General features: G+C 36.4%; 1 protein-coding gene across 3 annotated transcripts; it reads right to left on the minus strand.

Annotated features, from left to right (window-relative positions):
* Window positions 1–4,461: 4,461 nt before the first annotated feature.
* LOC149774235 (uncharacterized) lies at window positions 4,462–76,153 on the minus strand. 3 transcript variants are annotated; one of them, XM_089945526.1, is made up of 9 exons: window positions 75,882–76,153; window positions 74,485–74,589; window positions 63,370–63,442; window positions 58,929–59,225; window positions 49,962–50,098; window positions 44,304–44,445; window positions 10,941–11,081; window positions 9,089–9,166; window positions 4,462–7,846 (listed from the first exon to the last, which is right to left on the minus strand). In XM_089945526.1, the coding sequence occupies exons 2-9, from the start codon at window positions 74,581–74,583 to the stop codon at window positions 7,800–7,802; spliced, it is 1,014 nt and encodes a 337-aa protein (XP_089801652.1). In that variant the 5' UTR covers window positions 74,584–74,589; window positions 75,882–76,153; the 3' UTR covers window positions 4,462–7,799. The 3 variants fall into 3 exon arrangements, with proteins under 3 accessions (XP_089801652.1, XP_089801653.1, XP_089801654.1); XM_089945527.1 differs by lacking the exon at window positions 74,485–74,589; XM_089945528.1 differs by lacking the exon at window positions 75,882–76,153 and having other exon boundaries at window positions 74,478–74,567.
* Between the last annotated feature and the right edge of the window lie 68,026 nt (window positions 76,154–144,179).

Here is a 144,179-nt window from a genome sequence, read left to right on the forward strand (position 1 = left end):
CAGTTAACTCGTATTTGTATGTACGTGATTGACGTCTACCACTTTTAATAATATCGTGTGGTAAAAATAAATATCTGCTTGATGAACTTCATTAGGAATGCTGGCATCAAGATATGCGCACTTAATTTGTTTAGGTGGTGGTGAATAAATTTGCCATATTGAACATCTAGCTAAGCATTTTGCAGCAACAGAACGTGTAACATTTGCTGAATATACAAGTTTACTAATCGCTGCTCTACCTCTCCAATACCCTATTCGGCTGTAATAAATCGATTCCATTGTTTTATGATAATTGATCGATTAATTACCAGCCTCTAATACTAGTTTACTTTTCATTGCAGATCTTACCAACCAATTAGCTAATGATTCTCAAAAAAGATTTATGTTTTATTGCAATTTAAAAAGTGACTCAACTTAACATCTGAACTATGTCGTTGATGTAAATCCTTACTTGCATAAGCTACATCATGAACGTGACATGCTTGATCAATTGCACTTATTGGATGCTTTCCAGGTTTTGGTTGGCATCGCTCGTCAAGTTGGATATCAAGTCGAGTTCCAGGACCACAACAGTTGTATCCAGTAAGATGTTTTTCTCCTGGAAATTTTCCCCACGGAGTTCCTTTCAATTTTGCTAATGATATGTATCACATTTCACACACTTGCCTGTAAGTTTACGCGTTTTCTGTTTCGTTATTATTGTTGTTAGTCCACTTGCGGGGTGAATGCTCTGAATCGAGCACAATATAGATCCATATTATTTATTATATTTGTACAACATGGATGTCATTAATTTTTCCACGACAGGAAGGCAAGAGCCAGCAAAACATCATCCATTGCTACCAAATTATATCAGAGCAATTTTCATAGATCAATCTGGGTATGGTAAGACGCAATTATTAATTGATCTGATAATGAGATGGCTCAAGTGGGATAAGTTGGATTTAGTGGCTCCGTCAGTTGATGATCAGAGATGTTACGATGTACTTACAGATTTTAATGCAAATGCACAATTGTCGGAGGACGGTAGTTAAATTTTTAATTTTATCACAGATATTGACGAAGCCCCATCTGTAGATGACCTCGATGGATTTATTTATACTTTTGTAATATATGATGATGTAATGCTAGATAAACAATCAAATCCACTCAGATATTTTCTCGAGGAAAACATAAAAATACCGATGTTATATATGTTACCTAGCATATACACAAATACCTGAAGTGATCGGAGATAACTGGAATAGTTTAGTTGTGTTTAATGAAGGCGATACTCATACTCTGCGAAACGTTCTTCGGACTAGGTGTTCAGGGGATATTGACATGATTAAGTTCAAAAACTCAAAAGCACAATTTACCCTTCAACGGTTTATAATAGTAAACATACATGATCCTCGATCACGATATCGTATAGTTCTTGATAAAATATTCAGCTGAGAAATTGATCTAATAAAGATTTAATTACACAACACAGCAGCAGGGAGGGTGCGATCGCAAATACGTGTCACGGTAGATAAACTAAACACATACACATTTTTAAAAACACGAACGATAAAACATACTGTAACAAAACAAACTAACCCGATTGGAGAAACTCTGTCTTAGTTAAAGGATTTGGTTTGACGTTATTGACTTATTTTTCATGTTTCGTAGAAAGCATTATGTTTCAAAAATGTACCTTCCAGCAAGTAGTCTGTTCACCCTCTTTGCTGCTGACGAAACTAAAAAATAAATTGTTTATTCTGTTGGTATTTGGTTGAATGATTTAAACTTATTTGTAATTGCATGAATCATATTGTACTATATTGTAATATATCTACCATGGTATACTTTTGTTGACCTCATTTCGAGTTATATGACACAAATACATAGCGTAATATCAAAATGTTGATCATAAATCTTCGGGCATGGGTAACGGTTTTACACGGGTTTACTTTAAAAAGGTCCTGAGCTATTAAACCTGTATACTGTTATACCATTTATACCAATCAGTCTGTTTAGATCCAGACACATACTTAATGTTTACCCAAAATAGGCAAAAACGAATTATGAACGCAAATATAGTACTAAGACAGATGAAACATACATATTTCTCTTCGTGTTCCTCAGTAATAGTAATCATGGTGGCTTACTTTCGTAGAACGTCGTTACCGATGACAATGGGAAAATAACAATGATTTTATTTCACATTTCAAACAATTGTCAATTGATGATGGCAATTCAGAAATACGGTTTAGCCATACAGACATGAGACATTTTGTATCTTCTCCCATATTTATGGGTACAGTGTCTTTGTACGAGAATGTTGATGGAAATTTACCCTTTATGTATTTAGCACCTCCAAACCGAGTCCAGTACTTATGAAATAAAAGCCGTTTGAGTGTAATCCAGCGTTTACATTACGACATATTTCGTTTCATGAAAGATTTTGATATATAACACGGATTGAGTCGCATCATGTTTTGCTGATTCGTGCTTAGTTGTTATGGAATATGAGCTGGTGTGTGCAGGCAAGGCGAAGTGTGCCGTACTACTTAATATGTATCGAACATGTATGACATTATAATTTGTATTAAACTATTAATTCTGCCCACTATTATCAAGCAATATTCTATATACTCCAGGAATAACACTTTCGTCCTGTTTGATGTATATTTATAATTCTTTATAATTAATCATCCGGAAGGACTGTGAAGATAGATGAGAAGCAAATACTTTGTCGGCATGCGAGTATGTCTGCTATGCACGAGTGAATATAACACCGATTCAGTCGCTTCATTTTGGTGATGCGTGCTTAGTCGTGATGAAATTTGTGCTGGTGTGTGCAGGTAAGGCGATGTATGCAGTTTCACCGCGGACGTAAGTTCGGATCTCCGTAGAGTACGAATCAAAAATTCTCTAACCTGTATGATAGCATTATTTGTATCAAAATATTAATTCTGCCTAGTATTAACAAGCATTCTTCTATATACCCATATATATATATATATATATATATATATATATATATATATATATATATATATATATATATATATATATATATATATATATATATATATATATATATATATAGCAAACACGGTTTACCGCAATTATTGTAAGGACCAACAGTTTAATTTCCTGATCACAAAACTTCATCCTACGACTTTCAAGAGATTTATCTCTAACCGGTGATGTTCCAAAATATCCACATTGGGCATGTGTTTGCCAAGGATCTAAACGGTGTTATCAACACGTACGGTGGGTGGGAGGAGGTTACATTAAATCCGGTAGGTATAGTATTCATTAAGGTCCACTAATGCTCTCGTTCATTAAAAGATTGTGGCGTGTTGGTTACTGTCTTATGAACAGTTGTAGGTGTTTTTGGAAGTTTCTCGGTTGCCTCTCTGTATTCGGCAAATACATTAGTGCAAAGATTTTCCCAATTTCTTCGAAAAATTATTTGGCTACCTAAATTGCTTCTGGCAATGGTTCAATATTAACTGCGGTTGCCATCGTGGAATTCTTTATATCATTGGTGTGTTTAGCTATCGTACGAATCGTATCCTGTTCTTCGCCTCTTCTCGCTACCGTGGTATCTTCTTGCGGGAATACTCTAGTGGTCTTTTGAATATTTTCAACACGTGTGGGCCTGGTGAGTGGTTTACAGGTTTGTTCAGAGACATATGTGAGGTCTTCTCATGCAGTCTGGTTTAACTTTAACGTATCTTTGACACCTTCGCGGCCGGCTATAACAATACGATTCAGATACTGTTCCTGTTCATTTTCAGCTATGATAACTCTGATAGGTGTGATATGTAACATGATTATGCTCTTTTTTTTATCTTGTTTCATCCAAAACCCGTGCCATATTTGTTTGACACACTATTTAATTCAATAGGGAGAAACCTCGCCAGATCTTAAGTGACCTGCACAAACTTATTCCAGAACTCACTTTAGGAAACACCTGCGGCACATCGCGTCAAATGGGCAGTTGCGACACCATGACTATCATTATCATTTTACAGTTGTCTCGGATGACTTTGGACACGTGTACATATGTAACAACCTCAGCACAATATTCTCGAGTGGTTGGTTTGGTGTTGAAGAATCACGCTGTCGTACACAACTAGTTACATCTAGTTGAATACATGTCATCATTGGCAGGTGGTTCATCAATTGTGTGAAATAAGTCGAAAGGATGCAATTTACTTTTCACAGATGACTGGAGCGATATCGTAAATACTTTAAGAACAGCATAACATTATTTATCATCAACCGACGGCGCTATCATAACAGACGATTTCATCTTAACCATCTCGTACTCAGATTCTAAAACAGTTGAGGTTTTCCTGATCTAGCCGGAAAAAATAGTTAACGCTCGAACTGAGTTTAGAAACATGATACCGTGCTTGAGTGGTCTGGGTGATTGCCTACTTGAAAAAATGCAATGATATGAAAAATACAGAATGCTTTCAAAAGATCTTCATTTTCTTTTATTTATTATGACCGGCAAATTTTGTATAATGCAGTTGTTATATAATTCAACCATCTTTTCATATTATGTGGTATTCAGCATGAAAACACTTCTCGGGAACATGTGTTTGATATGAAACAAAAAAGTTAGTATTTGTCTGACCTTCAAATTCTAAAAAAAAAACATTTCGGTGTTGATGTCGCTTTTGCATTAACAAAACTACCATCGACAATTAGGATTAAATAAACTGGTGAAGAACACATTCCTGGATATAATTACTGTAGGCTTGATATACGACTTGATTCTAATACCCAATCGACACCAAAAGAAGCAGCACTAAATCGTATTGATACGGAATGTTATCGACACGCCTTGTTTTTTTAACATCAAATATTAGCCGTGCACGTCAATTTCACCATATGAAATTAATCCATGACCTACATTCAGTTAATCCTACACTAGGAGGAAGAATAGCCAAATGAAGTATGGAGGCCTAGATATGACTGGTAGGTTCCACCCCCTTTGGCAATATCCATTAATAGGAGGTAAACTATGTTGATATAATGGCACACGATCAAAATATTCTAGCGTCTATATGAAAGGTGAAGCGACAATTCCAAAGAAAGCAACCGCGGCAAATGGCACACTTTGGTTAGTCTAACGTAGTTGGTCAAACAAGCTTTATGGTAAATATACCTACCTGCATCAAGGTAGATTACCCTTAATTGGTATTGATGCCTAAACATTCAACGAGGTTTATTATGTTGATCTTTTCTTTTTTTACATGACTGACTGTGGAGAAGAATGTACAAGTACACATGAACCATTATCAAGGTTGTGCGAATGCAGAAGATGAATTAACAATATTCACACATGCGGATCGCCAAGGTTGTTAAAAATAGATCAGATCCCTTTCTCTTCTAATCACATAAAAAAGGTACATGTACGTGACGGACAAATTAATCGACATCGCGACCACGTTTACTAAATGTTCAGTCTTAACCTTTTTCGATCTGTTGTTGTATTCTTCTTTCCCTTATATATTCCGGTAAGAAAACTTTTCATAATCAAGTGCATAGTAGTTGTTTTCAAGGCCATCAACAGGGCGATAATACTTATCAGTTAAGATGGTAATGTTTAATATTACATCATGCCTTCCTAATTAAACAGGTTCATTTTCCTAACATGGGTTAAATGTGTAGTTGTAGCTGTATTATGTCCGTTTTACCATTTCTGTTAAACATGCTTGTACAGCAACTGTTGCATCAAAGCATATCCTTAGATATCCAATAATCTCAAACATTTGTGTCGCTTATAAATATAATCCATGCTGTAAATTGATTGCTTAATTATGACTTTAATAAATTTATCAAACATGTCAGACGTCTCGCTTCTGCGTCATTGTAGATTAGTTCGTACGTTTTCTCACAGTGGATGAATGTGTACAGCTACTATTATATGGTCTTAAACTAACTAATACAAAATAGTGAATACCAAAATTTTGTGCAAACGTCAAGAAGTATTTTATTTTCCCTAGAATCCAAAGTGAAAATTTAGAAAGGACTTACAGTATGGTGAATTAAATTCCAAATATTCTTAAACATTATATCATAACTCAAAGTGTAATCACCTCAATATTAATTCCAGGGGTGATGCGGTTTAATTCCAATTGTACAGGTGCTGATGTGTCAATAGCCTGAAATGTGGTGATGTATTAACTGTATCGATGTACCACAATTATATAATCCAAAATGTATTTGAGTGAATTATCAATAATGTCTCAATAATTTTTTAGTACAAAAAGTAAAAATGATGAACATTTTACAACTCCAGGACATACTAACTTCGTAGTAAACGAAATGAATATAATAATCTGAGGCATAATAATAGGACCAGGATATAGGACAATTTCCGTTTTAAAACGTCCACGGTGTCAACAAGGTCAGGAAATTTCAAGTGAAAATGTAATGTTCTAAAGTCAGATACAGGCAAAAATATTTACCTCCAGTGATAACGATCTGGATGTGTAATAAAGAATCATGAATAAATATTAGCTACGTAGTATGTTTCCAGAATAAATGTACATAGCAAGATATACCCTTTCCTCAATTTTGGACAAAGACCAATTGCATAGTACAGCTATACATATCATATAATCATGGAGATAATCCTAAACAAAATACAAATCAAGCATACTAATACACTCATCATAAAGACAAATAATGATTTATGCAGGAAAACTTTCTTTTACATATTAGTCAAATATATATATATATACAGGAAGGTGACTTATGATATGACATTGTATGTGACAAAAGTGATAGGAATGAAAAATGTATTAGATGATAATTCTCAAAATATTGAACTCACTGAAGGACAATCTGGTATACCAGTGTCGGTAAATGTTCTTAAGCTACACATTGCAATATGATCACATAACTGGCACTAATATTAATCATAAAATCAATAATTGCCAAGAAGTCAACATAAATCATTTGTATTGACAAATTCTTTGATTTGTCATAGGTTTCTTTCATAATCGATTGTGCATCTTATTAAGATTACGAATTTTTATTTTGTCCTCCCAAGAGAAATATTGTTATCATATTTCCATTTATATTTTAAATCTTTCTCGAAAGTAATTTCCTATTATAGTCAAACATATCGTTAATATTGACCATTTGGCTTCATGGCAACCAACGTTCATTGTTTAAATATCGTTGTATTATTATCATTTTGTTATTTGGTCCATAATTTCAAAACCATTTTCGTCATTGATATCTTCTTTTACAAATATCTACACTGATAGTCAACTTATATGTTAATTATCGCTATAATGCTTGAATAATTAATATAGCTTGATTCACTTGATGTTCAAAAGTATCGTTTGTACAAATCACATTTTCCCTTGCTGCTTTTACTTCGTCCATCTCTTTCCCCATACTTACTGAGTCTTTAATGTCTTGACGCAATAATTGTTGCAGTACATACATAGTAGGTTATTAAGGGCTAAAGGGAAGGAATGAAACGAATTTGTTCTCTTTCTGGAGAAGGTTGCCAGTTTGCACATTACATTTTGCCAATCTATTTCATGCAAACAAGTATTCTTTTAGAAGTTAGGTAAAATGCTAGATCGTTGCATGTGTTCTTATTACTACTTTTCCTTCACCAAATTGAAATATTTCAACTTTTGCACTAAGAAGTTTGCTGTTACTGTGCTATACACAAGCGAAGTATACTTAATCGTTTCATTACTTTCTAATAATACTGACCAAACGGATCCCGTTATTACAACGAACGAGCATTCAAACTCTAACTAATGAGATACATTTATTATTATTTACATTTGTGTTTCGTCGAATGACGCTTCATAATCTTGTTCACCACCTGCAGTAAATAAATAAAAACAAAGCTCTGACATTTTCTAAATAAACATGCTTACTCTTATTACAAAATGTTAACATACTCATCCTTTAGATTGCAAAATCACGGATCTAGATAGATTATATTGATCTTAAATATATTGCATATCGATAACATGGAACTTGAAAAAAACAATTAAGAATTTAGAAGTGATCAAATGTTGCCAAGGACATATGTAGATTTAAGCAGGAATTATCATGGCATCATTAAGTGGAACATACAAGAAGATAAACAATATGAGTTACATAAAATGAATGAAACATATACGAATTTTATGAGAACTTATTGTAATGCTCAGGCAGCAGAAATATCTAAATTATTATTTAGCTTTGTCATATAAGTCTTTTTTCAATAGTTAGCAAACTTTTCCAGTTGATAAATGATATATACACAATGATTATAGATGTTATATCGAACTTAATACTTTACTGACGTTTGTGTCATTTACAATGGGTTAATGATATACGAAAGAACTTTAGCAACTTTAAATCATATTGATTGAGGAAAACATTACTGTAACAGTTAGCTTACTGGCTTACTTGCTAAGGATCACAAATGTTTTATTTCCTACAAATTACCGTACAAGGTGTCTCATACGATATTGTATTTGGGACCATGTAAACAATCACTTTATAAAGTTTACATTTTATTTGTTTCCTTTCAGATTACTATCACCCGAGTATAATGATATGTGAAGAGGAGAGTGTTAAAAGAGAAGGCAATAATCTTCAGGAGTAATCGAATGTTCATATTGTAACTATTGTACAATATAGATTTCCCTTGAATTTTATCTCCTATAACAACTCTGCATATGTATGTTCCCATACAAGCGAAATTACCTAGTCGCGGAATAATACCAAACATAATGTTACAAAACTTAGAGAATACGCATTGCAGAAACACCGAAAAAGTATTAGGTAAAACAAAATTATCTTCGGAATATATAATTTGCACGTATAACCTTTGCCTAATAAAATGTGTCTTAGCACATTAATAAAGGAGAAAGGAAAATTGCATGCCATATAAAAACAAAGACCCCAGTTTGGAAATGTTGTTTTCTGTGTTCCACCTTAACAACGTTCCCTCCTTTTCCCCGTGAGAATGTTTATATAGAGTGTTATATCTTTAGAGACACATAACATTTTCTGTTTCAAATTCTACATCATTTATACATAAGCGTTTATTGTTTTCCTTTCATATACCTACCAGCAGCATGTCTCTCTCGAACTAATAGTAGATTTGGACTTGTTTCTCTTTGTGATTTTGTATGCACTATTCCGAACTCTGTATCAAAAATAAATAATGAACATCTGATACCTCATTTAATTTTAATACCTCATTATTACTTCCGTTAATAAATGTGAAAGTATGTTTCATATTACAGAATGACTGCTGTTAAATAAATGTATTATGACAAATTCAACCATATCGACTAAATGGACATTGAAGATATTTTCTCGAAGTAAATATATATTGCTCAAAACATATTAAAATTTAAGTATGAATCAGTCATTTCTATCTTAAATGGAATATACAAGTGTATAGATGCTGCAGTGGTGCAAAATATGAGAACCTCAGTTGAAGTAGGACTAAATAACATTGAGAACATACCTAATCATAAAATATTAGACTGCATCCGAAGGATACTAACTTCAAGTTACAGACAAAAATATTGGAACACAAACACAAAATATGTACCTACGGTTGAAAATGAAGAAACAACTTTGCGTAATATCAAGCTAATATAAAATGCTAAATATGAAATGTGAATGAACACGAAATGTATAATACGGACGTTGTAAATACGAGACAATTATCTTTCAGAACAATCATAACTTCAAACTGTTAAATGGTAAAATTATAGCTTCAATAAGCATGACTATGACATGTGATTATCGGTGAATGAGAAAAGATATTTATTCCTTAAATAATAACAAATAGATGATTTTATAGCATTTCCTGGCTCCTCAAAGCCTTTGGCGGATACTAGCTCAACAGTGCACCACTTCACGACATCGAAATAAAACACTTATATCCTACTCTTAGAAAATTTCTAAGAGGTGTACATTTGAATGCGTAAAACATGCCACAATAGCTCTAGGACCCAGAAACAATGTATGCACAGTTCATTAGTCAATATTAAACGGTGTTGTTATAATTGTATATACATTTATTCTAAAGCATGTGTTGTTGTAACGTTTAACCAACTTTCAACGAGTTGCATAGGTAAATGTCTAAAGTAAATACGTTTAGTTTGGTCTAGTCAAAAAACAATTATTCAGTTATTTTCAGAGGTATTCTTTCAGATCAAATAATTCACAAACTGATTTTAAAGGTTAGGATGATATTGTAGCAATATTCACTAATTCACGCTCTTACACTCCTACAATCAGACACAGCAAATAAGCTCGTCTTATACTGGTATTTGCCCAAAATTGTCAGATACATATTTATGCAGTCCCTACACACGGACAACTGATCCAAGAGGACAATGCAACACAGGACTCTTATGAAAAAAAGAAAGCGAGTGACCTAGCGTCACCATAAACATATAAATATCAAGAATAATTGAGGCATGTTCAGATTAAAGGAATAATAACGAATTGTCAATTCTATTGAAATTTTGAAATCTGTTAAGAAGTACTGGTTCTTTAAACGTTTGGCAAATTTAATGATTATGTATTTTGTTCCAAATAGAGCTGTTCATTTCCTGCATTTATTAGTTCAATTTTACCAGCTAAATGTAAAGATTTGTATGGTCCTTTTAGTCAATTCGCTACCATTTATTTCATCAAGGTCGTTATTCCTAAGTACCTTAGATAAGCTCAAAATCACCTGCCATATATTTATCACCTACTTAGGCTCAGAAGAAGCACATTGGTACAGATTTCAGTACAATTCTTAACATGATAAATTAAGGATATTCGCTACGCTGGCTCAAATATATATATATATATATATATATATATATATATATATATATATATATATATATATATATATATATATATATATATAAGCTCTTATGAAACGGATATGAATATGAAAACGAACTTACCTCTCTGCAGTATCTTTAGAATCACGATCACAACTAATAGGACGAGGAAGACTATGACAAGGACAACCGAGACTATGAGAAGAGTCGATAAAACATTCGTCTGCATTTGTGGCATTTCGGATAAAGTTGCTAAACCGTTGCCTGTAAAATAAATCAATAAAGTTTGTTCAAAAGGCACTCGAAATTTGTTTTATAGATATATTTCATTAGTCATGAATACTTGTATTAATACTATTGTTCACGTACCAGCAGGTTTTTAACTACAACAAGGCCGCTACTGTATGTTGCTCACATCCACTATATAATGTTTGGTAATTTTAGTATAACTAGTATAAATTAAAAACAAAATATAAATTACAAATTGTGACAGTGACTATGACATGACAGTCTATTTGCATTATTGGGCTTTTGCGTTTGACATATGTGGTGACAAAACATTTTCCCATCTCCATCAAACAAAGCGTCTCATATCAGTTTAAAAGACCTATTTGGCACCCGGTTTAGGTGGAATTGCAATACTTTAGATACTTAAAACTCCCACAATTATTTTCTAGTGCTTATGAAGATTGCTGCATTTAACAATTTCAAAGTGAACCCTATACTCCCTTGGAGTTTTCCTATCCTTGATATCCAATCTAATATATCAAAGTAACAGCATTCTGCATTTACTTTAATCGCTTTAATCTGGTATCATTAGGTCATATGTTTCACTTTCAATACAAATATTGTTTTAAAGAGATTTTAAATGTAGGTGTTAGGCCCAATTACACGTTTATCTGCATTAGATCACATTTTAAAATAAGCTACGATATAGGCAGGACTGGCGCTTCAACGTGTTGTTATTCTAATAGTTAATCATATGCTAGCAAATGTTTGTGGTGTTGCTATAATAGAGAATGCATCAGATAAAAAATCGGCTAAAGTTAAATTCAAGAGCCTATGTCATCAGTAGAATAAAATATGGTTAACATACTGCTTTAACCACACATGAACATTTTTATATATAACCAGACGATATTAGTAATAACTTTGTAGGCAGTTCTTAAAACTTACCCTTGTTTTATCATCACTTGGATTATAACGTTTTATAGTATTATCAATATAAATTGAAAGTCTTTACTCCCATAAATAAGTATATTTAAATCAAAGATTTATGAATGTCTGACTGAAGTGTATCTTTCTTTACCTACTTCAATATTATTGTCATCTTCGTATTATTTAATACATTGTTTTCATTTCGTCTGTTTATGTTCGCCTGCCTTTTCCTTGTGCCAACAATTCTCTGTTAATCGTTTCACTTTTACAATTAATTCGTCAATATTTCTATATACCACACCAATATTCTGCATCTGTATAAAATGTTTTCTTTCAGTAGTGTTCATATTTGCGAGTTCTCAGTTCTGTTATATCTATTTATTATTAAGTCGCTTCAATCTGGAAAAGACAAATCGTAGGTTGTATTCGTGTGTATTATAGAAATTTCAGTAGCATTCATTTGTTTTATTTTTGTATCAATCTTTTTACTACATTCTATCACACGTGTATTGATTTTTTTCTAGTCAAATGTAATGAATCCTTTTTTAATACGCTACATTTTGTTTTATTTGTATCTACCTTTAAACTCAAATACGTTTTTCGTTTACTTAAAACCGCAACGGATAATCGTAGATTTCTTTGAAAGAATCAAATTATTATCGCTCATATTAATCTTATATATAAGTCTTCTATTTTATACTGGCTGCATGAAAGTCATTATTTTTCTGTAAATGTAAAAGGCTATAATTATTAACTGCTCTTCAGTCTTTCAACTTTATTTAAACATTTTAAAAATATGCAATAATTATATTTTTTCCATTACTTAAGTTATCTGCAGACGTTGAATTGCGATTGTAATACATTAAATGACTTGAACTAATGTTGTTCCTCCACACCAACTTCGAAGGGAGATATTTCAGCATATTCCTTCCATCTGATGTAATAATTTCCTGGTGTTCTCTTCAGGTCATATATTTTTTTACGATATATCAATTATAAAAGCAGAACAGTAGTAAATAGAGTAATTCAACTTTAGACAATACATATTTGGCATCATAAATATTGTTCCTTTTGTTATCTTTCATTTCTGAAGTTCTGTGAATTGTATAAGATTTTTTGCAACTATCTGATCCACAGCTGTCAAATTATTCTAACCTTTTCATAATACCTTTTGATTTTCAACGTTGTATTACGGCATGGTTATGGGGTGAGAGTGGGGATGGGGAACGTGTATTAGCTGCATCATTTTTAGCAGGAGAGAGGACGAACAGCCTCTAACTGACTCACTAGCGAATCGCAAAAATAAGCCTTCCTAAAAATCACCAAATAAAATCGCAAAAAAAGAGATCGCGGCAGTGACTGTGTCGAGACAGCGCCCTCGTTGCTTATATCAAATAAAATAAAATTATAACAAATAATGCCAAAAGAGCCGGAATCATGCACAGCTAAATTAGCTCAAGAACGATTTGAAGCAAGTAAGAAATATTTTCATATACATAACGCTGTTAAACAAAAACTACCAACGCGTCAAGAATAACAAGTTGAATATGCAGATTGCACAGAACAATTGTTTAGACCTGTTACAGAAGTTACTGAAAGAGTTGCAACGGCTACTGAAGGGTTTTCTCAGACAATAATACAAACCGCCGAACACACAAAGAAGAGTTTACAAGATCTTCCAACTAATATAGCTACCGCACTACCGCCATCTGCTGATAAAGAAATACTTAAAAACATCGGTGAAATAAGAAAACTTGCGCCTAAATACAAATTAGGGGAAGAAGCGGAATCGGAAGAGCAGAGTAAAATGCTTGATACATTTACTGACAAAACTATTAAGCAAATAGAGGCGCAGTATGATATTTCCAAAAGAGCATCGTTTGCAGCTTCGAGTTAAAATTACATAGACATATATTCAAAACCCGAATATGATAAATCCGCAAGTAAAGAAACTTGGTACAAATGGATATTTTGCATACATTTTTTAATTAAAAATCGAGTCTCAAAAGGTGATGTGATATATCTAGCATATTTAGATGAAATAAATAAATACTTCTGGGTAATCAATTTCTACAACAATCTCCTCAACCTCAGTCTAAACTAAAACCTTCTCCATCGAAACCACACAAAAGATCACAGCAAAGCATAGAAGGTAGCCGACCTAGAGATATGCTTACTGATGATGCTCTTAATTAATTTTAAGACCTTGATAATTTAATCGGTATTGCTGTAGAGGGATATGACATTATTTAAGACAACATGATCGCGAGATATCACGTGGTAATTGCATTCTTGTGGTATAATTTGCTGCTAAACTCACCGATTAATCTACAAGATCCAGGATACATTGAATTGAAACAGCTCGTAGACAAAAAAAAAAAAAAAAAAATGCTAGAACAACTTCTCGACCACAGTCTCCAGATTTATATTATGATGCACCTGACACTGGTGCTACTGGAAGTGTTATTACAGGAAGTGGTATTGTTACTTGTTCTAAAAACATCCTCGATGACGTGCAACGACTAAAAGTTCTCATAGGAGGAAAACGAGCAGGTAATAAAACTCCAGAAATTATTAATGAAGCAGCTGATATTTGTCGACGACTTTTTCAAGGCGGTATCATGGATATCAATGTTTATCGAGCGCTTATTGATAAAATTGAGGACGGCTACTACAGTGATTAGGTACATGAAAAACAAGTAAGATGATCATACACAACAGCGGCACCGCGGGCCCTTGATGGTCAGAGTAGTAAATTCACGATTACCTGTTTACAGCGCATATTACGGAGATATAGTCGGTAATGTTGTTCGGGGATTATTTGCAAGGATGGCTCCCAAAGCAGCACTAATCGCAAAACAATTATCAATGAACGTACAATCGGTAACGTTGCTCGTAAAGCGTTCTCGGCAATCAAAGACAGAAAAGCACGATTAATATGCATTTCAAAATCGGAAAAACCACAATCAGTGAAATTACAATCCACGGAAACCATGCCCGCGGATGTCAGTAAAAAAATAAATCAGGCCGCAAATCAAAAACTATTATATCAGGTAAACCAAGGAGAACCTAGCGTAGAAATAAACACACGTTTAATTTCAGGAAGTGGTCTTCTTAGGTCTGCGCGATAACCATTTGGAAAAACGGTAATCCAATAAGATGTTCAAGCGACATGGATGAACCAGTTCGCAAAGATGAATCCATACGCGATTATTAATTTTATTCTTATGACGCACGTGTTCCTAAGGCACGAGAAAGAATTGAGTATCAAGTCCATGAAATACTCAGACATTTCTTTTTTTTATCCGCCGAGGCATTTATTGAAGTAGAAGGTGAGCCTGTAACATATGTTCCTCTCAACAAACCATATGACAGGGATGTTACAGTTGGTTTTGTTAATAACGGTATTATGGCGTTATTTGACAGCGCCACATACATGATTGTTTGCCAAAACATCGAGACAATTCAAAAGGATGTTGACTTTGCCACAACAATAGTAGGGTTATCAGGATACTCTGACGATTATACAAGATCAATTGATCCGTCAAAAATGTTTTACAAAGATAACTCTAATCATCATGGTACTATTCAATTTCGTCATATACTTGTACCACGCAATACTGCGGTTGATGCACAACCACCTGGAGAGAATAGATAGACCCGGCGCTGACATTTTGATGCCGTATAGCCACAACAACGATTAGAACCTTGGTTTTGTCACACGTTGGACAGTGTTGAAAGGTGACTGGAATATTTCATGCACAATTCTACTGTCACATATCTTTGCATTTTGTAGAAATATCAGAAAAATTATCTTTGGAGCGTATCACACAGTTGTGATTGTACGAAAAGGTAACGATAATGATGTTATTTGGCGATCAGCCGTAGCAGGAGTTGCTGATGGTAAAGTAAATCCGCATAGACTTTCACTATGGATGCCAGTAATGACTCCACCACTGAAGAACAACGAATATTTTCTTTCATGAACACAAATGTAAGTCGTTGCCATCATGGCATACAATGTCCACAGATTGCATTCAGAGCAATGTTGCCGGGATATATACATGTCAAATAGCGACTCAGCAAGATGTTTCTGCACCAAGACATGTATTTGAACCCCTTGGAGGCAGTCGTAAATTTTGAAAACAATAGTGTTGCGCGCGTGTATCATCGATTGTTTTCGTATATGGGACGTGATCAAAATGTAGATACCGGTTTACAAATCTCACATTTGGATTTTACAACACTGTATCCCATATATTACTTTCCACTGGAACATTTAGATTTATTTAGGCAATCTGTCGTTGACATACACTTCAGAACTAGATAAATTCAGGTGGTGTTAATTGCAGAGCAATTGCGGTTATACTCAGCGACAAGACAATGCTGCTTGATGGTGATGGTGGTCGAATGAATGTTGTTGATGCACCAGTTGAAAACATGTAACTGGTGATTTAAAATAAAGTTTAATTATAAATCTCATCATGTTATGTTTGTGTCAGTCTGACTCCTGGTCAAATTAAATAGCCACAATCCGCATCATTACAACAAACAGGAACACAATGACGCTAAAGCAAAGCCAGATTATAGGTGTGAAAACAATTTATCGCTGACAGAACGTCAGCTTAAACATCTTAATAAAGACAAACAATCCAAAACTGGAATACGACTTGAACTTTCCGCCGGTGTCATTAAAGATACTGATAAAACCGGCAGCATATTTTCACTCGTCGAGGCAATACTAGCGTTAATGTTGCATCAGCTCCAGCCGTTGCAAAAGCATCTGCATTAGATGCTGTTCCGCAGCTGGTGGAATGGCACTAAAAAAGCAATGGCTAATGGTTTAAGACTTCCAGGAAGGGTCTTAGACTTCCAGGAACACTTCGTTAACACTGTTATCAATTTTTGGTTTAAGTGATGCTGCCAAGCAACTAAAAATAAAAATACTTCAGAGTTATTCTCATGCGCGATCAGTTACCGAGAACGACAAACAGCACTGAGACGGGTATTATTAATTTTGATAACATTACCGATGTAGGAACTCATTGGGTATCATACGTGACTGATCCCCGTGGAATTGTTTATTTCGATTCGTATGGGTTGCCTCCCCCGCTTTAATTTATCAACTATGTCAAACACTAACCGGTCCGAGGATATGTGGCCGTGAGGTAATTGCTGTACTCGATGCTATATCAAAATCAGCGCTGCCACCTCACAATGTCGTGCATACTTATACAAGTGGGCGTTATAACGAATAATTTTAGATATTTACGGAATCAGCCGCGACGATAATACTAGGAGAGTAAAAAGGACGATGAAATAGATTTGTCAAATTACGATACAAAGGATGAACTCGCTGATATTATGAACCTCGCTAGAGCTTAGCGAGGTGAGATTGTTGTTATTCAGGATAAATATGGCGTTTTAAAAACGAGTAGCATCAAGTGGAATGACATAATTCGTAGAGTTCTTGGCGCTGCCACAGATAACATACCTGTGTTTCCTTAAACGCGGTAATCAGAAATGAAATTGCAAAAAGCGTTGCTAATCGTCTGAAGAATGGCGTTGATATGATCACAGGTGAACTCAAGATACACGGAAATAAAATAGTTGAATTAAGAGATATAAAATCCGACGCGTAGAAATTTTCAGCGACTTAATAAAATCGCAAACGATTTCTTTGGTACTCCGTTGACCACTGACATCAAACTCTCTGATATCAAGACGGGCATTGCAACAATTACGAAAACACTAGATTTCATAAGTGGAATTCCTGATATCGTTAAAAAACTAATACGATTAAAATTCCTCACAAACAGATTGCCAATATAGTATACACAGTTGCATCGGGATTCTCACCATAGTCACAGCAAAATAATACTATCAAACATACCGCGGAAGTCACTGGATTTATATAGACTGTCTGTGTTCAGCGCTGAAAAATTTAGCATATACAGTATGCATCCCAGGCGCCATTCAACCGATACATTTTCTGGAACCGTGTCTATTGTGTTAAATAGCGAAGACGAAGAAACGTTTATGCTGGAAGCAGCTGAAAAGAAATTAACCGCAGCATCTTACTGGTGGTGTCTGGAATTTCCTGCCGAAACGACGCGATTGGCTACTATGTAAAGCATATGAACGTTCAAAAATGTATGTATGATCTGGTACGTGATTGGCAACGTTGAAAAAATCATCGACAAGTACGCAAAGAAGGTATAAAAGATACCGAATACGCGCGGTTCTCATTGATGTTATTGTGTACTCAGTATCTACGCTCGTTGCTGGTATCGGTGTGGTATTATCAGCGCTAGCACCAGTGACAATAATTGTAGCTGCAACAACATGTGTTTCACCATCGGCAACCATCGCTGGGGTTTCTAAAATTATCGCGATAAAAATATCCACGTGTACGAATACAAAATTGCATAATTACTCTGTAAAATTACACACGGCAACACACGTGTATTCTAAATTATCGTCGCTGATGTCATCAAGCCTCGACAATAAAACGATATCAGATTCTGAATTTGACACGATGCATACAACATACAATGATGTCCTTGGTATAATCCAAGGTGGTTTAGAAAACCATGATGTCAATCGTTGGGGTTTAAATAATGACAGAACTACTTCAGCAGATAATCGCAAATACAACCCCGCTGAAAACCACGATAATATCAGTAGACTCCACTAACCATGAACTCAGCATTACTTTTCCAACCGCGATTCCAGTAAAGAATATCGCGTTGGATCAGTTGCGAGTATACTTCAGTTGGCCTAATATCATATCAAAATCATTCGATGGACTACAATCAAATAATTCGTTGGTATTTCCATTTAAAAACAAGATGATGGAATACCCGATTGGCAAGTTGTTGGAATACCCACCAGAATTTACCAAATCGAACAAATCAATGACGAATTCCAGCGCAGAATAAAATCGGTAACAGGCCAATAATCCAGGATAGCCATAACATTGCATGAACCGATATTATCAGCCGCGATATAGATAAATTGCCCCGACTACGCCGTTGATATATCTGTCATCGATTAGATCGGTGCTAGGATGGCTTGATGTTGCACCTGAATATCAAGGACTGCCATAACCTACGCTTGGGTGAAACTGATCAGTGGAGTGATGTGGGGAGAGGAAGATAAGCTATGATTGGAGACACTTTTACTGTGACTAATGGTAAAAAAAACTTAAAGATTTTGTAGAACAATACATGGTTTAATTAAAAAAAACTGGCGTCATTGTATAGATGCTGAATATTTTTTTAATGAATATGCTAGGTCAATCAAATCTGAACATACACGTGCACTTAATAATATACAAAATGTATTTTCCAATATAACATTATAGTAATGATGTAAAACAACAAATTATTGAAACAATACAACATTTAAATCCAATTGAATCAGATCTTGAATTTGTTAATTATCTTATTGTTGAAGAAGCTTTTTCTAATTAAGATTTTACTGATTATGATACTTTTCCGACAAAACCAACACATACTAGATTAAGTAGGATATTTGCTGATCATTATAAAATAGCCGAAGAAGAATTACCAAAAATTTGTAATATCATAATTTAAGACCGTAGATCTTAAAAATTCACTCAACGATCTTGTCAACCAAAACATTCCTAAAGTTGTCGGATCATGGAGAAAACTAACCCCACCATCAAATATTATCAGGTGTAATAATAATCCACACGGTGAAGGTTGTCATATTTCTCCCGCAGTTGTAAATATAACCTCAACGATCGCGGTCAATCTTGTATGTGACGTAATTGATGGCAGCTATCAGACAAACACATACATATCAAATCAGCCACAGGAAGGATATATTCCATATTCGTTTACACCACAAGTCCCACCCGGATATCTGATTGTGCAAGAGCCGATCAATCCGATATATAAACGATGTCATAATCCGCTATTATTAAGCATACATTTTAAACTAACTGACCAGATCAAGTCTCAATCTATGTGTAAAATCCTAAGAATTTGTAATCTTGGATTTTTAATCTTACGAAACTTGAAAAATACCACTGACGCGTGATATATACATTCAAAACAGGAGAAAAATATACAATAATCTCCGTCCTTGATCTTCAAGTGGATTTGACAAATCAGTGGGAAAAAAGACAGTTAGTCTGACATGCTTTACTATTTGAGCCTGGAATTGTTTGAGTATTTCCACGAATTAACCTAACTTTCATTTTCACTAACAGTTTCTGACATAATTTTTCTTAATTGTCTTATACGGGTATTGATTGTCTTTTTTTTGCTTCTTATGCACGAGACAGTTCTAGTCAAATTTTTATATTGCTCGCGCGAGAGAGTGAGAGATAGAGACGAATTAGCCCACTTCAGTTTATTTTATTGCAGCCAACGATTGAAAGATGGAACTCTGAATTCTCTTCCCAAACTTATATTATGATGTTATTGTGTATCCACCTTCGTGTTTACGTTAATGTAATGTTTCAAAATCAGAAATATTTTTTTCAGGATATAGTTTATCAGATATATTTATGCAATCGTGTTTTAATTTTGTAATAGCAGAAATAATATCAATGATATTTTCGTAATTCATTATACAGTATGTAATATATCTTTAAATTATATTTCTCAACCATGTGGTTTAATACAATTGTGTAAAACACAAACGATTGATTACTGAAGAAAATATTTCACTTTCATCTGCCAACTTAAGTCCAGTCTGATTAGGAAGTCGCGATTCCCCGTCTTTATAGTTATAATAGGTGTTTCAAGTGAATCGGTTAAATTGAGTTATTTTGGGAATTTACATGATGAGTTATTTTGGGAATTTGCATGATGAGTTATTTTGGGAAATTGCATGATGAGTTATTTTGGGAATTCAAGCGATGAGTTGTATTAGGAATTTACGCGATTAACTGAAAATACCTGATTATAACTATATAGACGGGGAATCACGACTTCCTAGACAGTCTGGACATACGTTGGCAGAGATAAGTGAACTATTTGCTACAATATGTTATGTAAATTATCACATAGACATTTGAATTGTATGATCATGGCAGCTACAATGATCAAAAACAATAATTACTCAGTAACAAAAACAACTATTTAATTTATCTACCGGAGAACTGTTAGCATGACGGAATAATCTGCGTAGATTTGATCAAGGATGTTGTCCGTATCTAACACTTTTGGAACATAAATCCAATGTTCATTCTTCTGTGAAAAGGCCGGTTTTGTATTTTATCTGCAACACGTCGTACTGAAGTTATGCAGAGACCGAAATACTTGCCAGCCGTGACTGAAATAGTATATCTTCACCGGTCTTAATATTTACGTATTTTAATTGCCTTCATTGCAACAGTTTTACGTTTTCCAGTATTTCCGAATGCACAATTTTTGCTCTGTTTGATAGCTTTTAAGTTATCCATGGAGTTATCGAGTTTTTGTACGTCATTATGATATATTACAAGACTGCCTTTGATCTCCTCGTGAAAAGTCTCGTATACAAACCAATGAGTGTAATACCTTTTCTTCCCAGCGATGAAAATTAGATGACCAGTATTATTAACAACACCAACAGGCTTCTTCAACAGTGTCTAGCTACACCATCACGAGATGCTTCATAATTCTTGATGATAGGATGTCTAACAAATTATTTTTACTCCAATTTATATATTTTTTTATTTGTTTAAATTATAATTTGTCTTTACAAATCTAGCTATGTAATCTTCAGGTTTTCTTAAAACCTATTGTGTAAATTTGTATTAAGGACAGAGTCTTTGACAACGTCAACGCTGTTATTTTTTAATTATAATATCGTTTTAGTTCTCTATATTTTTTACCACCACATCGCACACGCAACTGTGTTTTCCCTTTAACTCCAGCACAACAAAATAAGCAGTATTTTGGACGTAGACTCCTCTTCTTACGCTTTGCAAAAGTTGTCCGAAGAATTCATTTAAACGAGATTTGTTACAAAGAGTTAAAGACCTTATCATTTTTATTTAAATACTTGTCTAAAATATAATGTGGAAGAGTTTGAGAGATTATCCACAATCGAACCCTGGAAAACTTTGTCTCTGAATCCATATTCGATCTTGACAGAAGAACTCCTGACTTGCGGAGGCAAACTCTGGCTGTTCCGAAGAATAATCTGATTAATAATATTCGAGATGCCTGAAAAGAATTTTGCGACGATGGTGCATCTCACGTATGGTAGACATTCAAAATTATACGCGATGGAAAAGATTATTAATTATCTCAACGATCAATGCTATTTTTTCACAATAAAGTTTATTGTGCTAGCAAAAATAGATTCCGCTGAGTGGATTATCGGTGGCAAACATAACATTGTCCTTGCTAATGGAAAAACCGCTGTGCTAAGTACAATTTCCAAACGAGGAATGTTTTCTGGTATTGACAGACCATATTACGCTCGAGCATATCCTACCACCTTGGTTATTTATGGAATTTATCAAGTAATTAATAACCCCAACATTAATGATCTTGCGCCAATGAGATTGTCAAAACTAAATTTTGTATCCGAACGAGTAATCGAACATTTTACAAACGCGATACGTGGAAATAGGTTAGCGGATCTACGATGTGAAAAAAAAATGGGCTGAATCGGTTAAGGATACCGGAGCTACTATAAATGATGTCGCCGAGTAAGAAGTAAATTAAAACTTCCAATAACATTAAAAACGAATACCGGATATATTTTATACGAATCTAAGCATAAGTCGAATGAAGCTCCAATTGAAATTGTTGATCATAATGCGCATGCGTGGACTAAAGCAGCAACAATACTTCCACAAGATCGGACTGCAAGATTTTAACCAGAGAAAGGCCATAGGGGAAATTTGTTTGATTTTATTCAGGAAATAAGTAAAAACGATCCTGTATCAGTATGGCTATTTAAGAGTTGAGATGATGAAAAATATGATCAATTTCTAGGACCTAACGGCGAAATATATCGCAAAGAATCTCTTCATGAAGAAATGAAAAATCTTGCGCAGAAATTTTCACGAGAAAATACTGAAAAATTGCTAAATGATTGTTTAACCGTTCCGTAAGTTGCTGATTACTTTGTAAGAGAGAATAATTCGTGGAAGCCAACGCAGTTTGAATTTGTTGAGGACGTACAGCTAAGCTGCTGTGAATACGGACACGGTGGGTTGTGGAATACTGAGAATGACCACATCGTTATCTCGGTTGATATGGTCGCGTTTTATCCGATAAGGTTTCTTGGTAACGGAGAGTGTTATGGATATTTTAGAAGATTTGGACAACCCACACACGAGATGACCGGAATGGCAATAAATGGACCCCTGATCGATATTACACTGACAGGATTCGATCGTATTTTATCGTTTGAGTTTGCTAAGGGTCTTCATCCGATCTGTTATTTTTCGTTTTGTAGTCACTTTTCAGAACAACGTTGGTCACCAATAGTGCTGTTACGTTATATGCTTGATGGTAAAATACTGATATCGTTGATTGCTAGTGAGGCAATTATTACACACGGTCCTCAGAAAGAAGTTTGGTTACCATCAGAGAATTAGTCTGATGACAAAAATAAAATCGTATAAAATCTTGGTAGAAGAATGATTGGTAAATTTACTCATGGGAGCATATGATCATAAACGACATTATATAAGACTGATCAAAGACGATGTTGAGCTCGATTTTATAACTGCGATGCAACGAAAAGAGCAGCAGGGGGGGGGCGAAGCGGACATTTTGTCCAATCTTAATTTTTTTAATTAATACTTTCTGCACTCAGCGGATCCGGTGTCGTCAGCGCCCGGTAAAAAAAAAAACGACGTCGTCGTCGGGGGGTTCGTCCAATCGTCATTTGGTTTAATTAATACTTTCTGCGCGCCGATCCCAGCGTCGTCAGCGTCCGGTAAAAAAGCGCGACGACCGCGTCGATGTCATCGCCCCCCCCCCCTGCTGCTAAGGGGTTATTTACAATGATCTTATAAACAGAGTGATCACTAACTCCTCCTCTTGTAGATCAATTAGGTTATTTGACTGATCGGTAAGTCTGAAATTAATTCTTGTTAAAAACCGATTATGGCATCGCATATAGACCGGATTAATCGGGCTCTCAACGATTAAGAATCCGGGAGGGGCTGTTGGTGAAAATGAATAAAAGATATACCCCTGTTGAGCTTGATTTGATTGCTTGGTATCTACCTGGTAACTCCCTTCGATAACATCGCACACTAGATTGATTGCTATCACCGATGCGATATTTACGTTGTATGGAGCAATATGCCTACCACCATCTCCGTTATCGTGTCTGAGGATAGTTAATGAACCGAAAAAATCATTAAGAGACTTTCTTAGTTCTGGCGCGTTGTATCCTGGAAACTTGAAATCGGGTAAATCGGCTTCTGTGATATTATACTCGGTTAGGAATTTTTGTTTATTATCATCGCTGCTATCGGATATTGTTTTAACGATTCGTTCATTGATATATTCCATGTCTGATATAAGTTGATTTAACACCTCAACGTGTTTTTGTGCTTTTGTTTTCCGTAGTTGTTCTAGTTGCAATCGGTAATTACGATTAATCTCGATGAAAAAAAAAACTATCGATATCATTTTAATTAACTGTGAGTACGGTGAACGATTCAGGGGTTTTATCATACTGAAAATACCATTGCATGGTATTCCTGTCTTGAATCATAAACCTGTTTCTGAGTAATAACGTGTTTTTTATAATAGACAAATTATCTCGATACCTGGGATTAATTTCATGATACGATTGCGCATTCGTGTGAAATTCCCGCGGACTTTCATGAGGTGGATTCTCAGGCCAACCTAGTATGGTTCTTATTGAACTGTTATAAATATCAACCATATACCCGGGTGTGCTTATTTCAATCGTCGACGATAACGTCGGTTCATGAACCGTAATATCGATTTTTGATTCTTTTCCTGTGATCGATTTTATCCTGCGTTGAAATTCTTTATTGATTTGTTCTATTTGGTATGACCCAGTTGGTATTGCAACCTCCTTCCAGTCTGGGGTCCCATTGGGTTTATTTGTCCATGCAAAAACCAGCGAGTTATTAGGTTGTTGTCCGTTAAATGCTTCCGCTCGGATATTAGGCCAACTGTGATATACTCGCAATTTTGCCAGCGCTATTTCCTTCACTGGAATCGGAGAAGGGAAGTTTACACTGAATTCTGGCTTCGTTGATGTTATCGATATCATACTTGTTTGTACCGGAGTGGTGTTCTCCGCGATCCGTTGAAGTAATTGAAACCCTTCGGGGTTCAGCGACATTATTATTATTCGCTGTTTCTAGTGTTTAATTTCAACACCGAATATTAACAGCCTGCTTGTTTTCAGGAGAATGTTTTGAGCCCATTGAAGTGGTTTCAGCGACGTGGTTTCCAGCTTCCAGTTGAAAATCCTCGATTTTGGACATCGCGGAGTCATACAACTGGACCATCGTGGAGAATTAAACATCGGATATAAACGAATTATCTATCGCCAACGAGATCAACCCGGATAATTTCGAGTACGCGTCGGATACTATTTGATGTTTTACTGTATACTCGTTGAGTTTTTTCTGAGAACACGATGATATCTTTCTAGTGATTGCGTTGGCGACTCCAGCAATTGTTGTCGCAGCGGAGATAGCGATTGGAACAGCGATCGGGGCCATCATGGTCACCGTGGATAAAATAACACCGGTACCGGCTACTATACCTGACACCGAGTACACGACCGCGTCGATGGTGGTTATTTTTCGACGGTATTTTTTTATTTTTACACGGTATTGTTCGGAAAGCGTTTTCAAATTCGCGGAGAATTCTTTTACGGTATTGAATCGATATTGATGTGACGTCGGTGATACCTCTGATTCAATTTCCTTGGTGGTCATTTTTATTTTAAAAGAGCTAGTGTTTTTAATTACTTAGATTCGCTGCAAATTCCACATACCATGTAATGTTTGCCCCGGCTAGATTTCTATCAACGGTATAAATTGTAAACAGTTCAGTTGCGTTCTTGTCTATAATTGTTGATATTGTATTGTTAAACCCGGATGAACTCGACGATAATATATTAAACTGCATCATTGAAACCAGTGTCAATCGATAAATGCCCTTAACAGTTGCGGTAATATTTACTATATTCTGTGTAGGAGTCCAAGTGAATGATCCATGCCGAATCGTGGATACTGTGTTGATGGTATTCTCGTGAGGGATTTTTATTTTTGTCATTTCCGGTATTCTGTCTTTGATATCTGCAACATCAAGTTTGATTGTTCCTATTTCCTGTGTATGCGCGTCTATATTCCCCTTAATCGCTGCAACATTAGTTTTGATTGTTTCTATTTCCCGTGTATTCTCGGTCATACTTTTTTTGTTCGCTGTAACATCAAGTTTGATTGTTCCTATTTCATATGTATGCACGTCTATACCTTTTTTGTTCGCTGCAACATCAGTTTTGCTTATTCCTATTCCCCGCCAATATGCGTCTACATTTTTTTTTGTTCGCTTCAATATCAGTTTTGATTGTTCCTATTTCCTGTGTATGCGCGTCTATATTACCCTTAATCGCTGCAACATTAGTTTTGATTGTTTCTATGTCCTGTGTATGCGCGTCTACATTATTTATGATCGTTGTAACATCAGTTTTGATTGTTTCTATTCTCCGTCCATGCGAGTCTACATTATTTATGATCGTTGCAACATTAGCGCCGATTATTTCTATTTCCCGTTCATGCACGTCTACACTCCTTTTGTTCGTTGCAACATCAGTTTTGATTGTTTCTATTTCCTGTCCATACGCAGTGATATCATTTATAGTTATTGTAATTTCATCCGGTTTGACATTTTTTCTACCAAAGAATTTATCAACGGCATCATCAACCCTGTTAATATTTTTTCGTAACGAGGTAAATTGGCCCGACAGCGTTGTAAACTCCAGAATACTATTTTTTATCCCTACAAGATTCGGTTCGGTCACCGTCGGGGTCCCAAAAAAACTAGCAGTAGTGAGTTGTATACCGGTGACAGACTTTGTATCCCCTCGAACTGATTTGCTTGCGCGTTAAATTTATCATAGAAATTTTTTAACGAATTCGACATGGTTATATAATTGTCGCCCAGTGTATTTATTTTTTCATTTATCGTCAAGATGGATTCACCTGATTTAAGTCGTCCGTCGCCGGTATATAGCGCGATAGTGTTCTCGGCGGCATTACGTTGTCGTATTAAAACGTCATCCAGCGACACATTACTGGATTTTAATTTACCCTGACGATCTTGAAATACAACTATTTCGCCCGGGTCAACACTGGTTAGATTTAACGTATCAGCGATTTCATCCTCAATTAGTTTTTTATGTCATCGGTGGTGGACGTTATGGATTCTTTCAGCGCCGAAACCGGTCGTCCCCAGATATCAATCATTATTATTGCAAAAAAACACAGTGTTTTTAATTAACCCGCCGGGCCTCTACGACCCCACTAGTGTATTCGTTTACAACCACATGAGGTGGTTTCCGCGATGATGAAATCGCCGCGAGTACGTTCAATACCTCACGGCCGCATATCGGTGGGTCACTTAATTGTTGTGTTGGCAGCGTGGAATAAAAAACCGGGGCTGAACACGCCCGAATATACCGCATGAACTCGTTTGGCGGGGCTAACCCGTATGAATCAAAATAGACGATCGCACGCGGATCAATTGCGTATGCAACCCAATGAGTTCCCGCTCCGGAGGATTTATCGAGGTTAATTATACCGGTTTCAATATTCCTTGGTTTTGTCGGTAATTGATCCCTCATAAAAACACCTCTGAAGTTTTTTATCGCTAACGCGTTTGCGGCATCTATTAAATCAAAATTAGACATAGGAGTCATTGACTCTTGCGTTAATAAACGGTTCCCGGTAGTCTTAGACCCTTCCCCGAGTACCATGAATACGGGGTTCCCGGTAGTCTTAGACCCTTTCCGGCTACGGGTCGTCCTTGTTTCTTTTTTTATAGCCTTTCCCGGTTGCCTTCTTCAATGCCATTGCCGCCGCGGTACCAACGGCTCCTAACGCCGCCGCCTTCGCCACTGCTGGGGCCGCCGCGGAAATCAACGCTGGAATCGCAGCTAACAGCGGAAATATCCCACCGGTCTTTTCCATGTTTTTAATCGCTGCGGCCGAAAAATCTATTTGAACACCCTTTTTATTCTTCATTGCATCATTGAAATGTTTTATTTGACGCGCCGTCAACGATATCTTATGATTACCACCTGCCATTTGTGACGGCTTTAACGTTATTGTGGTTCCACATTGTTTAGCCGACTTTGATCGTAATTTCTTGACTTGACCATCGGTCAACTTTACACCGACAACACTATACGACGTTTTTATTGTAAACGCGTTTATGTTTTCAATTACATGTTTTCCACTGGTGCATCAACGATTCTCATTCGTCCACCAACACCTTCCAACAGCATTGATTTATCGCTGAGAATGACAGCAACCGCTCTATAATTAACATTACCCGGGGCTATACGAGCTCGGAAGTGTATATCAACGACGGACTGTCTCGTTAAATCAAGATGTTCCAGCGAAAAGTAATAAATCGGATACAGGTTTTTAAAATCAAGTTGTGATATTTGCAAACCGGTGTCAACGTTTTGATCACGACCCATATATGACAGCATCCGATGGTACACGCGAGCAATATGGTTGTTGTCGTAATTAAGCTGTATATCCTCGGATGGTTCCTGTTGTCCGTTTATTTTCAGCGAAACCTCCCTGACTCCTAATTGATCAAATATCATATGACTGTGTTCTTGATTATTCAATCGATCCCTATTCTGTAGCGCTATAAATATATGACGCGGGGCTGAAACGCCTTGTTTTGATGCCAGGTGCCATGTAAATGTATCAGCGACATTATCCTCTTTAGCATCAGTTGTTACCGCTAGCCAACTTAACAACGATTTTCCCCCCTGTTCCATAAATGATAACAATCGTGCTTCCATGGTAACTGATGGAGTCAACACCGGCATCCACAATGCTATTTTAGTTAAAACGACTTTACCGGCAGCGACACCAGCAGCACGCCATATTGCATTGTTATCATCGCCCCTTCGCGATAGCGCAATTGTATGCTTAGCCCCATAGATAACTTTTCTGACATTTCTGCAGAATCCAAATATGTGATGGAGTGGAATCGCGCATGAAAACTGTCGACGTTGTCCTTGTAATGTTGCTACTCGTGTTGCAAACCCTAGGTTAAAAGTATCGTTAGTACTTTTTATAACAGTGAAATCAGCGTCTGGTTTTATTCTGCGGTCTGGATTGGCTGCTTCAGCTTGATTATCAACTACGGTATTTTCTTTCATCAGCACGTTAATGTACTGAAAGTGATCAGCGTTATTAGTGGTATCCTTCGCGAACATCATAGATGGGCCCGCCGATCTTGTATAATCATCAGAATATCTTGCTAGCCCGATTATCGTTGTTGCAACATCAACATCGTTTTCTATTGATTCAATTTCTCGCCCGTCAATGAGATATCTAGCACTCTCAAATAACGCCATGATGCCGTTGTTGACAAAGCCAACTCGAACACGCGGGTCATCTGCGTATGGTGTATTAGCGGCGACATTTGTTACAAGTTCTCCCTCAATTTCGATAAACGCTTCACACGGCAAAAAGTATTTACTGGTATCTTGGACTTGAAGTTCAATTCGCGATCCTAGGTTGGCTTGTGGTGGTTGATAGGAATAAAATTGATAATCACGGACAGAATCATCCCTGCGCACTGGGGCGTCCATATCAAACGCGGGATCAGCGGTTCGCGCAAACATTTTATTATTTATCATGTTGACGTTTTCAATTGCGAAACTCTTTGAGTGGAAAATCTACGATTTTCATCAACGTCGTTTTCGTCGTAAATTCTTTAAATTTTGTTTAAGGCCACTTCCCGCTATCGCGTTCATGAGCGCGTTGGTTGTTGCATCGGTGGATGGCTTTGCCGCCAACGACTCTAGTTTTTCTTCCACGGCGTTATTTATTACTTTACTGACATTTGCAGGCATCACTTTCGTTGATGGCATCACCGGTGGTTTCTGTTTTTTTCTTCTCACCAACGACATTAGTTTGACCTTTGCTGCAGAAAACGCCCTTCCGGCAACATCTCCAATAGCACTAATACCCCTATCACGAATAGCATCAATAGCCTTCATTCCTAATTGTTTGGCTAACGGCGCCACTTTTGGAGCCATTCTTGTAAATAACCCCGCAATGGTGCTACCGAGACCATCTCCGTACCACGCACGGTATACAGGCAATCGTGAGTTTACCACGTAGACACTGACTGGTTTATCATGGTTGTAGTGTATAATCATCTTTATTATAAAAACACCAGTGTTTTCCAATTAGTGATTGGTCAATCGCTGTAATGACCGTGGTCATCAAAACCGTCCACAAGTTCGTCTATGAGCGTTCGATATACATTAATGTCCATGATACCACCGGCAAATAACCGCCTGCAAATATCAGCGGCTTCATTAATAATTTCACTGGAATTATTTCCGGCTCGTTTTCCTCCGATTAGTACTTCTAACCGTGATATATCACTGAGAACATTACCAGGACAAGTAACGTCTTTACCAACAGAGTATCCTTTTCCTTTTTTTGGTTTCCTACTTTTAACCTTATCGAGGAATGCTTTGTAATCGGTATCACCACGTGGTATTATATCCTTATATCTACTTGCTAAATACACTATTCTTGTCCATTTTTCCACCGAATTTACATTTTTCTCGTAGCCGCTATTGATATACATCTCTCGTGAATCCTTATCAAAATTTATGGCAGTAAAATTAACTAATTCTTCATCGTCAAGATTTCTGATTGTGTCTATTGTGCTCTTTTTAAGTACATTACGGGGTATATTCCCCTCTTTCTGTATTTCTTCGGGTATTTTTTCCGGTATTTCTTCCGGTATTTCTTCTTCTGGTTCTCTTGCGGTGGCGCCTAGTTCTTCTTCATCGGCCATTGTAACATAAGGTTCTTGTGGGTCCGTTATAGCGAGTGGTGGCGGCCTCTCCCTCCGTTGGTGTGTTGTAGCAACCGCTATTTTCGCAGGAAGTGTTTTCAGAGACTCTTTTGTTTGTTCTGTCTCTGCCGCTATCTTTTCAAGCGCACCGAGGACGGGCACAGTTGCCGCCGTAACATCTTTGGTCGCTTTAGTTACCGGGGCAAAGAGTTGTTCGCTTCCAACAGCAAAATCAGTTTGCATTTGTTGCCGCGTTTGAAGTTTCTCTCTCACTCTGTCTCGTAACGGTATAAACTTTTTAAGCGCTGCTAGTCTTTCACGTGCTAATCTCGTTGTAAGTGATTCACCTACCATTTATTATAAATAAAATTCTTCTAATTTTAAAATACAAAACCCCAACACGTCATTGCAATTACCAGGTCAAAGTATCCATCAACGACATACGACGCAATCCGGGAAATCACGGGGAGGGTTTTAAACTAGTGGTTAGATGATAACACCACAGCAACGGCGGTGTCGCAGTAATCAGTACGCACATAGTTGTATAGGAAAATCCAGATTGATAAGAATTCTTGGAGGAGAAAATATACCTGCATACATATATGGCAAAAAAAAATGTTGTTTCAACGTTTTACTTGTACACACGAGTATAATCGGTGATTTCAATTGAGAGTTCTCTCCTCCACAGCGTCTTCGTCTAGAATCTTCCTGATGTTTTTAATTTTATTAGAGATTTCTCGACGTCGTTCAAAAGCCTGTCCGAGTTTTTGTCGTATTTTTTCAACGGTAGTAAACAATCCAATAAATGCATTTACGTCATTGCCATACAGGTTTTCATTGATCCTATATTGTAATCGCTTTATAAAAGAATACTCACATGGCAAGGTATATCGACCTTTCTTTGATTGCTCGTTAATAATTTCATAATCGGACAATATTTTTTGGTTATCAAGCTTATCAGATAATACAATTCCTTGATTTTTTAATTTTGAAATTTCAGTTAAAATGTTATTGATGTCTTCGATATTCATATTCTTATAAACATCTTTATTTCTAATATAAAAAAAAATGTTTTACAAAATGAACTCTAGGCGCATAAAGGTGCTGTTAACATCTTTACTGCCTAGAGAAATATGTGCGTGATTATGGACTCGTATAACATGAAGTTGCCACCGCATCTTCGTGTTAACAGAGAGTATTATGATTGGACGGCACACCCGTTTGGCAACTCCGCTGGCGCCCTATGACGTCAGAGAGGCCCATCGGTTACATCTATCAACAACACATCTTGGAACCCCTTGGGTGCCTTCGCATCCATCTGAGCCCAAGGGAACCCCGAAACATACATCTCCGGGAGGGAGGCCTAAGGTGACAAACGTCATCGTAGACCGCCCAGAAGATATGCTTGGGGGGACATCACTACATGTACTTAATTAAGGATGGATATATATGATGGGACGGCACAAGACAGCACAAACATAAAACGGCGGGGCGGAACTCTACGGCCGATTCGACCAATCAAAAGCAACCCAATTAAATTAACCCGGTTGCATGATTGTGAACAAAAGACAACCACACGCCCGGGTCAAGTGCGTGGGTTAGTTTTGATTGATCGAATCGGCTTTAGAAAGCCCCAGGCTTATAACGAGTCGTCTTATATATAAGGTGACTAATACAACCGCGTCAGTTACAAGGTGTGTGTTAATTTGAATTCCCTTGAATCGTTAAATCCTTGAATACTTATTAATGGTGTTTCACAGCATTTAAATGAAACCAAATATTTGAATAAAACATTAAAAAAAAGAATACAGCTTTTAGATAACAGCGTGTATTTCATTAGTTTTCATCGTAAAATGATTAATTAATCGTAACATTAATTGGACTTCAAGGGACGCAACTCTTGTCATGCGACGCTATCACAAAACGAGTTATCTCCCTTTGATGTTATATATGAAAATCGAATTCTGTGACCCGTCTTTTTTGAGATCGCTGTTTTAGTTATATTTTCTGCAACAAATCGTACTGCGGGCATACAAGTATCAAAATATCTACTGGCTTCATTCATTGACTGAAAAGTTTTTTCTTCGTGCGTTGTTGTATCAAATGATTTTACACTCTTTGCTTTCTTTTAGTATTTACCAGTTCCGCCTTTTTTGGTATTCTGACTTTGCGAGATAGCTTGCAGGTTTATAAGAAAATTATCAGTCTTATTATTATTAATATGATCAATCACAAACCCATTCTCGATTAATCCGTTAAATACTTCAAATACCATCCTGTGAACATAATAGCTTTTTCCTCCCGCAGTAAACATCACATACCCGCTATTACTAACAACACCAACCGGCTTTTTTAGTCTGCGGTTTCTAACAACGCCGTAGCGAGATGCCTCGTAATTAACGAGCACAGGATGCGGCTGAAATTCTTGGTTCATTTGTATAATAATACTACTTGTCTAATTCATTATTTGGTTTAATTATAAACCTTGCAATGTAGTCCTGAGGAGTTTTGATGATTTTGTCCTTGACGGAGTCAGCGGTGGGGTCAATGACGGCGTTTTTTATTCGCTTGTCATAATAGCGTTTTAGTTCCCTGTATCGCTTTCCGCCACAATTGATACACAACTGTGATTTTCCTCTTACACCAACGTGGCAAACCAAGCACGGAAGGGGGCCAAGAGAACCATTACGAACGCTTTGTAAATGATACCTGCAGAATTCACCTCTACACGATTTATTGCACGGGGTTGTCGACCCAATCATCAACCATTTGCAGTGATTCATTATACTATATTCTTTCATTTAAATACTTGTTTTAATTATATGGAGGAGTTCGAGAGATTAGCAGCAATTAAGCCCTGGAAAAATATTAAGTTTAATCTCGATAGAGTCCTCAAGGACGCACCAAAAGCGTTAATAAACGATAGAACCCTGTTGAATAAAATACGCGATTGTATCAATGAATTCAAGCGTGATGGTGCATCTCATAGTTGGTCAACATTTCGAATTGATGGTGTTGTTGATGCTACCATGAACGACAACCGCGCAGCAACGATAATATCACAACTTGACGGTAAAAAGTATTTCTTCAGAGTAAAATTCATTGTCCGGGTGGAATCAGGTAATTGGATCATACGTGATAAATTTGAACCGGTTCTCAGCGACAAGAAAACAGTTATTGTTAGCCGCGACTCCAAGCCTGGGCTGTTAACCGGAATTGACAGACCATACTATGAACGAGCGTATCCTGAAACAGCAGTTGTCTATGGAATATACCCGTTAAATAAGAAACCTGATATCGGAAAACTAGTGCCGATGAAACAGTCAACGGGGATAAATTGTGTAGCAGAACGAGTAATAGAGCATTTTACAAATGCGTGTCGAGGAAATAAACTGACCGATTTACGACGTAGCAAAATAAACCAATGGGAGGAGACAGTGCGCGAGCGAGGAGCAACCATCAGCGACATAGCGAAATTAGAAACGTCGTTGAGATTTCCAATAACCGTTACAACAATAACCGGTGAAGTATTATATGAATCAAAGTATAAATCAAAGGGAGCCCCAATCAAAATTATTGATCATAACGAACACGCGTGGACGCCCGCGGTCACAATATTTCCACGGGATAGAACAGTAAAGTATATCCCGGGGGAATTCCTGGGAGAGGATGGTTTTCTCGCGGAGAGGACACTATTTGATGCTATTGCTTGTTTGTGTAAAAACGACCCTGTGTCAGTGTGGTTACTTCGCAGCGCTGAAAACGATGCGGATACCTTTGATCAGTTTGTAAGACCAAACGGTGAATTATATCGCACTGAAGCGTTTCACAACAAGATGAAAAAAACCGCCATGGAATTTGAAGAGCATGATGAACAACTGCTAACAAATTGTTTTACGATTCCATCGGTTGCGGCTCATGTTGCAGCAAGGAAAAATGTGTGGAGACCAACGCGCAAGGAATTTCTACCGGATGTACAATCCAGTTGTTTGGAATACTATCACGGTGGACTATGGAACACTGAATACAACCGCGACGCTATGATTTCCGTTGATATGGTTGCCTGTTATCCAGCGAGTTTTCTCGGGTATGGATCCGCCGCTGAGTACTTTAAACGATTTGGACACCCCAGACATGAAATGACTCGTGTTGCTATTAATGGACCACTGCCTGATTTTGATTTAACCGGATTCGCTCGCATAGTATCATTTGAATTCTCAGCAGGACTTCATCGCTGTTGATATATTTGGATCGGTAGACACATGGCTGAAAAGAGATGGCTTCCAATAGCGCTGCTACGGTTTATGATTGATTGTAGCATGCTTGTATCGTTGATTGTCAGCGACGCAATAATATCATATCGGGCGCAGACTGAAGTCTGGTTACCAGAACCAGAGCGTCTAGATAGCATAATTGACGAATCCAGAAAACACATTGATGCCGACGAGGAATATATCATCGAATGGTCCAAAAAGATATTCAACCAACGAAACCGCGAGGCAAAAGATCTCGGTAGAAGAATAATTGGTAAGTTCACACAAGGTGGAAAAAACTGCGACTACAAACGATATTGCTCACGGCTGATTATAGATGACACAGAATATGATTTCGTAATCAAGGACGCAGTGGCAAAAAATAGATACGTGAACTGCAAAACAGCTTTCTTGTCCAATGGAACAAGGTTGGGTACAGTTGTTACCTACAGCGATGGAGACAGCCCCGCGTATCCACATTTGAGGGCGTCTATGCTGGGTTACGCCGCTATCAATTTATTCTCGATGATAAATAGATTTCCCGACACCGCGGTTAGAGTTGCGATTGATTCATTTTACATAGACGTAAAGTATAAGGGAAACATAGCCGAGTTTACTAGTCCGGACGAGAGTTGGGATATATGGAGAATTAAAAATGAAATACGACGCGATTATTCCCCGTCAGCAGATGTCACCGTTGAAAATAATTACTTACGCGGTGATAATCTATCAGAATGGTCTAATGCACCACCGTGTTCTGATCCAATTTGTAGATATAAAACAGTTTATTTAAGCGGCTGTGGCGGGTCAGGAAAGACGACTCGGGCAATTGAATTATTTCGAACGCGGGCAAGTATAATCGTGCTTACACCGACCCATAGACTAGCGCGAGAGATAAAACAACGAAATGTTGACGCCGTTACTTATCACAGCTTTTTTCGATACAGCGGCGGTGAGTGGACTCCTGATCGAATGGGGGAAAAATTTATTCCTGAGGTTATCATCTGGGATGAGATATGTATTGTTTCGTTAGATGTTTTACAAATGTTTCTTGAGTGGTTGCTGCGCGGGGAATACAGCGGTGATAATGTGCGGAGATCATGGCCAACCACCACCATTTGTCGGCGAGGGTCCACATGATTGGTTAAAGGGTTTTGTGGACTATTATGAAGAAACCGATACTGATTACCGAGCACTTGATGAACAACTGCGCGAGGTTAAAAAATTAATCAGATTACAGCCGGATAGAGTTCAATGTGAAATAATCCGCGAGGTGATTCCGGAAACGCCGTTAAATGAATTCTGGGAAACATGGAGACCAAACGATTTGATTGTAGCGAGTAGAAAGATAGTCAGAGACACACTTCAGTAAAAGTTGTGTACGTTGCATAAGGAAAAGTTTCCAACGCGCCCAGTGCCGTTATGTTATAGAGCCGCGGATACACGCCGGCAAAACATTGAAGTTGAAATCCCGGGCCCAACAGCGTCAGGGACAAAAAAACAAATTCTCATGCTGAATGATATCGTGCTCGTTGATATCAGCGTCGTCGAGGGCGCGCTACGTGCTGATAAATCCCCGTGGACGCTAGGATACGCAACGACAATACATTCCTCGCAGGGATTAACCATCACGGACACAATTGTTTGGATAGTTGATAATCGCATCGAATGGTCAAATCTAGTCTATCTTGCAGTGTCCCGAGTACGGAGGATAAATCAGCTTCGAAGAATTGTTATTGACGAAGCGAGTGACAACGATGACATCATCGATGCAAGCGTCATTGATAAAAAACTCTCGGGTTACCGTCAACAGGATAAAAAAAAACAGCGGCGTTTTGATATTGATGCCGAATTAATAATTGCGTTACGACAACAACAAAATAATCACTGCGCGAGTTGCAATTGTGTAATGCGCTGGCGTTTTTCGGATAAAGACGCTCGCCAATTTACCGTGGACAGGATCGATAACAGTCTCGGTCATGTCAAAAACAATGTGAGGTTGACCTGTCTTGAGTGCAACAGACGCAACGGCGCTAGTTAAGACCACGCGGGGGCAATTGATTATCGTCAGGTATCACTTGTAGTTGCTCGCGTGTAAACCCCCGCTGTGGGGCAGTTGAATCCAGTCTATAGATCGGTGGTCTACCAGTTGATCGTGTTATCGTTGATATGTTATGTGTGGTAACACTCCAAATAGGATCAGTAGCTCTTTTTTTACCGCCTTCAAGCTCTCCTGGTTCATACAGATATCTAATAGTGATATCGCCGAGAATCGGCTTGGAAACGCTATCTATTTTTGATCTTCCGGGTATATACTTTTTTTTAATCGCGTCGCTGGGCTTCATGTTGATTGCTCGGGTAATCTCGTTATTTAACGCTGAAATTACGCCTGGCAACCTTTTGACCCATTCACGAGATCGTTTTTCTTGGATGAATTCCTTCGCGTATTGATACCCAAATAACCGTTCAGCAAGAGTCCGATTGAATCGTTCAACAATTGCCTGATCACGATGTAGCGCAGTATGACCTCGTCGTATCGCGACGCTATGATGTTTCAGCGTTGATAAAACAGCGCCGCGAAATTCACTACCAGGATCAACTTGTAATAGATTTGGCCAGCGCAGAGGACCCCTTCGGTAAATCCGCTCAAACGCATCGGCTACTTCAGTTGCTGACTTTGTTTTTAACGGCTCCGCTTGTTTGTATCGACTCGCAACATCAACTACGGTTAGCGCGTATTTGTAACCGTTGTCATGCGGCAGAAATAATATGTCAGCTTGATGAACTTCATTAGGTACGCTGACATCAAAGCGCGAAAAGTTGATTTGTTTAGGCGGTGGTAGATAAATTTGCCATATAGCCTGTTTGGATAACCAATTAGCCGCAACGGCCTTTGTTACCTTTGCAGCGCTTGCGAGTTTACCAATTGCGGCCTTCCCCTTCCAGTATCCTCTCGGAGAATAATAGATGGATTCCATGTTGTTATTATAAACGCTAGCGTTTTCAATTACCATCGCGAGAAGCTCCGCTTCCAATCATTAATTTACCTTTCATAGCCGATTTTACCAACCATGAAGCCAATTTTTCTTTGAATGATTTATCAGGAATGGTATTTAACGCGTGAATTAATTTTACATCCGCGATATGACGCTGTTGCAGATCGCTAATTTTGTAGTAAGCAACATCATGAGCATGACACGCCTTATCGATAGCGTTTATTGGATACTCACCGGGTTTGGGCTGATTTTGATCATCGAGTCTGATATCTAATCGTGTTCCGGGGCCACAGTAGCTATATCCTGGGAGGTGCTTTTCTCCTGGATACTTTGCCCACGGTGTTCCGGGGAGTTTTGATAACTTGGCTGCAATATCACCTCCTCGCTTTTTTTTAAAACACCCCCGGGTCTAATAGAAATAAATCTAAATTTCTTTGTACCGCATTGTACACACTTACCAGTAAGTGCCGATCTGTTATTTCTTGTTGTAACGGTTGTCATATCATTTGTGCCAGTACGCACTCTACACTTCACACAATATAAATCCATAATTTATGTATAGAGATATGAATATAATTGATTTTTCGGCGACTAAAACAAGAGAACCAGATAAGCATGTTGCAGCGTTACCAAACTCGATCCGGATGATTATCATCGGACCATCTGGATCCGGCAAGACGCAATTGTTACTCAATTTAATAATGAGATGGATGAAGTGGGATAAGTTGTATTTAATCGCCCCTAGCGTGGATGATCAACGATGCTAAGAGGTGTTGAAAGATTTTAACGAGAATGCATCAGCGATCGCTGAAAAAAATGTTATTGAGTTTATTACAGATATCAATGATGCACCAGGTATTGATGATATTGATGGCGACGTTAACAATCTAGTCGTGTACGATGATGTTATGTTAGACAATCAAAAAAACCCAGCTAGGATATTTTCCAGAGGCAGGCATAAAAACACCGACGTGATATATGTCACTCAACGATACACTCAGATTCCAAAAGTAATCAGAGACAACTGTAATATTCTTGCTGTATTCAACGGCGTTGATACACGCACGCTACGAAATATGTGGCAGACATGGTGCGGCGGTGACATGGACTTTAATGGTTTTCGAAACTTTTTTAGTCATGCTCAGTCGACCCCACATGGATTTGTAACGATACATTTACATCATCCTCGGACACGATATCGTATCGGACTTGACCAAATATTCGGTTAAATTGTAACTAATTTTCATTGTAAATAATCCCTTAGCAGCGGGGGGGGGGCGATGACATCGACGCGGTCGTCGCGCTTTTTTACCGGACGCTGACGACGCTAGGATCGGCGCGCATAAAGTATTAATTAAACCAAATGACGATTGGACGAACCCCCCGACGACGACGTCGTTTTTTTTTTACCGGGCGCTGACGACACCGGATCCGCTAAGTGCAGAAAGTATTAATTAAACCAAATGACGATTGGACAAAATGTCCGATTCGCCCCCCCCCCGCTTCTAAAAGAGATATGTTTATCAGTCGAGAAAACGCTTACTTGTCTTACGGAACACGATTAGGTACAATTGTTGGTTATTTTGATGGTGAGTCACATCAATTTACAATCCTCAATGCTCGATCATATTTCTATAAATATATTATCGATGATAAACATATTTCCTTCCACCGCGGTAAGAGTTGCCACGGATTCATTTTATATCGAAAACAATTACTTCTAAATACTGACTCAATTTACCGCTCATGATGTATCGTGTGGTAAATGGAGAATAAAACAAGACATGTTATGTAATTATTCTGAATCTTCAGACGCTGAATTCAAAGATATTTATTACAAAAATAATCAGATATCAGAATTATCATCTGCACCGTCCGTGTATGATCCAGTATCCTGACACAAGACTGTTATCTAAACAGATCAGGTAGTTCCTGTAAAACAACTCGAGTGCTCGAATTATTTAGACGGAGTTCAGTTGATATGGTTGTTTTAACAACTACACACAGACTCGCAAGATAAATGAGCGAAGGAGGAATGCAATCATGTACTTATCATAGCTTCTTCCGATGGAAGGGCGACACACTGACTCCTGGCCGAATGGGCGAGAAATACATTCCATGGATCATCATTTGGGATGAGATTTGTACATTAGCTTTAGATATATTAAAAATGTTTCTCGATTGGCTATTATTAAAAAATACAGCCGTGGTCATGGCGATCATGGTGAAACACCGCCGTTTTGTTGGGTTATCTCCACACGAATGGCTAAATAATTGTGTGGTTTATTACGAGGAGATAACTGATGATCATATATCTCTTGAAGTAGAATAAAGGGAGTTTAATAAATGAATCAGACTAGAACCGAATAAAATTCGTGTGAAATAATGCGTAAAATAAAATCCACTTTGAGGGGAAGTTGAATGTAATCTTTAAATTGCGGGTCTGCTCGTGGATCTTACCACGCTGGACAGTTTATGTGTCGTAATACCCCATATAGGATCAGTCGCTCTTTCTTTAACACCTTCAAGTTCACCGGGTTCATATAAAAACCTCACAGTCATATTACCTAATATTGGTTGTTTTGAAAAATCCTGTCGTTGTACAGACATATGCGTTTTTGTGATCGCTCTAATAGGTTTCATGTTAATTGTTCGAGTAATTTCATTATCTAATGCAGCTTTCACACCTGGTAATCTTCCAACCCATTCGCGAGATGTTTTTTTCTGAATTATTTCTTCTTATACTGATATCCAAATAAGCGCTTAGCAAATGTTCGATTAAATCGATCAAGAATTGTCTGATCATGATCAATTGCAGTGTGTCCTCCTCGTATTTCAACGTTATGCTGCTTCATCAGCGATGATACTGCAACCTGAAATTCTTTGCCAGGATCAGCTGTGGCCATCGTAGGGGTCCTAGTTGATAAATTAGTTCAAAAGCAGAAGCTACTTCAGTTGCTGTATTTGCTGATAGTGTCCCTGCTTCCTTAAATCTACTTGTAACATCAACGACAGTTAAAGCGTATTTCTACGTGTGTTGGCGTCTTCCGATTTTAATTGTGTCGTGTGGTAAAAATAAAATATCTGCTTGATGAACTTCATTTTTCAAGTAACATCAAAATGTGCATACTCAATTAGTTTAGGTGGTTGTAGTTAACATTTGCTGCTCAGCGAGCTTGTTAATCTCTGCTCTACCTTTCCAATATATTTTTGGGCTTTAATAAATCGATTCCATTATTTTTTGATAATCGGATGATTAAGTACCGGCTCCTAATAGAAGCTTACCCTTCATCACAGATTTCACCAGCCAATTAGCTAATGATTTATTGAAATATTGTTTTAATGAAATTTAACGCATAAATCAATTTCACATCTGCAATATGTTTATCTTGTATGTTTTTACTTTTATAAGCTACACCATGAGCGTGACACGCTTTATCAATAACGTTTACTGGATACTCACCTGGTTTTGGTTGATTTTAGTTATCAAGTCGGATATCAAGTCGGGTACCAGGACTGCAATAGTGATATCCTGGAAGATGTTTTTCTCCTGGGTACTTAGCCCATGGTGTTCCTGGTAACTTTGTTAACTGTGCGGCAATATCACCTCCTTTTCAATACTATTTCTGATTAGAAATAAATTTAAATTTCTTTGTACTACATTGTGTACACTTACCTGTAACTACTGATCTGTTATGCTTTGTTGTAATAAGTGCTAGTCGACTTGTGGGAATACGCGTACTGCATTTTACACATTATAAATATTATTTATTATAGTTCTACAACATGGATGTAATTGATTTTTCGGCGACAAAAAATATTAGACTGATTATCATAGGTCCATCTGGAAGTGGTAAAACGCAACTGCTGCTTAATTTGATAATGAGATGGATGAAATGGGACAAATGATACTTAGTAGCTCCGTCAGTTGATGGGCAGCGATGCCACGATTCACTGAAAGACTTCAATGAAAACGCAAAGTTGTTGGATGAAAACGGTGATGATGTTATTAAATTTATTACAGATATCGATGACGCACCGTCCGTAGATGACCTTGATGGATTTATTAATAATTTAGTTGTGTACGATGATGTAATACTAGATAAACAATCAAATCCTGCTAGAATATTTTTACGCGGTAGACATAAAAACACAGACGTGATCTATGCTAATAAACGATACCCACAAATACCTAAAGTGATCAGAGACAATTGTAATATTTTAGCTGTATTTAACGGAGTTGATACACATACTCTGCGACATATTAATCAGACTTGGTGTAGCGGACATATGGACATAATTATGTTTATAATTTATTTAGTCAGGCTCAGTTATCCGCACATGGATTTATAAGAATAAACTTGCATGATCCGCGGTCGAGATACCGAGTCGGCCTTGATAAATATTTTGGATAGCAGCAGCAATGAGGGCGTTGTCTCGGCACCCCCAGTTACCGCCACGATCTTCTTTTGAGGTTTCTTCTGCGATTTTCAGGAAGGCTTACGTTTCCGGTTGGAGAGTGAATCAATTCGAGACTGTTCGCCCTCTCTGCTGATTTTTATTACAGGATTCACTGTAGGCACGAAGCAGAGGCGGCGGTGGCTGTAGAGGCGGCGTGGAAGGGGGAATTAGCCATAACGAATTAATTGACAAATTTCATAAATTATCATAAAGACAAGCAATATTGGAAGTGTATTAACCTGGCTGGGAACAAAAATTTCTAACATCACATGCTTCTACACATATTTTGTTAACCCGGGACCTATCTCTTTCAGGAACAATTCTTTCTGCAAACTAATTAAATCTTTTAAAGATTAAATGTTTTCGTATCCTTACGGAAAGTGAATTAAGTTGCACATTTCATAATCTCGGTGGAGGGAGATTAGAGATTTTTCTCTTAAAAAGTACTACATGCATTTTGTCCGTTGATTTATTTCACGAAAATTGATCGTTGGTGAAGTGCTATGTAAAATATAATGAAAGGTATGAGGGACTTAGGATGAAGATACATTTCTTTAATGTCAGTCGAATGCTGCGAATAGAGTCTTGCATGACGCAGTAGTAAACCAAATGAGATCGATACAAAAGAACCTTCATCAAGATGTTTCATATGGATCCTTTATGTGTAGAAGCATGTGATTTGTCCACGGTTAACAATTTAGAGAACGTTCAAATAAGCATGAAGACTGAATTAAAATATAAGAATAATTACACGTATACATTATCCCTCCGATTAATTACTAGTAATATCCCTTTGGAAAAATTAATGTTTGTTTTTTTACAAACGGATTCACTATAAAGACAGTCCACTTTTGGGTAAATGATATGTGATTCACAAAGTGCTGTAATTGAGCTTCACCGCATTTCTGTAGGTAAATTGTAAAGTAGAGATATACATGTATTATACAGAAGACATTTCTCATTAAAAAAGACTTCTCTAGGCGGGCGTATTTTTCATGAATATAAATTCATGATCCTTATCCGTTTTAACTTTGATGAGTTTTTAAATACCAACAGTCGTGATTTTATCGCAATTTTGATGCGAATATGTGTGTTGTTTGTTATTCGTATTTAAAATAGATGTATATAGAACGTCTACTGGTATATAAGTTTCCTCGTGTACATTTCTGGATGGTACTACAATATTTGACACCAATTATCGCTTAAAAATCTCTGTCTGAACAGAAGATCAATGATATAAAGTAGAGCTTATGATGACTTTAGAATAATGGTCATTTTAGCTTTATGGTATGTCAAAAAATGTACACAAACACATGTTATTTGATTTTGTAAAATGTTCTGGTCAATGGCTTTGTATTTTGTGACTAAGTTGAGATGTGTTGAGCTTTGCAAACGGTATAACAGGTGTGAGAATTGCAGGACAGTGGCTCTATATAACAGAGTCTCTTTAGACCTTAATGCCAAATTAGGTAAAATTGTTGTATTGAAGTCGTATTTGGCTATGCATAATATCTTAAAAGAACTATCAAAATAATGATAATATTATGTGACAGAACAAAAACAATGTCTTACTTCCTACTATAGGTTTTATATTGAAGCTTGTGCAGTTGTCCCATTGCGTTGAATGTTTTAGACACTTTAGGGCCACACCCTCAATACAGGCTCTATATGTACCAGCTTCCTTTCCATGCGGTATCTCTATAACTGTTTCGTCCTGTAAAAGAACATATCTTAGAAGGCTTTGTGCTGTGATAATTGCTTTAAAGGTAAATTTGAATATGAAATCTCTCGCCCTATCCATGATACAAAAACAGCGAATTATCTCTTTATCGTTGAACTTTTAACATACCTACTTTCTTTGATATTTTCGTGATACTTACACTACTGTCATTTTCAGTTATCGCTTCTCGGTCGGATTTCAAATGTCAGGCAATAAAAACGTTGCTTAAACCAGTCAATCATTATTTCATGTATTTTGTTTATTGTTTTTATTTAAATATCGCTAATAAAGTTTACGTGAGTCAAGCATTGCATCAAATCTTTGAAAAATAAATATTACATTAAGCACAAATATAAAATGAAAGCAGAGAGTAGGAGATCAATATGTGCTTGGTGTGCATTTAAATACGGTCAGTACTATTAATTTTTTTACTTCACACATCTACTGACTAGTTTATAATATTTAAAGCAATATATAACGGACACATACAAACAATGGAAGTAGTTTTAAAGTCACGCTTGTTAAAAATCAGTTCTAATCTGATTTAGTTATACTTTATATAAATGTAAATTTGATATGATGGAAAAAAGACTTAATAATGTATATCGGCGGTTTCCTGTGAAAACGATTTGTAAATATGACAATAGATCTAATATTTTGCTTGTACAATAATTATGAAAATGTATATTGATATTAACGTTACATTTAGAATTTAATATTATAAAAGATATATGAAAAATGAATTATCTCGATCAAAGCATAATTTGGCCACATAACTTAGGGGTATTAAACAATGCTTCTCTCAGGTATGTCGTTTATCACAAAGAAATCAAAGGAAACAAATCAACCTTTGCAATTATGTCAAATTACTGTACCGAGAAATCAAATTCGACTGTCATCCAAAACTTTCAAGATCACAAGTTTACAAAGCGGACATTAAATGGATATTTAAATCATGTCACGTTATTACATGCAAATATGTATAAATGGTACAATACACACAAGTAAAATGATAAAAAACAAAGAGGAGTGGAACATTACGTTTAATTCCATTCTGCCGCCAGTCCCTCTCACCATGTTGGCCACTAAGTGTAAACGTGGATTAATATGCATAGTCAAGGTTACTATGTCCAACTCTACTCAACGAAACCCGCACATAGTTACCATAACCCATAATAATAATAAAATTAATAATAATAATAATAATAATAATAATAATAATAATGATAATAATAATAATATTAATAATGTGGACTTAGTACAAGGCCTAATCTTTAGAAGCTCTAAGCGCTTTAGAATATTACATAACACAACAATATGCACAAAGATAAGATTACAAAAACGCAACATGAAATTAAAGAACAAAACACAAACAGGTTGACAATAATTAATGAAATGAGCGTTATTAACTTTTTAAGTCTCTTCTTGTAGTCGAAATAAGTGAGTTTTAATAGCACTCTTTAATGCGATGACAGTTTCCATATGTCTCATATACATGGACAATTTTATTCAACGTTTGTGGGCCATGGTACGCGGAAGAACGTTGTCCATATGACTTCGTTTTAACAGTGGGAACATTGGAAATACCAGTGTCGAATGAAGAAATGTAAGTTTGTAGATGGGGTGTACACCTGGATGATGCCAGACATATGAATTTGACTGAAGTACGTCAACGAAATGAACGACAGTGAACAGATTTTTCATTTGATTCTAGATTGAATGGATAGACAGTGAAGATTGCAGGGCAGGGGAAGGTGTGCTCACTTTTCGCACTCTCAGTATAATCCGAGCAGGAAGGTTAGCATTTTCCGTTAGTTTGTGGTTGTCTTTGTACCGGACGAGAGGGCCGCCTATTACACAGTTGCTGATGAGGCAAAAATCCACATGTCCTTCACTTTGTCATTGGCGACTCCACAACAATATTACCGCACGCTCTACTCATTGTTTGTATCGTCTGTTCCTACATTGGTATTCATATAACCTTTTATCACGAGCATGTCTTGTTGTGTTGGAAATTGCTAGTTCATACAAGTCCTAATCTTCCTCCTCAGCTTCATTTGTAGGGGAATAACATTGCGGTATGGTGAACGTTTAGTATTGGGACTCGAATGCTGTTCTAATAAATCTGACACTGACATTGGTTCCCATTCTAAGAGTGATTTTGTACTAGCTTTGTTGCTGATAATGGCTACACCACTGGAATGGACATCATTGAGCCATCACTTGTCATCTTGCGTCCAAAACGTTTCTATCTGGTTCCACTGACACCGAAAATATCCTATTTTTACCTGTTCTTCTCATTGATGACTGATGCGTGTTTCTTGATGTTTCAAACATAGTGAGGAAATGTCATGCACCAAGACCAGCCATAGTTTATGGTCCTAATAAAATTCGTGGTCGAGTCTCTGAATCATCGGGAATGAGTTTTATCAGAAGCTGTCATGACACCTAATAGTTGGTCGGAGTTCTTTATTTGACCTCATGTATTTATTGGAGTTGAAGTTGAGGCTGCTACAGTTTATGAAACGGTTTTGTTTTACCATCTACCACAGCTCTTCATATTTCTGTATGGTTTTACTTTAATGCTCTAAATCCCGTTGATGTAATTGCATGTCACCCTCTAAAATGTGATTGATCCAGCAATAAATGTTGTCAGAATTTTTTGCCAGTTTCTTTGATATTCTGGTTGGAAAGATGATCATTACTCCAGCAAAAGACATGATCAACAACAACAGCATCCGTTTAAGAAACTATGTTTGATACCCACTATAAATGAACTACGGGCTCAGTTTATGTTTGTGTAATCTCATGTCGAGTACAACGAATTTAGAAGTACGGTCTTTTCCACTGTGGCGCCAGTTTTGGAACCCGCTGTCTCCCAAGATTGCAAGTTCTAGAAAACGGTAGCATGACGCGAGGAAAATAAATCGTACAAACGTGTTCATCAATAATAAGCAGAGTCCCAAGCCAGTGCTGCTGAAATGAGGGAAATGTACTTTAAACTATACAGAAAGTAACTTTCTTAGACTCAGAGAAACACATACAAATTCACTTTACACTCCTCATGAAGCTCATGACTCATCTTCCACGCCGCGGTGAGGACATTACAGAAAAAAGGTATTACAAAAAAAAGTTTTAAAAAGTATCGACTTAACAAGGCAAATAATAACAGGTGAAGCACCATCATATAATTTTTACGAATGGTACAAAGCAGAACTAGATGCTTCCATACCACATGCAATGATGACGATATGGAAGAATCGAAGTAGGCAGAATTCCATCCTGTGCCATCTTTGACGACATCAGATCAAATGGAATTTGAAATCAAACGGCCAATCACATAATAAAGTGATCGAGATAAAAGTTACAGGTACTTGGTTGTGAAAATTATCAGATCCGACAACACTAATCCAGCTACCGTAGTTCACATCAGAAATTGTATGGAAAGTTTGTTAAGCGACGTGGTTTTCTATTTAAAACAAATAAAAGCACTTATGTCACGTACACCATTGGCACTGAATTTTACCATGCTTACCTCGATGATCTACTAATTTTTGCAAACGAAGCCAAGCAAACATACTTTGATGCTTGCATGGTGTTAAAATCGGACATATTGTGAATGTTTAAAGACATATCTGATTAACGAAGAAACTACAGACGACAATGTAGGATTTAACTACAGACAAAAAAGATCAAACAGGAACGCACATTATGAAACTTTTACCCTTGGGCCTGTGTTTGTACACGTATTTATTAAACAGCAATCGTGTACGTCTAAGTCTGAATCGAAGCACGTCATCCATGTGATGGCCAAATTTAAATGGTACAAGGCGAATATATTGAGTGCAGGTAATCATTATGCTCGACAAATCAAAGTAAAATCCCTTCACCATTGTCCCAGGACTCTAATCCAGGTTTAAAACTAATGTCGTCTAGGACCAGATTCCTAACGTTTACTCAGTAGCATTGTCAGAGCTCAGCGTGTCTATCGGACACTTTAATCTTATTTTTCACCACAAAGAAAACATACGATCGTACCGGACACTGCTTGAAGCCAAAGAACAATTGAGAATCAACAGTTTCCTTGACAATTTATACGACAACTATGCAGCATGGTATTGCCTACTAGGATTTAATTTCACACCTTTCCAAGAAAAGACAAGGGTCATTTTCCACCCTATACAATCATGACAGCTCGGTGTTAATCTTCAAATTGCACTAGAGCTTAGGAATGTGAGCTTTATTATAGATTTTAATAATATGTTTGAAGACAGCAGTCTACGAAAAGTAACCACGGACATCTTAGCCAATTATATTGATGACGATCAGTATTAAGAAGTACAACAGTTGCAGATGCAACCTAAATGGTGAACTAAAGAAGAAAGAAGAAGGAAGAAAAGCAAACAGTAGTGTCATGATAGCGAGAATCAAAGCAGGCTCTAGTTTCAATTTTGCTGATAATTTGGCTGATATAATCACAGTTTGCGGTTGTCAAATCCACCATCATAGTCAAAGACTGCACAAACAGTACTTAACGATGAGTCAAGAAGAAATTTAAAATTGTATATGGATGACGCAGGGTCTCTCGTCCAAGAAAATGATATCTAGATAGCGTGGTATAAATTAATTACAGACCATTTCAAACCTCACCTCTCTGATATTAAAAGAAACCCAACGAGTTGTTCGAGACACCTGGCAGATCCCCTTATTAAAAAAATTAAAGAAATCATTGCCTATCATTAACTTTGAGACAAATGAACTAATACATGGAACCTTGGTGACCTTCCGATCCACTGTGCGTATACACTACTCTGAAATCCAGTAGTTTGTGCTGAGTATGCGCTTCAACGGTTGAAATCTAGAGTTGTTTGAGATTGTCATCATAATAGACGATATACAGATACCAGGAAACCCATGGATGTGAGTCTACTATTGCAACGACTACAGTGTAGAAGAGTTTCACTTCAAAGGTTTCCACTAAGTTCAATACTGTGTTTTACAAGGATCTCACTTTCACGCACGTCTTATTCCTCTCCCTTCCCTAATCCGGACATTTGAAAATTTGCTCACGTTAGATCTCAATTCGCTATTTAGTGATTCCATGAAGTAGATACATGTGTATGAATCAGGTTGTTTGGAAATATATATATTTGTTTTAATGGGCTTACGTTAGTCGCTAAAAATGACCGCGTGTAATCTTTACCGAGACAAACCATATTCATGCTATAGTAATTACATTAGAATCTATGGTATTCGAACACCTCTACCCGAATTCTGGACATTACACAGTTGCAGGTAAATTTGTTCATTTTATATCTTGATTACATCTATTATCAGGATATTGATTTTTCAAGTAGACCGATTAATCAAATGTAGAATATTGCAATGTAATTAGATTTTTCAAGATATTATTTATCCAAATACATGTAGTAAAAGAAAAATGAAAGGCAGATCTTGACAGATTGCAAAATAAATTTAGAAATACACTTAGGGTAAAACAATTTACTTACTGCGCGGGAACTATTAGGATACTCCATCCAGTGGACAGCCACTACAGGTTTTCCGCAGTAATCTGGATTATCCAGAGACACAGTCAAAACGTTTCCATCTTGTATTATGCTTGGTTTGCAGCGCTTAGTTGGTGGAGCTGACAATTTTAGAGAGAAGATATTATAATTACTTAAGCTAATCATTCGTATACAGAAGTTTTGAAGTCTCTCGACGAAGTATTTTAAAATCAAGAATAGGATGTTTAATTTTAATAATATATATATATATATATATATATATATATATATATATATATATATATATATATATATATATATATATATATATATATATATATATATATATATATATATATTTTTATTTATATATATATTGCAATTTAATATTTAAATAGCAACACACATTAATGCTTGCAAATTAAATATTTTATATTCTTTTGGTAATGATATTATCTTAAGTACACTTACAGGTACACTGTATTCATATACCAAAACAAATTATCATGCCACATTACCAGTCGATGCATTCATACTATGTGAACACAAATATGAACCTTAATATTGCAATCCCCTCCTCATGCACGATAAGTTCGTCGAACGTTTTAAAAGGATATATATTGTAAGTGCATGGTTTCATCGACGCACAATAAACGAAAAAAAAAAAAACACGATGATGAATTTTAATTACATATCTACCAACTGTACAGCTACCCTAGTACAAATTCTGAGCACTCAATATTTTGTTTTTTAACTTTTTAACTAGTACAATACCGATGTATTCGCAAAATGTATCAAATGTATAACTGTTTTATGTATGTATTTGTTGACTGAAGTAGAGCTGACGAGCATTGACAGGAGCGACATTTCAATAGTTCAAAATGCAATACATCATAAACTGAAATTTAATGAGTGATATAAATATTAATTGATTATCATAAAAGTAACAATACTTGTCTAAAGAGATAGTGTATGTTTGTTACTTGATTTGAGTGGATACGGGTGTCAACAAATTGAATTGTATTACAAATAATACAAGATACTAATAATAACGAATCGGGATTTAAAGCAGATTTAAGATATCTAGTTGCAAGGAAAATGCAAATTTGCATTCATCATAAAGATATACAGATTTAACAAATTAAGATCAATAGTACAGTGCAGGGCGAAGAATATATAAACAGTATATATATATATATATATATATATATATATATATATATATATATATATATATAGATATGAATCAATCTACAGATATGTATTCGCCCATTTTCAATAAAAGACCCGGTAGGGATTTCAATGTCAACTTGCAGTCAGCCTACAACAAAGCATTGATATACCCTATAAAAATACTCAGTATACCAATTAGATGTTCCACTCAGCTGAAGGAAGGATAAACACAAACATCAAATGTATGTATTATCCTATCTGAAGTAATAAGCGAACATTGCATTGTCTAATTTAGTTGGTGTCACTATCAATCATCGTATATATTTTTGAAACCCTTTTCAACACTAATGTTACAAGAGGTTTCATATAGTGTGCTCTAGATCTAATCTCAATAATACTGTGATTCGTTTATATTGTATCCTCTTTTTATCAATTCATTGAAGTTTCTAATAAGCGTTAGTGAAACTGTTTTCATCTTTAACGAGTAACCATTTTAATTTCAGATGCACTATATATTATTCGACCAACACCATCAACAATATTTACAGTGTCATCAATGCGAATTTAATCGGATGAACCTACCACTTTATGATCTCTTTATTCGGGGCTTTCGTCTTGTTTCATTTCATAACCTTTACCCTCAGCCATTTATTTGCTTTTATGAATAGTGACGAATGAACTGAGTACACGTGCAGAGCATACTATAGATAGAATCAAGAAGTTAGATTAATCGATGACTAAAGTAGAAAACACACTTTCCTCGAGAGATTTAAAATTACATGAACAGAACACGCCTGTGTAAATAGAACATAGAAAGAGATAATTCGTAAAGGGTTGAGTGACAAATGAGCCGGAGAAGTGTGACAAAATCAAGTTAGGAAATTGAAGAGCTGCTAAAAGTTATGTTCAGTTGTCCTAATCTGCACCGTAATATATATGAATACTAAAACAAATTCCAATCAAAGTCTTGGAGGTAACGCTGACTTGTATTTTCTGTTCACACAGTTATCACTTATCATTAACATTTGATTAAGTTGATCAAGTTAGCTGCCTTGAATCATTCAATATAGGTATCTTCAATTGCATTTATGTTGGTTATTTTCTTATTTTTGCTCGTTGTCGCTGATACTCATATTTATATCATGTTCATGGATTGGAATGACTTTCGTTGTTCTTTAGTTTCCAATAAGGTCACACGAGGCAGATTGTATGAGATGATGAAATGATAGCACATCCAATACCTTCAAGGCAGTATCTGACTTAGTGTTTTCTCTTAATGCGTTTACTACTCTGTAGCCGACTGTAGAATGGAATATTTTGTATTCATGTATGTGATTTCTGGAATAATTTGCATTATATCCTTTCAGGTTCTTGCCCAAATTATCCTTTTTATCTCTCAGCTGTTTCACATATTGGTTAAGAAAATGACTGACAATAGTGCAATGATTATTGAATACAGTATTTTTTCTCATCTCTTCTAAAAATAATATAACGAAAATGGTTTGTGACCTTAGAGATTACTACATAATCTTGAAATGGCTTAGCCATTTGTAAAAACAAGGAAGAATATAACATTTTATTAGTTAACGTATCAGAAAACTAAACAAAATATAAATGAAACTTCGCAATAATTATAAAAGCCACACAAAAAAAAACTGAACCTATAAGCAGAACGTAGAAGAGACTACAAAATTACGATATAGTGAGAAAGAACTCCATCTTAGGGAAACAAATCAAGTCCATGTGCGACGATGTATCTGTGTTAATCAGTTTTTCACACAGACGAAGACAAATTGTTTCTTCACGTCATTTTTAATATCTAGTTGCAATAAATGATGAAGTTAAGGAAAATGAACAATGAGCAAAATAAATGATGAAGTTAAGGAAAATGAACAATGAGCAAAATCAGAACAAACTTAATATCATGGATATTTTAACGTTTCAGCTATCAAAAAATGCATATGCTTCCACATATAAATGTTCCGCGAAACAAGCAAGCAAACAAAGACAGTAATAGCTATGTTAACCTTGCCGCATTCTAAACTGCGCTCAGGCAAGCACTTAATGTACGTCAATATGTCCATCATCAAACATAGACTTTAAAGACGTTGGAATAGTTATCATTTCTCTTTACAAATTTAGACTGTAAAAGATAAATATGTCACCGTCGACTACTTAATGGAACATGGACCCTGCCTGACAATATTTATCAATATAATCACAAATGTAAAATTAAATAGAAATTGATAGACAACTTGTTTCTGGGGTAATACACAATAGACAAATGTCGACTGAAATGATAACGTTTAAAATTACTAAGTTAACTTATACTTCTACCTAGAATGTGATGTGTAAATGGTATCAGGGTACATATTATGTCTACAATGAAACATGACCATTTAAAAGTTGTTTCGTACAGCCGGTTTTCGATTGAATAAGACATAGTATTTAGAGTCTTAAAGACATAGTCGTTGCTCAAAAAATAACAAAAACAGTAGGCAATCACACCATTCAACCCAAGGACAGATAATAAGCAGCAGCATCAGCGGTTAAATCTACAAGAATAAGAACAAACAATAAACAACTATTAGAATAATATTTGAGATTTTAATAAAATATTCATAACAGACACAGGAAAGGTGAATAAATAGAAGCTGGCAGCATTACAAACTGTGTTACTCATAAATAGAATGATCCCAACGACGGGTGTTTTGATTTTATTTTAAGGAAGATAATTAACTATGATAAGTAATATGAAACAAAATTAGCAACTGATTAAAATCAAACGCTTAATTATTTGAATGGTGATTTATTATTTGAACAAACAAGATGCAACATTTGCCATGTACGCATCTACTCATAGTGACCATAGTAAAGATTTTTTAACCATTTCATATTGCAAAAGTTCATTATTTATACCATCATTCAGAAGCTTAAGTAAAATATGTCATATTTATCTGGATGATTTTGTGCATGGTGTCTCCAGGTTTATGTAGCTTATAATTCTCATATATTTATGTTCAATAAATATGAACATATAGTAAACACTGATGCCACCTCAGAAACTGGAGAGTACACCTTAAGGAGTTAAATAAGCCAACAAGCCAGCTTACTACATCCGCTTCATGCAGTATTAAATAGGAAATATTCTATGTTTGAGAACTGTGATCGGACATTTAGGATCATTTGGGATTTCATTCGTAATAATATGATGTACCTTGAATTTCCTGTTTGCATTGTATAGAAAAAAAATCTTAGCTGATTTTACCAACATATCACTTTCATTATATTGCATAACTTAAGGCACAGGATCGTAACAAAACTTGGGAACTCTTTGGGGATCTGAATTTCTTCAAAACAAAAAATATTTCAGAGATATATATTAAAACGTATAAAATTTAAATTGACTTTGTTTCGGAATTGTCATTTTCCCTGGAAAACAGTTTAATTTAACACATTTAATCGGATGTTGATAAATTGACTCAAATCCTACCCAGGATTGGTTAGAGTCTATAGAAAAGGACGAGGTGCGTCATCTTGGTATACATTTTGACAGTCTGGAATGAAAGAATTTAACAAAGAACAAGAAAGACAATTCTTTTATTCAGTATTTGGTTGGAAAGACAAGTTGGGATATAAGTGCTTTGGGTTATGATAGCAAATTGACAGAATTACAGTTAAAAACAACTGATGGAACTGGAATAAGAAAGTTCATCTTCAGAAAAAAATGATGGAAATACAAATTCAAAGGCAGGACAAGGAGAATGAAATAAAAGTGCAAATTAAATTAAGAGTGAGGAAAACCAAATGCAAATGCAGAAGGAGAAAAGAGCAATATGAGTAAAAAAAATGAAAATTCAGCATAGACTAGTGGAAATAGAATTGGTAAACAGATCACTCCTCTCCTACAAAAATACCAGGCATTAATGTCACCAGAAACATTGGTTGGAATCCATTTTTTCAACAACCAGTATATACTTATTTTTCACTTTGAGAATATTGTTAAAAATTTAAAATGGCATTGGCCTCTTCTATTACAAGGTGTAATTACTGAAAAAGATCTGGAAATCTACTGTTCATTGTCAGTACAACATCCTGCGGTAGATTTTCCTTTAGATGTTTTATTTTGGTAAAAAATGATCTTAATCTCATACGGGTACTTTCAAATATCAATCCATCAAAACTTTTAGAAATCAGATATCGATAAGACTGATCAGATATCCTTATCTCGTCCTTGTCCTACCTGCACGCACATTCAAATAAAGGACACGTCATTTCTGATTACAGTAGGTCGTATAATATAATAAAGTACAATAAGCAACACAATAAATGTTTTCCAAATGATCTTATCTTCAAGAACGTAAGGTCACGGTCTTGTATTAAAAGCAGTACACTGTTGAACCCCTCTCTGATTTCGGATAATTATGAACCATGCATGTCAGGATGTTTTTATTGCTTCGCTAGGATTCTGTCAAGCCTATCTCTGTTAAAACATTAATGTACAAAGGAACTTCCCAGAGCCTTTTTGTATCAAGTACTGAGAGGAATTTCGAAAATATTATCTCTGGATTCCCAGTGCATATTAGTAAAAAACAAATAATGCAATATATTGATATGATTGTATATTATTTGAAAATAGTTCACATGTATCTACAATTACCGTACCACTGACACAATTGTTTGCAATAAGAAAGCCATGTTCATTCCTCTGAAAATGTAGGAAGGCTTTTAACAAAATAAAAACCATACTTAAAAGTGCACAAGTTCTTTCAACACAAAATTCCGGTCAATTATTTAAAATGTCTCTTGATGCAATATCTTCATGACAATCCAATGGTATGTATGATGCTACAGCGGTAATTGAAAAGGGAATTATACCTTAAATATTGCTACAGGAGCTGGGAATTCACAAAACACTGTTCTTGAAGCTATAGTTTGCGGTCTATGGCAATAGGTTTATTGTCCTCCACATACTATCAAATCATAGTTTTCTGTACATTTCAGTTCTTCCTCTGGCTTTAGGATTTAGCGCAACATTTATAAAAAGCTTGAATAGGTTATAAGATCTTACATGGACTGCAAACTGGATCTCGGGTGTTGATAGTCGGATAGAAATACCTCTGAATTAATTGAGCAATCAGTTAATGACACATAAAGAAATGGCGCTGTGTTATTTAACTACAGCATAACGATTGGGAAAATAATCTACATTGCAATTACTACAAGTAGTGAAATCTTATAATTAGATCATCCACCAATGTTTACTTCTGCACAGAAACGGAAAAAACTGATCCAGAAAGTTTTACAGCTCTGCCCCTAAATATGGTTTCCAATGAGGCAATAGTTTGCAGAAAATACTATATATATATATATATATATATATATATATATATATATATATATATATATATATATATATATATATATATATTATATGCATTTGTATGTGTGCCCATTTACCGTGCATGGGCAAAGATCGCCGATTTAAAAGTTCGCGAGTGTTCCAAAATAAGTCTAGTTCTGGACTAATTGCTTATTTGGGTTGAGATGTATAAGGAAGGGAGCAGCATTATATTTTATACTTCATTTCTTGTAAATAAAAGAGTCTTATTAACTACTAATCTGTATAATAGAAATGTTATGTATAATTAGGCATTCTTAGTATTACCACTAGTCTAGGAAGTCATCTTCAAGTAACACATTTTGCTTAAATTATGTGTTCGTTCGAACTAATGTATTCGAAATATTTCAGATTATTTTGATTTGTAACAGCTGTCACGGAAATACTATTTAAGGACTAGTTGGATACTTATAGCCGTTACGGAATTATTGTGGATTATTTTAAAGACATTTTGTGGTTGTATTGTAGTGCTTTTTCTCTCGTGTTGATAAGCCAATACAATAAAGACCATAAGTTTGGATGCATTTGGAAATCAAATTAATCGATATTTTTGGAATTGATAGACCATTTAAGACCTTAATAATTAATTCACTCTACTTTACGTTATTGATAATTTTTTCAGTTTCATTTCCTGCAAAAATTTATTTTAGTTAAAAATATTAATATTTTCAGTTATAAAAAAATGTGTTGGTTTTTCCTCTTTCATGTTATTTTATTTTAAAACCATAGTGTTGTAACTATATATATATATATATCCAGCGTTAACAAAGATGCGCGGTTTTTAAAAACGTTGTCTTTAGAAACCACTATGCTGAACTATAGCACAATGTTCCAACTAAATATATATGTAGATGGGCGCTGGAACCTGTCGTCTGTCCAACGTGCGCTGTGCTGATGTATGCTTTTCAGTGCGCGCTCCGATTCTTATACGTACGTCTGATTGCCGCCTCTTCTTGTATCGGGTACTGTGTTCATAATGATAAACATGACTTTCTTGTTAACTCTTTCTCAAAATCAGCTGTGATGAATCAACGTTTAGGCCATAAGGTGCACATTAGGTTTTTCACGTCCGAAGCAATGATGGAAACAATGTCAGCAGAAACAGATAACGTTACATTTTTGTACTTAGAATAGAAGTAATGGAATATTTTGTGTTATATTTGTCATCTAATAATGACTTGTATGTGCTTATGTTCAAAACATTTGCAATGCAGATTCATACAGAGAATATTGGTAATCGAGTTGTGTTGTGCAAATTGTAAGGTAGTGGGAGACAAATCGTGGAACAATACATTTAGTTACATCGACTAAATTTTGATCTGAACTACATTTCTGGAACGTCTGGCCATAACAACATTACTAGTATTCGTTGCATTAGTTGTAGGGCTTATTCAACGTACCGAATGTGTGTCGGCTGTCGCTTGCGAATGATGAAATAGATGAAATGATCAAATCGTATTATATCCAGTGCCAGTAAGTATACATAAGCTTCTCAAATTATTGTTGACGTTGCATATTTCTGCAGATAATTGAATGCTCATATATAATGTAGTTTAAACTGGAAAACTTTGACAAACTTAAATGCCTAGTATCCTGTAAAAGAACGCGGAATTGTCATTTCATAAAAACTACTAGCTGTAAGTGAACATGTTGGGAGGATGGATAACGGCGGTCACATGGTATGCTGAAGCTGGAAACAATAAAATATGAACATATTGGGTCATATTCTCTCTCTCTCTCTACCTATCTCTCTCTATCTTAATATTAACACTTGAAAATACAAATATATACATATATAAACCTGCATTTGGCTGATAATTAGTTTATTAATGGGTGTGGCTTATACTATGCTGAAAATTCACTGTTGTGCTATCCTTTTGACATCCTTCCAAAGTCTTTCGGGGAAGTACGCATTGCAAGTAAATTAGAGCACTGCTATATAATAGCGTGGCAACAGGTGCCATTATTCGCTGTGCGTATTCGAGTCCTTTCAGACTAGAACAAATTAATATTCACTATGTTATAACTTGGGTATTTTATATTATTATATACAAATTTGTTTCATTTGATTATGTTTTCATGTATGCATTGTTGTGCCTATGGATAAACCATTTCTTCTCTGTTTAACCTCAGTATTATTAGCTCTTGGTCTTCATGTGCTATTGTTGAATTAGAAAGAAATAGGTTTTGCTAGCGAATATACGAAGCACCGTGACATGATCAATTTGCATTCAGCTCTTTTCGCAAAGAACAAGAGGACAAAAGAACAATAATTATAGAATAAAATGATACATGCAAACGATTTAGAGCTGAAATTACTGACGTATCCTAACTCGCTTCACTGCTATAAGTACATACAACAAATCTGGATTATAAAAGTATAATTGAATACTCACCAGTTGCACATATTGCCACCTCTTTTCTTTTAGAAAAACCGTCATATAAAATGGTATATATCGCTTCATCCGATGTTTGAAAGTCTCTTATCAATATAGCTCCATTTTCCAAAGACAATTTTTGCTTGTATCTATCATGTATTATATAGTTTTCACTACGAAATGTAGCAATTGCCTCTACTTTGTCGGCAATTTTTTTGTAAAGGATAATACCTCCACTGAAATTGGAAGATGTAATGTTTTGAAACACATGTACGGGATCTCCGATGCAGACAAATTTAGAACTATGTCCTGTATCTGAAATTTAAAATATTAGATAAAAATATTTTTATCTGAAAATTATCGTCAGAAATAATAATAATAATAATAATAATAATAATAATAATAAATATAAGAAGATGAAGAAGAAGAAAAGAAGAAGAAGAAGAAGAAGAAGAAGAAGAAGACGAAGAAGAAGAAGAACTAGAATAATTCCAGAATTTTCGTCATCAACGACAAGAAGTAGGTGATGAATGTTCATATGGTCAACATAACTGGTCATGTCAAGGAGGAAGAAAAGCGCTACAATCAAACGGACAACCCTTAACCCGATAAGGTGGTAAATGGGGGAGAAGACGCTATCCGATGGTCATTGTCTTCTAATAATAGACAGAAAAGGAAGCGTGGTGGCTATAGAAAAGTGTATGATATTAGCCGCTGAACATTGTTAGACGGAGTAGATAGAATGCACTACTGTGCATGTTTATATGTTGGATGAACCATTTAAAAGGTAAATACTGATACTTCGGACTATAATATTAACACTGACCTGAATATAAACACTAACCATAAATGTTCAATATAAATATTGATATAAAATAAATAGAATAAACTGGAACAAAATACAAACAATAGCGTTTAGTCGAAATCCAGACAGTTAGAGACATGCAGCCATGGATCGTGGAACTAAACTATTAAATAATGGAATTAGTATCAAACAATGATAAAAAGTAACCCTGCATTTAAAAAAACTAAAGTTCCAAATAAGCATCAGAGATCGATTTAACGCACACCGTGTGCTAATGCTAGTACACACCGAAGAATCGAATAAAAAAATATAAAACTTATATTCGAGGGTGCTGCGATAATAAAACAGGCTCTGTGCAGTAAACTGTTCAACAAAACTGCAAAAGAAATGCCATCTCAATAAGCAAATAGATATTACAGAGAAAATAAAAACAAAAGGAACGAAAAAAAAGGAGGGGCATATCATATAATTAAACTAAAATTAGACAGAAAAAGATGTAAAACGGGTTATTAGCAGAACAGCATACGTCATTAGTTGTATAATAAATAGACCAAGTCATTATATGAAGTGATCGAAATACTGAAGAAAGAGATCTACGGGTCATACGAAATGAGTAGATATAAAAAGTTTGCAAAATAGTGCAAATAAGACTAGCGATTCAAGATCAAACAAAAACAGGTGCACTCAGAGATCAGTGTTCGGGATAGCTTATCCAGTACCATGCTGCACAAAACTGAGGGTAAAAGATTATATAAAACATCATATAGGAAAACCGATTAAACACTAAGGCAGATCAAAGACGGGGAGGAGCTGAAGGATCTCGATCAGCAAGAATACAGATTAAGACCAACAGAACGGATGGGAAATTATTACGTCCAAAGTTCATCGGTTCTGGCTACAGAAATCCACCAGTATTGAACTATATTTGCAAGACACTACTGCATACTCAAATGCAGTTTTTCTGATGAATGAGGAAAGTCTGCAAGATGATTTCCTAAATGAGACTAACTACATGTTAATTAAAATATTTGCAACTACAAAAAAGAAAAGGTCCGGGTTGAAACGATCAATATGATCTTCGACCAAATTTGCCAGCAACACAGATTCGGCTTCCCATATATAACAGTGTCATCCGAGAAGGAAGAAATAGCAAACGAAACAAGTGATTAACATTGATAACTTTAGAAATGCACTCTGCACTCTTGGATCTTGGAATGTCTGATAGTCTGCAAAGCCTTAAACACGCCGAAATGCATTGCCTTCAGTAATTTATCTTCCTGGATGCAGCCATTCAGGGCTTTTTGAATCATAACTGATGTCTTCTATATAGGTTTTATATCAAGATAGTTTTCTTAAGTGCGTAATTTCTCCTCGAGCGCTTATTATGATTCCATATTAAACACATTAAAGAATGAAGGACTCCATAATATAATATACAGGCACAGATAAACTGAAAGTGAGTATGTTTTCCAGACAGTAATATTTTAATAATACTCTTTAGATAGATTCTGGAATTAAAAAAAACTTGATATTTTAAGTATCACAATATAAACGAAAGATACACGGAGGTAACACTGTAGCAGTCGTGACATTTGCACGGCCTCAGGTGTACGGTACAAATCCTGCATCGTAGATTGAATCAAAAGAATGAATGGAACTGAATTGTTGTATATGGTGTATTGAACCGAACATATGATGATATATGAATTCATGTCATTGGTGCCGGAAAGTCTTTAAAAGGCTATTATACCAAATACGGACGACTCGCTATTACATACATCAATTAACAGCATGTACAGTTTCTGAGAGAACCAGCGCAAGAGGCTAGAGATTTTACATCTAGATACGTCTTCATCTGGGAGAAGCAATACTACAAATAGAGGAACCGATGAGTCTAGAGCACAATAATCAATAAGGTAAAGACGAAGTAGTGGTCAACATATATCAATTTTGTGCAGAGTTAGTAAGCATAGTGATAAAAAGGTGAATAGACCATTTAATATTTTCATGGAACTAAAATATTAAATAATGGTATTAGTGTCAAACAACGATAAAAGACCTCCTGCATTAAAGGAGTTAAAGTACCAAATAATCGTCAGAGATCGATTTAACGTACACCACGTACCAATACTAGTCCACACCGACAAAATCTAAGAAACAAAAATAAAACTTATATTCGAGAGTGCTGCGATAATAAACCGGTATCTATGCTGTAATCGTTTCAATAAAAACTGCAAACGAAAATAATGCCATCTCAATAAAATACAAATTGCAGAGAAAAAATGAACAAAAAAGGGGGTGCATATCATATAATTAAACAGAAATTCCACATAGAAAGATGGAAAAAGTGTTATTAGCAGAACAGCATACGTCGGTAGTTGAATAATGTAAACACCAAGTCATTATATGAAGTGAGTGAAATATCGAAGCTAGAACTCTACATAATGTCGTAATACTACAAATAGAGGAACTTCTCAGAGTAGAGCAGGAGCACAATAATCGACAAGGTAAAGATGAAGCAGTAGACAATATGTGTCACTTTTTCGCAGAGGTAGTTAACATAATGGTAAAAAGGTAACCAAACTATGTTCTGCCTTTATAAACTAGCACAATGAGAACACAGATACACCTTAGTTAAATGTTCTCCAGCTATTCACTTGCAACAATCTTGGAATTAGGAGGTGCATTGTACGGGCAAATGCAACAATTTTCTAACAAAAAAGCAAATAAATTTAAAACTGAAAAGATAGTAGACAAAGTAATAGTTGACCAAAGCGGAATCTGACTTACATTAAAAAGTTGAGGAAAGAAGGAACATGATAAATTAAGAACAGTGATTTTGCCAAATAACTTTAAATTTATGGAAAACTAGACGCGCCTAGAATACCGAATCTCTTGTTGGAAGCAATGGTATTACTATTATGAACTGATCTGTTATTATTATTAGCTTCCAACACTATAATCTACAATACTTGTTATTAAGCATATTTAGTGCATAAAGCTAAATTACCCTATTTCACATATACATAAAATTACTTTGACGATACTTGTAAGAGTGCGCCATGTTTTTAACGTAAAAAGTACTTTTTCTTACGAGTTCATTGATATACGCTGCTACAGCTTTTTTCTTGTTTCTAATAGTAACATACTTTGCACATATGTGCTATGTTCCTCAGTATAGTTTTAAATTGTATTCGTGTGTGCATCTATTGTCGAAGCGACACAAATCAAGTTCTGAAAGAAAGTTCCTGTTATTTTCTTGTGAAGTAACAACATTATTGAATGTCAGAATTAGCTCACATATACCATTGTTCACTAAGTCAGTTAATATTTGATTAGAGTCAATCCTAATCTTGTGTTTAAAATTCTTTTGTTTGTTTTTTTTTTTTTGGACATAATGTGAATGTTTCCTTTTCCTTGCCAATTTGTTTTCCAGGAAATTTTTTGCTCAAATAAAAGAGAAAGAACGAGGCGAGGAAAAGCAATATGCATAATATCTTCTTATAAATAGAAAGATATATATATATATATATATATATATATATATATATATATATATATATATATATCTTATGAAATAATATGATAATATCATATATTATATACCACATATTGAACAACTTATTAAAACGTAACTATAGTGACATTACCGACCTGTACACAATGATGCCAATAGAGTTACCGGTAAGAACACGCAGTAATGCAAGGGTTTGATCATCTTGTTAATCTAAAGGTAAGAAAAGGTCATTAGTACACGTGAACAGGCATATATTTTGACCTGCTAATTATAACGAGTAGCAAACGTCAAATTATCTTGCGTGATTAAATAAACAATCCCATACGAATTATCGATTTTCTTTTTACTTTCTTGTTTCTTTTTCATTTCCTCATTTACAGCTCCGGCGGCCCATTGATTAGATCGTCCGCCTCGGATGCGAGAGGTCTCTGGTTAGAACCCAGGCCGAGTCATACCAAAGACTTATACGAATGGTACTAACGGCTGCCTCGCTAGGCGCTAAGCATTAAGAGGTCAGTGTTACAACTGGTGTCAGCATAATGTGACTGGATGGGACACGATGCTAGATGTCTGTGGCATGATGCCCCAGTGTTAGACATTACTATAAACTGCCACACTGCAGACATCGCAGTGATATGACTGAAAAGTTGTTAAAGCTACGTTAAAGAAATACAAATCCAAATCTTTTCATCATCTATCGCTGGGTAAACCAACCAATCTGTTACAACAATAATTTCGTGTTCTACACAGCTGTTTAATCTTTCTTAGAACTGTTGTTTAAGGTTGTGAAATATTATAACTTTTCCATCAATAACAAATACACAAAATTATTTTTGACAGAGAAGGTTCCATTCGATATTTAACAAAGCGATTCCGTTCAGTACAATATTTATATTATAAGCAACATGTGCTAAGGAAATGGGTATGTATTTAAATGCATCATCTAAATACTATAGTAATAAAATATGTAATTTAATGCATTACGCAAGACCATTTTCGTACCAATGAACGATTGCTCAGACATACATATGCTGAATAATGAATTTTTAAAATCTCGGTATAATTATGCGTATAAAACAATTCTCCTTTATTTCTTGCCAACCTCGAATCTAGTGTAATCGGCTAAATGCTGTGCAATTGTATCTCTGTAATCCTCTCAATTTTGATTTTGCTCTTAAATAATTGTCATTTTTAACTCTCCTTATACACTTCAATGTTGCTCTTGTGTGAACTGGTTAACCTCTATGCAAAAGGCTAAAAACGGTAAATGACATTTAGTTTAGTTAATTTTTGTCTTACGCTTGTGTTTAATCTGACTGAGACAACTATAGAAGTTGCTGAAAGGATAACACTGGATATATATATATATATATATATATATATATATATATATATATATATATATATATATATATATATATATATATATATATATATATATATATATATATATATAATGCGAACATATTGTGATGACCAAATATGTAAGTCTCGCCAGCTTATGACTATTCCAATACTTTCACTTTTCTCTCAGGAGGTACAAACGTATGTCTATTAATTGCAAATGATTACTAATTATTTAAATACACTATGAATAAACCACATAGGGCCTAAAACAAATCACTTGTCCACTCATCTTGACAGGATGAACGTTTACTGGGCCTAGTAAAGCTTTACTAGATAATTGTCAAATGGCCAAATGTAGCTTTACACCTTAAAAATCATTATGAGTACATTTAAACCCTCACCAAGCGCTGAAGTTTAATGTTGCTAAACATTCAGGAATGCATCATTGATAAATAAAATAAACTTACTATGCCTACTTGCTGTCAATCTTGAACATGTTTCAATGGAAACGATTTATTTTTTGTGTTTTATTCTGTTTACTAAAACGGGTAAATATCATAAACATGCCACATGTGGTCATCTGGAAATGCACTTTTATATTTGAAGTGATCTGTCCATATATACTATATATCATCGACGACAATTTACTTAACGCGAATAATCATGTCATGTGCAGTGATGTGACATAATCGTCCCTTGGCCAAGTATGGCTTTACTCCTTGAAAATAAAACCCTTAGCAAGCGCCGAAGTTCAACATCGCATATCATTAAGGCATGCAACACTGATAAACAAAATAATCTAATTCGCCTATTTGCTGTATGTCTAGAACATGTTGCAATGGAAAAGGACTTATTTTTGTGTTCTTTTTTTCTGTTTGTTTAACCCATCTCTCAGGAAAGCTTGATACTAAAATGGGTACATATCATAAACACCCCGCATGTGTTCTACTGGAAATGCACGTAAATATTTCATTTGAATTGATCCTACTATATATCATCCATTACTATGTCCTCGGCGCGAATAATCTTGTAGTTTGCACAAATATGAAGCTTGACCAGCAAGATAAACCCTCCAATATTGTTTTCTCAACGCTGGCACAATAAAACATACGTTTACTATGTGACCCGACGATACGGAAAATGCCAAAAGTAACCCGGAAAAACTGTAATATGTTTAAGATGTTTCGCCGGTTGTCTTGCGAAGTCTTGCAAATGTTCCTTGGACCTGGTGTGCAGTAGAACCTTCATGGTGAGAAGAATTTTGGGACCCATGTAGCTTCCTCACAACCGACTTGAGTTGTGTAGGAAAAAAGTACCGCTAGATTTACGACACGAACGCGGACACGTCACACCTAAACGTGTAACCGAATATCAGCTATAGCAATGAATACAATGCCGAAAGAGGAGAATATGGATTTCTCATCGGTTGCTCGCCGTCAACATCAGGAGCGCCAAGACCTTGCGCTCTTTAATCACAGACTGATTGTATACATCGATGATATATACAACACCGATGATGAGTTCTTAGGCGCCTCCTATTCGTCGTGCAACCAATGCCACGATGAAAAGTGTGGTTCTAGATACAACCCGAGATTCACCTCAGTAGCATCGATCTTGACAATAAAGCCACAATTCCACCTGGCTGTTCGGACGCCAATCGCCGTGGAGGAATCCCGAACACTCAAGATCACATTCAACGAATGCGTGGTAAAGCAGTGGCGTACGTATCAACAGGCTAAATAGAGAGAGGATCTTTAAAATCTGAACTATGCGATCTTTAGCTTAATGTATGTTAATCTGAACAAGTCTTTGACGTTTGTAGTCAAACAACTATTGAAATAGAGAAAACGTTTACACGTAATTGTTCAAACCGGTTCAGAGATGTCGGAAACTTAGTACATGATAGTTATACAAAGAAACTTCGAAGCTAAAGTAGAACTTACGTGAACTATGAACCATAATATTCTCTTCTTAACATATATTATTACTTGGACCCTGCTTGAGATGTAGATCTGCATGGACACGAAGTGGAAATAATTTAGGAAATTCGTTTAATGGAATCGGCCAAATAAGAGGGTCTCTTGAGATCTTTCCAGTATAGATATTACATGAGATACATAATTTAGAATATGCGATCACCTGTCTAAATTATATTTATTTGTATCCCTTTCAGTGGTTTTGTATTTAGAGATCTGTTCAGCTACGATATTGAATTAGAAGAAACTGGTTCAGTTGTGTGTACGATACACTGTAAGAAGTATGGTTGCAAAAGATGGAATAATCATATGAAGCATATGGGCAGATACATAGTATTGCCCACATATGAGTGGAATGAGTCTATAAATGCAGGAATTGAAACTAAGCATAGCAATCAGAACATCGAGTAAAAATAAACTTAAAATCTTTAAGTGACAAAGAGTTCTAAATAATGGGCAGAAAACAAATTAAGAGTATATACTTAATTTAGTTTAATTGTAGATCAGCTAAATGAGTTAATTCCGTCCCATTTAAACAAATATACAGAGGTGATTACATAGCAACTGATATAATAATATATTTTGGAATGTTTTTACAATTCAGTGCAGGTTTAACAACGTTTAAACATACAGTTTTAAATGACAGATGAAACTGAGAGTAGCGAAGTTGAGCAACTACAACAACATCAAATGAGTAATGAGCAGGTCTTTAAATTTGTGTTCACGAAAACACTGACAATTCCTAATTACTGTGTACTGGATTGTGATCGTTAAATTTATTTCATGTATTACTTGATAGGTGGCGTAGTAGTTGGCACAGGTTTCGAATTGATATATGTAAAGATATCCATAATTAACTGTGGAATCCGACAGACAACCTGCAAGCAGTGAGTATGAAAAGCAAGTTCTAGAATAGTAGTTACAATATGTCAAAGAACAACGAATACAGAACTGCTATGGGGGAAGTTCCTGAAGTTCACAGTAGCAAATTGCAAGTGAAATAAAACCTGTATGCATTTCATTCCTCTGTCTTTGTAAGGTGTCCTAAAATATCGAGGGCTACGAGCTTCTCTTCTTCTTCCCCAGCAGTTATGGCTTGAAGTTTCGCTCGGCGCTTCTGGTTCTAACTTTTCTGCTTAGAGCACACGGAGCATGACGCACAATACTCAACGAATATTGTCCCGCATACAGGAACAATATTAACATATGCTCACTTTACTGAGGGTTTTGTAGACGCCTAAATATCTACCCGTAATCCATCATGGCGTTGCTTTAAGACTTCTCGCCGCCAGCTGTACGATACTACAAGGAAACCTTTAATTTCCTTGCCGGAACAATCTAGCCAAACTCTTACAAGCAACTCGTCTGAAATTTCTAAAAAAATATATGCCCTCCATGTCACATAACTTCTGCGCTATACCCATATACTTCTTTACAATATAGGTGTTACTGTGCTCAAATCCAACTAATTACTTGTGACAAAGTATTATATTGTCTCTGTATCTCTCCAAAGTGTATCATACGCTATCAACATAAATGTATTTTCTGTAACAAACAAAAGGGTTTCTTGACCTAGCGATGTCAAAACTTGGTCATAAGTTTCCCCTGTTTGGAAAGACCTCTATACAACTGTTGTTGTAAACTGGAAAGTGCAACGCTTCCATTCTATAAATAATTTTACTCTAATTATTACAAGACCACAAATCTCACGACTATCCAATTGTCTGTCAATTATTTTGGTTTGAGGACTATATTCGCAGCACCGACTTCTCATAATCAAGGAAATAATCACAAAAATCTAAGACGTCCTTAAAACGGAGCGCGATAAACAAACTCGCATATTCAAAATTTATTACATTATTTATATGGGGTGATATAAGTATTCACACTAAAGTAACATGGATATAGTTTGTAAGAATACGATAAATATATTGAGACATTTTGGAATAGACTAGCTCAGAATGTCATCATCAAGTGTCATTTGAACCGAGCGACATCCAACGGGTGTAGAATGGTTAATTACGGTCCTACAACCATGCCGCCTGCGGGATTCGAATCATTGCCGGCAGAGATTTGGGGCTTCGTAGTGCAATGTGCTAAATGTTATTGCTTGGCTCCTTGAATCGTTAGCAATTCATTGTGTTCACCTTTTTGGTTTGTCGCACTGAAGCGGTTTCGTCCTGATTTCTTTTCAGTTTCATACGTGGATACTGTCGAGTCGTCCTTTACTAGTATATACATTTCATACTACCAGTAACAGTTAAAGAAAACCAATATTATATCGTATTTCCCAATTGAAATAACTTAAAATTTATTTCCCTTTCAAATAGTCTTGGTCCATAGTTTGTTATAACAATGAAAAAGGACTATTTTGGTCAATATCCTTGAAATAAGTAAGTATTCGGATGTACGCGTGTGGAGAAAACTCTAATTTTGTTTTTTAAGAAGACGCTCACATTCGCTCTCTTAATGGCGACATGCATTTCAAAACAGCATTCAGTGCTTAATTATTACTGACCCTTCTAAAATCCGCAATTAACATAATCACTTCATTTAGAAAAAATCATACATATGCCTTTCGGTACAAAAAGGTCTGAATCCACTTAAAAGCAGATAATAAACACCGTATTTGTTAGCAATAGCTATGGAATAGTTAAAATTAGGCATACGGGTGATATACACCTTTATTTATAACGTATTCACGGTAACAAGCAAAATGGTTTAAACAGAAGGGATATAAGCCAATTTGTAATGCATTTGTGGGCCATTATTTCCCAATAAGTATGAAATACCAGTCTGAGAAAGAAAGTCACTTCATAAATAAAAGAGCATAATATCATTATACTTTTTTAAATTCGTCTGGATTTGTAGAAATACTATATATATATATATATATATATATATATATATATATATATATATATATATATATATATATTGCTTAATTTTTGCCTATTGTCATGATCAGTTATAAACTCAATAGTTGCCGATTTTCGTATGGACATGTTTACATTTCGGGGTAATTTTCTATTGGGTGATTAAGTCATGTGGGATGTGTCACCACATTAGTCAGGTGGGAGGTTTTGGGCCATATAGCCTTAATTGAATAGTGGGGATTTTTATCTGGATGCAGAAGCGAGTAAGTCATTCCTAAATCCAAATTTATTATTGTTCTTAATTAATTTCAGTATATAAATGTATTTAATGTTGTGTTTAGTTTTAATTTGAGAGGTCTCAATTATTAAACTTATTTATTAAAATATGTTGATAAGGACATTATCCCTTTAGCTGACGCCTTTATTGACCAGTCTTTTGATGAGATCAATTTCGCTCCTGATATTGATGACTCAAGAGGCATTGATCATGGACATTCTAATCTGGGTGACAAGACAATCACGGAAACAATATTCTGATATCTTCTGTTTATTTCAAAGGATTATTAGCGAAATGGAAGTCACGCTAGTGCCAGTTTGTGATTGTGTGAACCATGGGGTTCTTTTGAGATAACGGAGAGTAAATGAGGTACTCGCTGGTGACGTGTGGTCCATGAGATATCCAACGATTATTCCCAGGTCAAAGCAACGGGAAGTCCTTGGTCTAACCAATGAATCTCCATCGGATAGTCATTTATGTGATTCCTGTAAATACTATTCGCACGCTCGTGAAATCGCAGGAAAACCCTAAAATTGACCTTAGGCTCATCTGCAAACTTATTCCTGCATTTGACAAACCAATTAGCAGAATAATGGTATGCTGTGTAGTTCCTTCACTTAAGACTAAGTCAGTCAAGCAACATTTGGTGACCATAACGTGTGCTTCCAAGATTTCCAGAGGGGAGTTCCTTTAAGAAATATTAAACCAGAAACCATCATTAAATCTTTTTTACCATTACACTTATTGTCGTCCCCAATCTGTTTAATCTGATCAAGGGTAAAATGTTATATCTGTATTTTCCAGCATTGTATGAATCCGGCAACCAATATTTCAAATGTTCTGCCAATCACCCTGCAATCATGGCGCTTTGGAAAGATTTCATCAAAATCGTAAAAGTATGATACAGATCATATTGCTTTGATACAAGAAAATATTGTAATGAATGTGCACATTCGCTTTTTGTGAACCAGTTCATGAATCATTAGGACCGCTCTTGTTTCCAAGTGGTTAGGGCATCCGACTCGAATGCGGGAGGTCGTGGGTTCGACTTCCGGCCGAATCATACCATAGATTCATACTAATATTACATCGCATGGCGCTCAGCATTAAGAGGTTAGGTCTGGTCGGTCTGGTGTCAGTGATGCCCCAGTGCTCGACATGACTTTAAACTGCCACACTGCAGACATCGTAGTTAAATGACTGAAACTTTTTAAAGCTACGTTAAAATTCCAAATCAGACACACACATACACACACACACACACATAAGAATTATTTAGTCCTTTTGAACTAGATTTGTACATACTGTTTGTGGATCATTGTACGTAGCCAAAGCATAACTGCTTTGAACCAAATATACGTAGGTTAATATTCATGGCTATGTCTCTGATTTCAAATAAAAGTCCTCAAAGAGTGTAATGTAGAAATATTTAATCTTCACTCTAATTGTCTCTGTCTAACTTGATATCAAGTTATGACATAAATACAAAAAAGGAGGTTTCAGCCTGGTGGCAGAGTTCTGGCTATATTGCCGATATCAAAATTACCCACTGGCTAAGTATCATCGTTCAAACATAGGTAAAAAATACCGTAAGTGACTTAACTTATATAACCAGGAGGGTGATAACGAAAACAATTGTGCCATATAAATGTTAAGGAGTACTATGATATAGATACTAGTCTTGATTATCAACTCATTTTAGTCGTACCTGTCCCACAGTTGTGGATTTAAAAGATGGCGTTCGATCAGACTTTAGCAACGTTGCTTTAACGAGTCTTCGGAATTAAAAAAAAAATATTAAACATTCTCGATCAGAAACTTTCATATTTACAGCTACAAGAAGAGTGTGAATTAAAACAGCTGTTATGTGTCTATGAGCACTTGTTTCCAGATGTTCCGACAAATAAAATGTACCGTGACGTTAAAAGTGTCGATTCTACAGCTGTGAAACAGTATCCTTACATCTTGAATCCTATTATGCATGAATGTTTGGAAAATGAAACTCAGCATTTGCTGGAGAATGATGTTATTGTACGAAGTAAACGAAATAGGATTTCACTACGTATTCTTCCGCTGAAACTAGATAATACTTACCGTATGTGTACAGATTATAGAAAAGTAAACAGTGTCACCAAACAGAGTCGTTTCTATAACCACATATCGATGAATACATTGACAAAATCGGAAAAGCAAAATAAGTCACCATGTTTCACCTTTTCAAAGGATTATGGCAAATTCCACTCACGGAAAGAACAAAAAGAAATTTCGGCATTTGCAACTCAAGATGGACCATATGAATATTAAACCATTTGCATCTTTCTGCATTTAATAAACATGATTAAATGTGGTCTTGATAATTGTGACTCATAAATAGATGGCGTCACCGTCTACAACGGAATGTGCAAATATAGTTTAGAAACCGTTCATAATTACTTCGGGTTCAAGTTTGCCTTACTTGCAGCACATTTTTAGGACGTGTTAAATCTGTAGACGTTAACGTTAATCTTCTCACTGAATGTATTGCACATATCTGTGAAATGCAACTGATGCAAATATTGGGTAAGGCTAGATATTATCGGACACTTTGCTCAAATATTTCATAACTGATGTATCAATTACACATTTGTTGAGTACGAAAACCAGGCTTCATTGCTCTGAAAAATGTCAGCAGGATTTTGATAAACTAAAGTCCATACATAAGAGTGCTCAGTTTCTTTCAGCTCTAAATTTCAGTCAATCATTTAACATGTCTGTTGATATAAATGATGTAAGGATTGTTGGTGTATTGGTTGCAAAAAAAGCAATAAGGCAAGAATCTTCCAGGGTGCTGGCTTTGTTCAGATAGATACATTATACTTTCACAGCATTTTATTTTACAGATAACATTTTACATCATTACATTTTACATTATCTCAGTGTTAATTGGACGAAAGGCAAACGACTCTTTAAAACACTTATATAAAAAATCTACCTTTTCTAAGATTACACAACCATTCTACACACTTTACAGTCATAATATAATCTAAGAAACAATACAACCAAACACTAAATCGCAATCAGGGCTAGTCATACAACGTAAGATGTCACCCCTGATGTTCACACTTTTATGTTGCCGCCTTATTGCTTTTATAACGGCGTTGTGTAGAGTATTCCGAGGTCGAATAACATAAGAAAGAGACGTCAAATTTTCAGGAATATCTCACACACTTGGCAGCCCATATTGACTCTTTCCCGCACAATAAAGGAGTGTTGCTTTAGTCGGAATATACTTCCTCTAATGTCATTTTTCTAATACATTCAAAAATGCAAATTGTGACAGAAGCCACACACAAAATACACAAGAAGAACAAGAAAAGAAACGTGTTTTCTAGTTCCATTGACCTATAATTAAAGACAGAGAGAGATATCACACAGAGTGGAAAGTGTTATACCTGCATCCAGTGGTGCAAGCAAGCTGTTACGTTCATGTAAACCTTACCATTAAGACACAAATTATTGCCGGAATGACAGGGTGGGACGGACAGTATCATACCTGTAAGATTACAGATCAAACTCGATAGCTGTCTGAATCCTACATGTGGATGCATTATAATGTAGCTCGAAAACATCTAAAGGGAAATATTATCATGATACAGGTTAGACAATTTTTAAGTTGTTCCCTGTCTGAGATTCGAACCTGGGTCGGAGGGTTACGGCATTAACTGCCTTGTCTTGACGTGCCAAACGCTAGACATATCGATCATGCGCAAGTCTCCATTAGAGGCAGCAACATAATCATTGATATAAGCACTTTGTGCGTCGCAGCCGAACGAAGAGAAAACACTTACAGTCATACATATGAAGGCGTACAGAGATTAGTATAACTAGTGCAGATATACATCAGACAGACTGGAAAGTACCAAGCGTGAAAACTGAACCATGATGCATGCTGATATAGGGTGAAATAGTGTGTGATGTATCTTTATACTTATCTCTATACCCACCGACCGCTCCGGTGGCCTAGTGGTTAGAGCGTCCGCCTCGGATGCGGGATGTCGTGGGTTCGATCCCCGGCCGAGTCATACCAGAGACTTAAAAATGGTACTAACAGCTGCCTCGCTTGGCGTTCAGCATTACGAGGTTAGTGTTCGGACTGGTCGGCCTGGTGTCAGGATAATTTGACTGGGTGGGACATCATGCTACATGTCTGCGGCATGATGCTCCAGTGCTAGACATCACAACAAACTGCCACATTGCAGACATCGTAGCAATATGACTGAAAAATTGTTAAAGCTAAGTTAAAAATCAAAATCACATCACATCACATCACATCTATACCTACCTATTTCATCTTACATCTACATACATGTATTTCTTTGTATAATCATTTTGTAAACACTGGGGTTACATACGAGTTGATTTGGGGTAGTGGGCGCCCGCACATAGGGGCAAGGGGGAGCCTTCCCCATCCCGATTTCGCTTTATAGTGAAGTCTAGCACTAGGGCATCATTTCGCAGACATGTAGCATGGTGTCTCGCCCATTCACATTATCTTGACACCAGGCCGACCAGTCCTAACACTAACCGCTTAATGCTGAGCGACAAGCGAGCCAGCTGTTAGTACCATTTTTGTAAGTCTTTGTTAAGACTTGACCGGGGATCAAACCCAAGACCTCCGTCGTATTAGGCGGGCTATCTAACCACTAGGCCAACGGAGAGAGAGAGAGAGAGAGAGAGAGAGAGAGAGAGAGAGAGAAATATATAGAGAGATATAGATTTAAAATCGATACCACTGACGATCTTAAACTGTACACTTGACGGAGTTTCCAGTGCTATCGCTGGATCCAGTGGTGCAAGTAAACTGGTACGTTCAGGTATGCCGTACCATGCAGTCATTTATTACTGGAATGACAGGGTGAGAGAGTCGGTACCATACAAGTAAGAGATAAAATTTAATTACATATCTGTCTGGATCCTAGATGAGGATGCGTGATAATATTCCTTTAAAGTATATAAATGGAAATAATACTATCATAAATGTTAGAAACGTTTAAAGTGGTTCCGTATATGAGATTCGGACCTGGATCGGCGGGATGTCTGCGTAACGGACGCACACAAAAACGACACAGTCACAGCGACTCCGCATGACAGAAATCAAGGCTTGTAGAAATTAATATAGATAGGTGCAAATAAATACCAGACAGAGTAGAAAGCACTATCTGTGGATACTAAACAAGGATGTTTTCTAATATAGGGTGAAATAATGTATATTTATATCTGTCTCTATACCTATATATCTCTGCTGACATGTACATACATGTATCAAGTTGCATAACCATTTTGTAAACTCTGAGGTGACATACATTTTTATCTAGTGGATATAGACGCCGACACATATGGGCAAGAGAGTGGGAGGACCTCCCCCACCCCAATTTGACCTCTAACCATGTTTTGTCCTACATCTGTAAAACGTAAAGCTGACCACTGCGTATTTTTCCCCACCCCCAAATAATTATTTAGGAAATTACATTATACTTCAAAGCATTTTTTTACATACATAATTTTACGTCAGTACACTTTACCGCAACATTAATATAGCTACATGTAAAGAACTGTATAAAACACTTTCATACATCAATCACCTTTGCAAGGCGGACATAACAATTACAAAATGGGCTGACATGCATAAATATATCGAGAGAGAGAGAGAGAGAGAGAGAGAGAGAGAGAATATACACTAGACAGTTTATAAACTTTACACCAGTCGGAGTGGACAGTGCTATCAATGTTTCCAGTGGTGCAAGTAAGTTCGTACGTCCAAGTAAACCATAAAATGAAGACATGTATTACTGGAAAGACGGGGTGGGAGGGTCGGTACAATACCGGTAAGAGTTAACATTTAATTACACAGCTGCCTGAATCCTACAAGAAGATGCGTGATAATATATCTTCAAAGTATCTAAATAGAAATAACATTATCATAAATGTTAGAATACAAATGTAAAGTGATTTCCTATTTGGAATTCGAACCTGGGTCAGCAGGATACAACAATAATGGCGCACCAAACTATATATTCGTCGATCATGGGCACATTGGCAAGAGAGTCTGGAAAATTGTCCCTTATATAAGGAAGCGTCCTTAGATGTCGCATAAGCTTAGGTTGGTAAGGAACGAAACGTTATGTCGTACTTACCACAAGCAAGCCCCTATGTCATTTTCACACAAGATTCACTAAAAGCGACGTCCCAGAACGAAATACTTCCACTTTAATGTATACACTTTACATGCATTCCTCGATAAGTTTACTGACAGTTGTGACAGGTATGTTTGGAACATGCACCCGATGTGTGCGTTGGTAAAGTCAATAATACCTATCACGACAAAATAGTCGCTTGAGATAGTTGGACACTATAACATTCAAACGACTACCTAACATTGGTGCGGTTCAATACGTATGAAATAATAACTAACAGTGTGTGCATGTATTGATAATATCATGTCATTGTAAACGTTAGTGGAAAAACAGACATGTATGTATAGATATATATATTCAAGGGTCATATGACAAACTTGGCAACTGTTCAATAACTTGAAACTTAACGTTGATTACTTGATTGTGGGTTTTACGGTGCACAATAACTGTAAGACAATCTAGCGCTACTGAAATGATTACATGATACAGATTTATATATTAAAAAAGGTTTGTTTACCAACGAGTGACACAAGTACAAAAAATACCATAACGATGAGATCGTGAGGATAATATATGAAGATTCTCGATCAAAGGGGGATGCACATAGTAAGTATAAAATATAATAATATAATAAGAATTAGGGTGATTAACATTACAAATGTTCTTTCAAGTACTCAAAGGAACCATGATTGCACACAAACCATATATTAGAATAAACAGTAACTTCCTTAAAAGATTTAAAGTACAAAGATATATTTACCGCATCAAAAAGTTAATTCATCAGCTGAACCTTGTAATAAATGATCTCGTTTAGGTTGGGGAACGACATAATCTACTATATAGTCTTCAAAGTGAAGGGTTCATTACGAGAGACAAACTCGGGTGAGTTCTTGCTTTTTAATATGTAGTGATGGGTTATGTATACACAGCCTATTCTAATTCGTTCAATGACTACCTCGATTTCACGGCTTGTTCTGAAAGTAGGAAGCCATCCTCCTATGGTAGTTTTTTCACATGGATCTTATTGTCAGCATCATTCCATGATGCCTGCCACTTTAGTACAAACTTATTTTGGTAAAACCATGTTTAAAACCGATGTATGATATTTAAAAATAAGATGGTTGTAGAGATAGTTCTATTTTAGCAACACGATTCGCTCTTTCAATCCTTTTAATATCGACATAGCTGGGCAACCAGAAATACGCTATGTTGTGAGAGGTACACAATTCGGAATGTTTGATGCGAATATTGGTCAATAATGGGCTTTCCACTTTCATATTGAGAAGTGACGGATGTAATAATAGTGAATCGTAGAAGGTGATACAGTTTAAAATTTTTTGCTTTCAATATATTTCAGGGCAAAGTATATTGCCCTAACGTCTGCTAAAAATGTCGATACAATATCTGTGAAACGAAGTTTTGCAGTGATTCCAGAAATAAAGGCTGCAATAACCTTTTCTCCGTCCTTTGAGGTTCCTTGTGTATTTCTGAAATTGGGAGAGAAGTTGGTTATAAGAGCAATGAAAAGTGGAAAGCTTTGTCTGACTTGCTTCCTTCACGAGGAAACAAAAATAGTTTCGGTTGTTTTAGAAGTGCGTAAGGTGTTATATAAACAGAAGACTTTTAGATTTTTAAAAGGCAAACGTTTATTTTGTTAAAGCTGGAAGATATTATGAGACAGGTAGGAATGGCTTTTTTATGACGTTTTGCATTTGGGTGGAAAACAGATTCAAAAGCAGGGTTTACAGGGTCAGCTCAGTTTCAGGGCATATTGTAATGATACTGTTTATTCACGATGTGATAAGAAGTGTGTCATTCGCTTCAGTCAAAAGACGTTAACGTTCAAGCCTTGCATATATACAGAGTGAGACAGACATACAGACATACATAGAGCTTACACCAGACGGTTTATAAAGTTTACACCAGTTGGAGTGGATAGTGCTATCAGAGGATCCAGTGGTGCAAGTAAACTGGTGCATTCAGGTAAACCATACGATGAAGACATGTATTGATGGAAAGACAGGGTGGTAGGGTCGGTACCATATTTGCAGAAGTTAAAATCTAAATGCACAATTGCATGGATGCCTGATAATATAAATTTAAATTATCTAAAGGGAAACAATGTTATCATAAATGTTAGAAATGCAATGTGGTTCCTTATTTGAGATTCAAACCTGGGTCGGCAGGATACGGCAAAAACCGCCTTATCTGGGTTCACCAAAACATGTAGCGCTCGATCATGCGTTCATCGCCAAGAGAGTCTGGAAAGCATTGTCAATTGTAAAGGTAAGCATTCCTGCGTAAAAAGAAGCACGAAGACGACACACTCACATCAATGGAAATGAAGGCGTGAAGAAATGTATATAGATAGGCATAAATCTACACCAGACAAGTGTGGTAAATACTATCCGTTGATCCTACAAGAGTATGGATGATACTACAGAGTGAAATAATGTATGGTGTTCATTTATACCCATCTCTATACATATCTCTGCAGACGTGTATATACATGTATTTCCATGTATCGTCATTTTGTAAACACTCATCAGAAATACAATTTAATATAAGGTCCTTGCTTCACGCAAAAGCTTGCGGGAATAAGGAAAGAAATATTATGCCGTACTTCCCACAAGCACGCCCCGATGTCATTTACACACCAGATTCACTATAAGCGACGATGCAGGACGAAAGGTTTCCACTTAAATATTTACACTATACATACATTCCATGATACTTTTACTGACTATTGTGACGGTACATTCAATATGCTACTACCTTATCTGATACGTTTGAAACATGCACTCTATTGGTTCCTTCGTAAAGTCAATGATACTTAGCCCGACAAAAAAAAATATCGCTTAATATAGTTGGACACTGTTCATAAATTTCAAACGACTACCTGAAATTGGTATGGTTCAACACGTTTGTAATATTAACTAACAATGTGTGCAGGTATAAATAATAGCATGTCACCCACAACGGTAGTGGAAAAACATACATGTATCTATAGACAGATATCTTCAAAAGGTAATATGAAATACTTGGCAACTGTTCAATAACTTCATACTTAACGTTGATTACTTGATTGTGGGTTTTACGGTGCACAATAACTGTAAGACAATCTAGCGCTACTGAAAAGATTACATGATAAAGATTTATATATTAAGAAAAAGGTGTATTACCACCGAGAGATACAAGTACTAAAAAGAGTAAACGATGAGATTGTGAGGACAATATATAAAGGTCCACGATCAACGGGTGATGTAAATAGTTGATATAAAAAAATATTAATATAGTAGAAGTTAGTGCGATTAACATTATAAATGGTGTTTAAAATACTCAGAGGAACTCTAATTGAACACAAACCATATATTGGAATAAATAGTAACTTCCTTCAACAAATTTAAGCACAAAAATACATTTTCCGCATTAAAAAGTTAATTCATGTGCCAAACCATGTACTTAACTATCTCGTGTATGTTAGGAAACAAAAGAGTCAACCATATAGTGCTTTACATTGAAGGGTTCATTAAGAGAGACACACTCGGGTGGGTTCTCGCCTTTTAGTATGTATGTATGGATTATGTAACCATTGCCTATTCTGATTCGTGCAGTGACTACCTCGACTTTACGGCTGGTTCTGAAAGAAGAAGGCCATTCTCCTATGGTAGGTTTGATCACATGGGGCTTATTGACATCATCATTTCACGATGCCTGTCATTTACTAAAAACTGATTTTGTTAAAACCAGGGTTAAAACCTGATTTTTTTATTCCGTTCAATATCGACATATCTCTGCAACCAAAAATCCACTATATTGTGAGAGGTACACATATCGGTATGTTTGATGAGAATATTGGTCAATAGTGGGTTTTCCACCTTCATATTGTGTAATGACTGATGTATTAATAGTGAATTGTAGAAGGTGATACAGTTTAAAATATGTTTGATTTCGATATATTTCAGGACAAGGTCTATTGCCCTAATTTCTGTTAAAAATGTCGATACGCCATCTGTCAAACAGAATTGTGCAGTGATTTCCACAAATAAAGGCTGCAATAGCCTTTTTTCCGTACTTTGAGTTTCCTTGTTTATTTGTTAAATTGAGAGAGAAGTTCGCTATAAGAGTAATGAATTATTTCCTTCACGACGCAATACAAGATAGTGTCGGCTGTTTTGTAAGTCAGTGAGGTATTATACTGAACAGAAGACTTTTAGATTTTTCAAAAGCAAATGTTTGTTTGTTAAAGCTGGAAGATATTCTGAGACAGGCAGGAATGGCATTTGTCTTTTTTTAGCACGTGCTTTATTTGGGTGGAAGTCAGACGCAAACGGAAGGGTTCACAGGGTCGGGTCTCAGTTTTAGGTCATATTGTAAAGATAATGTTTATCCACGATGTGATAAGGAGTGGGTAATTCGCTTCAATCAAAAGACGTTAACGTTCAAGCCTTGCTTTGCGCATTCGTTTCATCGTTTTAGAGACACATCTCGTCAAACCAGAGGGACAGTCGTTCAAAGGATTTGCATTATACGTACCTTTCGAACACGTGTTGTCGGGGATTCTTCGTAAGTTTTAAGTAAATTACCAGTGGTCCGTTAATCATTTAAAACTTCCCAAACGATCAATTAATGAGGGTTTTGTGGTGTAGCCAAATACAATATATTTTACATAACACTGGACAACAAATTTTTACAAAAGTCATGTTACTGAAATAAAATTAGTCAATTCTTATCAATTTTTATGTGCTGAACACGAATATGACAGTCAAATTGCAAAATTGGCTCTAGTTTTTTTGTAATCTGCAAGAAATTAATGTTTACATAACGAAATGCATTCCAATAGTAAAAGGTCAACTGTAATAGCCTACCTATAAAAAATCAAGTCATTGACTACATCTTAGATTTCTTCGCCTGTCTCTTGTACAGCTGTTCGGGAGCATCTCTGAGGAGTGTCCAGCAGTAGTCAGCCAGCATTGTAGTGGACCATTTTCCCTGGTATCTTTTTTCCATTGTTGCGATATCTTGATGAAAACGTTCGCCGTGTTCATCACTAACAATACCACAGTTGCTAGGAAAGAAATCCAAATGGGAATGAAGGAAGTGAATCTTTAGAGACATATTGCAGCCAAGTTTCTTATACTTCATCAACATGTCTTCTACTAGTTCCTTATAGTTTTCTGCCCTAACATTTCCGAGGAAGTTTGTAGAAACTAGGCGAAAAGCATTCCATGCTTGTTTCGCGTCACCTTCCAGCAAGTTGTTGAACCGGTCATCTTTGAAAAGCTCTCGAATCTGAGGACCCACAAAAACTCCCTCTTTAATCTTTGCTTCGCTGAGTCGAGGGAATTTTTCATGCAGGTATCGGAATGCTGGCAAAGTCCGGTCAATGGCTTTCACGAAGTTCTTCATCAAACCTAGTTTGATGTGAAGGGGTGGTAGCAAGATTTTCTGAGCCTCAACCAGAGCTGGGTGTTGGATATTCTTCTCTCCAATGGCTACATTTTGCCTGTGAGTCCATTCCTTCCTCATGTAGTGCATTTCCCTTGCTCGGCTATCCCACTCGCATAAGAAACACATGTATTTTGTATATCCTTGCTGCAGTCCCATTAAAAGGGCAACTACCTTCAAATCACCACAGAGGTGCCAGCTGTACTTGTTATACTCAATGGAATTCAGTAGCTGCCTTAAGTTATCGTATGTCTCTTTCATGTGGACAGCATACGCTACTGGAATAGATGGAAGAATGTTTCCATTGTGCAAAAGCACAGCCTTGAGACTCAGTTTCGAAGAGTCCACAAATAGTCTCCATTCTTGTGGGTCATGAGTGATTTTTAAAGCATTCATGAGGCCCTCAATATCGGAACAGAATATCAGATTACTTTCCTTTCTGAAGAAAGGCTCCAATTGCTGGTGGCGCTTTCGATATGCAGTAATTGTGACATCTTCTTCTAGAAGATTCCATTGTTGGAGTCTTGATCCTAGCAATTCTGCCTTGTTCTTTGATAAGTCCAAATCACGAATCAGGTCATTTAGTTCTTCCTGTGTTATTCTGTGTGGGGTTGATGATGCACCACAGTGAAAATCTGGATCACTGCATGCTGATGGACCAGGAGAAGAACAGGTCGACTCACCTTTGTCTTTGTCAGATGAATCAAGAGAATATTCTGCTGGAGATTCTGGAATAGGAAGTCCCTCACCATGTGGAACTGGTCTCAATGCAGACGGAATGTTTGGGTAGACTATTCTCGACTTCTTTCGCTTCGTTATTCCGCCAGAAAGAGGAGGAACCAAGCAGAAGTAACAGTCATTTAGGTGGTTGCTTGGCTCTCTCCACACCATTGGGACTGCAAACGGCATTGATGACCTTTTGCAATTCAACCACTGTGAAAGCTGTGTTGTACATGCAGCACAGCATATATGCGGAGCCCAAGGCTTGTCTTGGTCACCAACCTTGCATCCGAAGTAAAGATGATATGCCTTCTTCACTTGAGAATTGATACTTTTCTTCTGGTTGGCAAATGTCACTTCCCCACAAATATAGCAAAAATTGTCCGCGGTATTAACACACTTTCGAGGCATTACTGTTCTTTATTGTACGTAAATGGATAAAATAATAAGTTTTATGTAACAGTAGCTTGAACTGTCTCGCACAACGTCTAAAATATTTTAAATGCTGAACCTATCTGATTTGACTTTATATAGTACACTGCTTACGTCAGCTTCAGCAGCCGCCTGGCATTAGTATAATAGGCCTACACATGTATAGTACACTGCTGACGTCAACTTACTTCAGCAGCCGCATGGCATTAGTATTGCATTGCATCAGAAAATGATGCAATCAACTGTGGATGATGTGAGCATGATGGTATTATGCAATGTTACATCATTATTCCGGATGTTGCTGCAGTCCTACTGGAGAAATTTACACAGTGAAACATAGAAAATGAGGTATAGGAATATCTTCAAAACGAGAGCCAATACAAATTTTTCACGGTTATATTCGTGTTCGGCACACCAAAATACTACAGATTAGGGCCTTTTCAAGTCAGTAATGATTTCACTGTTGACCAGTGTAATAAGTCAAATAGTTTGTATTAGTTGCTTCAGAAATGAAAATTAAATGAAAATCAAATGTGTAGGTACAACTGTACAATCTTTTGCGAAAAGCTTACTTATAAGATTTTAATTAAACATTTTACACTCAGATCACGGCATTGGAATAAAATTGAGCTACGTCATTATAATTATTGTGTTGCCATAAGATTATGCAATATGCGGTGAGTGTTATATCTTGCACGTACATGGTACCCTGCATGCACTTCATGCAAAACTCATGACCATGATATGTAAAGGGGGGGGGGCTTTCATATTGGTCTTCTTGCAGTCAAGACAGTCCTGTGACTGAGCGTTATAATAACATTATGTCTTTAATTTGATGGCAATGAAAATTTTCATGTAGAAATAAGACTTGTAGTTGATTAGTTTAATATCAAAGAGTATTCTGGACCATTGCTGATATAGACTGCATTCAGTGAGTTATCTGTTTGTTTACAATGATCTTCTTGTTTTTGCGTTAGCCGCATGTATGTCTTTAAACGTCATTCCACATAAGTGTATATCGTATGGCATTATTCCATCGGTAATCGGTCTTTTTATAACTGCAATGGTTATTAAAAGTATTTAACATAAGTTAAATATTTGTATGCATACTATTTGTGCATAATTGTGATATATATATATATATATATATATATATATATATATATATATATATATATATATATATATATATTTAAATTCTTTGTTACTGAACTTATGAACTTGAAGGTTGTATTTCCATTGGTGTGTGATAAGGCACTTCCTGCATTGCGAGAGTGTCGTTCAAATGAAGGGAAAGACAAGTTTCAGGATAATTACGACCATATCAGGTACGGTAAGTTTGTAAGAATGTTATATCATTAGTTACTTTGAATACTACTATTGTTAACAATCGTCAGATTGAGATGGTTAAAGTAAGTGCATCGTAACATGGTAAGGATGACATGTAAACATGTATAGATCAAAGTGGTTTTCTACAGTGGAATGTATGGATTTTTGAATAGGCCACAAAATATACAGAGCATAAACTTAATTTGTACACATAACTTTATACATACTTTTAGTACTTTAGTGACATATTTTATATTTCTTTTTAATATGTATTGATATTGTTTTGTTTTTGAATTGTAAAGACTTTAGGTAAGTTGGTTATTATCATCCAGCAGGTGAATGATTTTGCATAGTCATGGAGTGTTTCAGAAAGAATAAGGGGCGACTTAATAACGCTGGTGGTCTACACAGTCAAAAGTATAGGCAAACCACGAAGACCATGTGTACGTCCAGAGATGACAAGGTGCAACATCACTGTAGGACAAGATTAGATACCAACCATATCAGTTGATAACAAAGAAAGGGTTGTATGCTGAAAGGAAAGTCACCAAAATTGTTGTTCGGCACATTAATATACAGCGTAATAGGAAGTTGCATATGTTCCATGATAATAAGAATATTTTATTACTTAAAATCAAACAGTTTGTTAATATTTTGGAGGGTTAGAAAAGCTTTTCCATAGCCAAGCTTTGCACATAGGTTATGAACATCGCAGGGGAAGGATGATGTCAAATTAAGAAGAAAGAGAGTGTGTCTCGAAAAGCAGGCATAGAAGGCCAAACAATGCCATGGATCAGATGTGCTAAATGATAACAGATGTAAAACCAGATAAGCTTCTCCATTTTTGCTCATTATACTTATAAAAGGTCATACAAAAGATATATGAAGAAATTAAGAACATTGAAGAAGGAACCAGACAGCAGTATTAGAGACTTGAAAAGAGAATTAAAAAATTTGACTGACGTTCTTCATTTGGGAAACAATATCTTCAAAAGCTTCTAATGCCTCCTACAAATTAGTTAAAGATTATTAATACACAGTATCCCAATTGCCATGGCAATATATTCACAGTCAGAGGTTTGGTAGTGGAAAGCAACCCTAAAATAAAACAGACATATAAATGGTGATATCAATATGGTGGAAAAGTTGGCTTGGTCATTAAAAGAGACCACCCGCATCTGGCTGTATATACTGATGGGAAGGTTGTAGAAAAAGATGGAAATATTGCTTTCTGGAAATTAAAAAATTTCCCGAGAACAAACATCTCTTTAAAAGAAGCAGCTCTCAAGACTGTCATTTTTTTAAAAGTGTTATAAAGAAAGGATATTAACATTAATATAACTTCATGAGTTTTACTTTCAATACCAAGGTCAGTTGTACATCCTGAAATATTACTGGTTGGACTTTGTTTTCATGCTGACAAGTCCATTTAAAATATTTGTTTAGCGCATCTATACAAATAAGTACCTCTGGATCAATGAAATGCTCCCCAAACTCCACACCTTCTTCAGACCTCTTTAACCCTTTTGATTAAACTTATTTTGTATTAATGAAACCTGAAAAATACTATGGATCGATTAGGCAAGACTACGGAAATGCCAGAATGAGCATAACATTACATGGCTTGCTATTTTCAATGAGTGTCAAGGAAGGTTCTTTTCAATAGGCCCCTTTAAAACTGGTAGACCATATGCTGGCATCGACATTATCAATTGGCAGTTGTTTTTAAAAGTGGGCGGAAAAAGTCACAAAAGCATTTTTGTCTTCATTCTGTAAAGCACAGTGTCTGACAGTGAGGAAATGCGCCTTATTTGTGCTGAAATGATGATAAGTTTGTTTTGGCCATTAAAAGTAGTTGTTGCATTAAACCGTGATTTAAAGAAAATCTTGACAGAAGTAAAATTATGACAGGGAAGGTAAATTCTTGAGGGATATAGGTAGATAAAGGTAGAGTGAAATATAGTCTCACCCCAAATAAGCCCCCCCCCATGTTTACCTAACACCACTTACACCATCTGGCTGCAATACCGGCAGTCCTGACGACGCAGGTCTTAGTTTACTCACAACTTATTCTGAAGGGAAAGCTCATGTCTTGCACAGATATTACCAATGTTTGGCACAATCGTTAGCTACTGCGATGGTGATTCCCCGCAGTTTACTCACTTGTGATCATAGATGCTTGCGTACTTATCAATGAACCTGTTATCGATGATCAACATATTTCCAAATGACGCTGTTAGAGTAGCAACGGATTAGTTTATATATGTCGATCAAAAGCAGATCTTGTCAAACCGTTTATTCACACAGCTCAAACGTGCGCAGACGCAACGCCTCAAGACGGCGTTGAAAACGCCATTGGCAGTAAAGACATTAGTCCACGTTGGGGTCATTCGAGAATTAAGCGTGAACAAATATGTACTTATATTGAATCAGCCAACGTTAAACAGCCTGCGATATATTGATGTAATAATAATTTATCACGACCATCATTGTCTCCGTCAATGATTGATTCAATTGCAAGACATTAACAGTTTGATCTCAATGGTTCAGGTTGTTCTCGTAAAGCAACACGTGCGACAAATTTATGTAGAAATTCAGATAAGATTGTGCTTACGCCAACTCAATGGCTTTGTCTGGGAGATGAAACAACGTGGAGTTAAATAATGCACGTATCATGGCTTCTTTCGATGGCATGGTGATGTGTGGACACCGACACATCTCTATGGGAATACTAAGCTCAAAATTATAATTTGGTACGAAATATGTATTGTGTATTGTGTTAAAAATGTTGATTGACTGGTTGTGTACAAAAATCACGGCAATTATCATGTGCGGATGGCAAGGACAATATCCTCCGTTTAAAGATTTAGCACCACAAACCTCGTTAAAAGTTACGTCGACACTTATGAGGAAATTTAGCACGACCACCGTTTCAGCGATGAATCAATACGTGAGCTGAAAACGTTAATTGGATTTCAGCCGGACAAGATTAAATGCGAGATAATGCATAGTTTAATTCCAGAAACATCCATGTTTGATTTTTGGAAAATCTCTTTTATGATTTCATAGTTGTATCACAAAAAAGTGATTCACTACAACGTAGATTATTTGAACTTCAACGAACATATTTCAAACGTTACCGGTTCCACTGTGCTATCGTCAAGCGGATACCAGCCGACAAAATATTCCCGTTGGAATTAGAGCAACGGATACACAACACAAGATAATTTGTAATGATCTCGCTGAGATTCCAGCAGAGGCAGTACAGCATGCTCTAGCACCGTCATAGAGGGTATTGACTTTGTCAACGGCGTCGAAGTGCTGTACTCTAGGATATCCAATAACAAATAATTCGTCTTAGGGGCTAACAATCTCAGATAATTATATCTAAATTGTCGGCAATCACATCGAATGGTCAAATTTATTATATTTCGCAGTATCGACAGTTGCAAAAATATTTCAGCTGTATCGACTTGTCTATTATAATTTGAATCAGCCATACACTACAACGGCGACGAAGACGCTATTGGCTCCGCCAATGTCTGGAGCACCCCCCTTTCTCAGTAGGTTAAAACACAAATTGGCTGGTAATGCGCGAAAAGGCAAAAAAGATGTCGTTTGATCTCGATGTTCAATTAAACATGACTCTCAAACAACGATAAAACAATCACTGCACCTTCTGTAACACAATAATGAGGTGGCAATATTTTCATTATGACGTACAACAATTTTCTATTGACAGAATCCATAGTAGTCTCAGCCACACATGCGAAAATTTCACACTGACATGTCTTGAATGTAATAGACGTTGGGGTGATTGTGTTCTGTTCTAGCGCGAATCCAACCTGGTAGTAATTGTGTATTTTCAGGAATTACAGGTAATTGTTCACAGACAAATCAAGCAGTTGAATCTCTTCTGTTGATTGCAGGCCTGCCAGTAGATCTTACCACGCTGAAAATGTATGTGGGATCAGTTGCTTTACCGCCGTCAAGTTCACCAGGATTATATAAACATCTGATTGTTATTTTGCAATTTGATGCGTGACTTCATTTGTTTAACACGGTTATCACGCGAGGTTGTCTGTCTACCAATTCATTAGATATGTTCTTACCCAGTAATTCTTGGGCGTACTGATGTCCAAATGATCGCTCTGCAAGTGTTCGATTAAATACTTCAACGATTGCGTAATCACGATATAACGAGGTTTGTCCACGTCTGATTTTAATGTTATCTTGTTGCATCAGCGATGCTACTACACCGAGAATTTCTTTGCCTGGATCAACCCATAACAATCGTGGCCATGTCAGTCCAAAACGTGCATAAGTTCGTTGATGTTTTAGTTTATAGCAGTTCCGCTTCTTTGTATCTACTTGCAAAGTCGACGACCTTCAATGCGTATTTGTATTTGGTCTATTTGCGTAATGTGCCAAATGACGTAATGTGCTAAAAGCAAGATATCTGCCTGATGAACTTCTTTGGGTGGGCTGACATCAAGAAGTCCAAGCTGAATCGTTTTGTGACGTGGCAGATACATTTGCCATACTGCCAGTCGTGACAACTAATCTGTGGAAACAGCACGTGTGACACCTGCTCCATCAGCGAATTTGCTAACCGCTGCTGTACCCCTCCAATATCCACATGGACTATAGTAAATTGACACCATTTTTATTAATTATTGGATAATTATTTGCCTCTGCCAACGGTTAACTTACCACTCACAGCCGATCTTACCAACCAGTTTGGGAGTGGTTCTGGTATATTTGCATTTGTATAGACTGTAGCGTTCGAATCAACTTGACATCCGCGATATGTCGTTGTTGCAGATCCTTACTTTTATACGCGATGTCGTGTATGGCACGCTTGATGGATGAAATTTATCGGAAATGCTCCTGGTTTTGTTTGATTTTGTTTTCGTTAAGTCTAATACCATGTGAGGACGACAATAGTTATATCCCGAAAAATGTATCTCCCCATGTTACTTCGCCATGGCGTTACTGGTAATTTCCCGAGTTTCTCAGCAATATCACCGCCAATCACCGCGACACCACGTACAAACCTTTATTGTATCATGCCGCATTGTACGCACTTACCGGTAAGTGCTCGCCTGTTATTTATCGTTGTCGTTGCTTTTAACCCAATGTATCCTTGACCGTCTTGCATCGAACATAATATATACTCATGATTATACTGTATATTTACAACACGAACATGATTGACTTTTCACCGCTCACGTATGACCCAGCGTTACCAAATTATGTCCGCGCCATTATAATTGGTCCGTCTCGGTCTGGTAAAACTCCGTTCCTGCTCAACATGATAATGAGGTAGCTAATATGGGACAAACTGTATTTAGTTGCACCATCTGTGGATGACCAACCATGCTGTAATTTTTTCAAGGAATTCAATAAAGCCTCACGCAATATGAACGTAATTGAATTTATCATTGACATCCATGTTGAGCCATCCTTAGAATATTTCGAAAGGGAGGAAGAGGCAATAAGATTTTTGTTTACGATGATGTTATTCTTGAAAAACAAACAAATCCAGCCAGACTATTTACACGGGGCAGACCTTAAAACACAGATGTTATCTACGTTACACAGCGGTACACTCAAATCCCGTAGGTGATCAGAAATAACTGTAATTTATTTGGTTATCTTTAACGGTGTTGACACACATACCTTGCGATATATTCACCAGTCTTGGCGCCCTGACGACATGGACATAAATGTAAAACCATTTATTCTTTCCTATACTCTAAAAACCCACATGGATTTATTACAATAAGCTTGCATTATCTAGTGAAACGATATCGATTTGGTAGAGATAAAATATTTGGTTGACCCCTTGTAACGGTTTTTAAAAACAAATAACGACATTATGTAGGATGTTTTGTGTTCCGTTGTCAGCATAATCCCAGTGTGAATGACCTAGAAGACATGTATAATATCCTGCCACAGAGTGCAGGCTTATAAGAACCACACATTAAACAGCCAGTTACATGTATAAATACATATCGTCTGCTTGCGGTAGTACTGAGAAAATTGTTAATTCTCTGAGAAATTCTTTACTTGTGATCATATAACATTTTCTGTTTGTCTTAATAAATTATCAAAGTGCGAGGAATTATAAATATTTTCTGTGAGAAATTGTCTCATTGAGAAATTATCTGTGTGTGAGAAATTATAAATACTGTCTCTCTGTATATGAAATATGGCTGGGCGTGCTTAGACCTCGTAGCTGCACTTATTTACATTTGGTCACATGTCGTCATAGAGGCATGTATTTATAGCTGATCACATGACCTTACAGGTGCGCTTATACTGATAAAATTAAACTTTTCTGGTATGATAGCATGATTATAATTATAAAGTCACAAAATTTTTATATTAAAGAATTATAACAGAGTCACAAATTTTTTTGTATTACAGAATTACAAATATTCTGTCATACCTTAATATATATATATATATATATATATATATATATATATATATATATATATATATATATATATATATATATTCTTTTTTTCTTCAGCATATTTTTTTACAGCACCGATAGTAATACGGTGAAGGCGTTTTCTCGGTGTTCGCGTTGGGAAAATTCGCTCTGGTTCGAATGATTGTAAAATAAAAACTTATTACTGTGGTGACCCCGAAGGGCTCAAGCGTCATCGGAATATATACTATGTACTATGTCATATATACTGATCATTGATAATTCGCCCACTCGCCAAATCCAGCCTCCGCGGCTGCTCCTTCTTGCACTCCATGGATTATCTTTGAGGGGTTGGGAGTGCAAAAAAAAAAAAAAAAAAAACGTCTATGATTAGTACATATCCTGGTCGCAATAAAACTCGCAGAAATAATTACTTGGACAAGCTTTTGAACTTCTATAATTTCATTTCGCTGTCTATGAGCTCGCCGAAGTGGAGTTGTTTCCTCGACCATGAGAGGAAAAGATGCCCCCCCCCCCCCACTTCGTGATAAAAATACCAAGTGTATTGATCTTTTTGGGAACCAGTTTGCACATAAACTTGGATGATAAACGAGTGAAAGTCAGTATGTTCTACCTTTTCATTGTTTAAAGTAACTATATATGAATATAGTCTCTCTCTCTCTCTCTCTCTCTCTCTCTCTCTCTCTCTCTTATGCACATGTAGGCCTAAATTCATTTCTTTGTAGCGACTCAAAACTGGGGCCCTCGATGGGGGCAATGAAAAAATTCACAAACGTACATAAAATTTTAGCGAATAAAATATCTTTATATCAATATGTGCTCATATATACCATTAAAGTAAAGCTAGTTATATTATTACATTGACTATTCTAATTTGACAGCGGTTTCGAAGGCAAATTTTGTGCATAAATATTTTAATAGGGGTCGTCCATTAATTATGTCAAAACAATAGGGGAGGGGGTTTAAAGAAGTTTGACAGTTGTTGACATGGGGAGGGGGAGTTCAAGATAAATTGACGTCAACAATATTATTTTTTTTACAATAAATTTAATAAATCAAAAAATAGAAAATTAGTCGGTGCTTTGGTATGGCACACACTCGCTCGCGCGTCAACAGCCCACCAGTTTAATCTTAAACCGGTTGAGCTCTTGCCATGGAAGTCATAGTCTTCCATCATCATATTTTGCTTTTATTCAGTGCAGATTGTAGACTGTAGACATTTTTAAAGGAAACTGTTGCTAAATTCAAAGACTACATTGTGCCATAGACATCTAAATAGTATAGCTATCCATGGACTTCTATTTAATAGTTGGGGGGGGGGGTAAAATTGCATTAGGGAGGGTCACTTAAAGTTTGACAGTTGTTGACAAGTGGGTATGGGGGAAAAATTGCCTAAACATTTTTGACATAATTAATGGACGTCCCCATACTGTATAATAGACATGTAGGCTGACATGTTTGTCTGTATTCCTACTAAAACATTATGCGAATATCTCGACGTAAGGCTTTCTATAACTGGAGGTTCAGAAAAATGTTAAAATGAAAATATATGAAAGCAAGAGACGACGAAGCATCTGGTAAAATAAATGCACTCACTAAACACATATACCTAACGGTAGCAGTTAACCAAAACTAATTGAAAATCCTGATGATTCTATCGTACCCTCTCTTCTGCCTATAATATGACCCAGGGGTGATGCACTCCTGCCGTATGTACAGTTGAGATGAATAACCTTTACTGTAATATCCATTTTGTATGTATATAACCTTGGACCCCTCTTAGATTTAATGGGATGTGACCAGACAAAACTTGCAATGACTGCACAGTCATCTGAGAGAATAAAAGCATTACAAATAAACTATTCAGGCCAACATGAACATTAAATTCAAATTTGTATTGAGTATATCTTAAAAATATACCTTTCGGTATTCAGTTGAAGGTGGTATGTACATTGCCAGATTACCCATTAAGCATAGCAAGTATGTGCTTAAGCGCACCAGAAGAAACAAAATATCATTATTTTCTGATGATAAAATTGAATGAATTATGTATGACGATTTTGATCTGCATGCACAAGTATTTTGATGGCAGCACTGGTATTGTCCAGCCCTTTTTGGCTTCTAATATTTGTTGGGTTTTTTCTTTCACATTTAGTAGTGGGGGTGGGGTACTATAATATATTCATTGATAAGGGCCCTGGAAGGCCTTAATCTAGCAATTGTTATGTATTATCATTCCCCCTTCATCAATATCACACTGATAAGATGACATAATGATGGAAACATCATGATATGGATGACAATTAAAATTATACAAAAGCATTTTATCATATAAGCATAACAGGAGCCAGATGACTACTGACGAATGTAGTGGTCACATTGTAGAAAAACAACTCCTCGTTTGATTCCCCACTGTCATAATAACAGTCTGGAATAGACGATGCATCCTTAAGATAACTAGTAAGGGATGCTTTCTTTACCAACTCAGCATTTACCCATCTTTTTCAGCCAATAAACCATAGTAAACTAGATACATGGGCACAACCCCCAACAACCCGAACATCAGCCTTGCAGATGCAGTACCGTCCTCTGATGGATTCCATGGAATATTTCGGCTTGTATTGAATCCACAGAAAATTGATTTTATTTTCGGAGTGACGCGACTAGATTGTAACATGTGACTGACCTGGAAAATCATTGCATGTCATAACCTCATAGCATCCCTCCTCTGTGAGATGCTCATTTGTATACTTTGGAGCCTGTTGATAAATGCCCATAGTGATGTCACACAGGTACTCATCTGATATTCTGGGGAATTCGTTCAGTTTTCAAGTGGATGTATCCATCCTGAAGTACAGTTTGTGCTTTTTCAGAAAGTTTTTATCTTGCACCAGGTTTGTGAGATCTTAATGTCGATTGAATTCGAAGCTGAATTGATTGTGGACCTTTCATGTCATCATTTGAAGCGTTTAAGACCATTCACCATTTATATCTGACATAAAGTCTCATTTGTTGGGTGCTTTTCATAAATTTGCAAGTATTAACTTTGGCAGTCATATTTAGTCTATAATGATATGTGTGTTTGATTTGGATTTTTATAGTAGCTTTAATAATTTTTTAAGTCATATCACTACTAATGTGCAATGTGGCAGTTTATAGTGATGTTTTGCACAAGGGCATCATGACGCAGACATGTAGCATGATGTCCCACCCAGTCACATTATACTGACACTAGGTCAACCAGTCCTAACACTAACCTCTTAATACTGAGCGCCAAGCGAGGCAGCTGTTAGTACAAATTTTGTAAGTCTTTGGTATGCCTCGGCCTCGGATCGAACCCACGACCTCCCGCATCCCAGGTGGACGCTCTAATCACTAGGCCATCGGAGCGGTAATCTATAATGATACACAGAGCCTGCTTATTCCATAAAATCAGTTCTTGTAGGGATGGAGCAAGAAACTAATTTTATGAACAGTATCTAAAAAGAAACAACTTTGCTTATTATGTATTAAATATCATAATTCTTGTTTTATATCATAAATTCTGGTGTCATCTATTATGCCATGTTAGTAGTATAGTGGGATACTATACGGTCAAGGGGACATTAATGTTAAACTAGGGGGGATGTACCCTAGGGTCTATGGGAATGTAACATGGGTAATTTTAACATGGATGGGACTGTATAGTGTCAAGGGCAAATGAACATGGATGGGACTGTATAGCGTCAAGGGAAAATGAACGTGGAATATATCGTGGGTCTGTATAGAGTCAAGGGAAAATTAACACGGGAATATATCGTGGGTCTGTATAGAGTCAAGGGAAATTGAACATGGGATATTGATATAACACAAACAGACAAGACACGAACACTGATACAAATGAAAACAAACTGAGGCAAGAAAGTCATTTTTTTTCGAGACCTATGAGGGGCCCTGAGAAGGGCCTTTGATTTATTCTATTTCCTCCACTTCTTCAGCCATCTCCTGACATTTCCCACTATTCCTGTCTTCTTTTTCTTTTGGGACTCTGGCATCCACGCAGGGTGGCCCATGGCTCTAAACTTGTTCGGAATTTGGATCCAGTTATGGTTCAGCCTTTCAAACTCTTCCTTTTTGTGTATATTTTATCTTTCTTTTCTCTTATTTAACCAACATTCCTTCTTCTTCACTTCTACATCTATCAACTTTCTCATCTGTTTTTTTCCGCTTTCTTCAGTTTTTCACGACCCCTTTTGACAAGGGGCCACTCTGACCATTGTTCTATCTCTTCTAAATAAAATCTTACTTATTTTACCTTATCCATAGTTTATTTTATTGTCCCCACTCTGACATAGGGGAGATTAATTCATCCTCTCAACATTTTCACTACTTCTTCTATTATCAATCTCTAGCTCCTCCTCCCAGTTTTTTCTTTGGTGAACCACTAGTGTTTGTACGGTTTGTAGTTCATGTTGTTTTTGTTGTTGTTCACGTTGAGGCTGTGATGCAGCTACTGGATGGGGTGCAGCCATTGCCGGTGGAGGTGCCCTTACCATAGGCTTCACCTCATTACTTCACCTCATGAATAGGTAAGGTCGGATCCCTCTCTTCTTTTCCTCCTCTTCTTTCCTTTTTCACTCTTCCTCCTCCTTCCCTATCCTGGCTTCTTCCACAATAGTCTCCGCTGCCAGCTCGTCCAGGAGTCACTAGCATAATCCAGGTGCATCTGAAGTTTCATTAACTTAGCCAGTCTGCTGCTCATTCTGTACTGTTGATGATTCAACGATGGGTAGCCAGACTGACGAACGTTTTCATATAAATACTTGAAGCAAGAACGTGAAGGAAAACACCCCCAAGACCAAAATTTTACATTACATATATGATTGCCAAAACAAAAAAAGCGCTGACCTAAAAGAAACACTCAATCTCTTTTTCCTACTGACAATTATTTATTGAACATTTTTTGACTAGCGACGGAAATGAAAGACTTAGAGTCACACTTTTCAGCCAAGATAAAGAAACATGTGCTTATAGACGCACTTCTATTTTTTCTAACTGACTAACGTATCATAGGCAATGAAATGAATATTTATTTTCGAGAGTATGGAGTAGCTCTGAAAAGGGATGTATTTTTGTGAACGAGGAGTGATGGCAATCTTCTAGGATCTAAGATTGCTTCCTCGTTTGGTGGAAGACATTCTCACAGGATAGGGTCTGCTTCTTCGGGAGGAGAAGGAGAACTACTTGGTGTCGACACGGCAGTCGACAAACCCTCAGGTTCCTGCTGCGATTTCTGCTGATGTTGTTGCTGCTGTCTCTGTTCTCTCTGCTGTTTCTGAAGTCTGTACTTCTCCGTCCATTCTTCTTTCTCCCTGTTAATTTTCTCTCTGAAGAGCTTTTCTATCAGGTCTTCAGTGACTTGTAACATTCTGACATTGTTTATCTCTTCCGGCCTCGGTATCAGGCTTTGCCTGACATGATGCAAATTGATGTATGCTTTGTTCAGCTTGGCTAATCTTGAGTACATCTTCGTTGGAGGTTGAGTCGGCAATGGATGGTTAGACTGGAGATTACCCCTGCTTTTCTTTTAAATGCGCGGACGCGAAGGAAAACATCCCTACGCGGTTTCGACTCGGAACGGTAAAATAGTGTGATGTGAGGGATAGAGAGAAGTCAAAGAGCATGGTTCATTACACACATAGCAAAACAAACGACGAACGCATTTTTTTTTCAAAACACAACATTTTTTATTCAAATAACTCACAACTAACAATTAACATTTTTTTTTTTTAAATTAACCATTCAAACAACTAACAAACATGCTTTTCAACTAGCCCTCTATTCTGAACAAGGTTGACAACATTGTGAATGAAATTGAGATTTCCACTGTTGGAAGTCATTGGATCATTGATATACACCATGTTTCCTAGCTAAAAGACAAAAGATGACCACAATGACCTATGTAGAGAAGAATAACAGTTTTCCATGACTTCTAATAGTCTAAAATGACTTCTCTCAAACTGTTGATTTCTAGGGTATTATCGAATTCAGCATACAGGATAACGTTGACCGTCTGGGGTAGAGGATTTGCAAACTGAAGTTCCACACGCAGTTGACCAGATTTTATAGGGTGGAAATGTCCCTCGTCTCTGCCTTGGTCTGGAGTGAAATCAAAAGCCCACAAAGTATAGCCTCCTGCATAATCGGCATACGAAATGCCGTGACTGGTGTTGGTCCCTAACTGGCCGGTGGCTTCGTACAGGGACAAGTCCGATTTCAAGTAATTCCTGTCACCAAACTTTGGCTCGAAAGGTCGGGAACACAAGGCTTTGCCATAGCGACTGACTTCTATTTTGGAGACTCTGATGTCTTAAACGGGAATCAATTCTGATCGTGGACTCCGTTGAGTACTGTGACTTATGTCGTTCCCGCTTGAGGTAACACTTACACACGACACACACACAGAGTCTGGCTTCTTGGATGATGGTTTTGTACTAATTAGCATGAGCTAGTAAATCGAATGTGGTACTGCTACGATTCAGTCTCAGGCGGATATCTACACCGTTCAGCAAATACTTCTCTTGCATCCACATGTCCAAATGCAAACGATCCATCAGTTCTAAACTTCTTTCTTGCAAGATTTTCTTTCTACGGTCGTTAAAACCTACATTGTGAGGATCGTCATCTGCTATCAGGGCTGTGTCGTTAAACGTGTTCCTCCCTGCTGTGTCAGCTTTTCATACCACGCAAACATCCAGATGAGTGTTCTTGGTCTCTTTTCCGTACGTCAAGAGATTGTCCAGGTACGCTCGGTAAGGGTAAGTATCCATGCTACTGCTGACCAGTTTGTTATTCAAATACAAATCCACTTCACTGAACAAAGAATTCATGAAATTGTTGACGGGAGCAACTCTAGCATCGGCTCCTGGAGCAGTGTCGTCCGTTTTGATCATTTTGACTTTCAGGTACAAGTAAGTGCTATTCAGATCGATGTAATCTTCGGGTTTTCCTTTGATTTCAAACTGGATGGGATCTGAATCCGTCAAAGAGGAAACGGGATGAAATTCGACCCATTGGAATTTTTGCATCATCATCATGGTGGGTGGCCTGGCAAACAGATCCAGTTCCGACTTGGAACAGGCGCAAGACTCTTGGTGCATCATTCTTTTTTAATAATCTAAAACGTCTAAGTCTCTAACAGTTCTTATTTTCTTTGTATTTCTAGATTTATAAGTGTGAAGACTGGTGAAAGGGTGTTTTCTTCGTCGTCTCTTTCAACCTTGTCCTTGCTGATTCGTCAGGGAAGCAGGAATGTCTGACTCGCTATCATTCAGGGTGTTTATAGGAGTTTCCCGAAATGTCTTTGCCCGCTTGCAGTAAGACATGTTTGCCTGCCCTCAAGAATGCTTCTTTAGGATTTTGTTTGTCAATGATGACATTTTGGAGAAATTCTTTGCCTTGTGTCAATGCCGCATCTTTCAAGGCATGCAATCCTCGTGTCACCATCGGTTTCAACGCCGGAGCCACCGATCGAAAGGCTGATTTTAACATATCTCCAAAACCATCTCCTCTCTGTCGAGCATCGCCTCGGTACACTGGATACATGACTTACAATTCGTTAGAGAATTGTTTTCGAAAATGCAGTATCACCATGACGTTTCCTTTGGAGAATGGAATATTTTGTCCCAGATCTCCTTTTACAGCAATGTTGACAGTGTCAAAATACGACTTACTGACGAGCAAATAGTGAGAATGTACAAATTCACGGTGTACGTGATAGGTGTTTGCACCTTCCTGGTCATTGGTCGTGTTACTATTCACTTTGAAAGGAATGACACGCAAAGTCAGTCCTTCGTTCAGTTCTACCTGTTTTCCAAAAGCCCTGTAAAAATCCACACTACTGTTGATCTTGGGACTCAAATTGTTTGCTACCATTTGTGCATGTCCACCCAAAAGTTCAAGCAAACTACCATTAAACCTGAGGGACAATGTGTCCGTATCCTGAAATTTGTTCATGAGGCGATGAGCCACTTTATGGTACTCAATCTTCACACTTGTTTTGATTCTGTTCAAGGCTAAGTCCAACCTGTCAATATGTAGATAGTGACGGATGAATTGCTTGTTCGTCTTGTGTCCCTTAAAAACCCGATTTTATTTATTTCTTCTTGCAATCGGGCATTCAAGATTTCCACCTGGAAAGTGTTTTGCTTTCCAATGATGTTTTTGTTTTGTGTCGGGTGAATGATTTCTACCAAAGCCTAATCCTAATGGGCTTCGTGATCTAATTGAATGGCCTGAGGTGATTTGGCCGTGTAACAGCACAAAGTGGAATTGTGAAACACCTCCATGGAACTGTCATTGGATAAGGTTAATTAAAATTGGTTCTTATTGTTCATAATTCCAGAGTTCTGTGACTGTCCGAGGGGTTACTAGAAGTCAGAGGCGTGTCTCCACCCAAAATGGGGTTGTTATTGTTGTTGGAATGGTGACTCACACTGGACGCAAGATTCCTGTTGTTGCCATTCGAGGAGAATTTCAAGGATGGATTGGGAAGCAGGTAACCGATGCAACTGCTCAATAAAATGGTTCACAATTGTTTGACTCCTTGCAAACTCACATTGGCAATGGCTGCACCGTTGACACAATACACAACACAGATTTGGCAGAAAAAGACGATTTGCGTTTTAGGGACACGTTCTCCACATCACACCCAAAAAGGTTGTTTCTGTAGATCTTTTAGAGAAGAACTGGATGAAGGTGTGGTCGCTGCAGTGTTAGCGGTAACTGAGTCTGTGTGAAAGGGCATGATGGTCACTTCTTTTTATAGTCGATGACTTGCGAAGCCTCGATCCAAAAATCAAAACTGGGTCATATCCTTTTCAGTGTACTTTGATTTCTTTGACACGTCGTTTGCCTACTTTTCGGGTTCTGCATTCGAGAATGCTTTTGATGTCGTCCAAGTTGTCTTCTTTTTTGGTGACACGTTGTAACTCGGGCAAGTAAAATCTTCATTTTAGCACTCCTCCGTTCATGTTTTCAATTTATAGAAGGTAGGATGACGACCATGCACTCGTCCAGTGACACGAAACAATTCGGTTGTCCAGTTAGGAAAGTAACCTTTGTCGATGCGAATTTGGTTTTGCCAATACGTACCCAATCTCCTACAGCAAACACATCACCTTTCTTGGAGACAGCCACCGTCGGGGACGTACCAAACAGGCGATACGAAACCAGCACTTCGTTGTCGGGAGTCACCTCTTGCGAAACACGTCTAATGCTTCTATGGTACTATTGGTTGTACGCTTGCACCAGGCACTGCAAACTGTCGATCTACTTGAGAGTTTGGTGATGCGTTCTTTCAAAATGCGTTGAAAACGTTCCACGGTACTGGCTTTGGTTTCGGGATTCTCGGTGGTGAAAAAATGAATGTCACGTTTCTTTAATTCTTTAAGGAAAGCTTGATTCAGAAATTCGGTGCTTTTGTCCTTTTGCCATCGAAGAGGGTGACGACAACTTTTGGAAAAGACGTCAAAGACACAAAACAAATATTTGTAGCCCCAATTGTTGGTGACCAAATGAGATACATCGGCTAAATCGTCTTGCCATTGATGATCGATGCCTTCCTCTTGGGTGCGAGGTCTGGAAAACTTGCGCCGAATGGGTTTGTGTAAAGTGTAGGTAGCTTGTTATTGTAACCATAGTTGCACTTAAGTGAAGCGGAGACGTTTCAGTCGAGTTTTGGCAGCACGATACAATTTTTGAATTCCTCCGTAACCTGCAGGTTGGGATGGATCTTAGTAAATGCTGGCTAACACCTTCTCCATTTATTTGTTGTTAATAAGTCACCCACTCTTCGCTGATGCTACTCATTTTTTCGTGTGGTATGTTCTTGGTTTGTAATGCTTTGCGTGTCCGGCCAGCGATAGGCGTCGAGGAAGAGGATGTCTGAACAGGGTAATCGGTTCTTGTTATACTTCTGCCTTCAACTTGTTTTTTCTTCTGATGAAGAAGGGGTGGTCATCATCGTTTTAATCCATCCACTTCTGGATGTAGGTGGTGTTGTTAACTTGCGTACTTTTTCTGGCGGAGTTTAAAACCCTTCTTCTACTTCTCCTTTTTCTATCTTGGACACTGGTATTAAAAGTGGTTGTGGTGGTGGTGGACCTTTCATCAAGGTCTTAAAATCTTTCAGAATGGGTAGAGCTGTTTCGTCTAAAGTTTTCTGGTGAAAGAGTTGCAGTCGTTGCAAGAGTTGACCTTACTTTTGTGATTTTTCTGTTTCGGACAAGTGGCGATCCATCAAAGATTGCAATTCGTGCTGTAACTGGGACATCTCGCTCAAACTGGGATTGGGAGTCAAATGCGGGGTTCTTTTTCTTGCCAACGATGATATTCCATCCATCATTTCTAAAGCACTAAAGCTAGATTTCGTCCTTCCATTCGATGTCAAGGGTCACGTCTGAGATCTTGGAACTCCAGAGGTCCTTTTTATCTTGCTCCCACAAGGCCTCCCAACATGGTTCCAAATACTCCTTTCAGCAAAGGTCCTAACAATAGCGGCACAATTCCTCCACGTTGGACCAACATCTTCTTTTGACTAATGGGGATTTTCTTTTGATCCATTTGGCGAAGAACGTGATGATGTTTGCCTAAGCATTGTTTCTGGTGTTTTGACAAAGGGATAGTGCCTTTCAAGACGTTCAAATAACATTCGCACACGGTATCGATGAAATCTTAGGAGGCCTTTTGAATGAGATTTTTTTCGCATGAGTGGAGAAGCTTTGGACAGGACAGACACCATATCCTTATGTTTGACTAAACGAGGAGGTAGTCCTTTCCTTGTCTTTCCTTTGGGTTTAGATGAGGGTTGGTTTTTGGTGGGTGACAACTTTGAGTCTTCAGGAGGACGAAAACACTGATAACCAGGCTTTGTCTCAGACATTTTTTTTTTACTGGAACGCGTCGCCACTGATTGTCTTGACGTCGTATGAACTTGATGACAAGCATCACACGTCATGGAGGGGTTCGCAACGGACTAAATCGAGTTAGTTCTTGCTTGGACAAATCCAGTAAACTCTGTAACTGCCCGATTTGTCTTGGACTTTTTGGCAGCAGGTACTTTGTGAGCAGCGCCACTGTCACTAGAGAGGAGGGTATCGCCTCTGCGGGAGAAGTTCTTGGAGACGCGGGCTTCCATGGTGTCATCAACGGAGACGTGGATGAACCTGAAGCTACCGGAGACGCGGTCACCGTCGTTGCAGGTCGTGGTTTGCGTATGTAAGGTTGCTTTCTGGCCGAAGTGCCTCTCTTGCGGGTAGAAGCTGTTTTCAGTGGGCTTTTCACTTTCTGTGGGCTTTTCTTTTTCTTGGGTTGTGACCTGGTCTTGACACCGTTGCTCTTTTTCTTATTGGGACTTCGTTTGGCTATTTTGGGAATGGCTTTTTCTCGGGGAGAACCTTGGGGGCATTAGGATCCCTTCTTAAGAGGGAGAGAATCATGACACCTACTAGAGTACCGCTCCCTCCAGGTTTCAAAATGATTTGCTTTTTGGCTTGAGTGTCGATGCGGGGATCGGCCAGTTGGGTCAAGGCTACTTTGTTTCTTTCAAAAAACCGTTTGGTTTGATGAGGAATCTGAATGATACCTTGCAGTAATTGACGTGCTGTCACCGTCAACAATCGTAAGACTTCTTTTAGACTGGCTTCTAAGACACGAGCACGTATTTGTGGATTTTTTGTTTCGCGACTGATGCCATGCAAGGTACGTCAAATCGACACTGTATGAGACAGACGAAGTGCTTGATGTTTTTATAGATCTGTTGGGGTCAAGTCCCGGACGGAGACGTGTACACGACAAGCCCTCCGTCTTGACGCCATTGGTGAAACAAATGGGCACGAAATCGCAAATTATTGGGGGTATTGGGTTTCAAATCGATGAGTAAATAGGCGTGTGGAGTTTGAGTAGCATCGTCGTACACCTGAGTTAGCCAAGGGGTTCCTAACTGTTTGGCTAAGACTTGCACTTGCGATTTATCTCGAGGGCTTTTAAACAAGACCACGTAATGAACATTGAGACTGATGGTACGATGGGCTTTACTTTGTTGAAACACATTTTGAGTGATGTAAATTACACTAACATTACGATGATGACCTTTGCGCGTAAACCACAGTTTAAGTTCTTCTTCGTCTTCTCCTAGCATGTTGTCGAAAATGACCAGATGGGTTCGACAGGGTCAGATACGATTTTGTCCACTTCGTTTTATAATGCCTTCCACAAACACGACGGAATGGCTTTAACTTTCTCGCTAGAGGCTGTACGCCGATTGCCAATCTTTGTAATACCACACGATTCGTTGAGGTGGACGATCGATCAAATGATTTTTATGTTCGAACAAACATTTGACAAATTCGGTTTTGCCTGAACCGCTACGTCCAGCAGTGAGCATGTTAAAGGGATGGCGCAGATACAATGCCTCCCAACTGGCACGATCTAAGTGTTCGTCGATGACTTTGAAAGTGGAGGAAGAGGGATCAGAATCAGCAGAGGAAGCCATAGTGTCAGGAATGTCACTTGTGACACGAAGACAGACAAGAGTTTATATACCTTTTCTGGACAAGTTTATTGATGTTTCAAAAATAAACCACGAAACATCTGGTTTCTTGAACGACATGGTAGGTCAGTTCAATGACTCGGTCCAACTAAAGGTAGGTAGTGACAATTCGGAGACCATCGAGCATGTTCCAGGTAGGCTGAATCTTGTTGTTCTCACTGGTGTAGTGACATACCGCAACTGAAGCATTTGAATTTATCCCCTTTGCCTAAGTAAAAAAATCGGGCTCTGGCTAATTCTTCAGTGGTTGGTCCCCCCAGATACAAAGGCCATAATCCTTTGAATGATTGAAGACGATTTTAAAGTTGCAGCATTCAGGCAAACGCACAGGGAACGAATATTCGCCTTTTATAGGTTCGTTTTCATGACGGTAGGGTGAAATCGACAGCAGTTTGCTCAGGGGTGGATGACATCCGTAGGGTGGTAGACGTGAAGGTTGACATCCACAATGACAACCAGTAAAGAGTCTATGTCTATGAGGATGAGTGGCATCGCTTTTGCATCCGTCAGTTTTGACACGAACAGCGTCACTTTCCATGATAGGCGTAGTGATAGTAGTAGTAGTGAGAACAAAGTTCCCATGATGTGTACTGCATCGCTCTCTTTGCAAGGAAGAGCATCGCACTCCTCTTCAGAGTCCCCTAACTTGAATTGTGCCTGTCTGAACTTATTTTATGTTTCTCGCAAAGTATTCATCTTGTTTGATTGGTCTTGGTAGTCACAATGAACTATCGGTCTTGCATATAGTCCCTTTTTATATGCTGGCCAATATCGATGTGACTGTACGGTAAAGTGAAGTGGTTAGGAAGCCTCACTCGCTTCTAGTACACGATGTGATAAACTTTTTCCAAGGGTCGACTGACAATTTGATGAGTGGGTAAACGTACAGTCTTGATCCGTTGGTGAGTGGTCACTTTAAAGTTTCCATCCTCTCCAGATTGCAAGGCTTCTTTCAATACCCCAAAGTTCACCACTCGAATCCTTTTACTTTACACTCTGTGTGCACTTCTCCTTGCGGGTCCCGATATTCGTAGCCGTAATTTTTAGGACCGCCACTGGCAAAACTTGTCGTCGAGGTGCTCGTCTGTCCTCCTAAATGGTCTCCTTTGATGTCAGTGTGTTGCTGACCTGGGCGATCAATGTAGATGCAACTGTCCGTGTCAAAGTACAGGACGCGATCCCCTAACAGTTATAAAGCTTCGTACAAATTTAAGCGCGCATGAGCTGTCACGTAAGCCGCAATGATGACATTTCCAAAATCTTCGGCTTGTACAAAGTCCAGATCTTCTTCGTAATTGACTAAGATCAAATCCTCACGAACGATGTCCACGTATTTTATGTATTTGGCTTTGTTCTGAATCATCTGGAAGTAGCGGGAAGGTTCTGTCAAATACTCCGTCTTGGGTAAACACGGTTATTGTGCCAATTAGCTCCACAAACAATTTAACATCACTTTGTTTTTCTCGATGTGATCTGAAGGGATGCCTTCATGCTCCCAGTATTTCACTTTCAATCTCTTTTCGTCTTCGGGAGTGTGACACCCGGAAGGATAGCCGCTGGCTTATTGTTTCAGTTTCAAAAAGGCATCCACGTAGTCTGCGAAAATGCTTGTCGGAGTCTCGTCCCCCTTGTTGCATTGTTGTGTCTTGGGAAAGTGGTAAATTTCGTACACTTCTAACAGTTGGTATCCCATGTCCACAGCTTTAAACAATTCCACGCACGTTCTTTTTGGGTGTGCTGACAAGGCTCGTCTTGATTGCACGTTTCGGCACAAGTACAGCACAAAGGAAACCAGTTTGCCTTGGCAATGGTGAGGTGACACGGGATGGTACAAGTCCGTGGGAGGCAACACTTTGCACTTGATCAAGCCTCCGCATTGTCAAATGTGGTCCAAGTCGATGTATTTCGTCAGCAATTACGGCTGTCCTACAGAAAAACGACAATATTTGTACACGAAAGGATACAGTGAACATACGTTCAAGTATCTGATTTCTTCTCCTTTCTCTTCGTCGGCTTGGTACAGCAAGCAGGTGGCATTTGTTCTTCCTCCGTACAAACTGTCCCTCGGGTCAGGGTTTCCATCAACTTGTAATTTTCCACGATGCGTTTAAATTCGGGATCGGATTTCATACGGTGATCGTACTCGTGTTCCCACATTTCCACCACTTGGTGTCCTTGCTGTTCTAACTTTTATCGTCGCTGACAAGTGGCCTGGTAAAAGTCTTCCAAGGTTCGTTGTAAAAACTGATTTTTAGCGTCACGTTCAGGGTACGGACGGGACATATGAGAAATAAGCAACCGTTAAACTCGTACACAATCTTGGGGTTTTCTACGTCCCAGCCATTTACTTAATCCGTTGCGGGCATGCTGAATCCATTTGTCTTCCTTGTCGCCAATTATGTAACCAGCGTATAACTTTGACCGAATATTAACGTTTGACAAAGTTGGTCGTTTGAGGACTGATGACAGCCAGGGTGTTTTCAGGAACGAATCGTTGCCGGTACACTAAGGAACACGCTTTGGCAATGGTGCAGGCTTCTTTCAAAGGATCGACCCCTCCGTGTTCCATAAACAGTTCTCGACATTTTCCACAGCAACGTGGTAAAATGTCCACGTCGGAACAATACTTTAACTATTCTTCCTAAAAGTCGAAAGGGTCCGAGGCGTGAGCCAGGTACCAATCGTAAAAAGCTTCTCGTTGTTCGGTACTCATGTTGTCGGGGTCGTAGTCGTGAGCCTCAGGCAAATTGGGTAGAAAGGCATGCTGATTGGCTTCCGTGTTGAAAAAGAGTGCAAAGTAACCTTTGGCCATTTCTGTCATTCCTAACGTTTTAGGCATTCGGCTCAAAGACATGGCCAAATAACTCATCGAATCTTTAAACTGTACTTGTCCCACGTGCATAGAAATGATTTTGGCTCCGTTCAAAGTCACATTAGGACGATCGGTGCCTTGCTCCGTATAGTATCTCAAAGAAAATGTCCATCGTATCCCTAAAAGATGTGTAACATCACTGTGGCATGGCGATGACAATCTCCGTAACGATCGATGTCCTCTTGGCTCCATGTCTCGTCGATAGGGTCTAAGAGCCATTGAGCCAATTCGGCTAGCGTGTTCGGTCCTCGAAAGATTTGTTCACGTCCTCCAGGAATCTTGCTGCAGTGAGGACAATGACTAAAGACAGGTTATTGGATGCACTTCTCACACGCTCGATGTGCCACACACAAATTAGGAATGTGAATGCCAGTCTCTTGCATGCATTCGAAATCGAAACAGATACAATTGACTTTCTTCTTGTTCTCATCATCTTGCTGATGGGTTTGGTATTTTTGAATGTAGCATTGGGTTCCAAGTAAATGTTTTGGTGAAAAATTTGACATATTTTCTTTCCTGCACATACGTGTTCCTTCGTATTATTGCTACCTATGCCTTGTCCACACGTATCACACAATCTCATGAGTTGACAAGCACATTTATGCTGTGGACCTTGCGTCTTTCGATGTTGTTGGTAACAGGCAGGGCTGACAAAAGTGTGCTGACAAGCAGGACGATGCACTCGTTCCTGCCCTTCGTCCAGACTGGGTTGAGACGCCAAACATCCTGAGCATTTCGTTCCACAATGTTTGTGTTGCTCTTGATTGTTATAGCCATAGTCACATTTGTCACAGTAGTAACCGTATCCCAAGAATGCAGTGATACTGGAAATGACATCGATGTGTTCATCGTGATGATAGACGTGAATGTATTTTGTATCCTTAAAACCTTGGCCTCTGAACAACAGAGACCCACGCTCTTCTTCAGGATACACTTTCAAGGTGTAGCGTGGAGCTAGGACATCTTGCAATTTTTGCATTTCAGGAATGCCACAGGGCATGTCTTTGGACAGTCCAGCTTGTTGTAACAAGAGTTCTGCTTCATTTTGTTGTATGGCTCGATCCGATTGTCTAATATTCTCCCAGGCTCTTTTCCATTCTGCTGTGTCGTTCTTGTTGACATAGGTTTGTCCCACCCCGATATCCCTGGCTAAACACATTTGGTCACGAGGGTTGTTAATTCGGACGAGACTATGCTTAATGTTGCGAAGGCCGTCCACCAATAAGACCTTTTTGCGTACAGTCCCTTGAGGAGGAGAGACGTGGGTCATAAGCAGTGTCGCTTTTCCATGGATGATGTGAAACTGGTCATTGGATTGTTGCACGTGTTGAATCTTGTTGATGACTTTGGGAGGTGTCAATTCTGCTGAGCTGCTAAACGCGATCATAATAGTGGATTTCAAGCTGTCGTGATGTATGGAAAGTCTCAAGCAATCGTCTTCTTTGGCTTCACATTGTCGCTTAAGAGTCGTTAACAAAGAATCCCAAATCTCGGCGATGAACCCTTCTGCTTTCTCCAACGGTACGTCGGATTTGAAATCTTTAAACTTCACCCTGTAAGTGTAAGTTGTGGTTCTAAATTTTCTAGAGGAGCTCTTTTCCGTCTCTCGAATGCGATAGTACTTTTCAGGGTTTACTGGTGAACTTTGGCTAGGTGCAGACTCTCTGGGCCTGGATTCTGGTTCACTCATATCAACTTCAAAATCACTGACATGAATGTATGCCAAGACTTCAGCTATTACGAGGTGATACATCACGTTTCTGCCTCTCACTTTCTTCTCCTTCCTTCACGAATGGATGCAATCGTTTCATCTTTTACTGCAAAAAGTCAAATGACTACTTGTCAAACACCATGGGTCACTCTATATCCATGACAGACCAGCGCATATAAAGGGTGCGTATCTTGCCCTTCCACTATTAATTTCACTCTCAAACCGACCAGAACAATGGAAGAGCCTACTGAGATCGAACGGTTGATCAGAGCTTTGCGAGGGGTCATTAGACAATTTTCTTCAGACAAGCCAACGGACTACTCACCCTCCTTTCGAGATAAAAGTCAGATACTTGCTTTATCTGTAAGAAGAAAGGACATTGGTCTTCAAAGTGACCGTCAAAAAAGCAAAACAAGGGTTAGAAGAGACAAAAGTCAAGATACATCTTATCATTGTCAAGAAAAAGAATATTGGTCTTCAGATTGCCCTAAGAAACTACAGAAGCAAGAAGAAGAAGAACAAGAGAGGAGTTATGGACAGGACGAAAAAGAGGTACCCTCCCCCAAGGAAGAACCCAGACACGTGCAGAAAGAGAAACATAAGAAGAATAGACGACATGGAGAAAGTGGGAAAGAAGTGGAGAAAACAGCTGTGACAATGAAGAAACTTAAAAACCAGACACAGTGAAGAGAGACACATAACATACTTTTAAACTTTTTAAAATGATATGTTGTGAATTGGAATGTAAAATTTGGACCAGAATAGACTAGGTATAAAACGTAAGTGTCTATTAGATTTGATTTTTAGAATAAGAACCTACATTCACGCACTCATACATTTACACATACCATAGGAGTAAAATAGAGGGCTTTTTGAGTTTTAATTGAAATTGGCAATTGAAATACTATTTTCGAGAGAAAGGGTGGCCCTGAAAAGGGTCTTTGGGTATTTGTTGGTTTAAATCAACTTTAACTGCCTTAAACCTTCGCCACTGTCAAGGCCTACTTGTGGTTTGCCTCCTGTCGATGATGATTGAGTATAAATCACTGGGGGTGGATCTGCAGGCGCACTCACAGGGTTGGGATGTTTAATTCGGGAAGGTCTTATTATCTTCAGTCGTAATAAAGAAGTCTGATACATTTGTTTCAGACTTCTTAACTCTGCTAAAATGTATAAAAGTACCGAGACCGTTTGACGTTCACTAACTTGGCAGCGAGAGGGGGTCGAACAGACCATGTTCTGGAGCGTTCCAAAAGCCTAAATAAGTCTTTCTAAACAAAAATGATTAAAAACCATTAAAAATCAAAAACAACTAACTACACTGAGGATTAAAAAAAAAAATAATTTCTAATGATTCCTCTTTGGGTTAGTCCACGTTATTCCTGACTAAAAAGTCGTTAATAGCAAGTACATTACAAAAACGAACCAACTTGAAGTCCTCCCCCGCCCCCCCCTGCTGTAATTAAATCATTATTTGTTATATCATAATATGGTTCTTCCAGAATCTCACACAGCTAGATTAGCTCGAGAAGGATTAGAAGCAATTAAGAAATTTCCCCCCGTGAGAGATTATTTTAGAGAAAATCTACAAGCTCGACAAGGAGCACGATTTGAACACGATGAGGGTATAGAACAGTTATTTAAACCCGTCACTGCAGTTACTGAAAAAATCGTAACGGCTATCAAGGAGAGTAAAAAGTTGGAGGGTTTACTTGCGCCAATAAAACGAACTGCTGAACAAACTGAAAAAATAGCAGAGAGACCTAAGAAAACAAAAAATATTTTACGAGAACTTTCAGCCGGTATAGAAATGGGAATAGCTGCAGCTCGGTCTCAAATACAAGCACGAAATGTTGTCATTGAACCTGTCGCAAAAGATGTTGATAAAGAAAAACCTAAGGGTGGAATTGCTTTTATAGAAAAAAAATACTGATGATGGTGTGCGGACAATAAAGGGAATTATATGAAAAACTAAAGATAATGTGACGGATTTTGGTGAGTTCGCTACTTCAAGTTATAAACACAGACATACTTTTTTTAAAACCTGGATATGGTAAGGGTATTAGTCGTGATATATGGATTCGATGGGTGTATAAAATAAACCGGGGTATTAATCGGATATCTAAAGATGATATTTACGAATATTTTATGGACAGAGTAGTAGCATTTGAAAGATTTGAACAGGAAAAAAAACGAGAAAAGTAAACAGAAAAAATAAGAAGAAAAAGAGCAAAAACGGAAACAACACTAGCAGGAACCTTCATATCAACTTCCTCCACCTCTGCAACAAATAAAAGAAAAACATCTTCTTAATCGAGGCGGGAGTCAATTGAAGAGCTTAAAAAAGAACGGGAACAGGTGTTGGCAGAAATGGAGCAAGAAATAGAAAGAGCGAAACAAGAAAAAGAAGAACTGAGTGTGAGGGAGAAATTGCTTTTTATCAAGTGAAAAAGATTCTAAAGAAGATTTTCACGATGTACCTAGTGTTACTGGTAGTGGTTTTGTTAATTTTCCTGATAATATCCCCAATGACGTACAATGGTTAGAAGTTCTCATAGGAGAAAAACGAGCTGGTAATAACTCACCAGAAATAATTAATGAAGCAGCTGCTACTTGCCAACTATTATTTCGCCGCGGTATCATGGATTTTGGTATTTACCGGGAACTTACTGATGAACTCGTTGATAACTACAGTGATTTAATAAATGGTAATAGAATAAGATTATCGTTCATGATAATGGTCAGAGCAGTAAACTCACGATTACCAGTCTACAAAGTATTTTACGGAGATGGGTTTGGTGATGTTGTTCAGGGATTATTTACAAGGATGGCCCCAAAAGTAGCGCCTACTGCAAAACAATTATCAATGAAGGCTAAAGCTCCTGGTGCAATTATTAATGTTGCTGGTAAGGCGTTCTCGGCAATCAAGGAGAGACTAGTACAATTAATACGAGGAAAACAACAACCACCAGTAAAATTACCAAGCACTGCAATTATGTCTGCAAATGTCAGTAAAATAATAAATCAAGCTACAAATCGGAGACTGACAGCGATAGCAGATCAAGGACTCGGTGAATCGGGGAATAATATTTCAAGATTCATATCAGGAAGCGGAGTTTTCCGAACGCGGTAATCCACGTGTTAGACGAAGAATAATTATAATAAGATGTTCAAGCGCATATCCGACGAAGCATTTGACATGGAAGCACCTGTCCGTAATGATGAGTCCGTGCGTGATTATCAATTTTATTCTTATGACGCAAGATTACCAGATCGACGTAGAAGAATTGAACTTCAAGTTCAGGATACAAGTATTTATTTCTTACCCTCTGAGGCTTTTATTGAGGTAGAAGGTGAAATCATAAAAAAAAACAGATGATACTGTATACGCAGGTTAAGTTCGAGTTGATTTTGTCAACAACGGCATCATGGCACTGTTTGATAGTGCCACCTATATAATTGACGGGAAATAAATCGAGGCAATTGAGAAAAACGTCGACGTTGCTACAACAATAATAGTAGTAGCAAGATACTCTGATGATTATATATGATCAGCAGATTCCAGTATGATGTTTGCTAAAGATAATAATGATTCCGCCGACAATAATCAGTATAATATAAAACGACCAAGAAATTTTGCCAATAACGCAGACGCTGATGTGGCGCCAGTAGTAAATAGTCCTAATGAAAATTTCAACTTGGGATTTGCATCACGCCGAGCAATGTTGGGAGGGGACCGTATAAATGTTTCATGGTCAATTCAACTATCAGATATCTTTGGATTTTGCAGAAATGGTAGAAAAGTTATTTTTGGAGCTAGACACATGGTTGCTCTTGTGAGAAAGATGACGATGACGCTATCTGGAGACCAATGGGTGATGCTGGTAAAGTAGTACTAACAACACTGTCCTTGTGGATGCCGGTGATGACTCCAACGATCGCAGAAAAAAAAGTACTTTATTTTATGGACACAGGTGGTAAATCCCTGTTGTCATGGTTGACAACAACCACAGACAGTATAGATTCTACCAATAATGGTCAATTTACATGGCATATATCATCGGAACAAAATGTTTCTTCACCACGACATATAATTATTGCTTTTCAGAGGACTGATCAATTAAATTCACAAATTTGCTCCCACATGATATTTGACAGATTGGGTGTTACCGAGGTTTTTTTACGGATAAACGGACAAGAACCAACAGAAAACATATTACTTAATTATGAGCAAAATCATGTAGCACGTGTACACTATTGGTTAATGACGTTTATGGGACATGATCAAAACGTAGATACTGTTTTACAGATCTCACAACATGATTTTAAAAATCGGCATCCGATCTACTATATTTCGCTGGAGATCTTGATTTATCAAAACAATCTGTCATTGATATACACTTCAGAGCCAGCGTCAATACAGGTGGTGGTGTTGATTACAGAGCAATCGCGGTTATACTCGGTGACAAAGCGATGTTACTTGAAGGTACTAGCGGTCGAATGAGAGTCGTTGTTGCACCAGTGGAAAATCTGTAATCGTGTTATTTAGAAAAAGTTATTTTAAAAAATGTCATACAGTCACGTTAATGTTGCTCTGACTCCTGGTCATATTAAAAAACTTCAATCAAATTCAGCAAAAAACTGCGGAACAAAAATAACATTGAAAAAGGATCAGAATTCGAGTGGTGGTTCGAAAAAACTATCACTAACCAAGAATCAGATTAAACACTTCAATAAAGTACTAAAATCAAAAACTGGAATTCAACTTTATCTTTCTCCGAGTACTATTAAAGATATGATTGAAACAGGTGGTATTTGTCCACTTCTCGCGGCTATACCAGCGCTAATTGACGCAGCCGCTCCAGCCGTAGCGAAAGCAGCTTCGTTAGGTCCGGTTGGAACAGCTGCTAGAATGGCATTAAAGAAAGCAACAGGAAAAGGATATAAAAAAGGGAAGCGGCCTGAGATTACTGTGATCTCGGTGGGGAAGAGGTCTGAGGCTTCCAGGAACAATTGATTAGACGTAATGCGTCTTCTTGCAGCATCAAATTTCTCATTTACTTAATGCTGCTAAACATCTAAAAATAAAAGCCTTTAGAGGTGTTTTCATTCGAGATCAATTACCACAACGACCAAATAATATTGACACGGGTATTATTAATCTCGACTCGAATTAAGGACCCGGTACTGATTGTGTATTGTACGCAATTGATCCATGTGGAATTGTTTATTTCGATTCGTACGGGTTGGCTCCACCGCGTGAATTTATCAAGTATGTCGCGCCACTTGATAAAAAAGTTTGGTATTCGACGCTACCAACACAAACAATGACGGATCCACCAATATGCGACCGTGAAGTAATTAATGTACTTAATGTTGTATCAAAATCATTAAAACCGCCACACAAAGTCGTGCATGATTATACAAGTAACCAGTTCGCTAAACGTAAAACGTTTAAAACAGATCTTAGATTTTATAATGGTTGATATTTACGGAAGATCTTCCTCTACAAGTAAGTATACAACAAAAATCTGACACTGATCTGTCAAATTACTTGACTAAAGATGAACTTGCTGATATTATCAATCTTGCTGGAATTGGCCGAGATCAGGTTGTTGTTTTTCAGGATTAATACGGTGTTTTAAAAACGAGCAACATCAAATGGAATGACATAGTTCGACGAGTACTCGGTGCGGTCACGGATAACATTCCAGTGTTTACCGATGACGGTAGAATCAGTGATTCAAGCATATCGTTTACAATCATCAGATATGATATTGCAAGAAACGCTGCTTATCGTTTGAAAAACATAGCGACACAATGAGGGGAGAACTCAGCATGAACGGGAATAAGAGTAATTTTGAGAGATCCAACATCCGACGAAGATGCAGCAACAAAAATGTATGTTGACGTTAACTACGGCACCGTAGACGGTAAATTATCCAATTTGCGGGCTGCGTATGATGTTGACGTACACGCGTTTACAAATCTCCGTAGAAATTTTAGAAAACTGAATGAAACCGCGGATGAATTTTTCGGTAATCCACTCACCGTTAATATAAAGCTCTCTGATATATCAAGACAACCATTGAAACAACCAAAAAGACATTAGAAGATGTTGTAAGTGGGATTCATGAGATCGTTAACAAAATTAGTCTGATTAAAATTCCACCCGGAGTAACTCCCGGGTATATTACCAACATAGTATACACAGTGTCATCCGGGTTCGCAACTTGGTCAAAACAAAATAATACTATGATATATACAGCAACAGTTACAGGCGTGTACAGGCTGTCTGTGTTCAGTGCAGCAAAATTCGAGATATGTACATTGTATCCATGGCGGCACTCAATCGATAAGTTCTCTGGGGTTGTGTCTGTCATATTAAATTAAAGGAACCGAAGAAACGTTTATATTGGAATCAGCTGATAAGAAATTAACCGCAACATCTTACTGGTGGTGTCTAGAATTTGTAGCTGAAACACCTCACGTGGTTACTGCATAAAATAAAATGAGTGACGATGCGTCTCAATACTGGTTCAAACAAGCACATGAATGGCAAACATCGTTATAAGATATCGTCGAACTGTATACAGGAAAAGGAAACAAATTTCGACGACTAGTCATCGTCGACGTGATTGTTTATTCAGTATCCGCTGTTGTTGCGTCGACTGGCGTGTTATTATCAACAATGACAATGATGACACCAGTAACCGTAACAATATGTATCTTAGCTACAACAACAATTGCAGGTGTTCTCAATATTGGTGCATAAACAATATGCACCTGCATGAATGAATAATTATCAGATTACATGATAAAGTTACACACACAGCGACGGTCGCATACTCAAAATTATCTTCGTTGTTATCATCGAGTCTTAGTGATGGAATTATCTCTGATTTTGAGTTTTCAGAGATGATTAAAATATATAACTGTGCTGGCATTAAAGGTACGAGTATTAATAATGACATCACAATAACTACTTCACCAGATCGTGACAAGTACAACTCCACCAAAAACAACGATGATCTCAGTTGGCTCGACTAATCCCGAATTTAACATCAACTTTCCAACTGCGATTCGCGCAAATGAAATCGCACTGGCGCAATTACGGGTATATTACAGCTGGACAAACATCAGATTAAAATCATTTAATGGATCACCAGCAAATAATTCGATTGTATTTGCTAATAAGAATAAACCAGATGGAACACCTGACTTGCTATACCAACTGGCAGTTATGAGATTCAAGAAATCAATGATGAATTTCAGCGTACAATAAAATCAATAACAGGAAAGGAATCAAAAATATAAATTAACGTTCATGAGCCAACTTTATCTGCCACGATTGAAATACATTCACAAGATTACGCCGTTGATATTTATTAATCATCGATAAGATCCGTACTAGGCTTGCCTGAAATCGCCCTGGAATACCATGGACCTCCAGAACCGAAGTTAAATGATTTTATCACAAGTGAAATTTTTTTATAACAACTCCAGGATAAAAATTTCAGATCACTGGCTGATACAATTAAAATTGAATACATGAACATATATTCAATATTCCAACAGTCGTTCCAAAAATATATTATAGAATATCCTAATGATGATATAAAGAAGCAGGTTATTGATTCGATAAAACATCTGAATCAGGTTGTGTCGGACCTTGAATTCGCTAATCGGACTATTGTTAAGATGATAAATGCTAGTAATTATGATATAGAAGAAGGTGACAAAATAACAACCATTAGGCAGGCATATATTGACCATTATAAGATAAATGAGCAGATTTATTAAATTTTATATTACCAGGATTTGCTACTGACGGGCTACAAAAAAAAATCATTTAACAATTTCGTCAATAAGAATTTTGCAAAAATATTCAATGCGTGGAGAAAAATAGCTCCACCCGAGTCTATTCTCAGACACAATAATGACCCACAAGGAGGCGGTGGACATATTTCACAAGGAATCGTTAATATAACATCAACGATCGCAGTCAATCTTGTTTGTGATGTTATCGATGGCAGTTATCAAATAGATCTTGGAAAATCAAATCAGGCTCAACACGGATATATTTTATATAAATTTACTCCACGCGTATCTCCTGGAAATTTAATCGTGCAAGAACCAGGCAATGTTGTTTATCTATGTACGCATAATCAATATCTGTCACGAATAAATTTCAAACTCACCGACCACCTCGGACACCTTATTGACCTGCGTGGGGAGGAATTAATTGTTAATCTCTATGTAAAGTCTTAAGCCTTATCGTAAATTTCTTATCGTAGATCTTTATTAAGATTTTTATCGTAATGATCTTGGATGAGAAATATTTTATTTGATTATTCTGAAATATTTTTCAATCATAAAATCTGATCGATTTTTATAATTTTGACTACCTAACTACCCACCAGAATTAACAAACTGATCGATTTGTATAATTCTGACTACCTAACTAGCCATCAATTTCAGAATTAAAAAATATTTCAGAATAAAATAAATATTTCATAAAAAATAAAAATATTTCAGAATAAAAATAATATTTCAGAAATATAATAAAATATATAGGAATAATAATAAAATATTTTAGAATAAATAATATTTCATAATAATAAGTAAGATTACACGTGCTCGGTCGTTTCACCAACGAAGTTACTTTCTGACATCATTTTTCTTAATTGTCTTATACGAGCATTAATTGTTTTCTTAGCCTCGTATTCACGAGATAGTTCTGATTTAATTTCTTCTACCTCAGCAGAGAGAGGGACAAATTCCTTCACCTCATCATCTTCTATGGTAGCTAGTAATTGAAACATCGCCGTCTGAATTAGTTGCATGGACTTCTATTCAGATGACAGTGTATATATTCCTTGATTTTTACGTTCACCTAAAATTTCAAAATCAGAAATAATTTTTTTCAGGATTCAGTTCATCAGATATATTAATTCCGATTTTTTTTCTAATTTTTAATAGCAGAAATAACATCATTGATATTTTCATGGTTCATTATATATATATATATATATATATATATATATATATATATATATATATATATATATATATATATATATATATATATATATATGTTTAAATTAAAATGTTACAAAAATAATCCTCATTACCACCGTGTTCTTCGGTGTGTTTAGTGAATGACGACACAGTACATAAATCTTAATACGGCGGTATACTCTACGCACAACAAATTGTTTCACACACCCTCTCAACCGATGCAAGTAATTTTCCATTGAGGTGGAAATGGAGCAGTAACTAATGCCAGTAATTTTCCATTGACCTCAGAATGGACAGTAACTAGAGCCAGTAATTTTCCATTGACCTCAGAATGGTTAGTAACTAGTGCCAGCAATTCTCCATTGACCTCAGAATGGACAGTAACCGATGACAGTAAGTTTCCATTGAGGTCGAGATAGAGCAGTAATGTCAGAAAAAATTGAAATCTACTAGTTGGTTTAATCAGACACTGTCGGTTGAAAAAACCAGTTGGTTTTGTTAATAATTGGCAAGTTCACCAAAGGAGGATCATGGACGACATTTATACAAGATTGGTTATGGACGATGCTGAGTTAGATATCGGATATTCGCCCGGTCTTGGTTTCCTCTTGATTGCAGGGCCACAGTTTCGCGGAAAATATAAGAATAGCGAAATATGCGTAACCACCTACAGTTGTCAGTCGTGGGACTCGATCGCCGGACTTCAAGTATAGTAACTCTACACGCTACCAATGAGCCACGGAATCATCTGACAGTTATAAGCTTTAGAAATTATTATTATTATTAGTAGCATTATTATATATATTTGCATTAAAACAGCGGTTTCTGGATGAATTTTAAATATCTACACAAAATATAAATGAAACAGCTGTTTCTGAACAGATTATATATATTTCTGTATAGATATAATAGCGGTTTATGAACAGATCATGTATATTTCTGTATAGATATAAATGCGGTTTCTGAACAGATTATATATATTTCAGCACTTTGGATGTAATAAAACAGCGGTTTCTGAACAGGTTATATACATTTCTGGATAGATATAACGGCATGTTCTGCCCTGTTACATGTATCTCGAAACATATCTGTATTGTACAATGTAACCGCATTTTTTTTCTATTTAGTAAGTTAGAAACCATGCATATCTTCCTATTGTTACATTATTTATATTAATTACGACGATTATGGTTAATTCAATAATTACGACCATAAAAGCACAATCTACGGAGAAAGTTATATTACATAATTATCTCCCCTTTTCAAGTCGAAAAATAAGTAGTATGTTTGTGTAATACGAACCCAACAAATAAAAAATAAAAAAGATTAAATATATATAATTTTGAGGTAACTACTTGATAAAGATATCTTGGCTTGACAGTTTATACCTAAAAATAATTATGGAACATAATTTTTTTATAATTTTTTGAGAAAGCGTATTTGTATATATTTTATGCGTCTTTTTGTACTAAATGCGGGTGAATATCAAACTATTTTGCAGCCTAATTTATTGATTGAAATGTTTTCTCTTCGCCAGTTTCTGTGTTGAAGGATCTACATCTCCAAGTACTACCACATGCAGAATACTCGCTCTGAATAAAATCCTGAAGGTTTTGTAAAGAGTTGTTCTGAGGGTTTGCGTCAATATGATTGATCACGAGACCATCTTTGATCACCCGATGAAAAGTCTCGTACACAAATCTGTGACAGAAATACCTTTCTTTCCAACAGTAAACATTATATAACCAGTATTGGTAACGGTACTAACTGTTTTTTTTTTTTAACTTACAATTTCTAATCACACCATCACAATTTGCAATTTGCTTCGTAGTTCTTGATTATAGGATGTCGGACAAATTCATTTTGCTCCATTTATATAATAATATCATTTGTTTAAATCATAGTTTGTCTGAAAATTTATTTATGTAATCCTCTACGGATTTTATAGCTCTGTCACTGTCACCATTTTTTTATCATAATATCTGTTGAGTTCCCTGTATCTCTTACCACCACATTGTGCACACAATTGTGATTTATCTCTAACTCCTACATCACATCGGAGACATGGTATTGGTCCCAAACTTCCAGTCGAATACACCGCAATGTTGTCCGCAGAATTCCTTTTAACAGTATTTAGTACAAGGAGTCAATGAACTGATCATCAGCCATTTGCAATTATCTTGTTGAGACATTGTATATGTATATAATATTTCAATTTAAATACTTATCTGAAATATAATAAGGATGAGTTCGATAGATTATCCAAAATCAAGCCTTGGAAACAGGCAAATTGAATCTCTACAGGATATCTCCCAACGTACCAATAAACGATCAAGTTGATCCGAAAAATAAAAATTTGATTAATAAAATTCACGACGCCAAGAAAGAATTTCACACAGACGGTAATCTCACGTATGGTCAACGTTCAAAATTATACGCGACACTAAAGGTGTTGACTCTGTCATCGACGATATGATGAATGACAAGCGAGCGGCAACTATCATTAACTAACTTGATGATCGAAAATATTTATTCAGAGTAAACTTTATTTTACTTGCAGAAACAGATCATTGGTATATCCTTGACAAATATGATCATGTCCTTGGTAATAATTTTGTTTTCATATTAAGTAGAAATTCCAAACTAGGAGGGCCTGACTGGTATTGACAAACCGTACTATGTTCGAGCGTATCCTGTAACAGCAGTTATTTATGGAATCTATCCGATAAATAAAAAACCATGTGTCGATAACCTGAAACCGATGAAATTTTCAAAACTAAATTGTGTAGCCGAGTGAGTAACAGAACATTTTACCGTTTCGACTCGTGGAAACGGTCTAACGGAACAAGGACTTAAAGTAATAAACGGGTGGGGAGAAATAGTTAAAGATACCGAGGCGTCTATCGAAGATGTCGCTGAGTTAGGAAGGAAACTAAAATTCCCAATAACTGTAAAAGCGATACCGGAGAGATTTTGTATAAATCGAAACATAAATCAAAAGGATCTTCGATCAAAATTATTGATCATAATGCACATGCATGAACTAGCGCAGTAACAATATTTCCACGAGATCGAACCGTTAAATTTTATCAAGGATATATTTTTCATTTTATCAACGAAATGAGAACAACCTATCCTGTATCCGTGTGGCTGTCTCAAAGTTCTGAAGACGAGGATGAATGATCAGTTTGTATGACCAATGGGTTTTATTTATCGTAGGGATTTTCTCCACGAAAAAATGAAAAATCTTGCAATGAAATATACCGACGCTAGTGTTGAACAATTACTCAGTAATTGTTTTAATGTTCCGTCAGTTGTGGTTTCTTAATGATATAATATCGAGTTCTGTCGAATGTGGACACGGCGGATTATGGAATACTAAATACGATCATAAACATGTTATTTCATTTGATATGTTTGCATGTTATCCTGGAAGTTTTCTTGGATACGGAGAATGTTCTGTATACTTTAAAAGATTTAGACATCCGACGTACGAGATGACCAGAGTATCGATAAATGGACTATTACCGGATTTTGACCTGACTGGATTCGGTTGTATCGAGTCATTCGAGTTTGCTAAAGATCTCCGTGCGATTTATCACACTTGGTTTGGAAAACGTTTTTCAGAACAAATGTGGGTACCAATAGTACTGTTACGTTATATGATCGATTGTGCGATGTTAATATCGCTGACTATCCGTGAAGCAATTATATCATACCGGAAACAAACTGAAGTTTGGTTACCACAACAAGAGAAATATTCTGATAGTGAAAATCCTGATATAACCGATTATGAGAATACAATTACAAAAGTTCTCGGTAGAAAAAATAATTGGCAATTTCACCCAAGGAGGAGCACATAGTCATAGACGACATTTTACAAGATTGATTATGGACGATGCTGAGTTAGATTTTATATTCGCTGACACAACGAGTAGAAACACGTTTATAAGTCGAGAAATATCTTTCTTGTCAAATGGAACTAAATTAGCTACAATTGTAAGTTATATGGACGGTGAGTCACCACAGTTCACTCATTTAAGATCGTCGATGCTCGCATATGTTTCGATAAATCTAGTGTCGATGATAAACAGAATTTCTGTACTCGCTGTCAGAGTCGCTTAGGATTCGTTTTATATCAGCAAAGAAATATTCAGGATTGCTAGAAAAACTACATATTGGTACTTGTGCATCATGGAGTTCGTGGAGAATAAAAAAGGAAAGTAAACTTAATTATTCCGAATCAGCTGATGTTGGGGTTAAAGCTATTTATTGTAAAAAAAAAAGATCAGGTATTAAAGCTATCGTTAGCACCATCAGTACATGATCCAATAACTAGAAATAAAACCTTTTATATAAACGGACCTGGAGTTCTGGTAACACCACTCGTGCAATCGAACTATTTCAGAATTCAGATATGGCTGTTTTAACACCCACACATAGACTCGTGCGACAGATGAAACAACGAGGAGTACAATCATATACTTATCACAGCTTTTTTAGATACAGCGGAGATGCATGGACTTCTTCGAGGATGGGCGATAAATGCATTCCAAGGATTATCGTTTGGGATGAGATATGCATGGTGCCGTTAGAAATACTAAAAACATTTCTCGATTGGTTATTAACAAGAAATACTGCTGTGATAATGTGTGGCGATCACGGTCAACCACCACCGTTTGTTAGACTACCTCTTAAGAACTTTGTTGACTATTATGAAGAAATAACTGATGATCAGACATCTCTTAATGCAGAATTAAACGAGTTCAATACATTAATTAGACTACAGCCGAATAAAATTTAGTGTGAAATAATTTCGGAAACTTAATGAACGACTTTCTGCAAACGTGGCGATCGAATGATTTGATAGTGGCAAGTATACAGATAGAGATGCACTTCAACAGCTATTGTTTCAGTTACATAAAGAAACGTTTCCGGAATTACCAGTGCCGTTGTATTATCGACCAGCAGATACACGACGGCAGAATATAGACGTTAATATACCAGGACAGACCAAGAAACATAATCTAGTTCTTAATGATATTGTCGTGGTTGATGTAAATATTGTTGAAGATGCATTGCGCGTGGATACATCTCCATGGCTGCTAGGATACGCTATGACGATTCATTCACCTCACGGATTAACTATTTCTGATACGCGGGTTTGGATTGTAGATGATCGTATCGAATGGTCATGTTTAGTTTATCTCGCAGTGTCTTGAGTTAGAAGAATATCTCATAGACGCGCCAGTGATTCATGATGTAACCAACGATAGCACAATTAGAAAATAATTAGCTGGTTATAAACAAAGTGACAAAAAAATAATCACTGTGCAAGTTGTAATTGTGTGATGTTATGGAGATATTCGAGTAATAATCCAAGACAATTCACCGTGGATAGAAAAGATAGTAGTGGCGGTCATGTACGTGAAAATACCATGTTGACCTCTCTTGAGTGTAATCGACGTAGGGGTGCTAGTTAGTTGATCGCGGTGGTAATTGAGTGTCCTCGGGAATTACTTGTAATTGTTCACGTGTAAATCCACGTTGAGGAGCAGTTGAATCCAGTCTGTAGATCACGGGTCTACCTAGGGATCTTGTTATGTTAGATATCTTGTGCGTTGTAATACTCCAAATAGGATCAGTCGCTATTTTTGTACCACCTTCGAGTTCACCCGGTTCATATAAATATCTTAGTCACATTACCCAGTACTGGCTGAGCTGAAAAATCACGCTGTTGTTTTGTTATATGTTGTTTTGTAATTGCATTAATGAGTTTCTTGTTAGATGTTCGAGTAATCTCATTATTTAACGCAGTTATCACACTTGGTAATCTTGCAACCCATTCACGAGATCTTTTATCTTGAATAAATTCCTTCTAGACGCGTTCACCGGAAAATGTGATAAAAATTTATTATAAAAAATTGATTATAAATAGACTTGTATGAAGAATAACCACTTCACAACACTGCTTCCAATATCGTTATTTTCTGATACAGACATGATTAGCCACCATTGTATAGTTCCATTTTCAGATGATACAAAATGTTACCTTGCACGACATAAAAAAGAAATGATTTTCAAATTGCGCATTATGTTTTGTTTGTTTTGAAAACTGAGCAGTTACTAATTTTGTTTCAAACCTGTAAATTGATAGATTTTGATATTATGGATATTAATTCTTTAAAAGAAAGAAGAAAAAAGTAGGAAGGTTTGGATTTTCGAACTTTGAACGACATTTTCGCAAAATAATGCTATTCCGTTTGACTTAATGAAGCTTGCTTTGTTTAATCTGTATATGATGCAGATGACGCATTTCTTCCTATCAGAGTTATATAACTGTAGACGATCCTTTGTTGTTTGCCCGGTTAATGCTTTAGTTTTGAACATTAATATTGTTACTATATGAGGATAGACCCAGTTAACAAAGTTTTATGAAAAAATACGCTTGTTGTAACCATTATTTCCATCTGGAAATGTATAGATTCATTTAAAGACTATATGCACGGATTTATGCTGTAATAGTGAGTGAATTAAACGCAGCAAAACGGCATCATGGTGGAAATGAAGCAATAACCATGTTGTATATACATAAAGCAAATAATATATATGCAATTATCATATTACTTACAGCATGCATTTGCAAAAGATTGGCAATGCAAAAATACAATTTCATTTAATGTTTGCTGCACGTAGTTTTTGTTTACATATAGTTCCAAATGCCCCCTTCAACGCCTCTTAGACAAACCGTGTTTTCAGGGCAATTTATAAAGAATGAAGAAAGAGAGAAATAAATGAATAATATTTAAAAACAAAAAAAAAAAAAATATCTGAATCTTTACTATTCACGGAATTGTTTTAATATAATAATGAAGGAAATAATTTAGCGCACTCTAGAAATGCCGGTCTAATTGCTCACGCGTTGTGATACGTAGACAGTTATCCGAAAAAAACGACAATGATAGATAGCCAGCAAAATTCAATATTTTTTTATTTTTTTTTTTTAGTGACTAACGTAAACCTGATCACATAAGGTAATATGAGAACCCCAAAATTTCAATAAAGATTTTCGATCAGTGTAAATACCCTGTCTGATCAAACCAGCTCTTAGATCTTATTTCTAGTTAACGTTACTCAACTGTATCATTTTCTCTTAAATTTCCCATACCAGACCATGTTCAAAGGTCGTGTTTAGCTATGAAAAAGAAATTTATGTGCATATTTGATGCAGAATATGATGATTTAAACATGGAATAATACAATGAGATACAGAGTTGTGATATTTACAAGATTTTTTCCTCCATTTTATTCAATAAAGTCCTTTGGATTAAATTTAAATAAAACTAGTTTGAAATACATTTGTATTTTCACAACATACAGTTGTGATACCTTTGTGCAAAACTGTCAATACTGCATTAAGTACTGTGTGTATATCTTAAAATTCCATGAATTCAAGTACATATCACAAGTTAGAAAATTCATGTACTGGTCACATCCCGTTAGAAAACATTTAAGTAAACGCGTTCAAACAAAGGAACACAAAGACACACACACAGATATACACATATACTCAAGTGTGTGTATGTTTCATTGTTTTATAAGTACAGTAAAATACATTACGCTTCAATAAATATTTCTCCAATGACAGCCACTTTATATATCTGCCTTATATGCTATTGTAGACAGAGACATAGTCTTCGGTTTTGATCTGCACAGATAATTCTTTGAAGTTACTTACTAAAATAATTAATTAAGCGATAATACATGATTACTGATCCTAACAAACGTTGCATTTTGACTAGGTTAAGCCCTAATTACCTTCATAGCTTGTATTCGTGTGATTCACATTATTATTTCATAACCTGATAATGTTTGAAAGAGTATTATAAAATTGTAAATCCATATAAGGGTATAATACAGTCTACGAATCAAATTGAAATAATAAATGCACTTTAAAAAGATCAAGGTAAACCATAATTGCACTAATTTTAGTTCTTATCACCATCCTTTGGGAAACAAATTTATTCAAATGTTAATACGATCTTCTGGTCATTGTTTATACCAATAGCCTTCTTTTATATGTCTCTTCTGTATTTAGCTATCCTCATCCCGTCCTCATAGGTCTGCATGATATGTTTAGTAATCGAACTCTTGAAAAACATGCTTTTTCAGACCACTTACCATTAACTTATATCGAAAATGGCATTGTAATCTTGAGCCCTAAAGGAAAAAAATGTATGCCTTTAAACATGTTGCACATCGTGATATAATGTTGAGAGCGACGTCTGTGAGATGAAACCTAATTACTACATACTCACTCGATCTTAAATTGTTAACTTGATGTTCAAGGGAGCTGTCAATAATTATTTCCGTATTCCAAACAAACTGCATGAATTCGGATGCTTTCAGAGACTTTCGCGTGTCAGTGTTCTTAGATTCATAAAAATGGAAACTCGATACAATTTCAATTTTGAATTTCATTTCATTTCATACTGAAAGGAGACCAAATATTTGGAACGCTTATACAAGGACATGTAATAAATATAATAAACACGTGGATGCTTGGTTCATAGTTAGGAAAAACCCTTGAGAAAGAACACAGTTGCAGATGTGTGTTCTTATCCTAAATGCAGCATAAAGGACGTGTATGTATTTAATCAATCGAACATTTTTGTTTCCTCTAAATGGCAATAGGTTCCAATTTCTTAAATACTTGTAAGTTCTTTGACAGATATATGAATGTTCATAAGGTACCTACATCAGATAGATTATATTTACAGTATTGATCATTTTATTCATTTTACCATTTATGAAATTATTTGAGAAGTACAAAATGTAATATCATATTAACCGAATGACGAAAATACAGACTGTATTTGACCAAACCGCAGAATAGTGCTGTGTATTAGCGGCGGCATCGGAGAATACCACCAGCTTATCTGGGTCTGCATTAACAGCGCCGTTGCTAAACGCCGTGAGTATGGCTTAGGTCGTATATTTGGCGGGCCGAGCAAGTGGGGGATGTCCACGTTTTAAGCTCCAAAAATCTTTCTGACATTGCTCTTTCTTCAAACGAGACTATGCAGAAATAGAGATTGCATCCACATTAGGTTCTGATGAAAGACAACGCCACCTTAAACATCTTTGAGGCGTTAGATTGTGCTGAATCTCTTTAAGCAATGTGTCGGAGAGAAGGCCTCAAATCGACCAATACGTCTTGTTGAAGTTAGAGCGTGAAGTAGGTTACCGACAGTGCGAAAATACAAAATTAGTTCAGGAGGCGGCGCTAGTGTGTATGAGTCAATGAACAAACGTAATATGGCGTCGCTCTGATCGCTTCCCATTACGTCCTTTCATTTTCCTAAATGTCTAAGCTGATGCTAAGAGCGCTAATGGGTTGTGCATGTTGAAGCACACTATTTGAAGGGATTGGTCAACGGCAGAAGTTAAAATGATGGAGAGAGCCTTTACGGGTACACGGGTAAGTACAAACACTGTCATTTTTTTTTATTTGACACAACTGCTGCACTTGATGGCGGCTTCGCCAAAGTCCTTGAGGGCAAGGCCACTGCCTGTATCAACCGCCCTATGAGCTGCTAACCTTGCCAATGATTATGCAAATCGAAAAATACAAGGGCGAGCAGGAGCAGAAAAGCAGCCGTGTTTATAAATGGCATTCAGAGTCGTGATCGAACGTTCAATATCTAGATTGCGTTTTGACCTAAGGCCTTCTTCGAGGTGGTCCGCCTGGGTGGTTGTTAGCATGATGAGGGCGCGCCCTTTTGAGGGATTCACATGTTTTCTTGGGTGTCTTGTGCGCGCGCTGCAAATGTACATATGGTTGGCTGTGTCGTTTAAATTACGTTTTCCACGGGATCATTAATAAAACTTATTTAGTCCATCACGTCGTCGATCAGCAGTGTTTTGTTTTAGAGGATGACTGCAATAGCCCTGTAGTTCGGAACTGTACCCAACGTGACGCGAACCATGAAGAACAAATCTTCAACAAATTGCTTTTTCAGGTTTAGGTTTCGCAGGTTGAGGTCGTAACGTGGGTACAGGCCAGCAAAGTCCATTGTGATTATCTAGAGGCTCGGGATCACATTTTGTTCGCGACTCATAGAGCTTAGAAATGGCATTCTGTTACGATTTCATTTTAGAAAAATGACCATACCTCACCCTACCATCTTTATAAATAGTCAGCTATTAGGATAGGAAATATGTCGATCGATTTTGAGGTCAAAAGGCCAAAAGGTCAAAGATCAAGGTCATTGAGTCCGAAAAAGGATTCCCCACACACAGCATTATTAGTACATCACAGACATGTACCAAACGTTCTGATGCTCTAGTATTTTATGTAAGTAAGTAGCATATTGATGGGGGAATATACATAGAGAAAGATCACGATCATTTTGGTTTAAACGTGAAAAAACGGATTATGCACCAATATTTCGTTTCTCGACCACATGTCTCTGACACAGATTTAGGATGTATTTCACATCGGGTAAGAAAGAATCTAATCAATATTTGTCAACGGTCAGGGTCATCTTGACTTTTTTAATGTCAATTTTGTTCTTTGGCAAACTTATCGACCAACCGTTTAGCATTTGGTGCCTAAAGGTCAGAGATTACATTCAAGGTACGTCTTTTTGCAAATAATGCTATGATGCACGGCAACTTAGTGGAAGACCCCATCCCTACATTACTAGCGAATATATATAGGACTATTACATACCGCGCAGACATATACTATGTACACAATACTTTTGTTGGAGGTTAGAAAACCGCAAGTACATTTATCATTCGACCATTGAAATAGTAATCAAACAATAGTAAAACAAATATTTTCATCTATACAATGGAGCAGGAAGCTGTATTACATCTTACGCCGATGACCAAGAAATTTAATTTAAACTATAATTTTCAAATTGCTGACTCTTGCTTGACTGTGAAATATTTTTCTTGCCCCTAATCATTGAATGTAATTAGAAAACTAGCATTTATGTTTTGCTATTGCTTTTTTAACGATGCTATCACTTAGGTAGTTTGTAATCTAATCAGATCATAGATGACATTTATTGTGAGAACGGATAAAATAACGGAGCTATTGCAAATGACTGACTCAGTAAAACACTAGTATCCATGCATTCAGCGATTTAATTAGAGCCTGTGTGGAATGATGGTTATGTAAGTGGTAGATCGTTGTTTGCGTTCTGATAAAGAGCTTTTGATACTTTACCCTCAATTCAAAGTACAAATGATCTTTAGATAATAAAGAATTATGGGATGTCAGATACAGATAAGCATAAGAAACTATGATTGAAGAAGAATACAATATTAGTTATTAACTACTTAATGGCAAGGAAAATATGATGGTTCCTTTCTAACTTTCAAACAGATAGCCGCTACTATCAGTTTACATCCTAATCCATTCCTGAAATGAAATGAAAGAAAAATAAATGATCAGGAATCTCTATAAAATGCTTTTATTAATGCGGAAAGCATATCAACTGATTAATGTTTCTGGTATCATGCACTTTTGCTGTTAAATACCAACATAACACATATCATTCCTAGAAGAAGCAACAGTCTAAACAAACTTTTCCATGATACCAGCTTATGAAAGCGTTCAAAAACCAGAATCCAAATAAAAAGACAGGATGATGGCATAGAAAGAAAGACAGGAATATTTTGTAAGTATATTACGTGCAATGAAACTGGTCAGAAAAGAAACAAATGTCCTCCAAACATTGTATAGTTCTCAAAATGTTTCGAGCTAAGGAGACGCTATATATTGACGGAAATTGGTGGTCAATATTAAATAGAACAGATCCATTCAAACTATCCTTTTTCGTCGATTTGAACGTAGTCTAAAAATAAAAGAATAATTTAACCTGGATGATCACCAAAATATATCTTTTTTGTGATATATGTATGTTTTTCTCCAGACATTCATTTTATGTACTCTCAGTTGGAACATTTGACCTGCAAATATTTTTACAAACCAGGCATAAAATTATGTTACAAGAAACGAAGATTGTTTTGCATGAAATCTTGGTCGCTACCAGGTTTGGAAGAATGCCAAATTATGAAAAGTGTATGTAACTGTATACATATATCAGGATATCATATAAGATATTAGTTCTGACTCTCTGTATCCAAACTGTGCTAGTTGGGTTCTAACCTGCTTACCCAAGTCATCTTCGCCAAACGTTTTGATGTCCATACCTACTGCGCCAACGAAACACATCCAAAACGTTGTTGAAATAATATAAATGTCTAAATAGGTACGGACATATATGCTTCCTTCTATCTCTTAATTATTCAGACGTGACCTTGCAATGCTATTCATTTCTTATTAGAATATTTGCCAAATTTTGGTGTGACATTTGAAGATACATAGGTATATAATGATTTGTTTCTTAAGTGATGTTAATATACATATGTGTTATACATACGGGTCTGCCTAATTTGACATATATTAGATCTTAGTGTCTGTTAGAACAGTTAGAGCAGTTGTACCATGCTAGCAGAAGACATTATAATATTAGGGTCAGTTAACACGAAGGAAGATAATTTGAACATTTACCTGCCGTGTACAAATGTTTGTTAATGCATCTTTTTCCAACGTAATGAGCTTAGTGACTTTGGCGTGAAAATTCAATCGGAACTTGCTTGTGGTATGAAGTTTATAAATGTTCATTTTTTGTTGTAACTGCACCATCTATTTGCGACAATTTACGTCACCAAATGAAATTGTAATGTGTCAGTGGTCTATATAAAGAGGTTACAAATACATTCGTTAAATCACCATGCTAGTAATATATATATATATATATATATATATATATATATATATATATATATATATATATATATATATATATATATATATATATATATCTTTAAATTATTTTACAATTTTTTCGTTCATCCAGCAGTCATTAGCCTGAGCTGTGACACGAATGGATATGCTTTTTACTAACCCTGGAACAAATGGTTTGGATATACATTTTCGTTTAATGAATAAAAGAAAGTTGCATACATATTATCGACTGGTGTTTAGATAAAGAACGATGCCAATCTTTACATGTGAATATTTTAATACTTCTTAGGCCCCATACGGTTTTAAACTTCTCAGTAAGTTTCATTTCTGCCTCTTTAAAAATTAAAGTAAATGGATTACACAGATAACTCGTGGATGACCTCTGCACTTTATTATATCTACACATGCATAAAATAATTCAATTTGGTCGTAAAGTAAAGAGTTATTACAGTGAACATTAGATGCAGTGTATCAAAGCTGGATTGTATTGTTTTTTGGAATATTTACAGCAAATCCTATTGGAGAAAATAAAACAAAATAAAGACGTATGTGCAATTATTTTGTGAATGGATAGAAGTCCTAAATATGCTCCCCATCCCCATTAAAAAAATGATCATGCCAATCAAGGGTCCGTCATTTTACATCTTGCACACCTTTTGGTTGCAGAAAGAATCCTGAACGTCATTTCGTTGTTTATTTCCCCTATGTTTCATTAAAACGCAATACTAAAAAGGGCGTAGTAAATTATCCAAGAGAATGTATATTAGCGTTGGGTATCATATAATGGCTTGTGCTGTATTCCTGAACATGATGCGATAGGCAGCAGGGTATACATTAATCATTTTAGTGACCAACAATTTAAACGTCAGTGGCAAGGGCCTGGAATTTCTGTTTAATTTCCTATCCTCAATTACCGGGAATAAGATTTTCTCCGATTTATAGCATTACTGGTTTATATCAAGAGAGTACAATATTATACCCATTGCTGATTTATAGCAAGAGATTGCCATATTATATCCATTACAGTATGTGAAAAAATATCTTCAGATAAAAAAACTGAAATATCTATGTTCGAAAAATATTTACAAATCTCTTCTCTCCAAAACAGGCAAATTAAATGATCAGAACCCTATGAAGTATGTTGTTGCTGCATAAGTTGTTCTCATCTGAACACAAAAACTAAGGTGTGACTATTAAGCTTAAAATATAGCTCACACCCTGTCAAATTCAGATTGATGACATCAGAGACCTTGGTGATATAAAGGCAAAGTGTTGACTTTGAATATTATACTCTACTTGATAAACTATTTGTCGAATAGGCAGGTACATTTTGGTGTCCATACATTATATATCTAATATACAAAATCGATCTCTTACACAAAAATCTATTTTGTAAAACTATTTGTTTTTTAAATAATTGCATCATAAGATATGACTAATCAATAAATTCGTAAAATGACTACTCGGGAGTATTTTGTACATTCTTCAGTGACGGAAACTGCCTAAGTAATTGCGCAGTGGAAAAGTACGGTAGTAACCTACCACCTGGGAAAAATATTGCAGTAAACTGGTAAACAATTAGTAGGTCTATATATAGGTAGGTATTAGGTGTTGCATTGCTAATATGTGCTGAGAGTTACTGATTTCGAAACGGAAAATGAAAGTCAGAACCTGAAGTCTGCAACGTAGCAATTGTTTATTGAAATCAAACATCACTCAATATAGAAAAATTGCACACAGATCAAATTATAAATTTAAGTCATATAATACAAATGTTGTATGTATTTAAAGCTAACCAACTTCACGCAATTGTGTAATTTATGTATATTGGACTTAAATTCCGAATAAGTTACAATTAATCCAAAAAATGCTTAAGAATGAAATTTTACAAACTAATATCAACATTATTTGCAATCAAAGCATTTTATCGAATGTTTGTTCAACAAATCTGAAATATTATTTTCTGTAATTTGAAAGGTATTCCATTTCTAAATTAGTTATTAATAGGCATAAAGTCGATAGCAAATCATTTCTACAAAAATCAATCCTATAATTAGAAATTCTAAATAAAATTTAAATAATCCAAGACGCACTATATTTGAAAATTAATACTATATAATTAAAGATTACAAACGTCTTTGAAGTATGTGGAATCCTTCCTAAATAAGTTTCTTCTCAAACGTCGTTGTATTAAGGCACTTAGGAACACAAACCTCGAAACTAAGATTACGTATTTCAACTTACCTGTTCTTGGAGTTCGGATCGCGGTTCCGAAGAACAACGAACAACCCTCCATTTCTTGCATTCCTCTTCCAAGAACAATTTTCATCGTCAAAAGTTACCGACATTGCAAAACTTATATTCTGACTGCATTAATTTCTCTCATTTTGTCTTTCTACGTCAGAGATTGGGAATGTTGCTGGCTTAAATCGGTTTCCTTATGTGTCTACTGTATTTGCTACCTTTCTTTATTGGAATATACAAGAAACGCAGAAATATATATTAGTGTAATGTACAAATGCTGCAGGAGCGGAGAAGATCCGTAATCTCTACTTAAGGTATACAATTTGTGTTCCAATATAACAATTCTAACAATCACAGACGCTATTAAAGTCATCTAATTATGAATTACGCAATATACAAATTCAGACAATCATTATCAGGTAAAAATATGTTTAGTCACCTGTATTTATCTGATTCAGCAAAGTTTGATACCACTGGTAATTCATTCTAAAAAATTGTCCTGAACGTCCCTGTAACAGTATCACCTCCCACATTTTTTTGCACAATTAATTAAGAGAGAGAGAGAGAGAGAGAGAACAAAAATAAGCAAATGCAAGGGACTAAACGTTTGGAGTATCTAAATATTAGTTGACTAGCTAGGCTAGTATCTAGGGAAAATGAACTTCGCCTTTTAAGTGCTCAGTATCATTTCTATAAAATGCTAATATCAATAAAATGATAACTGTTTTCATAGATCTACCTTAATGCATAAATGGGCCAATTTCGGTTGAAATATGTACTTGGCATATGTAGCTATTGAAATCTGTATTTGATTTTCTAATTTGCTTATAGTTATTGCTAACAATAATATATATGATTCAGTTTTTCATTATTTATTTGTTTGAATTTGTCACAAATATTAAAAATTAAAAATATTCGCTCGTATTAATAGATTTTCTTAATCAAATTCAGTATAGCCTCCCTACAAATAATAAACACACTAAAAAGTAATGGGATTCGTTACAAACTTATTCAGGTCTTTAAGCTCCCTGTTGGTAACCAAAGCAGATTGTATGTCCTTGTGCTATTACAACGTTTTGTATATCTTATGACCTACAATGAATTAGTGTTAAGAATTTAACTCCACACCACCAGTATTCTTGGAAAATGGGATTAATTTCGCTTCTTCTTTAATTCGAGGTGTCTTGATCTGACTGCTCAGTGTAGTGCAACACATTTATAACAAACTTATTTAAGAATTCCACATTTACCTCCTTGTATACGTTATGCATTATTTCACTATTAAAGGAACACATATTAATGTCACGGTGCATGCAAATGACCTGATTTTGATAATAAGTTGTCATAAACAGAGGTATTAGTAAGCATTTTGTTTCGAAATAAAGTTATGTTAAATATAGGGACTGCTGAGTATAATATGATTTCTAATGATCTTAAACATTCATTCTGGTATATACGACGTAGCTTTAAAAATGTATCACATAATCTATGACAATATAAGCATTCTCATGGCAGAAGGACCCTTGTGTTGCCGCTAGCCTCTAAAGATAGATGTATTACCTATAGAGATCTGGGTAAATGTTTAACGGTAACATAAACAAGCAATACCTCCCCCGATTCCAATTACTACTTCATGATTCAGTTACAATAAGCAATATCAGGAATAGTTGCTACACATTTTCATCGTAAAATGTGCTGCGGTTGAACTAGTGTACCGCAAAAAGGACCTTTTGAACTGAAAAACGTATACTGTTTATGAAGTCCGGTTTCAACTGCAGGAAGCCGCTATTGTCATTGCGATTTCTTTTTAAAAACTATCTTCTCATTGTTATTTATTTATTAAAGGAAAATCAATTTTTGGTCAAAGGTAAATCGAGGAATATGGGATTAGTCTTCATTGTTTAATCTTAAGGAATAAAGCGAATTAATTATTGGACTACTTCACGTTTATCTCATTGAGAAAGATATTTTAAGTAAATAATGACAATATTTTTATTGTCATTACTTTAATCACTATTCTTTAAATGATGGCGTGTTTGAACATTATTTACCGGTTACTCTGAAGCCATCGTCCAGGCATAACGTTTTAATTTTACCGTAGGGTCATGCATGTTAAGTGGATACTTTGCATCATTTAAAGTATTTGTGTTACTCATGAAGGAAAATATCAATTTTACCCTCAGTTTGCATTTAAGAAAGAGAGCAAAATAATCCTTCATGCTGTGTCGGTGTTGGATAGAAGTCAATCTGCTCTCTTGACTCGAATTGTGACCCTAGGGTGGACGAGATCTATTCAACACCGATGAACATAAATGCTGGTCTGCCAAAAGGTTTTGGTCAGAAATCCTGTTTTATTTAGTAAGGCAATTAAAAGCGACCTCTCTCTCTCTCTCTCTCTCTCTCTCTGCAAGTTAACTGGTAATTTGTGAAATATTTAATTTAGCAAACCCTCAATAATACAATCGAATAATTATCATTTTGACACAGATATATTTCACCAGAAAACGATTTTCTCTCCTCCCATTCTGTATCTATATACCTATATACAAGAAAGTTAACATTACCTTTCCATATAATTTACTATTCATAACAAATCATAAAATCCAGCTATTAATAGTTTACAGCACATCTATATCAACAAACAGCCAACAAAAGATGATGCTATACAAAATTGTGAACAGTTAATATCAAAATGACACTTAGAGAAACAAATATAATCAGACTATCTCCATTAAGTCAACAGTTAATTTTGATAAAGTATATACTTCTCGTTTTAATTTTAAACCAAATCTCAAGATCTTTTGACATAATAGTTTATCATGCATTGATATGTTAACTTCACCTCAGTTTTGGGCACTTTGAGTGCAACTGTTTACAATCCCATGTTTATTTATCCACAAATAGATAATTCAATGTTTTCGACTTCCTCACCCTTTTGGGTTTTCTATTTTAGTTCAAAAAAATTCATCAAAGTCAGAACCATATTCACACTCACTCTATTTTAAGCTGCTAGTTGCTCACACCGCCTTTGGTGCCAACGTCAAGCACGGAGTATGTTCTAAATCACAACAGTCACACACCGAGTTAAAATGTACAGCCAAAATATGATTGAATTATATGAGGATATATTGGCCATACATTTGGTTTTAATTAATTGTAATCTGAAAAAACGTTTGCTCCGATTCTGCATTTTCATGAGCAATGACAGGCGGTGATTCTACAAGTTTGATTAGTTTTAGAAGGATAGAAAATCCATTGTCCTTGATCCGATTTGCCTAATTACAGTATTTAGCAATGTCTTAATACTATTTAAAGTCTTTCTGATCATGTATATGAAATTTATTTTCTAGGTTCCGAATGTCTCAACTCTTTTGTGCGTATTTTACACCTGGAGATTGTTTCGTTAGTGTTATAAACTGCCTTTAACACAGTGCGTCCTTGCAGTTATGGATTTAAAGATATTACAAGATTCAGAAGTTGGTCGTTGAAAGGAAGTTTGTTTCCATTTTGTTTCTGTTTTCTGATACACAATGTTATCTAACTCAAAAAATTATGCAACAACGTCTCCATAGCCGTTGTCTTCAAGATAGCCACATTATTAAAGACATTGGTATCTTCAGGTCGTATATCTTCGTTTGGTTGATGGTTTATGCTATCATCAGTATTAAGGACAAGCAAATTGTCATTATATATGTTTTTACAGAACCAGTTTAAAATGTCTTTGTAAAGAGATTTTATTTTCTCACTTATACAATATGCAACTGGATCACCTTTGTGAATAATATACTATACGTTGTGAACTTTGTTAAATAGTCTTTTAAAAACATGTAAGATATATATATATATATATATACCAATAAAGTCATTGTTCAGTAAGTGTTCTACTATAATGATTTTGTTCTTTAGAATTTTGTCACTTTCTTTTAACCCCGTACCTTCTATGTCTTCCTCATAATTTAATGGAAGGAACTTGAAAAAGTACGACGTCAACGGTTTGCTTGCATAGCCAACACTCACATGTCAGACATTTTCTATAACTTGTGGTATCTACTCCAAACATACTTGTATTGTTGTTTTTTTTTTCGGTTAAGGATTACGTTTTGATGACTTATTGAAGTAATAAAACAAAATAGATGGAAGCTCATTTATGTCACTGGGCATTTATGATTAGCATTTGTTGGCAGTAAAAGAAATCCGTTGACATACGCACCAAACATACACCATGTTCAACTAAACAGTCGTCATGCTACTAAATCAACCGTTCCGATCACGGTATTCACATAAACGTTCCCATGTGTAGTATATGTTTACAAGTATATTGTCCGGATTCGAAGCATTCCATCAAGTATACTCAACCAAGTGACCGATGTTCAATTTTAAATTTTGTAAACGTATCCGCTGACGGTTCTAAATGTCTCGACAAATTACAGAACTAAATACAACACTGCTATTTTCTGGTTACATCTATGTTGCATAATGCATAGTAAATATAATGATGAATATTTGGAAATTTTAAACACCAACTCTTACGATCTGGACGATTTTTAAACTGAGACGTTAGGGAATGGTATTTGACGTTTTATCTCGTTGTAGATTAAGACGATGTTTCAATTACTGTTATCAACTCAATATTCCCAAGTAATTTTCAAACACTGGGAACCCAAAATCTGGAGATTTTTTAAGCAGATCCGCCGATCCTTAGACGATACTAAAAAGCCGGAGAATCCAGATATTATCCAGAGATTTGGTAGACTTGTAATTGACAAACTACTTAACCAGGTTTGTGGTGCTGCAATCTAAAACTGTATACTGTAATATAGGCCTCAACATCCTTTTGACGTATCTGTAGACCCGAGTCCAGGTTTCTATCGAGGCTAGTTTAACACAGAATTATTACGATCAACGATGTTCGCGGAATAGTATAAAGAGATTTCGTCAACCTTCACAGTTTCACCTCTTTAATAAGGCAACACATATTTTCCTGGTTGCATTGATATCCCAATGGACATGTATTTACCATGAATACTGACTGTTGACAGCTATCTTTTGGGAGACTATGGTCAAGGCCTGGAAGGCTATTGTAATCGTGTCCTCCTACTGCCCATAATGTGTTCAGCATATGGGTCTCAACAACTAGTGACTGTGGTATATCTGCCATCCAAATGAAGAGTTTTGAGATTGTGACCTTGCCTTTGACCGCGGCTTTATCCTGAAAAATGTCGTCAGCGTCTGTGTTTTTATGGGCAAACGTGATCGTTTGCTTGGCACCAAAGTTTACACCGCGAACATCGACGCAGACGCCACATATTGTGTTTGTCAATAATATTTCAATGCAACATTATCTGCAAATTCATATTGTTTATAGTCTACTCTTTTGTGATTAACAAAATAATCAACGTTTAAACAAGGAATAAGAGGCAGACATTCCATGGAATCTCTCTGAATGGGTGTTGTGTGTGATGTTTGATGGGGAGGGGATGATAATTGAGTGTGAGGCCGATTCGTTTCGCAATATTATTACTAAAATTGCAATTTTTACATCTGCCGGACGTGCATAACGTATCGTATTAAAGAGCGAAACCATACATCATTCTGTTCCGTTTTAATTTTCGAACTCGTTTGCGGTTAATATATTTTATAAATAGATGACGATTATAATAGGAAAGACGCATATAGCTTTGTTTGCCAGAGTGATATTTATTGTGACCGAAACAAGTATTATACGTAATGCAGGATCATATTTATATATAGGATGTCAAATGGTCAGAGATCAAATCCGTTTTTAGCTTAAAAGGGGAAATGGTTTCTGAACAAACATTTCACGTCTAGACTACATGTTTCCACCAAAGTCGAAGGATGTCTTATACATTGCATATTGATTTCGGAATCATAAGATCAAAGTTTGTTGATGTAAAATAGATTTTTTCAGAATCGTCTTCATTCTAGAGTACATTCCTTAATCGAAGCATTGTTCATATCATGATCTAGTGTAATTTGTGGACTTTTGGATCCAGCTGTAAGGAATTACTGTTTCGAGATTCTATAAGGAAACGCTGATTGTCTGCATGGGAGCTTTCTTTTAAGACCGCATCTCGGGTTCTTTCTCGTCTCGACCAACTTGTGTACACAATAAAACGTGTCAGTAACGCCACATGGTGTAGTGGTTCTTACCATAATATTTTCTGTTATTTCTCCATCAAATATATTGGCCTATACATGTACAGACAATATTTGCAAGATTTGTCGTTCAACCCACAAACAAAACCCTGAACAACGATGTAAACGGGAGACCTAATTAAGTAAAAGAGCGGGATATTTTCACACTAAATCGAAAATTTAATATGCACCTGTAAGAAGAACTAGGCGTAAGTGTGTTTTCTTCATCTATATAATCAATCTATCTCTCTCTCTATCTATCTTTCTATACATTTATCTATCTGTATATATATATATATATATATATATATATATATATATATATATATATATATATATATATATATATATACATATATATGTATATATACATATATATATATATATATATATATATATATATATATATATATATATATATATATATATATATATATATATATATATATATATATATATATATATATATATATATATATATATATATATATATACATATATATGTATATATACATATATATATATATATATATACATATATATATATATATATATATATATATATATATATATATATATATATATATATATATATATATATATATATATATATAGATAGATATATATATATATATATATATATATATATATATATATATATATATATATATAGAGAGAGAGAGAGAGAGAGAGAGAGAGAGAGAGAGAGTGAGAGAGAGAGAGAGAGAGAGAGAGAGAGAGATAGATAGATAGATAGATACCAAGGACAAATGTTAATATTGAAGAAACTGCCAATTGGAAATTAGAATTCTTTGCTTAGAGTAGGATATAAAGAGAGTAGGTGATGTCATACCAAAATAAAGGAAAGTAAAAGGACATATAAATAAGGATGACAAATTCTATATTGCCAAATTTTTGCACTGATGAGCGCATTACAAAACATCTGCGTTATATTTTGTAGTTCGAAATTTATTTTGATATAAATATATCGCTATATATTCCAAATATCCATCTTATATCAACACCAAACTACTGAATTCCACCCAAATATTTATCTCATCTATAATGCACAGTCCTGTGAACATGATCTGAACCAAACAGATAATGTAGCTTATTGGATCGCCATACTATAGTCCCATATTGAGTTAAATACTGAACTTGCTATTGGATAGACGTGTTTAAACGTTGGCCAAACTGATTTAACTTTCATACAAGTTTTATCCATTCTGTATAACATCTTTAATTCCCTTCTCGTATGTTACTTTTGTTTTCGATACAGTGTGTAAGTTATAGAGCGATATAAATGAATCATTATTGAAAGATAGGCTACTATGTAGGCTTAAGTCATATACATGTATACCCTGGAAAAGAAGATGATTCTACGAACAAAATATGCAAAAACATATGACACTATTTTAGTCAGATTTATTACAAATGTTGTAGATTTGAAATGAGTAAACATCAACGAATATTAAGTGAAGAAGTGCTGAACATTTCATTGCATTTTACTTCTTACTAATGTTGACCAAGAGTGGTCAGCTACGCTAAGCTGAGGAGAATCACCTGCGTTGGATAAGGCTGCAAAACATATATGTTCACAGACAACCTACCACACCCTTGTTGTGAAATCAGAAGGGAGAATATCAGGCCCGTGAACCGTGCATCCAGACATGTCCATATACATTTCGACATTGCTTTGCTACTGTATTTAGACAAATATGAGAGAGAGGACGTTCCCTCACTTAAAGCCAATTTAGGCCCACTTAAATATATTTTTTCCATCCCCCACTAGGTTTTAGTCGAGGGAGATAAGCGAGCTGCAACACACCATGCGTGGAAAACCCTTTTAGCAGCAGACCTGCTCATATGCGGCTCTAGGCACGAGGTCGCTTGTCACTAAGACCGGGGCTGCGTTTGAAGTAGAGCCACCCCAGCCCGCCCTCCAGTGATTGAGAAGCCTATTTTAGGATCACACTGTTTTCCTCCGTATCATAGAAAAGGATCTAAGGAAAGGTGCCTTATAGATTGCCTGCTTCACCTTAATCCTAGTCCAAGTACTATATATCGGTCCTGAATGAAACTCTCCTTGGCAAGTAAAAACAAATCACTGGTGCAAGAACTCTTCATACCTTCTTCTGCAGCAGCGGAATCATGGAAAACCGGCCTGAAGTCATTTGTAATTTTGCAGTGTCAGAACTTATCAGCACCCTCACAAATCTTCCAAAGAACATTAATGACAGTCTAATTCATGCGAGACTCCCAATGTCGGAAAGAAGAAATGCACTATTTCAAATGACAATCTCACTATCTGGAAGAAGACATAAACCGGTGCACTCACCATAATCAGCCAAGATGAGATAAAGGAGACGTTATCGGAAGACTTGGAATATCTTATGTCAGAAGTACCGAACACAGACAGGCTCAGCGTTGGCACAATTGAGATCACAGTTGGACTGATGATCAACTTAAGATAGCAGAATTCGGACCATTTAATTATGTCAATTGGTCTTCGAACAACAAGCAGCTGCACTATATATTTCAAGCTTCAACCCGAAGACAGAGGGACGGTGAATATTCATATATGTTTCATAAAAATATCGCTTCGATTTATATTCAGTTTTATGATTATGGAATTGTAATGAGTATCATCGTCTCCTGCCAGTGTTTATGCATGTGTGTGTGTGTGTGTGTGTGTGTGTGTGTGTGTGTATCTGTGTGTGTGTGTGTGTGTTGGTGTATATGTGTGTGTGCATTATGATCTGCTGAACAATATTTGCCGGGAATCGCTTGTCACGCAAGTTGAGTGAATACAGTCAGAGTATATGCCATGTGTCTTAATATCGAATGAAGATAATATGGTTTCATACACTTCACTAGAATTTTTCTATTTATTGCATTGGCAAGTTGAGTGAATACAGTCAGAGTATATGCCATGTGGCTTAACATCGATTGAAGATAATATGGTTTCATACACTTCGCTAGAGTTTTCCTTTTTATTGCATTGGCATATATGCAAACGAATATCGAAGAGACGATCGTATTTTGATGAAACCTCCATAACCTGTTATCTACAAATGGAAACAGTTGGTGTCACATTAACTTATAACTCCAGTTCATGTCATTTATATATTTCAGTATTTAACTATTGTCCTTGTTGGATGCTACCCTGCGAGTCTAGCCCAGCTTCGAGACGATTGATACCGATGCATACATGCCACTAATATCTACACATATATTGACATACATAATCAGATAAGCAAACTAGCTCGGATATTTACCAGTGGTGTACATATGTAACTCAAGTACTTTTTTCTTTCTTCAAATCGGATGAATGAGGATTGGCGTGGGATTTCTAAAGGAACACGATTGTTATATGTATTACATAACCACTTTGTTATAATACTTAGTGCAAAACATTTACAAATATTAATGCCACTATATTAATGTGCAATGTATTGGTGGTTGATATACAGTGGTACTGTGCACATGTTTTAAATCACCATGCTAAAAAAAGTGTCTGTATAATATAGTACAGTTTGGTAGTGAGTTAAATATATGGCACAACATAATATATCATTTCACTGTTAAATGGATCCGATACGATATTTGTTTTACTTAGGAAAGAACGGGCAATCTGGAAGAAAACAAACTCTTATATATTACCTCTGTTGTACTGAAGAATGAATAATGTCAACCTTTTTCTAGAATATATTAACATATGACAGGCTCCATACAAGCTCAATATTAAGCTTCTCAGTACGTCCTTTCTATTATTTTTTCTCATTAATCTATATATTTCAAATAATGTTTGAAGATGACCTCCACATTTGTTTTATATAGATATGCATACGGTAATAAACTTTTTTCTACCGTAAGAGGAAATACAAATTAAACAAACAATGCCAAGTAGTAGATGGCCGCTGCGGTGGCCTAATGGTTAGAGTGTCCAACTTGGATGCGGGAGGTCGTGGATTCGATCCAAAGTCATACCAAAGACTTACAAAAATAGTACTAACAGCTGCTTTTCTTGACGCTCAGCATTATGAGGTTAGTGTTAGGACTGGTCGGCCTGGTGTCAGGATAATGTGACTGAGTGGGACATCATGCTACATGTCTGCGGCATGATGCCCCTGTGCTAGACATCACTATAAACTGCCACACTGCAGACATCGTAACGATACGACTGAAAAATTGTTAAAGCTATGTTAAAAGTCCAAATCACACACACACACACACACAAGTGGCAGAAGTTTATTTCTATATTTGGGATATCTAGCGCAAATCAAACAGTACGCTTGGTTCTTGGTTTGTAATATTTATCGAAAATTATACATCATACATATATCTATAATTATGTTGTAAAAATCTAATTAATATTATATCTCTCCCTCTCTCTCTCTCTCTCTCTCTCTCTCTCTCTCTCTCTCTCTGACAAACGCATATGATAAAGACGGGTCAACAGCAAGTTTCAGATGGGAACCTTTGGGTTAGTAAGCTTGCAAAATAGCATTCAATTCGGTATTTCGCTTAGGCTCCCGTTCTTGATAGCAAAAAAAAAAAAAACCAACAGAATAAGTCCGTACAAGCTCAGTTTTAGTATTCTCAGTAAGTTCTTTATATTACCTTTCATCATTAATCTGCTTATTACGGATAGATTTCAAATATTGTTTGAAGATGACTTCCAAAATTGTATTATCAAGATATGCATATGGTAATAAACTTTCTTCAGCAAGAGGAAATGTCATTAAAATTCAATAAAACATGCCAAGTGGCAGAAGTTTGTTTCTATATTTGGGATATTTAGCGCAAATCAAACAGGACGCTTGGTTCTTGGTTTGGAATATTTATCGAAAATTAAAGATCGGAAGTATATATATACAATTATGTTGCAAAAATATATTAATATCACGTATCTCTTTCTCATGACAAATGTATATTATAAACACGGGTTAACCGCAAGCTACAAATGGGGTATTTGGGTTAGTAAGCATTCAAAATAGCATTCAGTTGGTATTTCACTTAGGCTCCAGTTCTTGATAACTTAAAAAACCCAGATTAAGCCAATTAATATTACTAGCATTTATATTATATTATTTATATTATCAGAAAGTGTGGTATTTTCATTTCGGGGCACTATAGGAATTAAGTTGTCTAGACTAGTTTAAAATGACTTTTATTTATAATGTATAGGTTCAGTTTCAGAATAATTGCTTTAATCCACTAAAAAGTATTGATAAAATAAATATAAAATATACCATACCCTGAAAGTTTTAAAGACTTAATGCACCGCAACTTGTTTAGAATATGTATTTGCTTTCTTTATTCACCCAATAAGTAGGATACGTCTTTTTATAGATGTGTATTTGTTAAATGATTTTGTTTAATTCTGACACCAACGTTGTATTGTATATTTGTGTTTGCACACGTTTATCACATTTTTGTCAAATCAGTTTTGTGAATAATGATCATAAACCCACCTTTCCTATAAAGAATATTTGTTTTGGCTTAGCTTGCAATACAGATTACCAGGTATACACAATACTATTCTTAACAAACACAGGACATGGTTCTGAAATTCGAGTTAAGTATGAATTTCCTTGCAAATGTGCCCTCCCACTGTAACAGTAAATACATAAATGACTGAATAAATCCTTTTAAACCAGAACTATTTGCAAGTTTAAATAAAAGAAAATGAGATGTAGAGACCCCGATACATCACGACCTGCCCCAGATATGATACCATATGGGAACAATTTGGTTTGCACCATAATTTATCAGATAAAATACCCATGGGATATAAGAAGTTTGACCTGACCTAAATCGTGACGATTTTTGGTTTCGTTTCTTCTAATTCATGGTATTGTTTGGATTTTAAGACCTATTTTATCTAGCATTGTATGGAGCTAGATCATCAGTCGGCAAGCAATATAACTGTTTTTTCCCTGTCAAGGATAATACACGTTAATAAAGTAATGATTGAATGTGAAAATCGTAGGACGTATTTGCAAACTGCGACCCACATATAGCCCATCACGTTTCTTTATTTGTTCCCCTTTCGTTTTCCTGAGTACATATTATGTGTGTATGCGAGTTTGGATGTTGCTTTTTCTTTAGAAACATTACCAAAAGAGTTCTATTACATGTTACATATCATTGCATAAGCATCACAAAGTTACTAAGAAAACCGAGAACGCAGGTATGATATCAAATCGTCTTGTACAATTTTTCCACTTTATATTGCAATCTGCTTAGGTGAACAGAATAGCTGAAAACTCGATACATGGATCGTGTATTAAACTTCCTGTATCCACATACTAATGAATAAGGTACAGAAAGAGTGATAATGAAGCCGGAATCCATTGACACACATTTAAAAACACAATTTGCAAACACTCTATATCTTTAAACGTTGTAGAGGTTTCAGACCTTAATAAACTGTTTGAACATGTCTTCACGAACATACACTATGTTAATTACGGTTCCTTAA

This window comes from Sinohyriopsis cumingii, unplaced genomic scaffold (assembly GCF_028554795.1).
Source record: "Sinohyriopsis cumingii isolate HCF-2022 unplaced genomic scaffold, ASM2855479v2 utg000360l, whole genome shotgun sequence".
Classification (NCBI taxonomy): Eukaryota; Metazoa; Mollusca; class Bivalvia; order Unionida; family Unionidae; genus Sinohyriopsis; species Sinohyriopsis cumingii.

Coding starts and splice junctions, on each gene's coding strand:
- LOC149774235 (XM_089945526.1), bottom strand. CDS start 74,583: ATGACTGCATGGTACGGCATACCTGAACGTACCAGTTTACTTGCACCA. Junction 11,082..44,303: donor TATAAAACCTATAGTAGGAA/GTAAGACATTGT, acceptor TTTATTTTACAG/GCAACGGTTTAGCAACTTTA. Junction 7,847..9,088: donor TCGAGAGAGACATGCTGCTG/GTAGGTATATGA, acceptor TATTTACTGCAG/GTGGTGAACAAGATTATGAA.